This window comes from Lytechinus pictus, chromosome 16, assembly GCF_037042905.1.
Source record: "Lytechinus pictus isolate F3 Inbred chromosome 16, Lp3.0, whole genome shotgun sequence".
Taxonomy (NCBI): Eukaryota; Metazoa; Echinodermata; class Echinoidea; order Temnopleuroida; family Toxopneustidae; genus Lytechinus; species Lytechinus pictus.
In genome coordinates, this window is record NC_087260.1 from 10,845,508 (window position 1) to 10,976,011 (window position 130,504).

A 130,504-nucleotide genomic window follows, 5' to 3' on the forward strand; every position below is an offset into this window, starting at 1 on the left:
GCGAGCAAAATTTTTATCTTATTATCTATATGACCTGGAAGTTTGTCTAATTTTTTCACCATCCCTTATTTCATTCACTTTTATCGATAATCCTCTTTTACTCTCTCTCTCTCTTTAATCACTCATTCACACTCCTCTTTTCTCTTTTTTATTCCGCCGCCGATGGGAGGGGAGGGGGACCCCGACCCTTTGAATCCCCACCCTCAGAAATCCGTGCCCCCATCTGGATTCGCGCCTCTGCAGAAGTTGTCAGGATATTGGCCGCCAACTTCATCATAAATGAATATTCATGAGTCAATGACGTCACTAGCTGAGGACGGTGCGTCAACTCGATTCGAGTCGAACTAGAAAAGCAAAATAGTGAACTTACGAAACTATTTCACTCATATTTGAGGCTTTTCAGTAGGAAAGATGAGTTCAGCAGGGAAGGTAAGATATAATTTTCCCTACTTATTTGGTTATCAATTGAAAAGGTTACGATAGAGAGAGAAGAAAGGGCGATAATTACAGACCGAACTGTGTGGCGGAGACGCATTTTGCATTGTCTGTGTGTTTCTTATTGATAAAAAAGGGACGGCATATACGGTCACTCCAACGTAAATTGGTACGTGTGGGGCTGGATAGACAGTCTAGAAAAAGTATCACCAGAATTAGGATGTGTAAAGTTACAGTGCTGGACCAGGGCACTGGACTGGACAGCAGCAGAGGGCAGAGTGTGTTACTGTTACTGTTAGTCGAGATGTGGGCAAGAATATAATGATTAATGAGTAGGCCTAAAGAGTTACTTTAGACAGCTGGCACTGCCACTGCCACTGGCAGCAGCCGTCCGGCGTCTGTTTTGAGGGACAAGGAGTTTTTATAATTAAAGTTAAACAAACATTTTTTTTTTTTTTTTTCTCCTCGTACACTGTACACAGACGGCCCGCGATCGTGCAGCTGTCATTAACAATGCAAAATACCCCCTAATTTTTGTCTTTATTTCATAAAATTAGAAATATAGGAGTTAGGACCTATAATTAAAAAGAACTGACCAAAATAAAGATTATTAATCATTCCGTTTTGGCCTGAAATGCACCAAGACGGGAAAAAAACAAATTTAAAAGGAAAAAAAAAACAGTGACTTACTTCGGCTGTCGCGCAACTCCCATTTCCCTGGTTTATCCGAACTTAAAATACATAAACATATGGCCATTGATTGAGTCCCTGTACAGATCGAGTTAGAACTTCGGTCTCTGTAAAAGTGTAATTGGTGAGTGGACCCAGCGGAACAACCAATAACAGAGACCAAAGCTTTTTGTCTAGGCTTCCATTTGGAATAGCTCTATTTCCACTACTGTCTGGATGTTGTCAGAATCGTCTTCACTGTAGTCTAGAAAGATAGGTCCAACTGAATTAAACTATCAAAATTTGTGCATAGATGTGCCCGCTTAGCCCCAAATTTGTATGAATTTTGATCAAGAGCCGTAAAGCAAGGCTCCACATTAACTTTTTTTGGTGGTGGCCCATTCGGGCCACCAAAACCATCAAATAATTTTTTTTGGTGGCCCGATATTAAAGTTTGGTGGCCCGAAAAATATAAAGAAACACATTAAAAATTAATAAAACAAACTTCTGAAATATTAATTCTGCAGCCACTACCACTAAGTAACTTTCACTTTATCATCTTGTATGTAAACCTTGTTTGCTGTTTTTGCTAATTGGCTTGTGGTAAAATATAAATTGTTTCTATCGTTGTAAAAATTAGAACAATGCATAAAAGGGGGAAACAAATTAAAATAATTTTCATAAAGTATATTACAAAAAGAAAACAAAAATAATAAAAGAAATAAGTGAAATAAAACGAAAGAAAGAAAATGAAGAAAGGAAAAACAAAGAACAGGGAAAAAAAAGAAAAGAAAATTTAGAGAAAAAAAAGTGAAAGAAAAATGAATAAAACAATATTAATATAAACATGGGGAAAAGGGGAAAATTAAGAAGCCATTACGAATATTTTTTAACAGCTGTGGCAACAGTCTATTCTGACTGGAATATAATTAAAAGCCAAGCAAATAATTTCACTTACCTTCTGGAAATGGCACATTTCTATTTTTATATCCTTTAGTTTGTATTATTTTATTTTCAGTAGAAACATATTTTTTAATCAGGTATATTCAATAGGAAGGGGTATAAATGGTTTAACCAAGTGCTGTAAAAAAATGAAAGAAAAAAAATAAGAAGAAAACGGCAATAGTTATATCTGGAAAAAAAGTGTGAGAAAAGTCCTTCCCTATATTTGCCAAAATGTTGAAAAAATTCACATTTCATATCAATGAAATGCCTTCCCAAAGTATCTCAAGAGTGGTTTAAGAAGTCATTTATAAACAAGAAAGAAAGAAACTGTCTGTTTATTTTTGGCTAGAAAAGACACACCTTCGAAAGAAACCAAGTATCAACATACATACAAATGCACATGTGGGACTGTGATGTACATGCCTATGTGTTTTTATGTGTATTAATTCATTTGGAAATCGGTCTTTTGTAGTCAAAAGAGAGGTCATAATTCCTCTTCTTAATGCTTGCAAATAATCAGGGTACACCAAATTTTCGTAATATAGACTGTAGAATGTCATTTCATTGGTGTAAAATGTGACTTTGACTCAGATTTTCAAAGTTCTGTGGAAGATTTCTAAGGCAAGCAGCAACATTTTTTATCGCAGCTCCCAGAGTGTGAATAGGCTGAGCTAGATCTAGAGCACAGAGCTCTGTATGCAGTGGCTTCATGCAAAGCTCACGCCAGCCGGCCGTTGCGGCTGGCTGGATAATAGCTACTGTATGCTATAACTGTAGGCCTAATATGCAAACTGTGTGTGTGTATTTGTGTGTAGATCAACAAAAAGGGCGCATGACGAACTGGGTTGCAATTTGAACTGTAAAAAGTTGATAAATGCGTGCAAAATCGGGAGAAAAATTGCGCTACTTTTGAAAATTATTGGTTGCCCGATTCGGGCCACCAAAACTTAACATTTTATCAATAATGGTTGCCCGATGTGAATTTCTGGTGGCCCCGGGCCACCGGGCCACCGCTAATGTCGAGCCTTGCGTAAAGCCATGTAGTTAGAGATACCTTTGACGACTAAATAAAAAAAAACTGTTCTACTAAACAATTTGATGATGTTTTTCATGATATAAAAATCATTTTGTTTGAATGTTTTTTTTGCAGGTAGGGGAGATTTTCTCGGCGGCTGGTTCAGCGTTCACTCAGCTTGGTGAACTGACGATGCAGTTGTATCCTACTAGCGATCAAACCCCTGTCAGGTATGTGAGAAGGGGGGGGGCAGGGTGTATTTTTTTGTGTGTGTGGGATCTGCGAGTGTGTGTGTTTTCTCTATTTTCTGTATTATATTATTTTCTTTCAGTTCTCTCTTTGGAAAAATTAATGGATCAATCAAATCGATTTATGAATTAATGTTTATTAATTACAAGGTACTTATGAAGTCAGTTTATGTTTGTATTCACTGGAAGAAGCAATAAAAGAATAGGCCTACTTAAAGAAACCCATAACCCTACAAAACAAATTCAGCAGACTTTTATTTTTTTTTATCCATATATTTTAAGACCTGTATGTATCTGTATCTGTCAGGGCATATCATAGTTATCAATATTTATTATTTGTGTATCCTTTGAATTGAATTTGATAGTGGCAAGTGGACAGATGAGGAGGTTGAGATGCTGAAGAATGCTATCAAACAGTTTGGGGATGACCTTCACAAGATCAGTGAAACCATCAAGACAAGAACTGTGTAAGTATTACTTCATTTCATTTCAATTTCCATTTCATTTCCATTTCTATTTCATTTCGATTTACGTTTCTATTTCATTTCGATTTATGTTTTCATTTCATTTTCAATTCATTTTCATTTTTACATGTATTTCCATTTCTATTTTTATTTTATTTCCATTTCATTTTTAATTCATTTTCATTTTTACATGTATTTCCATTTTATTTCCATTTCTATTTCCATTTCAATTTCCATGTTTTCATTTTATTTCCATTTCATTTTCAATTCATTTTCCATTTTACATGTATTTCCATTTCATTTCCTTTCCCAATTTCATTTCCAATTCTATTTCCATTTCTATCTCCATTTCATTTCCAGTTCTATCATTCTATAAATCAATCAATGCAATGAGATTACCCTTTGGGTACAGTTAATGCAGAATCACTGAAAACATGATCAATAATCCCACAGCAGCACCCATATCCCTTTTGCAAGACATTTAGCTATATTTTCCACTTAGAATTCATGTGTATTTTATGGGTACCTGGTAAGGAAGGAATTCCTTGAATGCTCAAGCACCTGATCATAGCAGGGGTAAAAGTATACAGCAATTAGAAATTTCAAATTGCAGGTTATTAAATTTTGCATATTATCATCATCATCATTGTGACCATTATCATTATCATCATTATCACATCATTTTCACCAACATTCTAATGTCTTTACCATTATGACAGTTTTCATCACTATCACCATATCATCATCGGCATTATCACCATCATCATAAATATCTTCAACATCATCATCATCACCACTACCATCACCATTATCTCCATTTTCACCACCATCATCATAACCATTATCACAGTCATCGTCGTTACCATATCACCATCATTACCACCACGATCATTATCATCACCATCATCATCATCATCACCACCATCATCATCACCACCACCACCATTATCTCCATTTTCACTGCCATCATCATCATTACTATTATCACAGTCATCGTCGCCACCGTCATCATCATGATCGCCACCATCATCATCAGCCTTCACTGTCTTCACTCTGATCATCATCACCATTACCGGTATATTCTTTTCTTTTTCTTCCTCTGTTGTAGATCTCAGATCAGGGCAGCCATTAAGAGGAAATCCCTTGATGCCAACACGAGGAAGGAGAGAGTGGACAGGGGTCACGTAGAGCCGTCTACCGGCCTCACATTGATGGCCAGCCATGCTCCAGCACGCTCCTCGCCGACTACACCACCTGCTAAGAGGATAAAACATGGTAAATTAAAAAAAAAACTTGTTCGTTGGTAATCCCACCTGGTCTGCTGGAGACTTTGTTGGACTTTGATCAAACATTGATCTCTCGATCGCATAATGATATTTTTTGCTTAAGGTTAAATGTTTTAAGGTGGTTAGAGGTTAGCCTCAACAATTCGTGCAATATTTTCGCCGTGCAAAATTTTTTGACTGCGCCGCTCGCTGACTTTTTACTTTTAAGTCTTGCGCACCTTTTGAGACTAAATTTGCGAGGACTGGGTACGCGGTTCCGAAATTACGCAACATTTTGTAAGTGCATGTCAGACCAAAAATTGCTATAAAACATGATTTCGTGTACAAAGTCAATGCAAATTGGGTTTTCAACTCATAATCATAATTGTATGATTATTTTTAGTTTTGCTGGTCTAAATGGATTTATTTTATGCTGTTTATGATCTCAAAAGAGTCCCCGACAAAGTTCATTGAAAAAGCAATAAAAAACAAAAGGTCCAAGAAACAAAGAAATACATAAGAAATTGCAAAAAACAATATAATACATAAGACATTATTCTGATATCGCAATTTTTTTCATGTTCATTTGCTGAGAACACCACAAAGAGTTTCTACAATAAAAATTGGAACATTTGGAGCTTTATTTAGGAAATAAGAGGAAAAAGTATGATTTTGCATACTAATTACGCATAAATTAGCATAATTAATAGATAATGATTTGCATGAAATAAATTGATACAGGATTTTGTAGATTATGTTCCAGGCAAGCTGCGTGTCAATTTTCGGCGCGATCGTGCGATCGACGGCCGAGATCTCCTGGAAGGCCCCCCCCCCCCCCCCCCCCCCCCGGCCATATGATCTCCCAAAATACCCCGGCCTAGATAGGGTTAATTGAGGGAAATTGTCATAAACATTGTTTAGGGGGGAAAATTATCAAAACAGCATGCGAAAATACTTGAATAGGGTATAAATTTGATTAATGGATAAAACTTGTTTAGTGTGGATTTGTAAATTCTATAACGGAGTGCCCCCCCCCCCCCCCCTGAAAGTAGGCAGGGGGGTTGTAGACTGCTCATCTTTAAGTCACCCACAATTTATTAGTTCAACCGTTTATTAGTAGTATGGGGACTTCATTTTGTTAATTAAAGCAAACCGTTGATTTTTCAAATGAATTGCAATTTAGCATTATTAATTAGTTGGGGGATTTTCAGCCAATTTTTGTAGATTATGCCATCGGAAACAGGCATGCTGATTTTTGTCACATTTGCTTGGTCAACTGCTGAGATCTTAACCTTTAATCATCCCCCCCCCCCTCATTTTCATGGTCTAAATAATCCAGTCTTTTTAGGGTTGAATTTCCCTGCTACATATTGATATTACAAAATTGTTACTTTTTAGGTTTTGAATGACATGCATTGTTAAAGTCTTCACTTTTGCAACATATAGAGAAATTGATTTTGTGGTGTACCGTGGAGTTCAAATGCTAGACATGTTTATGGGTTTTTTTTGTCCAGAATCATCCGAGCCTGGGAACGATTCCCTGGTTGACATTGAAGGTCTTGAAGATGGTTCCTCGATATCACCGTCGAAGAGATTGGAATATGAAGGAATAGAGCCTGCCGCAGGAAGTAAGTCTTCAAGCTTTTCAGTGCTGTGCTATTTTTCTATACTTTCAATTTTTTCCTAGATAGTGTTTTTGTGGCTTTGTATTAGTACTCACAGATACTTCTATTCGTGGTTTTATTTCACATTAATTAAAGATAAATACCAGTTGTGGTAACGATCTCAAAATGAGCCCGAACAGAATCCAATGAAATTACCCTCAGTGTTTGTATGTATAAATTAAAAAATAGCTCTGGAAGAAAATGCGTAATTGCTGAGAAATGAGTAAAATAAGCATGGAATTCCATCAAATGTTGGGTATTTTTCAAGCAATATTAATACACTGTCCCACAAATGCTTTTCTGTGTTAGTGATCATCAGAATTATCAATTTTGAGCTAATATTTCATGATTTACAAAGATAAGTTTACATTAATGTAACAGATCTAGATGTATGATAATATTTTGACAATTAACCTGATTGATTTAAAAGACTTTCTCAATGAAATAATTGTTTGCTGCAACTACTTTCTTTTACCTTTAATGATTAATAATTTTCATCACAATTATTTTGCTTAAAATGATAATGATAGTTCCTATTTATAAAGCACCCTTTTTTGCGAAATACAAAGCGCTTAAACTACTCTATAATATTTTAAACATCATGATAAAGATATGCATAAATGTTAAAATGCTATAATGCTCAAATGTGCTAAAACTACTCTGTATATTACTAAAAGTGTGTATTATTATTCAAGTAAGTGCTTTAAGTGCTTAAAGCTGGCTTGATGAAGAAAATACTTAGCAGTGATCTGAATATTAGTATATTTGCTTGCTTCGCCAAGTAAATTTCTAAGTGATTTACTTCATCGATCAGTATTCTGAATTGAATACCGGCCCAGTGTCTCATAACACAAAGGTTAGCGATTAATCGTTAATTTGAGAGAACAATTCTGATTGGTTCCTTGTTAGTCTACTGAGCAAAATGTGCATGCAACGATGATCTTGATGGGCCGTTGCAATTTGCGATTTATTGCTAACCTTTGTGGCATGATGAGGCCCAGATTTCTATGAGGAAATACAAGATGATGCCTGAAATTCTGAGATTTTGATATAATTGCCAAGTTTACACATTTTTTTTCTCCATCATTTTCTTTACCCAGTTGAGATCAAAGTGGAATGCGAAGCCATGTCAGAGTCAGAAGCGGATAACTTACAACGATGAGGAATTAGCTTGGTAGGTTTCCATGGTTGCGATACACCACAACACAGGTCTCCATGGCTACGATACACAGTCATCCTACAATGGCATGAAAACATCTGTACAGATAATGATGCCAACATTTCTATTTTATTTATGACATGCTGGACAGTTCAACTGCAAAGTGACGTCAGTAATTTTTTACCCTGTGCTCTTCTTGAAATTGCTCTGTGCAATGTTTTAATGACCGCCTGAGCTGAGGAACAATCGCTGAGCTGTCAACTGTATTTTTTAACTCAAACGCAGAGACGCCAACATATTCAAAGTCTTGGCGTCTCCACCTTTGGCCTATGATAGTCCTTTCTGTTACCAGTATCCCCCATCGAAAATTTTCAAGACAAACTATTTGTAGCAACTACTGGTAGTTTTTATTTTCAGTGAATTGGGTTTCTGATTAGATGTGTACCGATATATATGTACAGTTTATATTGCTCTGGAAGGTAGTATTACTATTATGTAATTAATCTTTTATCTTCTCCAGGGGTGTGAGAGTTAAGATTTTTATCTGATTTCAGATTTTTTTTTTTTTTATTTTCAGCTTAATTTCAGCTTATTTTTGGCCTTCCTCTGTACAAAAAGTATGGGAGCTCTTTCTATTTCAGACTTTTTCAACAGATCTTTTTATTTGTGACCACTCACACCCCTGCTTCTCTCAGAACTTGTAATTTGAGAATTTTCTTCACGCCCCTGCATAACGAAGATTGAAAGGGGTATGTTGGGGTCGATGTAAGGTTGGGTAGTTGGGTGCAGACCTTGCAGATTGAATCACTTCCTCAGTTTTTATACGCCCGTCCTAGATGGGACGTATTATGGTATCACGCTCGGTGTCCGTCTGTCTTTCCTTCCGTCCGTTAACTTTTCTTTGTAAATGCAATAACTTCAGTTTGACTTAAGCTAGGCTCATATAATTTGGTGTGTATGATACTAGCATGGATCCCAAGAAAGCCTATTGATTTTGAGGTCAAAAGGTCACATGTGACATTAGACAGCTGGCAGCCGTCTGTTTCGAGGAGTTTTTTAACATTTTTTTTTTTTTTTCTCCTCGTACACAGACGGCTCGCTATCGTGCAGCCACCATTAGGGGGTTAACAATGCAAAATCCCCCTGACGGGGCTCATTGATTTTTGTCTTTATTTCATAAAAATATATAAAAAGTACAGTACCAAAATAAAGATTATTATTCCGTTTTGGCCTGAAATGCACCAAAATAAACTTAAAAGGGGAAAAAACAGTGACTTACTTCGGCTGTTGCGAAACTTCACTTTCCTGTTTTATCCGAACTTAGTACATAAACATATGGCCATTGAGTCCCCTGTACAGATCGCGCTAGAACTTCGGTCTCTGTATTTGGTGAGTGGAGCCAATGGAGTTCAGCGGAACAACCAACATAACAGAGACCGAAGCTTTTGGTCTAATGTGACATGTGCTTCATTTCACTCTTCTGAAGTCCTTGTAAATGCCGTAACTTCAGTTTAACTTAAGCTAAGCTCATATAATTTGGTAGGTTTGATACTAGCATGGATCCCAGGAAGCCTATAGATTTTGAGGTCAAAAGGTCAAATCGCCACCTTTCACTTTTCTTGCTTGACCAATAACTCCATTTCCGCGTTATGTGCTCGCCCTCGCAACACTCTTGTTGCCCAATGATAATGAGACCAATTACACTTGTTGGACATGGAGTGCAGATGTGCAAGACACATGTTTAGAATGTGTCTTATTTTGTGTTGCCATGATAATAGAATATCAAGAAAATACTTCAAAGAAGAAACTTTCGGCGCAAAAATTTCTTCAGTTTTCGCCAATGCTCATGATAATTGGCACACACATTGGTTTTGAAGTGAAGACATGCAAGATACTTCCATGGTAACAGCATATGGCAACAAACCAGGGCAAAGTTCTATTTTCATTTTTATGTGTTCCCCCACGTAATGCCTTCATAGCAAGGGTGTGGTAGTTACATCGCATTTACATTCAGTGGTATTCTTAGTGGTGGTTTTCTTCAGAGAGGATTTGCACTGTAAGATCCCTTTAAAGGCTTCTGATCCACGAGCAAGGGCATGCTTGCTCATCCCTCTAAATCTCCTCGTGCCCGTTTCCCAGGCTATCCCCATGTAGATTATACACAATGCCTGCAATCTCACACTGGGTCACAGAAAATCTCACATACAGCTTGGCCCCGTCTTACAAAGAGTTACGATTGATCCAATCGATCGCAATGATATGGAAATCCATCAATGTCATTTTTTTTTTCTACAGGAAATTTGCTCAGTGTCTTATGAAAATAAAGAGAAGCATGCTGAATTGTCCAGAATAAAAATGAATGTATGAATATTCATCATTTTTAGAAAGTATTTTGAACAAACATGTATATTAGATGTTGACGTTGCTGGCTCTCCATAGTTGTGATTGATTGGATCAGTTGTAACTCTTTGTAAGACGGGGCCCTGGTCTTTGAACTTGGTATCTCTGTAAACTGGTTGTAGACAAACAGGGATTAGACTACATGTATGTAGGATTGGACCACACAGAAAGTATACAAAGCGGATGTAGAACAACAACAATAATAATAATGATAATAATAATAATAATACATTAGTAGTGTAAAGTTTCTAGTTGCACTTGAAATTACTTAGTGCTTTTTGTTAAAGCAAAGTTATTCAAGAAAAAATACGGACTTGATCCTGTTTAGAGGAATAATAATAATAATGATAATATTAATAGTAATAATGATGATGATGATAATGATAATAATAATAATAATAAACTTTGCTTATATAGCGCATATCACAGTGATAACATCACGTCTCTATGCACTTTAGAAGAGAAGGAAACACATGTTTACAGAGGAATGGTGTACATGTATATCTTATCTGACAAAAAGGAATGTCTTCAAAAGGGACTTTAAATAATTCTTCAGTATCAGCTTGTTTCACAATATCAGGCAAGTCGTTCCAAAGCTCTGCAGATGACATTTTGAAAGAACATGAGCCATAGAATTTGAGTATTAATTTTTGGAATTACCAGTAAAGATTTCTTGTTAGATCAAGTGGCAACTTCAGCAAAGAACCTAATACCAGTCACTGAACATTGTCCCTCCTTGACCGGAACCCGAAACACCAAACTTAGCAATTGATCGTACGCTACATGTAGATTTAAAACCAGCAATTGATAGCTGACCTCTCCGCGTGTTACGGGGTTCTGATGGTATTGTTTTATGTAAAACTAAACTAGTCGTCCAGCAACATGTACCAGCAGATTTAATAAGAATGTCTACATTGCATCAAAAGTTGAATACTTTAAAGGGATGGTCCAGGCTGGAGATATTTCTATTTCAATGAATAGAGTAAAATTCACGGAGCAAAATGCTGAAAATTTGATCAAAATCGGATAACAAATAACAAAGTTATTGAATTTTAAAGATTTGCATTAATAGGTGAAACAGTCCTAGGCATGTCATCATGAATATTCATTAGGTGGGCTGATGATATCATATCTTCCCACTTGTTCTTTTATATTTCATTACATGTATATGAAATTAGGTTTATTCAAACATTTTCTACCAAGAACTATAACAATTTGATTGACACCTGATTAAGTGCATTAGTTATTGATTTCTGCAACTTATTTCATCATAACGGAGACACATCATTTACACATGTATGAAAAAATGAAACATTTATGATTTCATGTAATAACATAAGAAAAAAAGAAAGTGGGGATGTGACATCAGACCACCTAATGAATATTCATGAAGACATGTCTAGAACTGTTTCACCGGAATAATGCAAATCTTTTAAATTCAATCACTTCGTTATTTTTTATCCGATTTTGATCAACTTTTCAGCATTTTGCTCTGTGAATTTTACTCCATTTATTGAGATAAGAATATTTTCAGCCTGGACCATCCCTTTAACTTTGAGTATATGGTGACATCTGGTGTTCTCTTTGTGATGTATACATGTGGGATACTGTTGTATCCATTGACAAAGGGAAGCAACTGATGTTTTTTCTTCAAAATCTATTTTTTTCTTGATTTATGATATCTGTATTGTGCCTGAAATGATTTCAGAAATGTTCAAGTCTTTTTGCGCATGATGTTGGATTGGTCGAGATTAATACCAACTTGTTGATTTCTTTTATAGTATTGTACTCATTTTATTTTATTTTTTTTTCAAATTTACATTGTGTTACAGCTTTTGGACTTTTTAATCCGATTGTAGATTTGCTGAAATAATTGTATTTGATGCTGTGATTTGTAAATATGTAAATAGAGGAATAAAAAATTCCAATTTTTTTTTGTATAAAAAAAAAGATGATTGTTAATATTCGTATTTATTTTCTCTCGTTAAGTATTACTCAGGTATAGCACGACAAACCTCAGCAAAATTTTGTCTACACTTGTATGGAGTTATGAAGCAACAAAAAGTGTAACCATCTGCCTAAAAACCAACAAGAAAAAGTCAACTGGAAAAGTTTTTTTGCAATATGCTTAAAAGGGTAATTTGGTCTTCAAAACAGACCATAAGAATAAGCCACCCAGAAAAGTTTGTATTTTTTGGAAATTTGCTAAAAATAGTAATTTGGCCCTAAAAATATTTTTTTTTTAGAAAATTGGTTCTTTGAAAGATTGAGTCTTCTATACTGACAAGATTTGAAGATGTAGAGTTCAACCAAAAACAAGATACTAGAGTTTCTTTGGCTCGTATTCTGAAGTCAGGTTTAACTTAGACCATGGTCTAACTCTGTGCTAAAATTATGGGAAGCCAAAAGTGTCAAAATCTTTATTAAGTTGTATGTTTCTTATGTTTACTGTTCTCTTTCCTGATTCATCGATGGTGAATCTAATCATCCTTATACTTCATAGACAATTATAAATGATTTGAGAGCCAAATGAGCTGAAATATGATATCTCTACCATTAGTGATTTATGTAACAATTGGCTGTCCATACTTAAACCACAACTTTAAACTTGAGTTTAAGTTAAACCCGACTTCAGAATACGGGCCTTTGAGTCCATTTTCTCTTGAATGTTGGAGGTTTCACCCGATTTGTACAGTATACAGTACAGTATGTCATGCCTGAGTGAACCCCAAATTTTAAAACCACAAGCCCTTTCCTTTCCATTTATTTTCTTAAAGGTCAAGTCCACCCCAGAAAAATGTTGATTTGAATCAATAGAGAAAAATGAATAACACTGAACATTTCATAAAAATCAGATTTTAAATAAGAGTTATGACAATTTAAATTTTCGCTTATTTTTCACAAAACCAAAATTGACCAAATTTCACACATTGGATATTGTTGCCACATGAGTTCATATTCTGTGTTATTTAGATGACTTCCATCCAAAAGTGTCCAAAATTTTACATACACAAAAATCAATCTTTTTCTTGATTTTTTAATACTTGGAAAATACTTTCATGGACTTGGACTGCACCTATATTGATGTATACTCAAAGTTTTGACACATCATTTGTGCTTGCTACTATTGTTTTTAAACAAACTCTCCACACTTAAAGAAAATACCCATACCTGCATGGACCTAACTAGGAAATACATCACAAAACACACGACTGGAAAGCAGTCTATGTTGTAGAAGTGTAAGACTTTATTTCATAATCAATTCTCTTTTTTTCCATAATTTTGCATGAACTTTTGGAATGAAACTTATTTCAATATTTTTAAAAAGTCTTTTCCATTTTTTTTATAAGGGTACATCAAATAATACTTTGCAAAGGAATACAAATACCAAAAAGGCCAGGGAACTACATGTACTAAACCAAGAACTCGTACACTTTCACTTTATTTAAAAGGCATTTTTTAGGGAACTTAAAATCCACTCAAGAGCCCTCTTTTCTGTTGTTCAAATTTAATTTCATAATGATAAAACTCCTACATGCATACACAGTTCGGATAATGATAATATAAATATAAATCCCCATAAAGCCTAGGAAAAACTAAATAGATTGTTGATAAAAAGATCTTACATTGTAGGTGAATTTTCATATATTTTTACTTTTTTTGTCTTCGTAGGCTACTGAATACTTTCCCAAAGACGTGGATGCTGAAAAATGGCTCCGTACAATTTTCATATTTCAAGCTTTGTGAAACGTGAAGAGTAGTGGTTTGAAAAGGTCATCAATTTATTGATATAAAGTTAAGCAAACTTTAAAAAGTTTGGCATTTCTTGCAAAACGTTTCCACCATCACATGAAGAAATGAAAGATGCTCCTTAGAGGAATTTCATCAACATATTTTGTCTGAAAAGTCGTCAGATCTGACAACAAACCTTGGATTTGATTGGCCACGAAGAATAGCCTGACTGTTACTATGGTAACTGTCCATTAATGACAACTTGACCTTGTCTACAGCTTTTACAAGACAGTCCCTCAACTTTCAGTCTTGATTAAAACTATTGAAATATACCTTTTTCAATAAATTTACCCAACTTTCGGAAAAGTATTCAGTGTCTGACCAAAAATTTCTTCAGAAATATTGAAAATAGCCATTTTCATTTTCCCTGATATTACAATTTTTGTTCTCTTCATGATTTTATTCAGGCATAGCATTTTTCAGCTTTCACGAGACAGTCCCTCAAACTTTCACGGTCTTGATTAAAAATATTCAAATATAACTTGTTCTCAATCAATTTTCCCACTTTTTGGAAAAGAAATCAGTGTCTCAGCCAAAATTTCTTCAGAAATATTGAAAATAGCCATTTTCATTTTTCCCTGATAATACAATTTTTGTTCTCTTCATGATTTTATACATGCATAGCATTATTTACATTTCTAGTTGCTGTAATGACTACTACAAAACGATTATACAATTTACTAAAACATGCATAAACATCACACTATCATATTAGATAGTAAAGAATTACTTCATTCTTAATACATTTTGGGATATACCTGTACATGTATATTTTGTACATATGTGACCATACTTGCCAGTTCATAATGACTATAAATGATATAATGGATATAATTCTAGAAAACTTGAAAGGTGAAAAAGGATCAGAAATATATATGCTTAAACTTGGAGACAAAATATACAGATGATAGTGAAGACATTTACAAGTATAAGGAACATCCGCATTTGTCTGGCAGGTTGACAGGTCCAACATCTTTCCTTGATTTTGATTGGTCAAGAGTCAGACCGTTACTATGGTAACTGTCAGATACATGTAAATGACAACTTGTCAGTGTCCCCGGCCTGAGAAGAGAATGCAAATGAAATTACACGTACACGTCTGTTTTCATACAGCAAATAATGTATTTTTTTTTCAATAAGATATTTTATCCAGACCCGACCCCTAAAAAATTGAGATTTCTCCTTTTTTCTAGTTAAAGAAAACAATTCTTTATTGTTATAGACTTTTTGAACCCTCCTCTGCAAGTTTATCAATGATATAATCTAATCCTTTAGCCTCAAAATGAACTTGAAATCCCCCGTGAATAAAAATTACCTATCCCTTCCACTCCATTGATAGAAGGGCTTTGCGTAAATGTCTCCCTTTTGCCCAAAATATCAAACAATGGTTCATAATATTGCATTTCTTAATATGCATGGAAATTGAAATAACTATTAAAAAAAAATGAGATAAGGAATTAAAAGGAAAGAAAAAGATAACTAGATGAAATAGAAGGCACAACCACAAAAAGACAAGAAAGGCGGGAAACATGCTAAAGTGATGAGGAAAATTGAAAGAAATTAATAGGAAAGAGAGTCGACAGAAAAAGGCACCACAAGCAACATCACAAACATTGATACATAAAGATGTTTGTCGGAAAAGAGAAAAGCATAATGAGGAGAGAGGGGAAGAAAGAGGGAGAGAGGGGTAGAAAGAGGGAAAGAAGAGAGGAACAAGGGGTCGGAAAATACGAAAAAGAAAGGTTCACAAGAATTCAAAATATTGTGTACCGGTGTATATTTGGGTTTCACGTCACAAAGAAAAGAATAATGTGGTTTCATATAATATACATAATTACAAAATAAAACAACACCCAAACTTTGTCACAATTCATCTCCATTAAAATATGAGTTACCTGATATTACACACGAAAGAATAAAAAAAATATGTGTATAGAAAGAAAAAAAAAGCATGCATGATTATTCACAATCACCACTTCACATATTGGAAATCTAGAGCTGGACGGTCAGACCTGAACATTTCAGCCAGCGTATGCCGATGTATGCAGGCTACGGCAAGCATTTTTTTTATCCCCCTTTTTGTCATATCAATGAAAATCCATATTTTATTGTTCAAAATAAAAATCTGAAAAAGAAATACTCAAAAAAGATCATGGGCCCGGCAGCCACTGTGCAGCGTCAGATTGACATTGCCCTAGCAGCAACTCTCATCGTTTAACATCGTTAAATTGGTCTGATGTGGCCGGCCGGGGCTTGAACTTCCGACCTCCTTGAAGAAGTACATGTACTCTCCCAAAAAAGCGTGAATGCTGTCCTGGAGAGGACAGCGGGTACGGGTTGTCAGACGGACGCTTTACCAACTGAGCCATTAAATTTCTTTTTTTTTAACGATGAATTGAAAATATGAAAGAATCGCACTGATTGGTCCCTGGTCAGTATTTTAAACCTAATGTGCGTGTAACATTGATATTGATTGGTCAGTTTAAAAAAAAATCATATTCAACTAAAAGAATGATTCTTCATATAAGAGTTTTAATTCTTGATATGTTGTGTTGTTAATGAAATAGAATTCTAGGTATCAAGAATGAAATGCTTGATATTAAGAAATGGGATTGAAAGGGAAAAAAACAGCCGGCAATACATACAGTACATCGGCATGTGACGGCTAAAACATTCAGGAGTAACACCCCCTTTTTAATACATAATAGACATAATTTCTTTGCCTGCATATATAACTACAGGATTGCAACTTTAATATTTACAGAAGTTCTCTAACCTACTTGAAATTTGATTCTTCAAATTAATAATTGTTTTTGTTTGCTATTTGTCCAATATATTGAACCTTAGGATAAATACCTAAATTAATAGTTAGTGCTTCTATAAAACAGTATGTGTATTAGAACTTCAAGCAATATACACTGCAAGCACAAAACATATCCAATAGACCTGCTTTAATACCAACATATTTAAATTGTATTATGTTGTATACTAATAATAAACAAATGCTTGTTTGAGGATTGCCAGATATAGCAACAGGGGAAAAAATTACACTGGGGCTTGGGGCGGTTTAGCCCTCAAAATGCTCAAAGGCTGGGGCCCTGAAAACTTAAAAATCCCCATTCATCTCGATACAGCTTATACAATGTTGCAGATTTAGACATTAATGGTGCAGTTATATGTCCCCTACAGCGACAGTACGACGGGTCAAAAACAGCCATTTTATTCATTTTCATTCAAACCACCTGTATGTAGCTGGTACAAAAAATGTTGAAACGGCTGTTTTCGACTAATCGTACGGTCGCTTTAGGGGAAATGTGACTTCGCCATAAGTTATGAAAAGTAGCCCCCTAAAAATGAAAAAAAATAATAATAATTTCTTGCCTGTATTATAGCAACAAGATTGTATGCGAACTGGGGCCCGTTGCAGAAAGAGTTGCGTTTTAATAAACGCAAGTAAAAAAACAATCGCAAGACAAAAATGCGCGCTGTTGATAGGTTGATTTTTGGAGTTGCAATTGATTGCAACTCTTTCTGCGATGGGCCCCTGGATTCCAATTAATGTAGTTCAGTTATTAAGAAACATGCTTAAGTTTTAAATCATTTTAATAGTAAACAAATCTATTCATTTAACTACCACTGTACCATACAAGTTCTGTTATAGCTTAATTACAGTTTTGTTACATGATTTACTTTATTTACACCTTTAAATGAGCATACCTGTTTTGCTGATATACAAGTAACCAAAGGAAACAATAACACTGCTACAAATTCGATAAAATAATATTCGTAAATACAGCACATTACACATGGGTACTTGAGATAGTCAAAACAGATAATAAAAACATTTCAATTGAATTTCATTATTACCATGCTTTTTCAAAAATTTGTTCTTTAATTGCAACAACATTCAATACAGCATTTTAGTATTAAAAAAAATTGTCCGTTTTCACAAAGTGATAGATGAGTATGCAAATAATAAAAAGTTAGTTTTGGGTAAATTTCTTTCAAATATTCCTGTCATAATATCCACATCTTATGCAATTCTTTGTTTGTTCCTTCGCATGATTCTCCAAATTTAGGGAGAAAATAAGAGCTATACACCAAACCGTCGATTCATTTAAAAAAATAAAAGAGGCATTGTTACCTTGTTTTCATGAAGCAACAATTTAAGGAAACCCACATGTAAAACGCACAAGAGCCTTTAATAATGGGTGGTAAACTGTCAAATGCCATGCAAAAATAGTTTTTGCTTTGAATGTCACTTTGTGAAACCAGGGACGAAATAGTTTTCGGTCAACTGAACCTACATGTAATACCGTGAGCAATAATGCTCTAGTATTTTCAATAACAATTAATGCATTTTTAAATGTCAACTTTTTTCAATGATCATCTTCCAATAATACATGACAATGTTTACCCTTTGAACACACAGCAGTGTGGATACAAAAGCTCTAATAAATTGCATTTTTAATTTTTTCTTCTTTACTATAATCATAAATTCTGTTACTATCAAAATAAATTCTGATTTATTGCTTACTCTTATCTAAAAACATATATCTTTGTTTATGTTGCAAATAAAAGAATTTCAATATCACACCCTTGCCTATTCTTCACAATAAAAAATTATCTCTTGTAATCCTTCCGAGACTGGCCTTTTATTAGTGTTTGATCGTTATTATTTAAAAAAAAAAACAATATACACAAATTCAAATTCATAGTATCACTTTACTGTACATTGTTAATACTACACATCTACAATGAACAGAAATAGTGAGAACTTATATACCAATTCAACTGGTCCATCAATTATTTTACAAATATGATTTGATACAGATACATTTTCAAATTTTTACTCATACAGTCTTGGGTATATTGCAACGTAGATTCACCGATCGGGTCATTTGTGCAAACCTTGTATAGATTTGAACTGAGCGTTTCGTTTCTAGGCCCCCATGATGTCAATATGGACGTTGTTCTTTCCGTTGAAGAAGACCATTGATCGGCCTGACTGGGAGTCCACACTTCTCTTCACTGGAGCACCTGTTTGTATTAAGAGAGAACACTGAAATCATCTTCATCTTCAACATCATCATCACTATAAAAGTCCTCGTCATTATTATCGTAGTCATCATTTTCACTGTATTCATTCCAGAATTGTCATCCATTGACATTGTCATCATCATCAGTTCACTGTCATCATGAACATCATTTTCACCATAATCATTATCCTGATCATAATCATGTATATCACCAGTCATTTATCATTGTCATCACCAATAATATCATCATCAAAATGTAATCATCATAATCATCACCATCAATACGGAATCAATGCTATTATCAACAACCATGAAGAATAAAAACCAGGACATGAGTGGTTTTCAAACCTAGGACCTTTTGCACATTAGGCTGTGACTATCCCCAATATACCAACCGAGCCGACTTGAAGGCCATTTGGTTTTTAAACGTTAACCACTCATCTGTAGTGCTATGCTTACTCCCCGGCCATTTGTTTTTTTCAGTCACCGTGCCAGACTTACTTCCCAGCCGTTTCATGCTAAAATGTCTCAACCAACTGTTGCTCCAATATGCAATTTTTTTTTAGTCACCATGCTAGACTTACTCCCCAGCCGTTTAATGCTAAAATGTCTCAATCAAGTGTTGCACCAATATATGCCACCCTCTTTCTTCACTCCCCTATAATTCACCTCTTCCTCCCTTTTGCTTACCTTCCTCGATCTCCTGGGTAGAGTGAAGCCAAAAGGTTGAGATCTGAAAGCAGTGAGTCTGGACGCTCGTGGCTAAAGCCGTCATGTTCACCGCCGGCCCCTGGACTTGCATCTTAGTGTAGATCGTCTTCAGTTGGGTCAAGTGCTCACCAGCCTGTCAAAAATGAACCATTATAAGACATTCATTAACACATTGTGTTTATTGTAAGCAATGAGTATTGACACTCGTAGCGAAAGTCGGCATGTCTACCGCCAGCCGGTTGGACCTGCATCTTAATAGTATAGAACAATGAAGCAATGACATCAGTTGCCATGGTGTAATGGTTCTAAACAAATGAACCCACCAAATGAAAGCGTGTGTTTCTCATAGGTGAAAATGGCTGCTATTGGAATTTGATCGCTAGCAACCTATTTTTCAGACGAGCCAATGCGTATAGACGACCGTCAGCTGCGACTATGTTTAGAACCAGCCCGCCATGACACCATGGCAACTGATGTCACACTTCAGTACTCTTTAGTGTCGTCAGTTGGGTTAATTGATAGCGGCACCACTAGGCTCTGATCAAATACAATGAAAGCAGCATATGAACATGCTGAATGGATGAAAAGGTATCCATGACATTTAAGACTTGGAAGTAAATGTAACTGAATTCATTAGCATTGCAATTAAGTATTAAAATGTCTACATGGAGATACAACAGGATTCACAATGACATTTTGAAAGCTCTATTAAAAGTTTGTACGAGGGATATGCACACCTGTTGAACAGGTCATGTGGACTAGCGGTTTAGAGCATTGGACTCATGATCGTAAGGTTGTGAGTTCGAATCCCCGCTCTGCCATTCTCTCCATATTAAAGCTAAAATTCATAAAAAGACTCGAGAGTACTTTCTGTCATCTTCAAGGTCAGCCACTTTGCCTGATTATAGATGTAATATGTAATTGGTTATATACCAGATAGGCATTATACCAGCAAATAACTTTCCTGCAGAGTTCATGCAGGAGTTTAAACAAACAGAGAAAATCAGTTTCCTGTTTAGGATTCTTCAAAGCAGTACCGGGTCAAAGTTCCCTTGGATCAGTAGTCGAGTCTTTTAAAGAGAGACATTGCTTTGACAGTATCCTTCCTTGAAATGAGAGTTATGCAGTTGTGTCAGCATAGGAAATGGCTCCAAATGTGGCGAACTTTTATCCTTTGCCACTCACATGTGCTCTACTTATTTTGGCATCCCAGAAAGTGACTATAACACCAAAATGAATTTCTTCCAATCACGGGCTGTATAAAAGAGCAAGTTTATATTTTATGATTTACTTTTATTGTAATTTATGTGATTTTTATATGCAACTTATTGAGGTCATCACTCATAGGCCTTTTTCAGGACGGCCGTCTGGTGACGAGTGTGATTTTTTAATAAAGAACAAACTACTTCTACTACTATCATTCGTCATAGGATTCTTTTTACCCACCTGTAGTCTCTGTTGGCCTAAATCATCATCATCAATCCAAAGTTTTAAATCTGGTTTGTCCCCGTGAACGGGGGTAGCCGGATTCACCTCATACTCGCAGCAATCGTCCTTACCCACTCCCCCCTTCCTCTACTTTGCCTGATTCAGTGCACCCTCCATCCTCAAACCAACCCTCCTACTTCTCCCCCTCCACTTGCCTCTTCCATGTTTTGTTTGGCCATCCCCTCCTGCTTGAACCAACCACCTTGAACTCAAAGGCCGTTCTTCACACATGCCCATCTTACCTCCTTTACACATGGAGATTTGGTGGAGATGTTTTACCTGATTGCTAAGAAAGCATGAATGCTTGTGAGCAAGCTACCAGAAGACTGACGGCTTAAGGTCCTCTCCAAGGGACCTGGTAATGAGGATTAATGCCTTACCAAAGGGCATTTATGCACCGAGTGGGAATCAAATCCGGGTCACCAGAATCCGAAACCCCTGCTCTACCATTGCTCCTTCCCAACCCAACTTGTTCAGTTTAAATACATGTAAACTGTATCAGATCTAGATCTACATGTACAACGATATACATCTATACCGTGTTTACACACTACACCAGCTTGCAGGGCAGACCCGACTCGCGGATTAGACTCGGCTTGCAGGATAAAAACACAGATTTGTGGATAAAATTTCGCCAACACCAACGACACTCTGCGAGCCAGATTACACGCTCCCACACATCGAAATTGAACTGAAAGCAAAGCCGGAGCTTGTTTATATGTTTTTTTGTTTGAAACATTTCAGGAATATTACTAATAAAGGCTGTCTATCATGACCATCACACATTAGACTTGGCTTGCAGGATAAAAACACAGACTTGTGGATAAAATTTCGCCAACACCAACGACGCTCTGCGAGCCAGATTACACGCTCCCACACATCGAAATTGAACTGAAAGCAAAGCCGGAGCTTGTTTATATGTTTTTTTGTTTGAAACATTTCGGGAATATTACTAATAAAGGCTGTCTATCATGACCATCACACATGCAGCTCACATGAACGGGTCTCATCCTACAATTTTGGCGGAGCAAAAAAGACGAGTCGGCTCTGGCGCGCGGAGCAAGGCAATCACGATTACATGCAGAAAAAAGGCGAGCCAGACTCGCCTCGCGGGTCAGGCCCGGGAGCCGGGGTAGCGTGTAAACACGGTAATAGTGACAATGAACCTTGGTTTTACAATGACACAACATGCATGAATGATCCTGTGACATTTGCTCCGGTCTTAATATCTCAGAGGGCATATGGTTAGAGTTAAGATTGTAGTTTTTGGTTCAGAAGAATATAAAGATAAAGACATGTGTTTATTGTTACATGGAGGTTAAGATTTATATTTGGCTTTTATAATGTGCTGATTTTCCATCGGAGTAATTGTCGCCAAAGCAAATGTCATGGAACTGATTTCGCACACTCATTAAATCACCGTTTACTGCAACCAACCTCGTTAGATTTTTTTTTTACCCACCTTGTACAAAAAGTGCAGTACAGTGAAAAAAATATCAGGAAATTCTTTAGGCCAATGCAAGGACCCCACGCGCAAGCTGATGAATGTGCGCACCTGCTGCAGAGCGCTTGCTGGACTAGCCCAACATGGCAGCGCAATCCCTATAAAGAACAAAGGAAAAGACACAACACTCAAAAGGAGAACAAAATTGAAGTTGATCAATTTAATGACTTATTTTTTAGAAATAAGTGAACAGAGCGACCAGACTTCGGAAGAGCAAATTAGTATTTTTTTCTCTATTGAAAGTTAGTATTTTTTCCATCTAGATTCATACCTTCTCAATTGATCCTATTTTATTCACTATTCTTAATCCTCATTGAGTATGAATGCCCAACTATTTTCATTTTGCTCTACAAACTACAATGCAATTTACATCTACTTGTACATGCTAAAATTCTAGATCTACAAAGTATAATACAGGCAATTCCATTAAATAGCTCTAATGCGTTTCCATACAAAATTACATGAATTAATACTTTTAAATGCACATATTCCTGTCATATCTACATGACAAATGTTAATTTTCAGAATAGTTGGTAGCTCTGACTGGGCTCTCTCCCTACGACACTCTTTGTATCATATTTGTAAGTAATTATTGTTCATTTTTTTACCCATTTTGTAAACCTCTGATGAACTCAAGCACATTAACAGCTGGGCTCTCAAAGGGAAAGTTGGTGTATACTTTTTATACATTCTTTTTGACCCACACCCTGTAAACCTCTGATGAACTCGAGCATATTACTTGGGCTCTCAGAGCAGGAGTTAGTGTAGAATTTGTATACATTCTTTTTGACCCACCTTGTAAACCTCTGATGAACTCAAGCACATTAGCTGTGCTCTCAAAGAGGACGTTTGTGTCTAATCATTATACACATTTTTGGGACCCACCTCGTTAACCTCTGTTGAATTCCAGCACATTAGTTGGGCTCTCAGAAAGGGACTTTGTGTAGAATTTTTATACATCGTTTTTACCTACCTTGTTAACCTCTGATGAACTCAAGCACATTAAAGTCATTAGTCAGGCTATCAAAGAGGGAGATTGTTGATATAATAATTACACATTTTTTGGACCCACCTTGTAAACCTATGATGAACTCAAGCACATTACATGTAGCTTGGCTCTCAGAGCGGGAGTATATGTAAAATTACTGTACTTTTGTTGGACCCACCTGTAACCTCTGATGAACTTAAGTATGATTAATGGCCTTTCAAAGAGAGAGATTGTGTCTAATTATTACACATTTTTTGACCCACCTTGTACATGTAACCTCTGTTGAACTCAAGCACATTAGTTCGGCTCTCAAAGAAGGAGTTTGTGTATTAAATTCATCAAAATTAAAGCTCAATTATGAAAGGGGAAATGACTGCTGTGTGGTCTGACACTGACTGTGTGATATTAAAATATATAGTATAAATAAAATAAATATAGTATTAAAATGCATCTTTCAGATACTATTAATAATAATCAAGAGAATAAATGAGCCTATAATTTTTTTCCAAATAGATAGAGAAACTAAAATTTCTCTACAGGAAAAGTATTTGTTATTAGCTACTTGGTAATTATTGCTGTATGAATGCAATGAGTAGTGAATTGGTGCATTACCATTCAAGTGGGTTTATATTACAAGACTACACTAATGCGAATGATGCATTATGGGTTGGGAACCCGGCCAGATATGAGTAGTTGGGGACTAGTGGTGGCACCTGGGACCCATCTTACAAAGAGTTGCGATTGATCCGATTAATTGCAACTATGGAAAGCCAGCAAAGTCAACATAAAAATGCATGTTTGTTCAAAACATTTTCTAGATATGAATGTATATCCATAAATTCATTGATTTCTTGACAATTTGGTGTGTTCTCCTTTGTTTACAAAGGATATTTTGCAAACTTCCTGTAGAAAAATTATGACACTGATAGATTTCCATGGAGTTACGATTGATTGGATCAATCGCAACTCTTTGTAAGACAGGGCCCTGGTTCATATTAGTTTTAAACATTTTTTTTACCCACCTTGTATACACTGATGAACCATTAAAAAGCATAATTACTATAAATTTTTTTGACCCACCTTGTAACCTCTGATGAACTCGAGTACGTTCGTTGGGCTCTCAAAGAGGGAGTTTGTGTGATTCATGAGGAAGCATCGCCTGTCTTCGTTGTCACGGAAAGCAGTAATTTGCTGGGTCACGAAAGAGAAAATAGATACCATGAATCACAACCATCAATAATAGTCAACATGAAAAAAAAGCAGAGGTTCTAATATGAAAGTGTTCAATCACAGACTCAAAGTTGACACTTTATTCAATTATACCATGTCTAGATTGAAGACTAGGTTCCAAACTCTTTGACTGTGAAGCAGCCAACATACATAATCAGTGAATCTATTCTTTATTTTCGAGTCTGCATTACGCACAGACTAGTAGGGGTCTTTTCTAGCAACCAAGAGGAAGGGTGGGTGATTCCCCCCCTTCCATAGATCTGCTTCTGTGATGAAAGTTAAATATATAGGCCCGTATTCTGAAGTCGGGTTTAACTTAAACTCAGGCTTAAAGTTGTGGTTTAAGTGTGGATAGCCAATTGCTACATAAATCACTAACAGTAGAGATATCATATTTCAGCTCATTTGGCTCTCAAATGACAAATCATCATAATTGTCTAGGAAGTATAAATAGACGATTGTCGTCACCTTCGATGAATCAGGAAAGAGCAGAGTAAACATAAGAATCATACATTGTAATACAAATTTTGACACTTTTGGCTTCCCATAATTTTAGCAGAGTTAGACCATGGTCTAAGTCAAACCTAACTTCAGAATACGGGCCTTTCTGTTTAAAGCAGAGAAGTCAAAGCAGCATAGTGACGAAAATATTGAATTATCAGGAAGGCATGAGAGCCTGTAAAGTGATACTGAATAAATAAAAACCATTTATGTAATTCAGGTGTTTTGCATCGAGGTCAGTAGTTTTCCAGGCTCCGCGACAGATACACCGTATCACGCAGTCAAGGGATGATTTACCTGGCGCTACACAAATCTTTTTCTTTTGTCATTAATTACTTGTTTTCAAATAAATTACATTAATGATTCATGTAGACCTGTTTAAGGTGCTAAGGGTCTATTAAAGAGAATGTCAAGCCAAGGCATTGACAAGTCACAGTTACAAATTTAGCACTGTCCGAACCCTCATTCCATCAACCCGACAGGCTTACTATATAAAAAAAACGGATGGGATATACAGTACAATACATGTACATGTAATGTACATACCGGTATATACACATACACCAACCTATTTGATAGAAATTCTGTATCATTACATTTCCCCTTGATGTGTCACATAATATCCCTATAAGATTACATTTAACTTCCTTTTTGAAGCAGTTTTAATCAGTGAGGCCTTCAGATCACTCCAAAGGGGCCAATTCGTGACTAGTAATTTTGATACTGACTGTTGCTAATTTCAGACTTTATAAGAAAGGACATGGGGTACTAGTGAATTCAATATTTAATAATTTCATGAATACTATTTCTGCATCATACATATCATGTACAGGGGAAAGTGTTCTTCATAGGTGAAATAATCTTTATTCATTAACAGCCAATAAATGGAAATTGATATGCTGACATGATTCAAATACATGTAATAATTTTTTAGTATAAAATTTGCTAGCCGGAATCATGGACTTCCTATTAAAGTCCATGCAGGAATCAACATAATTATTTTGATAACATTCCTTAGTTCAAAATTTGTGATTTGAAAGTGAAGACAAATAATGTCTTGACTCTCAATACATACAGATTAACTGCTAAGTACATTATAACAGTTCCGGTAGAAGATCGCTTCCTGAAATGGTACCATTTACAGTCACACATGAACTTGTTCATGTGAGAAGTGTTCTTGAGAAAGGGTTCAGAAGATCACTTGAGTGTTCTTAATCACATTTAACCAATGCTATAAAACAGAATTTGCTGAGTGGAAACTGGTTAAAGAAAGTGAATGTGAACACGGTCTTGAGAACCAGTTCTGAAGAATGCTTGTAATGTTCACACTCACAAAAACTGATTCAAATCGAGTCTGTTTGGTAAGAACTGGTTCGAGAAAGTGGACAAGGTCTTGAAAGAAAATGAATGAGAACAGGGTCTTTGAGAACCTGTTCTGAAGATTGTTTGCAATGTCCACACTCGCATTTGATTCCAACTGAATCCGCTGCTTGCAGCGTTCACAGTCACACTGAATCAATTCTAATGCGATATGCTTCAGTTGGAGATGGTTCAGCAATAAGAATGTGAACAAGGTCTTGAGACCAGTTACAAAGATATTGACGTGTTCACAGTCACACAGAATCAGTTTTAACTGAATCTTGAGAGGGGCCCATAACACAAAGCTTGGCAATTATCATAGAACATTCTTCTACAATTGATTGCATTCACTACAATGTACAATCAATCATGAAAATCAAGTGTACGATTAATTGCTAACTTTTGTGTTATTGGACCCAGGATGTGAACAAGTTTTGAATAATGGTTTAAAAGATATTGAAGAGTTCACAGTCACACTACGACTGATTCTAACTTGGTGGGAACCAGTTCAGTGTGAATAAGAGTGCTTCTGACAAGTGCTTTTTAAAAGCATTCACTCACAAAATCTCATGGAATCTCTCTTAATTAGAGTGGATTCAGGAAAGTGAATAGGAAGATGATCTTGAGAATGAGGGGCACATTTCAGGAAGACTTACATAACACTTCCATTATTGATTGTAACTACCACGGAAGCCTTGAAGGTAATTGGATGTTGAACTCTTTTACCATGGTAGTTGCCATTAGGGCAAAGTTACATTTATGTAGGAATCTTTATGAAACGGGCCTCAAGAAAGTCGCTCGGAGAATTTAGTCACACAGAACTGGTTCTCCCTGAATTCATTTCAGTTGGAGCTGGTTTTAAAGGTCTTTAGAAAGAGTTCCAAAGATCCCTATTAAAACCAATTCTATAAATCTGAACAATGTTTTTACAAACAGTTCCAAAGATCCCTAAACCAATTCTAACCAAATCTGAACAAGGTCTTGGGAACAAGTTCCAAAGATTGCTTGAACTGTTTTGTCAGTCACACTTTATTTAAAGCATAGTTTAACTGAATCTGTTTGGTTGGAACTGGTTCAGAAAGATGAATGTGAACAGGGTCTAGGTAGTAGCGTACGTGCGGGGGGGGGGGGTGGGGTAGGGGGTTACAGGTGTTCAAACCCCCCTTCAATTTTTTTTATACCCAACCCCCCCTCCCTAAAATTTTGTTAAAGACTTTTTTTTGGGGGGGATGTCAACATGTCATTCAGCTTGAACCCCCCCCCCTTTCAAAAATCCTGCGTACGCTCCTGGGTCTCGGTGTATACTCACCACACTAAAGTCCGCCATGACGGTGATGTGATGGTTGCTGTTGAACTTGGGGATGTCAATGGTTTCAATCTGCTTCTGTTCCTGGACTCCAATGGTCTCTTCGCAGGTTTCATTGATGACCGGGTCGGGAGGGAAGGTCAACTGGCAGTACACCGGGTTCATCGTCTTGAGAATAACAAAAGAAAGGAAGAAAAGAACATTGAAAAGACTGTAAGAATAATAAAGCATAAGAGCGAAAATATGAATCTCCTGCTTTCGATATTGATACATGTATACATGTATGTACATCAGAGATGTCTCTATTGGGCATAACATACACGTACAGTATCAAATTGGGTTCATCGTCTTTCAGAATTACATAAGAATCATATTTACATGAACACAGTGGTAGTCTTGCATTTTTATAGTGGTATTTGATTTTGATAATAATAAAAATAATATTCCGCTTTTATATAGCACTTAATACATCAGAACGACGTGTCTAGAGCTTTACAGCTTTACTTTATTATTACCCCGGTCATCGGATTCAATCAGTCATTCCCACACACAGTGTATGCACGTCCTCCACTCCCTGGGGAGTATTCAAGTCAGTTGCCAGTGAAGCGCACACAGTACTGGACAAGCTACAATGACTTTCACATCCTACCGGGTACCCATTTAGCACCTGGGTCGAGAGTGGCAAAGTGTACACTAGCGGTGGGTGATTTTTCAACATGTATATTATCAAAATTGTGCAATATTAAAAAAAAACTCTATTATGCTGATATATCGCAGCAACACATGACAATATGCCCCAAATACTGTCAATTATGAAAATTCAATCACTACTTGTTGAACATAAATGCAGCTCTGTATTGCTTTAAACTCAGAACTTTGTATAATATGTACATGTACATGTATATTGGTACCCAAATGCTTGCTCTTCACGGACAAGTAATCAAATTAAAGCCCTACTTTCATTTCCCAGTTCCCTGCTCTCACAGAAAATTTGCAGCTCAAATGAACATATAATATAATTAATTTTCAGACTCGGCGATGTTTTGCTGGCAATGATTTTGAACAAACATCAAGATCAAATATCGGCCAGCACTAATGTACACAGATGAACAGATAAATGACTGTATACAACAAGGGCATATGTAGAGAATATTTGTACATCATCTACATACTCAGGTACAGATATTTATCCAAGACACTGGCATTTTAGTCATGGATTTACATGTACATGTACATGTAGGAGGAAAAAATACAAGTAGGTCCACAATTTTATCACTTTCATGTATACATTTCATGACCTTTATATTTTTCACAACACAATTAAAAAAAAGAGAATTTGAAAATAAATGACTGAAGAGGTCAGTGTATAAATGGTCCTGTCCTTATACAGGAAAAAAAAAACCATACACAAATGATAAAAAACTGAAGTAAAAGTGCACAGACATCATTTGACTCATTGTTCTTGAAAATGAGACCATGAAAACAATTGAAAAGGAAGTCCATACAGTCGTCGGGTCGGGAATCTTACCTTCTTTATATTCCATTATGGTACAAAGAACTTGTTATTTAACAGTAGGCGGTTTCAAACCGCCTCGATCACATGAATCCCCGTTAAATTACGAGAACATTTTTAGGCTAAAAAATACCCATTAATTATTCCTGCATTCACACCGCCCCGAAACATACCCTTCGGGATAAATTCCTGAAGTTAGGAGCATGCGCAGTATGGTCTAATAAGCAGGCAAGGCGCGAGATTCAAAACCACTAGCCCAGCAGCCACCCACGGCGCCTGCGCCCAACGACATGCTGGGCTAAAAGTTCCCGTAAATTGCTTTCACATTGCCAAAATACCTGCGACCTTGGAAAAATCCGCGCGAAAGTTCTCGTAATTTCGCCAAGTACCTACTATTTAGTGGGTATTTTCTATCGGGGAAATTACGCGTAGTTTGCTTTCACATTACCAAAATACCTGGTATTTTCTGATCGGGGTAAATTTCCCGATCAGAGAATACCTGGAACTGACGAACTTCGAGGCGGTCTGAAACCACCTTCTGAAAATCATTTTTGAAGGGAAGTTAATAATCAATTGGCTGTTTGAATAAAAGTAGAACAATGGAAAGATAAGGTCAAAGACGCTCAAATGAACTTTAAGTATATGTCACGGTACTGTACATGTTCATAAATGTACATGTACATTTATTGTAGGCTAATACATGTACATGTATTTAATAGCCTATAGTATAGAATGAAACATTTACATGTACATGTACTGTAAATTCCACTCAGTATTATAACATGTAGCTCAGGCTAAATTTAAAGGTGGTATAAAGTTTAGTTTAAAGGACAAGTCCACCAGAACAAAAATTTGATTTGAATAAAAAGAGAAAATCCAACAAGCATAACACCGAAAATGTCATCAAAATCGGATGTAAAATAAGAGAGTTATTACATTTTAAAATTTTGCTTCATTTCACAAAACAGTTACCATATCTTCCTGGTCTGTATGCAAATAAGATTGATGACTTCATCCATTCAAATCAACTTTTTGTTGGGGTAGACTTGGCCTTTATAAACTAGACCACCTGTCAACTGGGCGTTGTGGCGTGCGCCTGTAATCCAAGCTATGCGGGGAAGTTACAAATTGATGCAGAGGTTCGAGGTTCGAGCCCTGGTCACGTCTTTCGGATGGTGACGTTAAAGGTCGGTCCCAGACGTAAATAATCATATCTGATTGATACACGTCTGACAAAACTCAAATACACACACACACACACACTTAAACTTGAGTTCTGAATCTATAGGGAAGTACTTTCAGAGCATGCAAAGTGAAGATTGCAAAATAGGTGTTTCAAACTCACCGTTGTGTATTAAATGTCAATTTTAGCTCCCCCCCCATCTTTTTCTTTATGAATACACATGCAATCTCCCATCTTTCTATTTGAAACAAAATACTGATCTTAAGCCTGATATTGTTTTTTTCTTGAGTTGTATGTAGAGTACACTGTATCCAGCGCACGACACTGGCACTGGTCCGACGGTCCCAGACCAGTAAAAATTGCTGTAGGGCAAGTAACTTTTCAGAAATAGCCAGATTTAATGGTCTGAAATTACTAGGAAAAATTATATCTTACTGATACAAATGTTATTTTCTTCTTTTATAAATTATGGCTCTGGTGTCTCTACAAAATTGAGAAATGGCTCTCATGAACTATGTTGTGTGTGTACTGTTTGATTGTGTGTTTTTTTTTTTGGGGGGGGGTAACAATAAGCAATAAAAGAGGGCAAAATATATTCTTGAGCCTTTTAATGTTTTTTTCTTTATTTCAATAAGCAATAAAAGATGGCAAAATAAACTCAAGCCTTTTTAATGTTTTTCTTTATATTTGGAGACCAGTAAATTTTAGGTTCGGACCAGTAAAAATGAACTGACTACTGGTCCGACGTGATCAGGTTGGGCCAGTAGAAGAAAGGGTGAGTGTGAAGCCCTGCTGTTTCAGTAATGTCGATATTGTAAATTGTACATGTACTCAATTCTGCTACCTGTCTTTGTCTGCCAAATGTAATATTCAATTTAAACAATTTTAATTTGATTCAAAAAGATTTTTGTAAATGAACACAATTGATAAATTGTACAATTCTTCAACTTACAGAGCTCTGTATTCAAACACAGTTTTGTATGAATGCATGTGCAACTACATGTATTATGCCTCATTGACTTTTGTGAATGGGTTGCAACAGTCTATTTCATATTTTTTTTAATTGCCTGTCAAAATCCAAATGAAAAGGACAATACATGTATTTCATACCAAATCAAAACACAGCATTTCATCTACGGAGTACAGTATCACAAAAAGTATTTTTGTTAAAGTCATATTTGAAGCATACTCATTCATACAGGACCGATCACAATTTGCAACTTGGTGAAAAAAACAAGAATAGGGTAATAGGGTATACTGTTCATATGATTACAATGTAATTGCAATCTATTGATTTCATGATAGCCTGGTTACATCTGGAATTGTTTGACTTTTAGTTCATCTTGTGGAGCGTTGTGGCCCAGTGGATTAGTCTCCGGACTTTGAAACAGAGGGTCGTGGGTTCGAATCCCAGCCATGGCGTAATTTCCTTCGGCAAGAAATTTATCCCCATTGTGCTGCACTCAACCCAGGTGAGGTGAATGGGTACCTGGCAGGAATTTATTCCTTGAAATACGTGCCGTAATCTTAGTAATTACGGCAGCCAAGCTACAGCTGGGGTAATAATATCCAAGTCCTTTGGAAGCGCATAGAGACATTATTCATAATTGCGATATGCGCTATACAAGAACTGTTTATTATTATTATTATTATCTTCTCCTCTTATATGCTTTTCACACTGTATTTCCTTTTAATACCCCATACTATCCTTAACCCTGGACTATCCTGAACCCCAAACTGTACTATCTTTTTTTCGATTCACCCCATACTATTGCTTTAATAGCCGAGGTTAACACCTTAACCCTGGACTATCACACATCTCATGAATATTGATGATTTTACCATACAGAGCGCGATCAACGTGCAATTTCTACTTCTGTGATTGGCTAATGCTTCGCCCCACTTTTCCTTAGCCCAGTTTCGTTTCACACTGCATCTCTTAGCATCGCAATTGCCGGCTAACCTTGCTTTTTGGCAGGGCCAGATAGTACGGTACAATTTACCGTGCTAGCCCACTTTGCTAAAACGTACAATGTAGTGTGAAAACGAAGTGGGCTGTGGTTAAGGAAAAAAAGTGCAGTGTGAAAAGCACATTACAGTTTAAGTGTTGTTTACAGTAGAAGGCCTTTGAATAAAAGGAGTTTTACAATCATGGTACATGTACAGTCCGGCCTCCCCTTTTAATACCGGATCTTTCTATTATCCAGATACACACTTGCTGAGATTTTTTCTTTTTTTCAATCTAGTATGTGGGGAAATGAGATTTCAATCTGAAATCAAAATTCCTACGCTGACTCGGTTTGATTGCATAGTACATTTTCCAATAAACATGTAGTCTGTCTACCTACATGTACAACTAGATTATTTTTTATGAAAATATCTGTAATACCAAACTTACCAAAAGAACTTTAATAGACAGGATAAATTTTCCAGTAAATCAGGGCACAGTGCAACCATTTTATCACGTGCCATCTACATGTATCATGCTTGCGACTACATACAACAGTCAGTATAAAAATGATCAAATTTTCTAACTTGGTTTCATCAAGTCATTCTCTTTCTTTCGAGGTACCGTACATGTATGCTTGATGTATTCCTCAATCATTGCAGCGGGTAAATTATCCAAGAGTTTTGGCAACCAATCAATTTCATTTCCGTAAAAAAACACCTATAATTTGCAATGACACTGCAGTGAATACTGTCAGTGTATGCCCACTATAATCTACCTGTAGCTACCATTGGGGAGGCAGCTGCAAGTATCTAATATTGGGTCTCCCAGATCCGGTTAAGTCCCTTATCCCGATTGGTGCTGGTCCCAACGTGTCCGGATAAGAGAGGTCGGACAGTATATCAAACTGTCTAAATACATGTAGGTGGTTTCAAACCGCCTCGATCACAAGAATCCCCGTTAAATTATGAGTCCTTTTTTCAGGCAAGTAAACACCTCTTAATTATTCCCACATTCACACTGCCCTGAAACATATGGTACCCTTCCGGATATTAAGTTATGAGCATGCGCAGTATACGGTCTGATAAGCAAGCAAGGCGCAAGATTCAAAATCGCTAGCTCAGCAGCCACCCACGGCACCGCGCCCTACTACACGCTGTGCTAAAAGTTCCTGTAATTTGCTTTCACATTGCCAAAATACCTGCGACCTTGGAAAAATCCCCGCGAAAATTATCGTAATTTTGACAAGTACCTACTATTTTATAGCGGGGATATTATGCGTAATTTGCTCTTACATTTTCAAAATTACCTGGAACTTTCTGATCGGGGTATATTACCCGATCAGAAAATACCTGGAACTGCCGAACTTCGAGGCGGTCTGACACCACCTATTGACTATTTCTATTTCTCAATTTTGTGTGTGTGTTAACAAGAATTGATACTGTATTTCTCTAGAATTTTGAAGCATAAGGTGGACAATAATTCTTACACTGTACATGTATATGGGTTCAATCTCATAATTACAAGTACATCATGTGCTGTCAATTGCTTGAGAGGACAGAAATGGATTTGACAACATTCATTGTAAGAACGTGTACTGTGTGAATGTGTCACTACATACACATGTACATGTATGTGTATAAATGCTGAATATGGAGAGGACTTTAATGGGCATTTTTGGTTCAATAATAGTCACAAGAAAATCAAATAGTCAATAACTTTTGGGAAATTTTGGATCTTTAAATAAAAGTTTTGCATTTTCAATAATCAATTTTGATAGGCTAAACAAAGCTTCAATGATTACTAGTAATAGAGATGCGCAGGCTTAAAATTGGGAAAAAATTATAACTCTGATTGTATAGTGAATATATGCATCATGTAGGCTATTTACTGCAGTCTACATGTAGGCAAAGTATCATGTACATGTAGACAGTTTATTATACCACTTCACTAGATGATATCTGTTCACAAAAATACCAGCTGAATGTCTGGACGAGCTGATAATTGATTAGGACTACAATGAATTAATGCAAATGTAGGCCTACATGTTTATGTATATTGTGCATTATGTTTGTCATAGGCATAATGCAGCCAACACAGTCAATATTATAACGGTGTGCACCTGATTCAGGATTCAATTTTCGATACATGTATGTACCATTGTTCACATCATGACATTCATATTGGATGCCATGCACTGGAGGTGACAACTTTAAAAAGCACAGCTTGTACTCGACTCGTACGTGAGGACACTGAAGACTCATGTATACAAGAGAACTGATGAAATACTGAAAGGATTAGAAAATTAAGTTTCATACAAGGTGTGGTGTACAGTGTACATGTAGGTGTATTAATACATTCTAGGCATTAATAATAGGCCAGGCAACAAATGTCAATATTTTCAAGGTACTGTATTACGGGTACTTTTCTAAAAGTAGGGCACACAGCACAAACAAGAAAAATAAAATAAGGGGTCTATAATGTCCAAGGCTATTAGAGGGGCATTATGAAAGAGACCAGTCAATAGAATAGAAAGGGTACCCAAGGCCATGAGATTACTGTAGTCTGCAGGCACAGACCCTGATTGAAACTTTGATCAATAAGTGAGTGTCCACACAATACGATCAGACGGCAGGTCCCAAGAAAGTGGCTTCTTTCATCCAAGTGATATTCATGACTTTGAGATGTTTTGCATATTTAATGAGCTTGATGCGGACCAAAACACCTCTTTTCGTTCAGTCATTGCTGCTCTAATTGTGCATCGAATTTCATGAATTTTGTATCATTGTAAAGAAGAAGAATCAGTCTTTCAGGTCATGTGTTTGAATTTATTCAAAAATTTTGTAATATAGGTTAAAATTTGGATCTAAAATATGCTACAAAATAATTATTTTCACCTGACAAAAGCTGCTATTTTCACACTTTATTTTTGTTTGAGCCCAATTGATTTTTAGATCATGATAAAGCTGAATATGTATGCCTTAAAATGGTTTAGGTTTCAAAATAAGAATTGGTTTAATCGGGTCAAGATCACACTTTTCATTGGCCAAGTACATAGAGCAGCTTGAAAACAAGAATACTGCACTCTGATTGGTCAAAGAGACCACACACTGGCAAATTCCAACGGTTCCCGTGCCTGGGTTCTTGTAGCCTCTTGTCGAGGTCCTGGCGGCTGCTTCCCGAGCGAAGCGAGGGATTTCCTAATTCGCGAAGCGAATTAGGCCTGGCGCGAGCCAGGGCCTCTTGACATCTGGTATGAATTATATATTCATGAGGAACGTCTTCCTAATGAATATACATGAGTTGTAATATCACCGGTCACCTAGTAAACCAATGAAATGTCAAAGCTGTTTCGTCCGGGGTTCGGAATAATTTAGTATAGTCCACTATTCTGCAGGGGATTCAATTAATTGCGGGACACTAAAGGGGATATAACCAGCAAAATGCTACAAGCAGTGGTACTACTACTACTACTACTACTACTAGTACTGGCCGTAAAAGACTCATCACCGCCCCGAAACTTCCCGGGAGATACTGGTCAGCCGCTGGTCAGACTCGAGTCAAGGGGAAACAACTCTACTCCAGCATTCCCTCACTGCACCGCGGAGAACGATAATCGACACACAGTGGAATCGCATGAAAGATAACATTTTTTCCATATATCCTGTGGGTAGATTTACAAAAACATCTCGTCCTTTCAGTGCAGATTTAATTTTTTCGACTTGCAAATCCTTAAATCGGTCAATATTCAGCATTTTAGAGGCATATTCAATGCTCTTTGATATTTTGTTGTCACTCTTCGCCAAGATCCACGGGTCGCCATTCAAGATGAGCTCATGAATATTCAATATGACGTCATAGCAGCCCACGCTCTCATTGGATGATTTTCACCGACCAGTTTTTGGTCGGTATATTGGTAAAAACAATAAAATAACATAAGAAAGTCGGTGAAATTCGGCCCAGATGTCAAGAGGCCCTGTCTCGCGGTGCTCTGCTTTGCTCTCTCCCGTGCTTCGCAATGTTCGCTCGGAAAGCTTAAAGCAGCCGACAGGGCCTCGACAAGAGGCTAGGGTTCTTGGGAAGGTCACACTTCCCATGTGGTAATCTCCTCAAATACCCCGCGCCTGTTGTTCTGTGAACCTTATCCAGCCAATCAGAACTCTGGATTTCATGTAAGTACAAAATTTCAGAAATCTCGTCTTGTACATGTACCTTGGTGGGAAAAGTGTGATCTTGACCCGATTAAAAGGTGCCGCATATCAAGAGTGGCATTGTGAGAAAGTACAGAAGTTCAGCTTTATGGTGATATAGATATCATTGAGGCTCAAAATAAAAAGTTTTGCACAATTTGCAAAAGAAAACAGAGGAAGAAAATTCAGGTTTGAGGCACATTTTCAGGCCAGAAATTTACTTATTTAACAAAATATTGTATACAAAATAAATGACCAATATGAAAGAGTAACATTTACTCTATCTGATGGTGCAATAATATTTAATCTAACTTGAGGTTAAAACAGGTAAATTCTTAGAGATAGAAAATCTCACGAATCACGAGATTTTGCAAGAAGGAGGATTCAGCCACGAGATGATTTGGATGAATCTGGCCCTTTTGCTCATTAGCATAGGGGCAGCAGACTAGGCCATGACCTACATGTAGTCTGCTGTGCAAACCCTTCACTCGAGTAAAGGGTCTGAATTGCAGCCTACTCGTGCATTGTGTACTGAAGGCCCTCTCGCTTAGAAAAGAGCAAGTTTTTTTATGTCCTAGTCTTTCCGTTGAGACACACTTGTTGATCAATGTTTCAATCAGGGTCTGTGCCTGCAGACTAGCCTTGACCTACATTGTATGTGTAATTCAGGTCTGACCTAAGTGGAGACCCAACTTGAATTATAAAAGCCCTGCACATGGTACTGTACAGAAGGCAGTACATGTACACGTACATGCGCTTTGCAATAAGTGGTGAACTGGGGGCTTTTAATACATGTAGATAGACCATACAAAAGATAATATACAGTATACACTTACATTATTGACATTGACATATTAGAAACACATTGGTTCATTGAACAATTCTCGCTACCCCAAATAGCGATTTCGCCGAGATCCGGGAAAATCCCTGTAACGCGCATTGCATTATGGGATAGCTTTTCGGTATTACAACTTCCTGATCGGAAGTCCAATGCACTGTTTTGCTATTCAGATCAACAGTGCCGTCATGCACAACAACACAACATCGCTTTCGCTCGGAAAGTTCGTGATCACAACCCTCTCTTTCACATTTTCACGTGAAATATATTTTTTATTTCTATTTATAATTCAAATGGAATCAAAACTGACCAAATTAGATAAAAAGTATTATAATCTGTACATATTACGCTGATTGGCATCGATTTCAGCGTGGTGGAAAACTCAGTATCGCGAACCTCGCGCGAGCATAACTCTGAACCGGAAGTGGTGATGACGACCCGACGAAGTGAAAATAATCTCGTCTCGCGCATTATGAGATTTTTGTTCCTATTTGGGGTAGCGAGAATTGTACTTTCTTTCTTTAGTTTGGAAGCCCCCCCCCCCTCTAGTTACATGTATAGCTAACAGAATTAAAATATTTTGAAACCAATCATGTAAACTGCATCCCTCTATGATGGGCCTCAAGTTAATTTGGAGGGACAACAACTCAACAAGTCCAATAAAGTTTCAAAGCCTCTTTTTAATTTGGTAAAATCCCCCAAAGTACTGGTAAATGTTCTAGTTCATTACTTCATTGTTATAATGGTGTATAAATCATAGTATTTGTATTATAAAATATGACATAAAAACTAATGTTGACCTGTGGGTGTATGTGAACATTTATTGTGACCAAAAAAAAATTAATGTAAAAAAAAAACACTTCTCATGCATGAAAATGGGCTGAAATTTTTATAGGTACTGTATACCATCTTCCTCTTGAGCTTCCAAATTTGAGAAAACTTCTCACTGTCCAACATCAACATGTAGGCCTACAGTACATGTACGTGTAGATCCAATGGTAAATTGCCAATTCGTCCACTGCCAACTCGTCCATTCACCACATGGTCTACCTTCATTAAGTCTAATGCCATTCCGTCCATCAACATTTCATCTAACAACCATTTGATCCAATAATCACTTTGTCTAATAACCAGTTGGTCTAATACCCATTTCCTTTTCCTTCATTTTGCACAATTAACACTTAAGTTTAATTAGACCCAAAGGTATGGACTATATGGCTATTGGACCAACTGGTTATTAGAAGGAATGACTTTAGACTAAATGGTGAGTGGACGAACTGATGGTAGACCAAATGATAGTAGACGAGTTGGCAATTGGACGAATTGGCATTAGACGAATTGAAAATAAACCGATCCAAGTCATCCAACCTACATGCATACATATAGTACAATGCACACAGATTTTGCCTTTATATATATGTTGATGTATCCATGTAGGCCTATACAGTTGTACTTGTTCTCTGCGAAACTGAAGTCTGAAGGTGCTATTTCCTATCTTCTTAGAACTTCTCTTATATATTACACTCCCCCAAGGCCCCCCCCCCCCCATTTTTGTTTTGTTTTTAACAGTACACACATGTGACTGGGTCATACTGATTACAAATATCCTGTCTGTATTTTATATCAAGAAAATTTTTATTTCCTTGTTCAGACTATGTAGGCCACACTTGTATAGTTTGATCAAAGTAGGAAGGTTGATAATTACACCTGTACATACAAACTCAAAATCATTAGGATAGTTGTCATGTATACACCATCTCCACTCCTTGAGGATCAATGATCCAGTCTGACACCATTCTCCAGGTGCTCATTTCATCACATGAACAAAAGTCCCCATTTATTATACATACAGTTATTACATGAGTGACTCTTGATACCCATGCAGTCTTAATATTGAATATTTCAAATATCTTGACACAGTTTCGGGGTTCACAAATTTCATTACTGAAACACTTTTACCCTTTGTCATCTTTGCTTTAAACTTAGTCATGTTTAAATATAAATGACTATAGTTTCAAACACAGGTGAAAAAGGTCTAAACTGATGTCTTATGATAAATTCCTACCCCTAGTCAAATAAAATCACTCTCACTTTTTTGAGAAAATAATCATTTAAAAAAAATTCAAAGGTACATAAAAATGTATGTATTTCACATTCACAAGACGGACATGTCTGGAGGAGCTGCTCGTCTGTGATATCTCAACAAAAACTTTAACAATTCATATTAAACTCTGTTTTCTTTGACAGATTTGCATCAAACCTCCACCAATATATTTCTTTATAATTTCTGCTTTTCTTCAAACCAACTCATCATCATGGTGAAATTCCCTGTTTAGTTTAATTTAATCCAATGTATGAATTAGTTTGTGTCCTTTGTCATTTTGTGTGTGAATTTTACATTTTATGTCTATATGAGCAAATAAATTGAATTTGAAGTAAAATTTAATTTTCAATCATGCTATAAAAAAAGCAGGTATAGAGTGATGTCTCTCTCACTCCAGTGAACAATAAGCATGTTTTTATGTACGACTGGAGAGCTACATGTATTGAAATATCCAACACGTCTTGTTTGACATTGAAGTGAAAATAAATTTCCAACAGTCAGTACATGTAATATGAACCTAATCACAATTTCACAATTCTACATGTACATGTATTGATTTTAATTCAAAACTCTAATAACATCAATAAGTACATTTGTAAAACCATTATGGATGGGGCATAAAAACAAACCAATATAATGAAATGGTTTAAGTATGCTGGTAGTATGTGTATGGTATTCTACATGTAGGACTAGAAAAAGAAATGCTCATAATTCAATAAGACAGCATTGGAGTGAATGGTAGATGTCTTGCTTCAGGTATTTCTCCTACTTTTTCAATATCCACTTCATGAAAATCATGAACCAAAGTTAGAGAAAGCAAATACAAATATCAGTCTTATCTCTTTTTTTTCTCATTACATTTCCAATTTAATCATACATACACATTCAGTCGAACGTCTGTCTGCATTCAATTAATCATTAATTATAAAACAAACTACATACATGAACTTGTATGTGAATATCCACAGGTCTACGGTATTTATTTCATTTATTAATTTTGATTTTTAGCTTCTTATTTCAATTTCTTTTGTTTAATTTTTTCTGTTTCTGGGGAATCGTTTGAATTTGTATAGTTTTGACTTCCAAGTTTTTATTTTTTTCTTTAAGGGTTGGGGAGGGGACTTTTATTCTTTACAGGCCAATCACATTTATTTGATGCTACTTGAATTTAACCCTTATTGATTAAGGCAAAACCATTCTAAAACCTTATTTTTAAAAACATATATGGTTTTGCCCTGTATCACGTTCGTCTAGAACTGATAACGTGGGCCCATTATTGTAACTAATTCCCTTTTTTATGAATAAAAGGCGATTTACAACAAAAAAAAAAAATGAAGAAATACAATATTCCCACAAACATGTGTCGGACTACCAACATAAAATCCTGTGCGTTAAACCATGATGTAAATCATTATGTACATCATTGTTTTTATGGTCTAACGCACAAGTTTTCCATTATCTGCCCTTCACTGTGTTGTCATCTGAAAATATATACAAAATATTTGAATTCAATTTATAAACAACAACCCCCCTCCCCCGAAAACATGAAAATAAACGACTTTTTTATCTCACCGATCGAGTAGCCACGTAGAGTAAACCTGCCAAGACAATACACAACCCCACTGTCACTGTACATATGGCGCCCAGTGCCCAAGTACTGCACGGCCTTGACTGCCGGCGCACAACCGTCACTGTATTCCCCGTCTCGCAGTCACAGTCAAATTGACAATCTGCTTCATGGCACCCGATGTCTTCGCAATCTTTGCATTGTTGCTAGGAATTTGAGAAGAAGGATCAAGAGTAAATATGAAAATTACATTCGATAAACTTTAATAGTCTTGGTGATGTTTTTTTTCATAAATTGTGGGAGAAACTAGGAAAATATGCTTACAATTATAATCAAAGAATTACATGAAAATAAAACCTACTTTAATGCACCCAATATGTACATACACTATAATTGGATAGCAGTTGCATGTTCTATAAACATGGGCTGCATAGGGGAATTCATTTGGATTCAACAAAAGGGTTTATTCCAAACACTTCAGCTGTTTTATCGTATTTTCAAGTTATATGTACATGTAGCTAATAAGCATTCACTTGTATAGAACCTATAGGCCTAGATGCTTTCCACATAAATAGCCTGAGAAGAATAAAAACATGGTCTATCCCACACAAGGAGTTTCTCTGTAACTTAAGCCTTGAAAACATAAATGAAAAGGGGAAAATAATTCCAAGTGGGCATATACTAATTCCATTTTTATTAACAATGAACTTCAATTACTTCAATTTCAATTACCATCATCAAAATAAATAAATACATAAATAAATAAATATATTAATTTACAAATAAATAAATGAATGAATAAAAAAATTAATAAAAAAATAAATAAATATGTTTTCAAAATCTTTTTCTCAAACAAAGAAATAGGCCTAAATATAACAATGTTATTCAAACAAATATGAATAAATAACTGAATAAATAAATAAATAGGGGAGAGTGGTGTACGTGCATGTAAGGCCATAGGGTAAACAAGGCCACCTGTTACTTTTTAGCTCACTGCTCATGAATTGTTGGGTCAAATGAATTACTGTTTGTGTAGTATATGAGAATTGAGGCAGTTCCTTAGCACAGATTTTGAGCATAGAGAACATCTCACAGCCCGGTGCACATGTCCAGGAGGAGCACAAACCCAGCAACACCTCAAAATCAAAATTTTGAAAGCAGCATTGCAACTATAGAGAGGCGAGTATTGTACCTACCCAGTAATGTGTATTAACTTTTATCAACGTAGTTTACTTGTGTAAGGTATTATTGTGCAAGCCAGAACTGTAGTAAATTAAACCACTTTCTCTTTTTTTTCTGACTGGATGACTATGAACTCAACATGTCCGAAGGGGCAAATGAAGCCACCCAAATTTAATACATAATTAAAACTTTATGGTTACATCACTATAACTCAACTGTGACATTAAAACACACAATCCGAGAATCTTTTTTTCCATAATATTGGATTAATGAATCAATCCTAAAATAGGGGAGTTTTGGTAAATAAGTAAATTTTAATAATATGATTGTTACTAGTAAATGTTTAGTGATAGTATCAAACCAACTGAACTATTTTTACTTCAAATACAACATAAAATAGGTTTAAATCAGGCGGCCTCATTTGCCCCATTTCAGTGGGGCAAACAGGCCATCCAACAAAATTATTGATAGCTCATTAATATGCAAATTAGGCTGATTAGTTCTCACATTTCTAATGGATAATGTCGGTCTACTCTAGATCTAGTAATAGACATCTAAGGCCAAGTAAAAAAAGAAAGTAGTTGATCGTCCTCGCGCGCATCTATTTTGGCCGCCGCATGAAAATTTTTACTATTTACTATTTAAAAAAAAAAAAAAAAAAAAAAAAATTGTGATATTTCTCGTCCGCGCCCGATTCCCTTTTTGATAGCAGCATCAATTTTCTTCATATTTACTATTTTTATGGCTTCTGAATAGCAAATTTTTGGCAAGCGATTTGCTCCCATGTGCTCTGGGATCTCTCTCGCAACTTCAAAAACAATTGCAAAGTCCGATATCGCCGTAACTGCAAGAAAGAAAAAAATTCTGATTTGTTTTTTTATTGGAATTTTGAAGATACCATCATAAACTAGCAAGAAAATAAAGTTTGCAAACTCGGAAAAGATCACAGATTTCTTCATTTTTAGTGCATTTTTGGGGACCCCGCTTTATGAATCTGAACTAATCCGTCGCGTGTTTTAGAAATATGGCGCAGATAAATCAAATTTAATGACGTAATTTGTATTTTAGCGGGTATTTTGGTGAGTGATAGCGCCTGTACTTCGATGTGTGTTACGATGATTGACTGTGCTTGTGTTGGGTGAATGCATATGTGCTGGGCATGGGATGAGATGTGATTGACTGTGCTGGCGCGACATGTGATTTTGTGAAATGAATTGAATTTTCTGGCGAGTTTTCTAACGTCAGCAGGCTATGCATTGAATATTCAAAAAATTATTTCAAGATTGAAAATCATTAATGGGATTCCAGTAAGTGCCAATTCTGTTCAAATTTGATAAACTTCATTCTTCCTTGGGCTATTCGATTTGATGGACAATTGTAATAATTAGTTATAGATCTAACACTAACTGTTACAAATATTAAAATAATAAACATTATGTGAATAATTAACAATTAATTCAATAATCATTTAACATTTGATAACAATTAAAAAAATGAATAAAAATTGAACAGTATTAAACATTATGTAAATGAACATACAGGCAGATGGAAACTGCAACGCGAAACCATGCCCAGAGCTAAAAAAGAGATTGGCTCTGGAAAACTGAACATGGCTCCATGCCATGGTAATGAAAATAACCCCCCCCCCCATGCATTTTTACCCTTACATATATATTAATGGAATAATGTTTAAATCATTCACTTGACATGAACATTTTGTTTTACAACAATACAGTACCGGTATACATCAGTAATACATCAATAGATTTTTATTGCAATATACATTTTCCATTAATTTCCAATCAAATGTATATATTATGCATATATATATATATCTATATATATATTTCTACTCATAAATTATTAATATTGAGCATGCATCGATCACATAATTCGAGCTTGACATGGCCCGATAATCATTTTAATAAAAAATAGCAAAAAAAAAGTAAATAGTAAGGACCTCCCTCATCACTGATGTCAAAAAACGGGCCGAGAAAATGCCCCCTTGTTTTTTTTTTTAAATAGTAAGATAGCAAATAGTAAGGACCTCCCTCATCACTGCTTTCAAAAAACCTGGACGATCAACTACTATCTTTTTTTACTTGGCCTAATCATGTTTCTACTGCTTTACATTAAAAGATATAACTGAAATTATAAAAAAGGTGGCATTATTAGTTCCTCCACTCTCCCCTAATTTTTCAAATCTGTTCTCAAACAAGTATAGACCTTTTAAATATAACAATAATATTTTACAAAACAAATATGAATAAACAACTGAATAAATAAAATAAAAAATTCTAAAATGAATAGATCCCTAAATATTTTTAGAGTCTATATAAAAGAGAAGGAAAAAATACTGAAAGGGAAGAAGTGAAGGAGAATAATGAGAATGAGGAGGAAGAGAAGAAAAAGAAAATTAAAGATCGAAGAGATCAAATAAATATTTTCTTGTTGGTAAATAAATGGTACCTCAAATCCTCAATTATATCATAGGTCTAAATATTTATTATTGTTACCGTTGACTCGATGTCATCATCATCCTAAAACCTAAGTTAAGCTTTAAAATAACTAGGCCTATTTTCTTAAAGAATTATTCTATTTTTCTATCCAACATGATCCAAGGACGACAATACACCAGACGGTGGACTGCACTGTTTCCAGAAGAAGAAGGAAAATTGTAAATCAAATTCAAGAGTACCAATACTAAAATCATTCACAAAATTGAAAGATATATATAGTCGATCAGACCGGTAAGTGAATTATAACTCAGAATTAGAATTTTAGATACTGAAATTTTTTTGTAAAACAAAGTTAGACTTAGACTTCTAGTTCAATTTCTTTCTATTCAATTGTGAGCTATAACAAAATCATTTTGGTTGTCTTACAATACAAAGTACAAGTTACAACTTGGAGTTACATCATACATATTACATGACATGTAACTTACAACTTTGTATTTGAAATTATTCTTTCCCTTTCTGCATTCTTATTAGGGGCCTAAATAAGAATGCAGAAAGGGAAAGAATAAATGCAAATAAGTTATTTGCATTTTCACATGATTGAATGATTTCGTTTGGACAGGAATAAACGTCCTGACCTTTCTGTGGATTTATTCAACAATTTCTGACATTTATTTTAACTGGAGACTGAAGCTTTTGGTCTAACTGTAGGCCTACTACTAGGTTTCTTTTCTACTATTCTAAATTCTAGACTAGACTAGATTTTCTTGTGCTTCTTTTATTCATGTGCACAATTAACACACATAACAAACCCGGCGATTTAGCCCATGGGCAATTCGAATACTGCATCACAGAAAATGGTGTTTAGTCTTTAGAGCTGCGTAAACAAAAATTCGCTCGCGTCAGGTACCGCACCGTAGTGCCGTAATGTCTATTGCGATTTTCCATCTGGAAAGAGCGCTGCGCACTTGAGTGATCACAGCGATCGACAAACACACCATCGTCATCGACAACAAGACAACTCAACATTTCTATTCAACTACACAATTATACAGCTCTATTACGAACAATTATTACCTCAAGCGGCTGTGATGATATATCTTTAACAGCCTTTGGGGAATAAATTCGTGCTTCGGTCTTGTAAATCGTCATATTTATGTATGTTTATCAGAACAACGAAATCACAAATCAGCTGACGGCAAAATTACATGTCCGCAAATAAAATTATCTGGCCTGGATGAATGTAGCTGAACATTCTCAGCTCAAGATAATCCAGGGTCCATAGTATGGTAGCTTCAAGACTTTATTTTTCGTATTTTTATACTTCCATCATGACATGGTGATGCATGGGTCTAAACATGATGAGACTACACAGACGATCTCGAGACACATATGCAGCACACCATCCGTAGCTCGTTCTCGGTCTCGACGTCTGAAAAATAAATTTTGGCTGGGCTGCGCCTGCGTTGCCCAAGTGGTGATGGTATATTTGGATGTGGTGCCTGGGGATGCATGGGGGGGGGGGGGGGGGACGTGGTTCGATCGTAGGATCGGCTTACACACGTAGCCACCGTGGCCGAGTGTTCGAAGGCATCGATCTGACTATATACACATGAAAGTCGGGGGTTCGATCCCCTGCCACAGCACCTCCCCCTGAGCAATCAAATTAAATATATGGAAATGCCATGTACGCATTCTTGGTAATATGTGTGCACTTTTTTAACTTGAAAAAATGTTTGTATGACATCTCTGTTCTCTAGGCTATAGGGCGGCCCATACTTTTCGACAAGAAAGAAAAAGTATTGGAAGAAGCAGCTGTTACACATAGTTGATAAAATATCATTATTATTGTGATTAGTATTATTATTATTGTGATTATTATTATTATTATTATTTTATTATTATCATTATTATTATCATCAGTCATTATTATTATCATCATTATTATTATTATTGATATCATTATTAGTAGGCCTAGTAGTAGTAGTAGTAGTAGTAGTAGTAGTAGTATCATAAAGAGTACATAGGGGACAGTGAAAAGTGTATGTGAATTGCTATATTGCTATATTGCTATATTAGGTCATGTCCCACCTCCCGTATCGGAATGCACTTTCGACGCCCCCCGATCACTATGGTAGGACATAGGAACACAGACCAGGAAAATAAATCACAATCTGATGGTCAACGAAGGGAGAGAGGGGTAGGCCTACAGAATTAAGAGTCCTAAGTTTTTATTTTGTTTAGTAAAGGCCCTATATCAGGGCCGACCGCCCCTTCCATTTGCAAGAAGCGAAAAAAAGGGATGAAGAAAAGGGAATAAATAGAAGGATTATACAAGGGGGGTCTGAGTCAACCCCCCTCCAAATATTCTGATCAATATTCTTGTTATAATGATCATAAACTACTGAAACAACACTAGAAGATAAATAAGTAAAAGCTTACATGCACTTAACTGGGGTAATCGGAAGGAACAGCAGATGAGCAAATAACATATTATATTCCGCATTACAAATATTGTCATGCCTATAGATAACTCCGTGATGACGAACCCTCAATGTCCCCTTTGCACAATAAATTACACATTACATAAGTTATGACATGTTTGTAAAGAAGTGGGTTTTAGCTGACTTTTTGGTAAATGATTTTAGATCTTTTCCTTTGGTAAATATATTTTTTTAATCGCACCAACAAAGAAACTTCATTTACAAAAAATATATATATATATATAAAAAAATTGAAAAAAAAATCAACGATTTGTGCAATTCTGACAAAAAAGATGGTAGGTGAGGGTAGAAATAGGCAAATAAAAAGCTCAACTCTAGAATAATTCGCTCGAAAGAATGCTGTAAAATTATGTAAAGACATACACAAAACAGGGGTCGTGGAGGATAAGGGGGTACTGGGGCTTTTAAAAAATGAGGACCTAATCCATGGGCGGAAATCACATAAGGTAGGGGGACCAGGGGCTGGAAAATTTGACAAGCAAAAAGAAAAGTTATCTCCCAAAATGTAAGGTGATTTTAACCGCACACAAAATTGACAAGCAAAAAAAAAAAAAAAAAAAAAGGTTTTCACGCAAACTGTAAGGTCATTTTGTCCAAAATACATGTATTATTTCCATTGTGAATGATGTATTTTTCTCCATCATAAACGACCAAAAAATAGAAGGAGAACATTTGATATTGTGTCCCCCTACTATTTTTGGCCTGTCCTCACTGGGATTTCCGCCCATGAGTCCTAATCAAACCCCTTCCACAGCCCCCGTATCAACTCTAATCATAATAATCATCTCGAAGTAATTAATCATCAGTCGTACATCGATCTAAATGTTCATCCGTGCGATAATAATCCTGAATATGTCGATTTATGTGCTTTCCAAATGAGATTTATTTTTCATTACTGTCTGTCCCGTCAATCGAGCTAGATGACAGGCAGAATCAATACGTGCCTCATCAAAACGATACTAATTAGACAACTATTGGTCCCTTGCCCTATTTAGACAGCCCATCAACCAATGTTTCTTACAACCACGTTTTATGTCTATTTAGACAGTTCATCAACCAATGTTTCTTACAATCACGTATTACGTCTCTTCTCCTTTTCATTTCCGATTGTTTTGATTGAAATTCGATTGACAAGTCAATCACTGCACTATAATAAAGCGATCTAAATCCAGGGAATTTTTGGTAATAATTCTCTGGTAAATCGTGATTATGACAGGTGGGGGCGGCATGCCCGCATCACAGCCATGACAACGATGAGATGTGACGAAATATAGGCCGAGTTCATAATAATAATTCAATGACCATTTTCGTTTATGTCTTTTGATCTCTTTTGGCATTTTTATCATGAGGTTGAGAGGCAAAACTAGTAGCGTCTAATCTTACCTTCATTGATATTGAATGTCGAATAGGTTCCATGCTATATCACCATTTGTGGCAGCTTATTCAGGGGTAAGACTTCTCATTATCTATTTATTCATTTATTTACTTATTTATTTATTCATTCATTTAGTTATATATTTATCTATTCATCATTCATCTTTTTATTTATTTTTCTATTTTTAGATATATTTAATAACAAAGTAACAATGTCTCAACTAAAGAATCAGTACATCGGGGCATGGGCGAAAATCCCAGGGGGACAAGGGGGACATGTCCCCCCTACTCAAAATAGTAGGGGGGACACAATATCAAATGCCCCCCTACTATTTGTGGTCTTTTATGATGGTAAGAAATACATCATTCAAAATCGAAACAAAACATGTATTTTAGGACGAGATGGGATGATAACCTTTTTTTTTGCTTGTCAAATTTATTTTCGTCGAAATTACCTTAAATTTTCCAGCACCTTGTCCCCCCCCCCTACCTTTTGGGAGAGATTTCCGCCCTTGCAACGGGGCAAGATTAGACCTATAGATGGGATACGATGCGGTTTCAGTTTCAATTAAACATATTGATACATTAATTTGGAAGGGCATAGGAACGGCCATACGGGGGTGGGTGCGGGGGAGGGAGGGTTGCACCCTTTAATTTTTCGAGTGGCCAGAAATTGAGGGGGATGATGGTAAAATATAAGGAATAGTGTTACCATGGTTACGATGCTTTTTACCATTTTACACAATGATGCGTTTTAGAATCGAACTGAAGCATTAAATATACAGTGCGTCCCACAAAAAACGAAACCGAGATTTAGCAATGATTTATCATAACTTAATCATGAATATACAATAGACAAATAACCTATCAATGTAAAGCTTAGAAACTCCTCTTTCATCTGATATTACTTAGATCATTCCTCATTCACGCATGAGTGAGCAAAAACAATTTGAAGAAAGGATACCAAAAACTCATTTGGCGGGGGGTATCTGAATTTCAAAAAGAAAATCACATGCCTAAAAAGTTCAATATCTGCTCTTTTATTTGATACCTTAATCACAAAAAATGGTCCAGAAGTAAAAAAGTTATGTTCCCTCGAAACAATGCTTGTATTTCCATAATTTCATTAAATAAACGTGTTTTCACCGGTTTCCCACAGAAGCTATCGCACGGTTTAATCGTCAACAAAACGTAGTGTCGAGTGAGTTTGAACGCTAGCCTGTAAAACCTCTTCATTTTATGAAATTATTGAAATTCAAGCCTTATTTCAAATAACCAGAACTTTGTTTTTTTTCTTGACCATTTTCTGAAATTGAGCTATCAAATTAAAGAGCAGATATTGAACTTTTTAAAAATGCGTTTTTCGTTTTGACACACAGATACAGCCCGCCAAATGACTTTTTGGTATCCCCTATTCAAATTGTTTTTGCTCACTCATGCGTGAATGAGAAATAATCTAAGTAATTTCAGATGACAGAAGAGATTCTAAGCTTTACAATGGTAGGTAATTTGTCTATTGTATTTGTGATTAAGTTATAATAAATCATCGCTAAATCCCGGTTTCGTTTTTTGTGGGACGCACTGTATAATGTTTTTGAAAAATATTATGGGACAATAGAAGGCAATATTTTATCCCAGACACCGGGGATTTTTTTCTTTTACAGAAAGAAACTAAATTAAAAGAGCACCTTGTATGTTAAACATATCCTGCCCGGGGAGGGGGCAAAAACACTCCTTCGACATTTTTCACGATAATTCTGAAATGCAAAAAGATTTCACCGCGAAATACATAAGAAATATAAAAAAATACATAAGAAATTTTTTTTATAGGCATATTGCCATTTTTGTCTCGCCTGCATAGCAGAGCGAGACTATAGGCGCCGCTTTTCTGACGGCGACGGCGGCGGCGGCGTCAACATCAAATCTTAACCTAAGGTTAAGTTTTTGAAATGACATCATAACTTAGAAAGTATATGAACCTAGTTCATGAAACTTGAACATAAGGTTAATCAAGTATTACTGAAGATCCTGCCTGAGTTTCAGGTCACATGACCAAGGTCAAAAGTCATTTAGGGTCAATGAACTTTGACCATGTTGGGAGAATTATTTTCAAAATCTTAACCGAAGGTTAAGTTTTTGAAATGACATCATAACTTAGAAAGTATATAGACCTAGTTCATGAAACTTGGGCATAAGGTTAATCAAGTATTAGTGAACATCCTGCTTGAGTTTCAGGTCACGTGACCAAGGTCAAAGGTCATTTAGGGTCAATGAACTTTGGTCAAGTTGGGGGTATTTGTTGAATTACTATCATAACTTTGAAAATTTATGGATCTAGTTCATGAAACTTGGACATAAGGTTAATCAAGTATTAGTGAACATCCTGCCTGAGTTTCAGGTCACATGACCAAGGTCAAAGGTCATTTAGGGTCAATGAACTTTGGCCAAGTTGGGGGTATTTGTTGAATTACCATCATAACTTTGAATGAAAGTTTATGGATCTAGTTCATAAAACTTGGACATAAGAGTAATCAAGTACCACTGAATATCCTGTGCGAGTTTCAGGTCACATGACCATGGTCAATGGTCATTTAAGGTCAATGAACTTTGGCCGTGTTGGGGGTATTTGTTAAATTACCATCCTAACTCTGAAAGTTTATGGATCTAGTTCATAAAACTTGGACATAAGAGTAATCAAGTATCACTGAAGATCCTGTACGAGTTTCAGGTCACATGACAATGGTCAAAGGTCATTAAAGGTCAATGAACTTTGGCCGTGTTGGGGGTATTTGTTGAATTACCATCCTAACTCTGAAAGTTTATGGATCTAGTTCATAAAACTTGGGATATAAGAGTAATCAAGTATCACTGAACATCCCCTGTGAGTTTCAGGTCACAAAACCAAGGTCAAAGGTCAGTTAAGTTCAATAAACTTAGGCCATGTTGGGGTAATTGTTGAATTGCCATCATAACTTTGAAAGTTTATAGATAGAGTGAATGAAATGTGGACATGGGTGTAGTTGACAAGTCTTAAGTCACCGTTCAAATGTCATTTATGGTCAATGAACGTGGTATTATGTCATTATATGAATGGTGTTTTTGTGAATGATTATTTTATAGTAGTTTTCAAAGTTAGCACTGCTGCTATATAAAATCGCGTAATGCAGTTTAAGAGTTATATTTAAAGAATTATAGGTTATATTTAAAGAATTACAGTTAAATTATCATTTTATGTATTAATTAGCATGATAAATTAATAAAAATAAATTTGAATAATTTTGGTACAATTGACAATCGAATTATGGAGATTACGTCATGGGTAGTGCATGCCAATTTTCGTCACGATCGCGCGATCAACGCCGAGAGCCGATGGGGGGGGGGGAGTAAAATAGCCCCCCACCCGCCAGGCTATTCAATTTCAAAATATCCCGGGCTATTTAGGGTTAGTACTATTAAATCATTAGCTTGCACAACAAAATGTCAGTATCTATGATTGGTCAGGGGGTATAAAAAGACCTTTAAAATGTTTTCATTTCTAGAAAATATCGCATTGAAACGCCGAACGCTGACGACGAGCTGTGATTGGCTGTCAATAAAGTTGAACAAAATTCAGCTAAAATGATTTTGTGCTTACTAAATAAAAATAGTAATATTTTATACCATTATTTTAATGGCTTTGGGCTATAATTATTGAATAAATTGAGGCCATTCTTTTTTATCTTTGGGGATTTTTATGTGTGCGCATTACACGAAATGCAGAAAAATGTTGTTTTTTGGACGTTATATCATGTACAGTAGCTGTAAATGGGACTCATTAGACTGGAATCGGTTTATTAGGTCTCTAGATAAAACGTAGAACAAGAATTCTTGAACATTTTCTGGGATATCTGGAGACAGTTTTGAAGACACTGGTTGCTCCAATTAAGGCCTATATGTTTTCATGGATAATGGGGACTGTTTGGGCTGCAATAGGAGCAATGTGGCTCCTTGCCTTAAATTATTAGTTCCTATCTAGTTTCAAAACTATTCCCTGTATAACTCTCAAAGTCCGTAGCTGGGGGGGGGGGGGGGTTCGATCGAACCACCTAAATTTTCAAAAACAAGGAAAGCTTGTCAAATTTTTCTGGAACGGCCAACAGTTTTTGCTGATAACCTTTTTTTTCTTTCTTTTGTCAATTTTTAAGCCACATTTGTACCTTAACACCCCCTAATTATAATCCCTGGCTACGCGGACAGCTCTCTTTTAGACATTGACACTACGTTGCAGCTGCAACATTTTAGGATGGCCACCCCTGGAACACTGGACAACGTCTCAAGGATTCTTGAAGACATCCAAGACACAATGGAGAAACTCCGCTCAGAGACATCATTTTTCGATGTTGCTGGGTACATCCTGAACACCTTGGGGTTTCTCATCAACGGATTCACACTGGTTGTTGTACTGGTGAAGCAAAGTTTGAGGAGACAGCACAACATCTTCACTTTTAATCTCGCATTGGCGGATTTTATGAACACAGCCTCTAATCTCTCAGATGCATTACCCACATCGGTAAGCTTTGATCGTAGTCGATTGCTCCCGTGTACATTTTTTCTTTTCTCTGATGGGAAAGACAAGTGCATCCCTATGAAATAGGCTGTTACAAAAATGAACGCCAGAAAAATTAGATTTCCTACGTAGACGACAATCTTCAGTATAACCTCTTAAGTATAACATGAATAATAGAGGGTTGTCGAGAGAGCCTTGGGGCACATCAAATAGCCCTTGAAAGAATTGCTGGTAATAATGTTTGTCTTTGACACACACTGATATAACCAATTTACATCCGTAACTTTTTAATGTCTATTATAAATTTATCACTTGAGCAAGACGATAGATATTTCGAATCTTAGATTAACGTACTCAACTGAGGCGTTTGTAACAGAGGCCATGATGGTCTAGGATTCATCAAGTAGTTAAATAAAAAAGCGGGAAATATATAGGACCACTAGAGGAAGAGAAGGATAGAGGGAAGAAAGAACAGTATAAAAAAAAGGAGATGTCTGTGACATGCAACTATATCCTTTAACATCATGAATGAGAAACAAGATTATTATGACTTCCCCTTGAGGTCATCCGGCCCCCACCCTTCGCTATCCCTGGCAAAATATAGGCCCTAACTTCAGTTAAGTAGAAACTTATTTTGATTTGAAAAAAAATTATGGTATCTAGTAATGACTTTCTTTATTTTATCATAGCGAAATCATCAAATAATCAAGGACACCTTCGTGTTTTCGTGCATGATTTCCTCCAATATTAACATCCTGTTGGTGGCGGTCTACCGATTGATCACGATATGCATCGATCCATTCCGGTCCCGGGGTATCGTCACAACCACGCGTTGTCTGATCGTCTGCGCGATCTCGTGGTGTGTGAGCTTCGCCGCTGGCTCCGTTTTCGCCGTTTTCGCCGTTTTCCCGCGCCACCACCACTTACACGGGATTTACGGAAGCGTCTTCTTGGCGAGTCTCATGGTGACCGGCCTGTGCTACCTGCTCATCTTCCGCGCGGTGACGAGCAACTCCTGCAAGGAGGCCTTGACTCGGCAACGGCTGGAGGAGAACTGGCGGCTTCTCCAGGCGTTTTCCTTGATCTACGGCCTGACTGTGTTCTGTTGGATATGGCTCTGTGCAAGTTGGCTGTCGTTGTACAACCTTCACCCCGTCCCGCTCTGGCTAAATTACATGCTCCACGCCTGCTTCTTGATAAGTCCTATCATCAACCCAGTTATATACTGGTGGCGACTGAATGAATTTCGTGCTTTGCTGCCCACGTCGAAATACTGCAAGAGAAATAAAGTGCAGCCTCTGCAGTCAGATGGGCCTATTTAGGAATATTGTCAATCCGCAGCAATAGCAAATAGTCAAATAGTTGTCGGCAAAGAAATGTTGATGGACATCTGTGAACATCCCTTTGATCGACAAGTCCTCTGTCCTACTACTTGATCGTTGTGAAATCCACTACATTGGTTCGTTTCAGAAAGCTTTTCATAAATTAAGAGCGACTTTAAAAACGACTGGTGAACCTTTCTTACGCGCTAAACCATCGCCAATGGTGTATACAATTTACCAAAAGAAGGATCACCGGACGTTCTTAAAGTCGCTCTTGTCTTTCGAACCACTTTAGTAAACACCCACCTGGTGGGTGTTTTATGAAGCTGTTCGTAAGTTAAGAGCGACTTTAAGAACGACTGGTGAACCTTTCCTACGCGCTTAACCATCGCCAATGGTGTATACAAATTTACCAAAAGAATAATCACCGGACGTTCTCAACGTCGCTCTTATCTCTCGAACCGCTTTATATGAAACACCCACCAGGAACCGTTGAAGATACATTAGGGACCAATCTCTTTGCGGAGAACTGTACATCTTTATAGACTACTTTAATAACTCCAGGATCCCGTAACAAAAAGGTTAGCGATTGATCGTACTCTTGATTTTCACGATTGATTGTACATTGTAGTCAATGGAATCAATCGAAGAAAAATGTTCTACGATCATTGCTAAGTTTTGTGTTACAGGCCCCTGGAGTAAGGTAAAATTCACTCGAAAAACAATGGCCCCTCGTCTCACCTTGATGGGAAGAGTGATATTACACAAAGGCATGGGTGTCGATCACGGGGGGGATGGGGGGGATATATCCCCCCAATATTTCAAGTGGGGGGGATGGCCTGTATTATCATCCCCCCCCCAATAATTTAGGGTAGAAAAATTATAATAATGATGATGAAAAAATTAAAAGTTTGATCATGATAATTATAGTGATGATTATGTCATCAATCAGTTTGTTTCCTTCGCAATTTGTGTATATTGTTATTAATTAAAAACATTCTTTTTCAGGACTATTAAACAGATGGGTGGAGGTTCAGGATGAAAAGAGTGAAATGTTTTTGTATATGATATTTTTAACACATGACATAAAAGGACCCCAACGAAAAACAACTTTTGTTGATAGGGTGTTCCATCCCACCAGTGGTGAAAAAAATAATTTTAATACATCAATTAATTCAAAAGGGTGGACAATAAACGGGAGTAAAAGGGTGGCAAGATAAATCGTCTAAGGAATGACCATATAGCTATTACATACAGTAATAGCTCTATGGAATGACGGTAAGCCCGATGGCGCACGAGAAGCCACATAGTTTGTAATTTGTGCTAGTCTTAATTGGTCCGAATCTGCATGTTATCATCATGCATGCATTAAGAAAAAAGATATTGCCAGTCGGGTTAGATTTAAGAGAGACATTGTATACACAGAGGCGTCGATTCGGGGGGGGGGGCGATCACCCCACCAATGAAAATATTTGGGGGGAACATATCGTTTTGCCACCTCCCAATAATTCCGCATGTGCAACTAAAAAATAAGATTGTAATGCTACACTGAAACCAGCAAGCGAGATTGAGATACCAACTCGATTTTGATTTAAAATCGTGCTCAAAATGTCTGCTTTTCAGATTGGAATATAAAAATTTTCAGCTCGCGCTTCGCGCTTGCATCATTTCTGTACCAAAACCCTATACTTTTCATGATTAAATAGGTGAATAGAATGTCCCGCTTTCAGTTCTATACCTCAAAAGAATTCCCGCTTCGATTTGCAATAATCTTTTGATGGATATATATATCTTGTTCTTTATTAAAAGCGTCCATTAAACTGTCTTTTTTTTTCCAGATCGAAATATCAAAATTTTCAGCTGGCGCTTTGCGCTCGCATCTATTGTTCTTCTAGATACCCATCTTAATCATTGGTACCAAAAATGCTTAGAATATCAAGCTTTCACGTCAGAATATAAAGAAATTTTTAGCTCGCTCTCTAGTGAGATTCATGTATTTATGCTCCTCATGAGTTACTACAAACAAACCTAAACTAAAAGGTACATTTTTCCTGTTGTCGTGTCATACTAAAAAAATTCAGCTCGCGCTTCGCGCTCGCATTGTTGGTGACGGTAAGATATGTGTCTATTTCTCATGAGTCATATATATATGTATGCATATATATATATAATATAGGCCTAGTGTGTGGGTGAGTTTGTTCGTTTTGTATGATCGAGCGCCTTTGGAACGTTGATTCATGATTCCCCCCCCCCCCCAATCTGAAAAATGGATCGACGCCCCTGTGTATACATCATGCTCAGTAAACAGATCACTATGCACATGGTCCAGACAATTTTTGTCATTTTTTTCTTTCGTATGAGTTTAGAATAGGCTTACTTGTAACACAAATTGAATTTTCAAAAAAAATTATATAAGTACAGTACACTACAACAATGAAGGAGTTTCCAAGAACACCATGCATATCAATTACTCCAAAATGTCCTAACTTGTGATTTTAGTGGGGGTAATGTTGAAAGATCCCCATCCACAAGAACTTTTGTGTGAATCATCCCCCCCAACCAAGAATACCGATCGACACCCATGCACAAAGGTCGGCGATTAATGCTAAATGAAATGACCTATCAATATCACCGTTACAGGCGCGTTTTGCTCAGTAGACCGACTATATCATAATCGTTCTTTCAAAATAAACGATTAATCGCTAACCTTTGTGTTATACGGGACCCAGAATAGCTAGAGAGCAGAAAAAAAAATGTTTAAGCTCTGGGTGCACAACATGTTATCTTGAATGTCTTTACATCTTGTGTAAATATTTTAATTATTTCATTAAAACATCACAAGCAATAATAATAGATTTTTTTCTTCTTCTTGAATTACCGTATCATTACATTCCCTTAACAACAGCAAGAACTGAAGACCAATAATGTCATCTAATATTATCGAAAGATGTAAACTTAAGCACTGTTTTAGAAAAAAATTCTTCAACGAAACTGATAATTTAGGAAATGTTATTTCCTAGTCATGATCATCCTTAATTGTTATTCAATATCGTTGATGTGATTTTAAAATTTACTACTTTGTACATGTATAGTATTGGAAATAATTAAATCGAACTCAACTGGGATTGATTTCAAATTATGTAGTTAGCAGATTGAAGTTTAGAAAATCTCACCTTGAGCTTAATTTGAGTATACCATAACTCTGTGACGAGACAAGCACCTGGGCCCCGTCTTTACAAAGAGTTACGATTGATCCAATCAATCGTAATTCTATGGAAATCCATCAGTGTCATTATTTTTTCTACAATTTTTTTTCGAAATTTCCTTTGTAAACAAAGGCAAACACACCAAATTGTCAAGAAAAAAATGAATTAATGTAATTTACGTCATATCTAGAAAACATTTTGAACATTCATGCGTTTTAGATGTTGACGTTGCTGGCCGTCCATAGTTGTGATTGATCGGATCAATCGCAACTCTTTGTAAGACGGGCCCCAGGTTTGTTCATGATCTGGAATAAGGGACATTTATTACTTTCCAATCTCAGATTTCTATCGTTTTTCTTTCACGGCGCAATTCATAACTGGAGAACAAATAATGATATCCCTCATTTCGTGAGAAGTCAATCATGTTTTGAAATATTCGATAAAACTTCTTTTATTCACACGTCATGTTCAGGCCAAGCAAGTATTGAAGAAATTGCCTTCAAAAGCTTCAGAATCTTAAAAAAATCATTAATGTGCGGAGATGGTATCGATTTCTTGAATGACAGACATATTTTGTTGCCATGGTTTCAGATCGCACAAAGAAATAACCTACAATATAATGTGAGTTTATCTTTTGATGCCTGATTCAAAATGGTTCCAAGATCATTCGACATTTTAGAGTTTCTCCATTATACCATCAAGGGAAAGGTTATTGCGGAAATAACAAGCACCATAGTTAAATATCAGACTCACTATAGCGAGGCAGTGCACTGCAAAAACTCCGGTGATGATTTAACACCAGCCCGGAAATCTATATATGAAGAGTTTAGTTGCAAAGGGGGTTAGGTCCACTTTGGACCATTCCGAGAAAACCATGTTTTTTATTCTCACTTATTGCAATATTCTTATGAGAAACTAAATTGTCATAATGTACTACCCTATCATGTGAACATATAATTGGGTATAAAAGAAATCTACCTGTCGTCAGAGAAGTGTTATACAACACCAGTTTCGTTTTGGTCTTACACCAGATAGGTGTTTATACAACACCAATTAGTATTAAAACAGCATCGGTTTGATTCCAAACTGGTGTTGTTTCAATACTTCTCTGGTGCGGACATATATAGATTCCGGGCTGGTGTTAAATCAACACCGGAGTGTTTGCAGTGTGGATAAATTTATCGGGTACCCTATTTGTATAATCAACAACCAAAAAAGATATCTGCAAACATGATTTGAAGAGGGTGCATGGCAACATAACCTTATAGCAGAATTTCAAGCTAACGAAAACGGGGCGAAATGGGGCGGGGCCTGAGTTGACCGGCTGCAAACCCTATAAATTCCAAGGACTTAAAATAGATCTAGATCGGCTGTGAATAGTGACCAGCCGAAGTTTGAATTTATTTAAATCTTAAGGATTAACTTTTAAATCTCAAAGGATTTAAATTCAAATCTTTAAGATTTATATTTAAATCAACAAGGTTTAAATCTAAATCTAATATTCGGCTGGTTCTATTCACAGCCGATCTGGATTTATTTTTGAATCCTTGGAATTTAGAGTGTATTTTGGAGAAAGTACAATTTATGAAAACAGCATAAAATACATCAATAACTAAATTATGTCTACAAGAGAAGGCAAAAAGTGCGAAAACCTCATAAAGTTCTACATGTATAATAGGTAATGTAATTTATTTTAATGATTGACCGACAACAGTATAAATAAAGCGCATATGGGTACTTGGATATACCTTGTTTATATTTTCAGTATAAAAAGTGACCAAGCATAAAGTATACTGAGCGCCAATTAGTGTATATATATATATATATATATATATCAAAATGGAGTAACAATAGACAATATTCATTCATAACGGTCTTCTCCCGACAGGATAATGAGAGTGACTTGGCCTACTGCATGCGTAAATGAAATTAAGAACACGAACTTATTCAAGAACGTTTATACTTTTTTTTTACCAATAATTCTTTTACCGTTAGATTGACATGCAATTACATGGGGTTTTCGTACTTTTTGCCGCCTCCTTTCGACACACTTTCGTCACATCTTTATTGCTGTTTTTCATTGCTGTTTTCCACGCTTTAATAAAATTGATGGTTTTAAACGATATATTTGCATGTGTTTTTGTGTAAAATTCCAACGTCCCTGATTTTTGTTGGAAATAATTATTACGAAACGGAAACTAAAAAGAGGGAAATATCATGCATAGAAAGGAAAAGTAAGAAAGAAGAGGGGTTTTCCGGAAGATGAGGTAAAGAGGTTTTGCTCGGAAACCGAATCCCTGTTCATTGAGAATAAAACTGATGTCTAGGTCGTCTTGCCACTGTCATTGTTGAGCCTATAGATGTATGTTGACGCCCTCTACGTTCGTTGGTTGTGTATAACTGATGATCTAACTTAGATCTGAATGTATTTGGAACATTTGCAACAGTACTGACTTGCTGCTTCTATGATAAAACGATTCTGATTGTAGTGGATATTTACGTATCTGAAATCGATTTTTGTTAACAACAAAAAAATGGTCACCACCACGGCAACGCGACGGCGTAATTTTTTTAGTTTGTTATATTACAGTCAGACCGCAGGTCCCTATGCTAATGAACAAATAGGCCAAATTCATCCAAATCCTCTCGTGGCTGAATCCTCCTTCCTGCAAAATCTCGCCAATCATGAGATTTTCTTTCTCGTAGAATTTTCGTATTTTATCCTCTAGTCATATTAAACATCATTGCATCATTAAAAAGAATAATTGTTACTCTTTTATATTTGTCATTTGTTTTGTATAAAATATTTTGATAAATAAGTGAATTCAGGCCTGAAGTTGTGCCTCAAAACTGAATTTTCTTAATCTGTTTTGTTTTTGCAAATTGAGCAAAACTCTATGATATCTATGTCACTACAAATCTGAAAATTTGTACTTTTGGTTCGCATCAAGCTCATAATATGCTAAACCTCTCTAGTTATGAATATCACTTGGATGAAAGAAGCTATTATTGAGGACCTGCATCATGCATGCTTAATGACTGGCTACGCCCGCTGTGGATATTTTTTCTAATGATTCTCTCTTGCCGAAAGCAGTAATAAAACCAACAATCTCTGATGTATTTTGCGCAAATCATCGACCGCATCAAAAAATCAAAAGCAGACACGTAATACGTTTTTCTAATGTAATAAAATTTTAATCGCTGTTATGATATATAATTTTCACCCTCATTTTGGTATTATCGTTGCCAACACAAGAATCACAATAATCACTATCACCATCCAATCACCATTATCAAATAATTTGATTTGATTTGATTTTCTTCTGCATTTATATCATTCGTATAATGTATTTTTCCAACATATAACATAATATATTAAAAACAGACTGTTTTGGCATGAATAATGTGGAAAAATAGAAATATAATATTGGTAATAATATATAATATTTAGATAAACAAGTACATTATGGCATTTTAATGTTTCGCTGATTTTTCACAAAACAGTAATATGCACAACTCAGTGATATGCAAATCAGAGCATCAATGATGTCCCTCATTCACTATTTCTTTTGTTATTTTTCATTGTTTGAATTATACAATATTTCAATTTTTACAGATTTGACAATAATGCCCAACGTGACTGAACCACAGAATATTAAAACAGTGGTAACTTAATGTTCAGGCGGATAAGATTTGCTTTACATGACAATGCGGAGAAAATTAGAATATTTCATATATCATATATTGAAATAAAAAAAATTGTGAGCGGATGATGTCATCAGTCCAAATAATTTGCATACCGAACATGCAGGATATGCATATAATTGTTTTGTGAAATAAAGCGAAACTTTGAATGTCATAACTTTATTAGTTTACATCCGATTTTGAGGAAATTTTCATTGTCATGCACCCATGCTTGTTAGATTTTTCCCTTTTTATTTGAATAAACAATGTTGGGATGGACTTGTCCTTTAAAGTGTAGAATAATCTCAAGGCCCTGGTGCTGATGTAAATTTAAAAAGAAAAAAAAAACGTTTTCTCTACAAAATGGAGGTCAAATTGGTTCCGAAATATTTGAGAAGCAAAAAAAAAACATAAAAAAGGGGGGTCACTTCAAAATGAAGGTAATTTTCCGTACATTTTATTTTCATTTTTACACATCTTTCAGAATACCTGGGGTGCTGCCTATAGAGAATAATACACGCAGTACCCTAAGGATTTTTTTTTTTTTTTGGGGGGGGGGTGCTTCAGCAGCACCCCCGCTTCCCAGGGCCATGGCTAATTTATTCTGTATTATTATAAGTTAAATGTATTTTAAAAGGTGTATTTGAAGACTAGTTATTTATAACACACAGTTCGATCCCCTTAAAAAATGCTGTAAAATTTCATGAGATCCCTAAAAGGAAAAAATCGTGCGAGGGAGCAAAGTGACCGAGCTCTAGAAATTGGTGATATCTTGATCCCTCGAAAAAACTCAATCTATAATGCATTTTACTTGTGTACTATAATTATTCCCCTATTCATTTCATCTCTTTCGCGCAACCCCCTAATTGCTGCGCTTGAGTGGGATTTTTTAGAATTATTTTTTTTCACCTGTAAAAATACTACAACGCTAGACACCGACCATGCCTACAAAAATATATTTTTACAACTACTACGGAGGCATGAAATCATGCTTCCCTGATCATGCGAGGAAGCAAAGCGACCGAGCGTCAGAATAATACTGCCATTGCGACCAGTTTACTCTGTTATTCAAATGAACTTATCTTCTAATGCCTACATTTCTTCTCCCTCTTCTCCATCTACTGTATGTTTCTTTTCTACTCTTAACTTTCTTAATTATATGCAATTACATATGATGTCATTACAGTACGTAACTTGTTATTTATTTGTATCTGGCGACCCCAACTCAAGCTCTGCTTTCCGGGGTTTCGCCTCCTTCAAAATTGTGTCGAAATATATACTGTATTCGTTACTATGTCAAATATTATTTTGTATCTGTTTGAAGGAAATAAATGTGATTTTCAATCAATTCAATCATTCGAAGTATGTTATGAATAGTTTTGATGCATTAACACCGTAATGGAGGGGGGGGGGGCGCACAATCCTCTAAATGTATCACTTTGCTTTACTTTCTCTTTCCCTTCTCTCTCTCTCTCTCTCTCCCCCCCCCCCCCCTCCGTTTTTTCTCCTTTTTTGCGCCAGCTCAAAGTGTCGCCCGGGGTACTCCCACCCCCACACACACCTCCTGTATATTATGTCACTGCATGGTCTTCACCAGCAGCACCATATTAAGACAATCATAACTACCATCATCATCATCGTTGTCATTATCACCATCAGGGTCCCGTTACACAAAGGTTAGCAATTGATCGTATGCTTGATTTTCACGACTGATTGTACATTGTACTCGATGGAATCAATCGTAGAAAAATGTTCTACGATCATTGCTAAGCTTTGTGTTACGGGCCCCAGTACTATCTCTTTCTTCGACAATGGGTGTACCTCCTGAAAATTTTTATGAAACAGAATATCAGTTCTAAATAAAATACCTAGAATTTACTATTCATGAGATTTCGATACTCGATCCGAATGGAATTGGCGGGAAATGAATCTACATAAAAATTGCTTTATTAAGGTCAAATCGACATAAGATGGAATTAAAACCGATGGATTGCCGTGTTATATCCAGTTTGACAGTTCGAACAAACTGATCAAGAGAAATAAAAGAAAACCCCGCCTATATTCCACGATCAAACTGAATCTCATTATCTTCTTCTCCTTTTTCCAATTTATATCCTCGGAAATGATATAAGACCGGAATAATCACCGGAATGCGTGTCAATTTCCATGCATTTTGGCCGTACCTATAGCCTCTTCAACATCTGTACTGGCGAGGTTGCCATGGTAACAAAATAAACCTGTAAATTGAGCTCAGTTATGAAACAGCAAGCACGTGTACAGACCTTATGTTGTATTTTAATGATTGTATTAGGGAGTGGTACTTTTAATCCGGTATTTGATTGAATTTCGCGTATTGAATTGCAATAAGCGAAATAATGTCCCCCCCCCCCCCAATTTACAGACCATTACTTCTATATCTTGTTTTACTTTTTGATTCATAATGTAGACACTTGTCAATAAAACTTTTCAAAACACCGTAATTGATAAAAGGTTCTGTTTGTTTCTACAGAAGTTTACCATGGTTACAAGCGACGTAACAGATTCCATATAAAATCATGATCACAAACACATGTATATTTGTAAAAACGCAAACGCGTAGTACATAATACATTTCTATTTAAAAAAAATTGTAACCATGTAAAATTTCAAATGATTTCCCAAAGTATTGCCTCATGAGGGCTAAGATATTTTGTAGACTATAATATGGTTTTTATTAATTTATTTATTTTGTTACTGGGTGAGTTTGGATCCATAATTATACGCCTCTTTACACTAATCTCTAATAGTACTACATGTGTCATAAGATTTTTTTTTTACTTGTTTCTTCTAAAGATGAACACTTTTGCAATATGTGTTGTGTAAAAAAGTTATATATTCGTGTTAACTTTGTTTTAAATAATTTTACGATATATAGCGCAAAGATGACGATTTGCAAACCAAGCGATGGATCGCAGCTTTTTAAAATAAAATCACACGTTGAAATATCGATTAATCAAATGCATTTTGTTGACAGAAGGAGAAGATGGCTAAATGTCAAGTAAACCCCAGAAAAATGTTGATTTGAATCAATAGAGAAAAATCAAACAAGAATAACGCTCTGAGAGTTTCATCAAAATCGGATGTAAAATAAGAAAACACAACAGTTATATGCACAACTCAGTCTCGGTGATATGCAAATGAGAGAATCCTCCACTCACTATTTCTTTTGTTTTATATTGTTTGAATAATACAATATTTAATTTTTTTACGATAAGAACCAACTTGACTGAACCATAAAATGTTAAAACAACGGGAATTCCACATGTTAAGGGGAAAAGAAAACTCTGTTTCACTGGAGAATGAGGAGAAAATTAGAATATTTCATGTAATAAAAATACAAAAGAAATATAGTGAGAAATGATGTCATCAGTCACCTCATTTGCATACCGACCAGGATGTGCGGATGTGCATGCAACTTTTTGGGAAATTAAGCGAAACTTTAAAATGTCATAACTTTCTACATTCGATTTTGATGAATTGTTCAGTATTATCCTTATTGGATATTTCTCTTTTCATTGAAATCAACTTTTTTGCTGGGGTGGACTTGTCCTTAAAAAAAGAATGAAAAATTGAATTGAATTGAATATTTGATGTCCATTGAGGAAAATCATAGCACATCGAAAGACAGGTAGATGAGAAGAAGAAAATAACAAAACAAAAACAACAAGAGGAAACATTGACAACATCAAATACAACTTATTTAACCAATAATAATGAATCGCAGCTTTAAAAACACACACACACACATCCCCCACCCACAACCTCACAGCCCAACACACATTCAAAGGCGTTTCGTTGACGAGAGGAGAAGATGATTGAAAAGGAAGAAGACAGATAGATGAGAGGAAGAAAACAATAAAAAAAGAATAAAACAACAACAACAACAAAGGTAGCACATCAGCAAGAGTGTCAATATTATTACCAACATCGTCGTAAACATCCCAAGGAAGAGAAGAGGAATAAAAGGGAAGAAAGAGGCAGACAGAGGAGAAAGGAGAATAAACAACAACTAATAGGAAAACAGCAGCACCATCACCATCTATAACGACAGTATTATGAATATTTGAAAGAGGAGAATGTGAATAAAATGGAAGAAAGAGAGAGATAGAGGGGAAAAAAGAAACAACATCAACTAAACAGGCCACAGCATCCTAAATTGTTCCAAGGGGAGCAATATGCTTTTATTGAGCGTGTTATATAGCCTGTATAAATGAAACCGAATAAATGAATATCTAAACAGCTAAATAACAATTTAACGCTGACAAGAGCAAGGACGTTTACTGCGTCAAAATGTAATAAAATAAAACAAATTAGCAACTTGCGCAGATCAACCAAACTCTATCATCATGATCACTGAAGGGGGGGGGGGGGGCGCGATCGCTTCGCTCGTGCAATCAGAACCGGCATCGCGACGCCAAATTACTTTTTACGAGACAATGTCATGCCAAAAAATTTGTGTACAAAGTCTAAGGGAGACGAAATTCATTTTATTTTTCGTTCTCTAATCGGTCTGCTTAATTAATTTGGGGTTTATTTTAGTTGTTAAATGGTTTGTAATAATTTCCATTGACAAAAAAACAATTAAAAAAACAGCGAAATACATAAGAAATTCTAAAAGCAAAGAAATCGGGAAAATTGACTCTCGCAATTTTTCTCTGTGGATGACATCTCGAAAAAAGAGAAAATTTGAAGTAAAATTGGGTGTTGAATATGCAAATAATGTTTTCCACGAACAATTTTCATATTCTATTCATAACAGTGTTGAAGTCAAGGCTCAAAACCTCCAACGCCAAGGCCAAGGCTTTAATACCCAAGGCGAAGGCTTCAATACCAAAGGCCAAGGTATGGAAACCCAAGGCCAAGGCCAAGGCATTTCAAACTTACGATATACAGAACAATGGGCTAACATTGCTCAATAGGCGGCAGACATCACACATGGCAAAATGTATGTGAGCGAGCGTACTGAGCCAGAAAAAAATTCACCCTTGTACATTTAAAACAAAAATAATTTCACGATAGATTTAGACATTATATTAAAATAATAATATAGTTACCTTTGTACATTTAATACATAATTTTTCTAGGCGATTTACATTGCAATAATTATTATTACCACGGTCATCTGATCCTGGCATTCTCAAAGTATGTTTTTCTTTACTCCCTGAGACAGGGGCGGCAGAACCCATTTTTATTTCGGGGGGGGGGGGTCAAAGCCAAAAAGGCACTTATATATCAAAATGGGCATTTTGGTGCAAACAGATACATGTATTTTCAAAATGAGATTATCAACTGCATGAAGTAGTTGTGTGTTTTGTAGAAATCAAATTGAGCAAAACCTTTTTAAAGGGATTTCTAATTGATAAGATAGATACTTTGATTTAGGTTTTACTTCTCAGCGAGAAAGCGTAGCGAGCAAGCTGTTTTGAAAAGAAAATCAATTCTGAAGTTGTAAAACTCGATTTTTTGTCAATTATGGGGCTAATCACTGTTAAATCACTAAATCATTGTTGCGTGATGTTGCCAGCGCGAACCACGAGCTCAAACTTCTGGACATGTTGTGTAATAAGACATTAAAATTAAATATTCCGAGCTGTTTTTGTAGTCATGAAAAAGATGTGTATCTAACTAAAGAAACAACGCGAGCGCAAAGCGAAATTTTTAATATACTGACCAGAAAAGGATGCAATTAAGGACTGCATTTTCCTAACTCACCAATCAAAGTAATGCGAACGCAAAGCGCGAGCTAAAAAAATTGTGATATTCCAACCTAAAAACTGGACATTCTAAGCATTTTTTTGTGTGTAAATGGGAATAAAATGAGTACATTAATTGATGCGAGTGCAGAAAGCGAGCCAAAAATTTGAGATATTCCAACCAGAAAACAACATTCTATACATTTTTGTAACCATGAACAGGATTAGTACTGTACTAAACATTAATTGATGTAAGCACGATTCAAATTTTGTGATTTTCGAACCTAAAATGTATTATGTTTACTATTAAAGAAGGTATTTTTTTTTCGAAAAAAAGGGCATATTTCATTTGGAAAAAAAAGGCATTTTCGACTTTGGAAAAAGAGGCATTTTTTCCTACAGGGAATTTTTTTGGGGAGGCAAGATAGCACAGAGCGCAAGCAGAAATTTTCAAATGCTGACCTGAAAATGAGTCATTTTTAGGACTCTTGCCAGTTTTTCATGTTTTTTTCTGCTTACAACCACTTTTAAATTTCAATTCTCATTTCTTGTATCTTCTACACCTATTTTACCTCAAAACCAGAATAAAGAATACTAACAAAATAAAATTATATTCAAAATGATATAAAATAAACGGGGCACACCACATACCCTTAGTTGCTGGGGTTTTTTTTTTGTGGGGGGGGGGTAAATCTTGATTATTTCTTGAAACATTTAATCAATTATTAATAATTATTAATAATATTAATAATTGTTAGTTATATAAGTTATATATTATTATTTTTATTAATTATTATTTCTTGAAACCATATTGACACAAAAACAAATACGGTATTTCCTTGAAACTGTAGAGAAATGAAATTCACTGTCGAACCATATGATTAAAAAAGAAGTAAACATTTTTTCCTTTGTTTTGTCAGTCTGAGACACTAGACCCAAAACGAATTGTATACAATTTAGAAAAGATGTACTGCCTATCATTATTAACTCATTTTGCTGTATGTCCTGCCTAACCAGCCACCCCCATCTTTCTTACGCCCTTACATGTTTCTCCCCCTTCTCGTCTCTCTCTCTCTCTCTCTCTTCCCATTCCTCTTTCTCGTCTGTTTAAAAATGCATCAGAACCCCCCCCCAAAAAAAAAAAAAAGAGAGAGAGAGAGAGAGAGAAGAAGAAGTTCCACCACCAAGAATAAACTTAGAATAGGGGGATAAAGGAAAGGAAAAGGTTGAGTAAATGTGATATTATTTTCTAAACATATTGTCACAATCTATCAAAAAAATTGCTTTTCTTATAGCAAGAGGGTGAAAATTTTGGTTCGCTCGCTCGCTTCAATCGCTTTCAAAGTTTTTTGGCAGAAATTTTGTTCTATATGCCATGCTTGGCCCCTCAAAATTTCTGGCTCATCATGCCATTGACATAGCCCATTTGGATATTACAAATTTGAAGACTGTGTTCAAGCTTACCAAATCTTTTCAGAATATCATTAAGACTTAAAACATTCTTGTTGGCCAAAGAAAATAATTCAAGGAAAATCCAATTGGAATAGAAATCAACCTTGTTATAAATCGTTCTTTAGAGTTAGCTATGTTTAAAGTATGAAAATTGTTGTCAAAATTGCAGTAAGATCTGTCAGAATTATTCCTGTCATCAAAGCACTATAATCTTGATCATAATCATTATTACTGTCATTATTATCATTATTATTACTATTGTCATTATCATCATTAGTCATGATTACAGCACATTACCAATAAATAATGTTATTTTTCATCACTGCTGTTTTCTTTGTTACATATGTGATGATAATTCTTGATAATGATGATTTAATAATTACAATTGATGACACTGCTAGTACACTTACTACTGCTGCTGCTACTGTTACTGGTGACTGGTACGATTGACCATTAGTGTCATTAAATACACATAACAATTGAAACATTTATATTACTTATATAAAAATAAATGAAAGTACAAAATACAAAATGCCTTGAAAAAGCCTTGGAAATGCCTTGAAATTTCAAGGCTCAAAATCCTCAAGGCCAAGGCCCTCTCAAGGCCAAGGCTTTGAAAAAATAGGCCTTAAGGCGCCTTAAGGCCAAGGACGAGCATCAAGGCACTACAACACTGATTCATAATAGATACAAATTAATTATCTTCAGAATTTTTAATTATAATGGCTTGTAGTTTATATAAGGATTGTGCATGCCAAATTTCGGCGATTACGAAAGGTGTACCACAAGGTTCTTTATGCTGGGACCGCTGTTGTTCATCATTTTTATAAATTAAATAAATTGTGCTTTTGATGAGTGCAAAGTTCATCTTTATGCAGATGACACGGTTTATTCATTATTCGCATAAAAATCCTGAAGTTTTGGGAAATGTCCTTAATAAAGAGTTTAAAGGTCTGGTAACATGGATGAATAATAATAATTTAAAGATCAATTACGACAAAAGTGTATGCATGTTACTTGGAACAGGCAACATGCTTAAAAACATTCTCTTTTGAATGTAAAAATTAAAGATCAGCAGCTGTCTCAAGTAAATAGCTTTAAATATCTTGGTATTCATGTAGATGATAAATTACGACGGGATGTACACATCGAAAAGATGTGTAGCAAGATTATTAAAATGGTCAGTTATTTAAGGTAGATTAAGACAGTATGTGAACATGTCTGAACTTAAATTGATATACAGTGCGTATCAAAAAAAAGTTTACACTTAGAAAAAATCCTGTAAAATTATATATTTGTAATATCCTGAAGATTTTTCCACATTTTAACATTGGTACAGATCCATTTAAGCAAATGACGATATAACTGTCGAAAAATATTTCCGCTTGAGTGAGCACCACTTACTTTTGAAAAGTTAGTGAAAAATGATTTGCGCAGAACTTTGAAATAGTTTTGCGAATAAAAGAAGACCTTAATCATGAAGAACACGTAGAATTTAGCTAGTAAAATTGATTTGACGATATCTTTTACCTTTTTTACCTTGTTTTCTTGCCCAAAACAGTTTGAAGAGTGCACTGCGACCAACCCCACTCCCCCACACACCGAGGCCATCGTGACGATATTTGCTTTACACTGAGCTGTGATTTACATGAAATGGCTTAGGCTTGATTTTCATTTTGTTAATCATTGTCAAGCTTCGGAAAAGTGTGGTGAAACAAGTATTGAATGAAAAATGAAATGTAAACCCACTTTAAATGATACAAACTTAGTGAAAAAATGCTGGAGATGTCTGATATAAACTTTTGTTCAGATTCAGTTATGTCCTCAGAGCCAGCTGGCACAAAAAAGGGTAAAGGTTGTGCTTACTAAGTGTTGAAATTTCAATTTGGGTGGCAAAATCGTTACAAAATGCTTGAATGTATCCGTTTTATTTCAATTGACTAAAAGTGCAAGGGAAATGTATGAAAAATGTTTCGCAGGGTAAGTTTGATCTCGCCCTTTCCCCTTTACACAGCGTGAAAACGAGCATTTCTGCGCAAACAGATTTCTGCGAGCTTTACAAAAATGGACAGTGCTCACTCAAGTGTAACATTCTGTCAAAACTTTTACTTTCATTAGAAAGATGAGACCCAAACCCAAGATTATATGTGAAAAAATTACCCACATGTTGTATATTTTTTAATTCCCAGGGCTTTTTCAAAGTGTAAACTTTTTTTTTATACGCACTGTATAAATCTATCTTATTACCCCATTTTCATTATGGAGATGTAATTTGGCAGTCTATCAGCAAAAATTGTTTATCACAACTGCAGAAAATCCAAAACAGGGCTGGACGGATAATAACCAATGTTAACCCATACTCTCATACTTCTACCATGTAATAGGTCCATGCTTCTACGAACCAAATTCACAGCCGCCTTGACTGGCAAACTTTATTTGACAGGCAAAAAATTCATCTCCTACTCTTCACTTATAAAGTATTAAATAACTTGACCCCAGAATATTTGTAAGACATATTCGGTTTTAAGTCTCTTCAATATTCCCTTCGAAATGTTAACATGCTTACATTACCTAAACCAAATTCAGATAATTGTAAAAGAACATTCGTGTACGAGCTTCCTCAGAATTTAATAAATTACCCACTAATCTACGTCAACTTCCCACTCTCACTAACTTTTTAGAAATCACCTTCATGAACTTTACACCCTATATATATTTCTTTTTATATATGTTTTATTTTAGTTTTGTTCTGTAATTCGTTATATCATTATCAATGGATTTTATTTCATGTTATGATTTGTCATATGGTCTTATACATATACATTGCACTGGCCCCATGGAAGAACAGCAGCAACAATTATAGTTCAAGATTCAAGATTCAAGAAGTTTATTTCATTTCCATGACAAATATAAATCAAATACAGATACAAATCAAAGTACGAGTACAAAATCAATTTTACCTTAGCATAATTATATAACAAAGCTTGTATGAACAGTAAAAAAACGTGTATGGAAATGGTAATGAGGGGATCCACTAAAAAGCATTGCTTGTAGAGCGTGGATCCCCTATATAGCGACTTGAATAAATAATTCATATTAAGCAATTGAGAAAAGGCAAAGTAGTAAATATAAACTAAATGTGGAAATTCATTCGATTGTACAAATATACAATATTATAAAATGGGAAAGTAAAATGTGATAAATATAATAGGAAAACTATTTAAGAGAAAAAAGGAAATGATAGCAAAAAATTGAAATAAGGTGACAGAAGTACTGGACGACATGCATTATCAAAGACACACACACAGACACACGAAACAAAGAAAAAATACAGTGACATATTAGAGGGTGGAGGAGAGAGAGAAGAATTAGGCTGACCGATAGAGAGGGAGAGGGGGGGGGAGAGAGAACAAAGTTCGTACTAACATGGATCAACGAGAGCGCTACATACATGGTCATGATAAGGAAAATTTAGTGTGAGATACAAGATATTCAGGACCTACAAACAAATCAACTTCGTTCGTAATATAGTAACAAAAATGCTTTAAATTTTCTCTTGAAGGAGTTGATGGAGGGGGCCTGTTGAATATCTTTGTGTAGAGAGTTCCAAAATTTGGGGGCTGTAAAAATGAAAGTACTTTGATCAAAAATAGTTCTTAGCATTGGCAGATGAAAGTGATCGCCATGTCTGCATGGTAGGATATGTATGATAACTATAATTTTGAAGAAACATATCCTGGAATACGGAGGGAACCATGTCGTTTTTATAGTTGTACATAAACTGTCCAAGTTGAAATAAGTACAAGTCTTGGATTTTAAACAAATTATATTCGAGGAATAGCGGATCAGTGTGAGAACGGGGATGTGAAAATGAAATAATACGAAGAGCTTTCTTTTGTAGTAGTAATATTCTGTTTAGTAAATTTTGGTGTGTATTACCCAAAACCAGGATTTCATAGTTGAGATATGGTAATATAAAATAAGAATGTAGAGTTAGTAGAGAGGTAACAGGAATAAATGTTTTTTAACATATTTATGATGCCTATATTACGAGAGATTGTTTTGCAAATATTGTCAATGTGACATTTCCAGGAGAGTTTGTTATCTACATGGACACCCAAGAATTTGATTGACGGGATACTTTCCAGCTGAATATCTTCAATACAAATATCAAGAGGCAACGAATCTATAGTATTACTGAATAACATGTATTTGGTTTTTTTAAGATTGATTGATAATTTGTTTGCTCTAATCCAACTCAAAACTTTAGTTAATTCACAGTTTATTATTTCAGCAAGGGTAAGCGGATTCTTGTGAGAAAAAAATAAATTTGTGTCATCAGCAAAAATAATGAAAGATAGAATACTGGATGCTCTGCTAAAGTCATTTATATACAAAATAAAGAGGAGTGGTCCCATGATACTTCCTTGCGGCACACCACATCTAATATTGCACATATTTGAGGGGTGATCATTAAAAGAAACAAATTGTTTTCTGTTGGAAAGGTAGTTCCTAAACCAATCCAAGGCCTTCCCACGTATACCATAATGCGAAAGTTTATGAAGTAGAATGTCGTAGTTTATTGTGTCGAAGGCCTTGGAGAAGTCTAGGAAAATACCAACCATTATGTGAGGACTGATCAACTGCATGAGTAACTTTTTCAACAAAAGATAATAATGCACATGAACTGTACTATGCTTTTCTCTAAAACCAAATTGGAAATTAGAGAAAATGTTATTATCACAACAAAATTTGATTGTTCTGCTATATATTATTTTTTCCAAAATTTTACCAAAACACGGTAAGAGGGATATTGGCCGATAGTTGTTAATGTTTGATTTATCGCCTTTCTTAAAAATTGGAATGACTTTAGCAATTTTCAGGGAATTGGGGACTTGTCCGTGAATTAAAGACATATTGAAGATGTAAGCAAGTGGATCTGCAATATATGGAATGATAGTTTTAAGTATTAGATTATTGATGTCATCATAGCCAGAACTTCTTTTATTATCGAGGTTTGAGACAATATCAGTAATTTCATGAGGGGAGGTAGGGGATAAAAATATTGAGTTCGGATTGGGTTGGGCAAGAAATTCGGCAAAATGTTTGTTTGAGGGCGCTATATTCTTAGCGAGGTTATTTCCAATCGATGAAAAATGGTCATTAAATATATTAGCAATGGTAACAGGCTGTTGAATGATCTCATCGTTAGATCTAATTTCCGTTATAATATCTTTATTTTCTGAGACATTCATAGCTTGCTTGAGAATTTTCCAAGTGTTTCGCATATCATGTTTATGTAATTGTAGCTTATTTTCAAAGTATTTTTTCTTTTCGATACGAATAATTTTAGTTAAAGTGGTTTTATAGGATGTGTATTTTGCTTTGGTTTTTTGCGTTCCTTTTGATTTATATTTACAATACAGATTATTTTTCCGATTTATTGACCGAAGTATGGATTTTGATATCCAAGGTAATCTAGGGGACTTTTTGTAATTCATCTTATTGTTTCTCTGTTTTGGAAGATAAATGTCAAGTTGGCCTGAAAGCAAATAACAGAATTTATCGTAACAAGAGTTAATGTCTGCTTTATCATAAACACAGGACCAGTCGATATTTTCAAGACTAGCACTTAAACGGGTTAAATTATTTGTATTAATACTACGCCTTAAGGAACAGACACCTTGCCGAATGTTTGATTGTGATATTTTGTAAGATGTCATAATTGGATAATGATCAGATATATCGGACAAGATTATAAATGAATCAGGATGGGGGATGGTATTAGAGAAAATGTTGTCAATGAGTGTAGCAGATAAATTTGCGACACGAGTTGGTTTGGAGACAAGTGGTAGGAATGAGGCCGCTAAAAACGTTTCAACAAGTTCGTGCGCAATATTATTGTTTGTAGTTTTTAGTATATTTATATTGAAATCTCTCATGATAAAACAGTCTTTATTGGTAAAGATAGGGCATCGCAACAAGTCCGATAAATGTGAAATAACTTCATTTGCATTAGAATTGGGAGGTCGATAAACGACACCTGCAATTAATATGCCTGGCGCCGGTGATTTCAATTTCTATAAAAAGAGATTCAATAAAGTCATTGACAATTGAAATATTAAGTCACAGCCAAGGAGGGAGAGAGAGAGAGAGAGAGAGAGAGAGAGAGGGGGGAGGAGGAACAGGGCGAGTGGTCTTAGAATGTAAAAGAATAAGATGAAAGAATGGTGATGTTGAAAAACTAATAAGAAGCAAAAACACACACAAAAAAACAAAAAACAAACAAACAAAAAAGATGTGTAAACAACGAATGCAATGAATGCAACAGAGAACGAGCACGTGTAAAACTGAAATAATAAAAACTGCGGATACCCCATGGGGAGAGAGAGCAAGTTGCTTTTAAAACATAGCTAAAACAAGTGTATGGACCTACTTGGCCCGGCATATCTTTATAAGCAATTCAAACTGAAATTTTACGGAATGTGATTAGAATTACAATGACATGTACAATCAACTTCCATAAGGTTTATTTTCTTTTCTTTTCCGGGGGGGGGGGGTATTTACAAAAAAGCATCTGCCATATAGAAATGAACTCGGGTTGAAAGAATTAACATATGATTATTCAGTTGATGGGGAAAATATAACAATAATTTGTTAATTTATAAAGAGTAGAGCTGAGGATTCCTTTCGATTTTTTAATACATTACACATGGTGAATTCATGAAGTACTTTAGGTTCAGATGAATTCATGGATTACTTTACGTTCAATTAATCATGACAATTCTGACAAGCGGATAAACATGATAAAGGGTTTGCTATGGTGTCGATGCAATTTCAATCTATAGTTAGTACTATAACTCAAGGCTAGCGTACTTATGTCACAAGGCACTATCGAGGAAAAATGATCACGCCATATATCATTTGGAACAGAGATTAATTTGAAACAGTTCTTTGCATTATTACAACATTGATAGTTGATCTTCCATGGATTTAGGCTGTGTTAAAGCAGGTCTGTCGTCCCTATAAATGTGTTGAGAATGATAACTTAATTAAATTCATTTGTCGTATTGGTAAAGGAAAGTTGTCGCCGATTGATATGTTGGCTTTAGCTTTGCTTTCTGATTCATCTCAATACGAATTGTTTTGGCAAAATCTGGTTTGTGATTAAATAAAAATATATTTAGGTTAGAATTTAATCAATTTGCAAAGCATGTCAATACAGTCTTAGTTTTGACAAAGGAATGTTCCTCGATAAGCTCTTGCTAGTGAATACAGTTACAGGCTGCAATGCATCACCTGGTTTTGCGATCAATCGAGATGGTATCTCAATGAGATCTTGGATGTGAACTATACATTACAAACTTTGGTTGCAATCAATTTGCGATATATTCCAATCAGATCTTTTGAGCAAAATTATACTGCAACACAACAAGATATTGGTTGTCAACAATGTGAAGCATATTTGAATAAGATCTTGGTTGTGAGCATTACTGCATCACAACAAGATTCTGGTTATGAGCAGTCTAATCATAAGATTTTGGTAATGAATAACTTAAGCTACATCTTGATCATATCTTGGCTGTGATAAAAATGCTATTAAAAATATACTGCATGATGCTCGCAGCGAGAATCTCGTTGCGAATAACATACAGCACATCTGCAATATGTCGGTTTTGATCGATCATACTGCATTTCAAGAAAATGTTGATTATGATTAATCTATAGTAATTTTACAATAATATCTTAGTTGTGAGCAAAGCATACTTCATCACAACATGGAGTTGGTTGTGATCAATCTACAATGATCTGTCTCATGACATCATAGATGAGATCAATCTGCAAGGTATCTAAACCAGATATTGGTTGTGACCTATCGTGAATAATATAATATGCACTACAGAGACATATAGGCAGGTCATAGTTTACAGAATATTCCAGTCACAACGTGTGCACAAGATATACTGCATCACAATAAAATATTGGTTGTTAGCAATTTCCAATCAGATTTTTGTGAACAGCGTATTCAACATCATCGTTATCACAAGAGGATATTTGTTGTTAATAATTTACACTATATTCCTATCGAATCTTGTAAACAATATATACCGCATCACAATAACATATTGCTTGTTAACAGTTTTCAATTTATTCCAATCAAATCTTGTGAGCAATATACGATGCAACACAAAATATATTGGTTGTTCACAATTTGCAGTGTATTCCAATCAGAATGAGGAGCTGAATATGGGCTACCAGCCGTAACTTTATCTTGCTTGTATATACTGTACATTTTTATTTGTAAAACTGTATATTTTTAATCTTACGGAAATAAAAACAACAACAACGACATCGCGCGAACGGCGGCCGAAGTTAGAAGGGGAATATCATGCCCCCCCCCATAGTTCTCAATACATCTCAAATAGCCCAGTCTTTTTAGGGTTAAGAAAAATGTTGTATGATTGAGTGTAAATCATAGACAGCCATTTGAACAGATCTAAATGCATTCAATATGTTGGTCGTATTGGCTTACCACAGTTATTATTATTATTATTTTAAAAAAGTGCACACCTATAGTTACAAATAATGCGTTAAGCATTTCCATTTATTTGAATGCAGGATATTTTCATTTTAAAGAAGTGCACACCTAGTTACAAATAATGCGTTAAGCATTTCCATTTATTTGAATGCAGGATATTTTTTATTTTATATTAAAGAAGTGCACACCTAGCCGTTACAAATAATGCGTAAAGCATTTCCATTTATTTGAATGCAGGATATTTTTTATTTTATTTTAAAGAAGTGCACACCTAGCTACAAATAATGCGTGAAGCATTTCCATTTATTTGAATGCAGGATATTTTTATTTGATATTAAAGAAGTGCACACCTAGCCGTTACAAATAATGCGTAAAGCATTTCATTTTTTTTTAATGCAGGATATTTTTTATTGTATTTTAAAGAAGTGCACACCTAGTTACAAATAATGCGTAAAGCATTTCCATTTATTTGAATGCAGGATAAAAGAGTGTAGGTGTCGTGGCCGGGGATCGAACCTCGGACTTTCCATGTATAGCCAGGCGCCTTAGACCACTCGGCCACGGCACCTCCACCTACGTTTATGATTGATCGGATCGATTACAACTCTTTGAACGAAATTTGGTAATGATTTATTGAACCTTTCCTCATCACCCTTTCGAACCATTATTTTCTTGCAAGGGCAAGGATTTTGAATAAGAATTAACACCAAATCACATTTTCGCTTTCTAGAGAATTTTGATTAGTTCAATTAGCATAGACGTCAGACGCGTTGCCTCCATCATAGCATAGACACGCCCTTGTTTTGTTGGGAATGGGATATAAAACACCCTCAGTCGAGAGTGGATAGCTTTACAAGCGCAAAGTACAAATGATATCATATTGCGATTTAGGAACGCGTGAGTCGCAAACAATAATTCACTGTTGTAAAACCCGATTCGGTTAATTGATGACCGAGAACAGAGGCTCTTTCGACTTTGGTTATGTTCACAAGTGGAAAATTGTTAAGTTTTATGATACAGCCCTAGATCGGCTACTTCGAGTGTGCGTCGACTTTAATAATCAGAAGTTACCTTCTTACGACGTGGCGATGCACAGCAAAAGCTGCGGTGTTAACCGGTGTACATAGAGGACCACACCAGTGATTTTACACCGGTGTTAAATTGACAGTGTTAGTTTAGCACCTATAGGTGTTATTGCAACACCTTTGGTTGTTACATGTACACCCTTTGGTGTTATGTTCAATCCCTATAGGGTGTAATTTTAACACCTCAGGGTGTGGTCCTCTATTAACACCAACTGGTGTCAGTTTTAACACCTCAGTTTTTACAGTGTGGAAACAAACATACTTTCCAGAAAGACGTGATCGATCGATTAAAACGGGTAAGTGATCCACTTTCAATTGTTTCTTAAAATCAAATACTATACACCTGCGTGGAGTTGAAGAGGGGTAATCAATAATGATTGATGACTATGTATTTGAATTTCGTGCAGATTTATAATGGCGGAATACACATAACTCTGATTTATGAATTATGTACGCACATGGTGGATGAAATTTGCAATTCCCTGGTACCGAAATGAAAAGGTGGCTTGCAAGCCCGGGGGGGGGGGGGGGCAGTCAAATATATTGCTGTACACATACGTGACCAAAAAAAAACGCGTTCCAAGGGGTGTTTTTCAGTTTTGGACGCGGGCCGCACGTGCACTCGTTAAGGGTATCAAAAACACCAATATTCAACAAAAAGGGTGGTTTTGAAAGGCTGGTCAATGGTCAATCGCGGGGTCAAACGTATTTAGGGTATGTTTTTTCCCCAAAGCTTTATTTTTTAAGACTAGCCAAACGTGTTAAGGGTATGTTGTTTTTTCCCCCAAGCTTCTTCCCCGGGGCTTTTCCTCCTTGTTTCTGAAGAGTGTTCGGGCCTGAGACATAAACTTGTTTAGGGGTCATTTTCTAGTGACAACTTGTTTAGAGGCGAAAATGTGTAAATGAAGCCCGCGAAAAAAAAATTTATGGGTTATTTTGCACACAGAGAAAAAACTCGTTTAGGGGGTGTTTGGAAATAATTTGGTCACGCATGTGTACAGCAATACATTTGACTCCCCCCCCCCCGGGCTTGCAAAGGGGAAGGGATCAGTCGTTTCTTGTATGAGGAGGCTTTTTTACTCGGAGAAGTTGGTTTATAAATGATTAGGTTGGTGACATGAAACCCATCCTCGCCTGTTGATGTCCATGTGACTGGGCCCGTATTCTGAAGTCGGGTTTAAATTAAACCCTGGTTTAGAGTTGTGGTTTAACTATGGAGAGCCAATTGGAGCACAAATCCCTTACAGTACACGTTCAATATATTAATATGACATCCAAATGGTTCATAATTGTCTGGGAATGATAACTGAAATATTTTTCTTCATTATGAAAGCAAAAGGAAACAAAATAGTAAACATAAGAAATATACAATATAAACAGCTTTTTTAAACTTTTGGCTCCTCGTAATTTTAGCACAGAGCTAGACCGTGGTCTAAGTTAAACCTGACTTCAGAATACGGGCCCTAGTGTCCTTGAAAAATAAGACCTTTTAATTAATGTCGTAGGGCGTTTGATCGACAAACAAAAAAAAATACATCGAACAGTTAGTACATTCATATAGTGAATATTAAAAGTAAGCTGGGGAGGCATAGCTCTGTCGGTAGAGCGGGCCCGGGGTTCGCATTCCGGTGACCCGGGATCGATTCCCACTTGGTGCGCAAGTGCCCTTTGGTAGGGCATTAATCCTCATTACCAGGTCCCTCGGAGAGGACCATAAGCCGTCGGTCCTCTGGTTGCTTTCCTACAAGCATTCATGCTTTCTAAACTATCGGGTAAAGACTTACCCCCCCCCCCCCCTTTGTACTATTTACCAATATTATGAAGTTAAAGGTATATCCCCAATCTTGACTTTATTATTGTTTATGAAATGAATCTTTTTGGTCATCTGAATATGATCGTAATTTGGCACATGTTGACAGCATAGTAAGCATATACACAATCCACCAAAGTACCCACCCCCCCCCCAAAAAAAAAAGGGGGGGAGAAAAAAAAAGAGAGGTAAGGGGAAAAAGCAAAAATAAAGATAAACAATTGTAAAAATTATTAACAAAACAAAATCAAATTAGGTGGTTGATATTTTAAAACAGAATAAAGACGTGATCATAGTGTCAAGTTAATGCTGCGGTCACGAATAACTTCATGCATGGGCGGAAATCCCAGGGGGGACACGTACCCCCTACCCAAAATGTTAGGGGGGACACACTATAAAATGTCCCCCCTACTATTTTTGGTCTTTTAATACATCATTCAAAATCGAAATAAAACATGTATTTTGGACGAGATGACCTTACCTTTTGGGTGCATGATAACCCTTTATTTATTTATTTTTTTTTTGCTTGTCAAATTTTCCAGCCCCTCGTCCCCCCCCTACCTTCCCTACCTTCGGGGAGATCGGCGTACGCACGATTTCTACACATAGCTGTTATGAAATGTTATGTTCTGTTCGTACGGTGTTCGTAAAGGAGTTTTTGACCGTATCATAATTTAAAATATCCAATTATTCTATTCCCATAAAAAGGCATACATAATAAATATGATAAAAAATAGATATGATCTCTAAAAGCCGATATATTATTATTTTTGTCTTAAGTATTACATGTACTTTACCTATCATGATTGTATAACGTTCACCAACATACAGTCGTCCGATCTTTCTATACAATTAGCAAGAATTTTCCTTTTAAAAGGTCAATCCTGGCTTTTTGCCGTTCATAATTATGCAAATCCGAGTTCAGAGATACGTATTTTGTATTGCAATAAATCACAGGACGATATTTAGAAATTCGATAGTTATCATAATTTTCAGTTCAATATGGTAATTTCTTAAGTCTTCTAAATTCCCGAGGCCAATTGTATAATATATTATAAATCCTGACATATAAGTTTTCGGAATGATTTATATGAAACATTTTCATTTGTTGATTAACTAATAACCTGATTTCGTTTGTTCAACGAGAACTGAGTGTCAGCATGTTCAATATGATTATTATATAATTCGCTTTCATTTTTTTGGGGGGAGGGCTGTTTCATACTTGTCATCATTTACTGTTTAAACTATAGAAATAGGCCAATTTTATTCGTCGAGATCAACTTCTGGAATAGAATCCCGGGGGGGGGGGGCTGTCAAATATATTGCTGTACACATGCGTAACCAAAAACGCGTTTAAATGGGTGGGTTTTTTTTCAGTTTTGGACGCGGGTCGCACAAAAACACCGATTTTCAAAAAAGGGGTGGTTTTGAAAGACTGGTTAATGGTCAATCGTGGGGTCAAACGTATTTAGGGTATGTTTTTTTTCCAAAGCTTTTTTTTTAAGACTAGCCAATCGTGTTTAGGGTATATGTTTTTGCCTTTTCCCGGGGCTTTTTCCTCCTCGTTTCTGAAAAAGTGTTCGGGTTCTTCCCGATTGTAACCCTAACTGCACTGGGGGGGGGGCATGCAATACCCATGAATATATTTTTATCTACTTAAGCTTATTGTTTGCAAGTAGACAAAACTTGTTTATGGGTCATATTCTGGCGACAACTTGTTTAGGGGCCAAAATGCGTAAATGAAGCCCGCGAAAAAAACTTGTTTATAGGGGGTTATTTTGCACACAGAGAAAAACTCATTTAGGGATGTGTACAGCAAAACATTTGACGGCCCCCCCCCCCCTCCGGGTGCAAGGCATTTGTCATTGTAAATGTGTTACGGAAAATTGCATCAAACAGGACTTATTTCAATTTTCTGATTTCAGTTAATTAAGTTGGGCTACTTCATACACGTCAATTCACACTCACACACACAGAAAAAAAAATCTTATTACAAATTTCCGCTTTTCTGAAAGTTTTATTCACAGGTTCCGTGCATGCAAATGTCAATATCCCAATATCCAATATCAATATCCGTTTCATAAGATATTCGCCATTCCAGATTGATTTTTTGTGTGACCATATTACCAACCTTCACTTTCATTTTGCTGAACGGTCAATCGGAACTTATATCCTTTTTTTTTCATTATGACGAATGATTCTTCGAACGTTCTTAATTCAGATACTCGCTCTGCTGGTTTCGAAAAAAGCTGATTATGAAAGAATTTGGTGATTCTATAATGGAGCTTCGTTGATAGCAATTAAACAATTCTGCATTATTATTCCGGCGTTTTTAAATTACCAAATTATGCATGAGTGACATCGGGCATTCGGTTTTATTAAAGGAGAATGAAACCCTTGAAACCAGCTGAATCCATATCAAAGAGAAAAATTAAAGAAACATATTGTTGAAAGTTTGAGGAAGATTGAATGAATAATAAGAAAGTTATGAGCATTTGAATATTGAGATCACTAATGCCATGTAGATCCTCCCATTGGCAATGCGACCAAGATCTGTGATGTCACACACGTACAACTCCCTCATTACTTTAGTACTTATTTCACTTATATTCTCACTTTTATAGAGTCTATCACAAGGTGAGGTGTTCTCTTTCTGAGAGGACAAGTACAGAGGTTTCACAACATTATATCATTGATGAATCGTTTGTCATAATGATTAGAATGAGCAAAAAGAGATGTTTTGGGGTATATTTTCAGTGTCCAAAAGGGGAGAGTTGTTCATCTGTGACATCATAGATCTTGGTCGCATTGCCAATGGGAGGATCTCCATAGCATTAGTGATCTCGACATTCAAATGCTCATAACTCTTCTATTGCTAGTCCTATTTTACTCAAACTTTTGTTGATCTTATTCTTTGACTTTTCTGCTTTCACAAAGGCTAACTTGCTCCAAGAGTTTCATTCTCCTTTAACGTGTGATATGAAAGGCGCCTTCGCTGAAATTTTCGTCATCTTACCTGCTATACCGTGGCTGTTATTATCAATAAAAAATAAGATATAATGAAAAATTGTATACTAGTGACAAAAGCCATGAATAAATGATTCATGAACACAAAAATGCCTTGTACCTTTTAACTATTATCTACTAAATAAGCATACTGAGGGGGAAGGCGGGGTAAGATGGGTCATTTTTTGCTTTTTGCATAAATTGATATGATTAATAATCTTGTAGAAATAAATTCCTTGCCTTAAAATTAAATTCTTGGAAAACGTTTTTACCTAGATATAACATTCTACCCCCAAACTGAAAGTCACTGTCACCTTTGACAAAAAAGGACGTCAAATGGCTCAACTTGCCCCACCCATGGGGTAAGTTGAGCCACCTTCAAAAAGCTATGGGACAAGAACCAGCATTACATTTTTGTTTGTTTACAGTATTTTCACTTGCTAACTCTCGATAAGTACTAACATCCTCTAATCGTAAAACAACCGTCTTGTGATTTTGGTCTTTTCTGCCTGCATATCAATGGCTTTTTGAGTTTTTGTTAATATACATTTGCATATGAATTACCATGGCTCAACTGGCCCCATGTTGGCTGGCTCTACTTATCCCAGTCCGAACTTAATGTGATATTTGCACATATTTGTTATGCATCCATCATGTAAAAGACTATGAGAAGAATGGGGATCCATACCTGGGGGCCGTTTCATAAAGCTGTTTGTAAGTTAAGAGCGACTTCAAGAACGACTGGTGAACCCTTCTTACGCGCTAAACCATCGCCTATTCAATATACCATTTACCACAAGAAAGGATCACCAGTCGTTCTTAAGGTCGCTCTTAACTTACGAACAGCTTTATGAAACACCCACCAGGACTAACAATATTGTGCTTATGCCCTTATAATTTTCAAAGATGCGTGTGGGTAAAAAGCGCTTATCTATTTCACACCTTTGTTTTGTAATTTGTATTTTTCCCTCTGAAAAATATATTTTTTTGTTTCAACGTTGAAAACAATGTGGTTGTGTTAGGGGTTATGCAATGGGTCATCAATGGCACCACCACAACGTCTGACTCATTCATTATCGGCCTGGGGTTGGCGGCTCAACTTACCCTTATAGGCTCAACTTACCCCGCCTTCCCCTACAGTTAAATATACAGACAAATTTGATACTAATATTTTTTTTTTAATAGATTAAGCATAGAAATGTAAACGAAAAAGTGACAAACTAGAATATTGATTCCGACTGAGTACTAGATTAATTGTTGGATGGAAGATCATATTCCGCTAGAGTTTTTGTCTATCTGTACAAATGTAAATATATATATATATATATATATATATGTATATTATTTCACCGTTTAATCATTTAACTAATTACGTTTTAATAATACAATTTAGGAGGTGTATACTATGGCGAGGAACAGTGAAACAAATTATCTTAAATGAAACCATTTATTCAAAGAAGAAGTCTGTACTTATAAAAAATAAAAAAAAACTTTCCTCGTACAGACCATGTTCTGTGTGTGTACGACCTCTTTACTGGTGCAAGTAAGAATTTTATGCAAAATATGCCCCCAACAACAAGTTGATTTGACAAAAAGAGGAAATAGACAATAGCACCGAAAGCTCCTTATTCGGATGTAAAATATATATCAGAAATCTTCAAATTTCGCCTATTAATAGAACAGTTATTTTCAGAAAACAACAACGCGCTCATTTTTGTTCGATATGCAAATGAGAGAGCAGATGATGTTGCATGCTTTTCAGTTTTATTTATTATCCTGCATGTCATATTGATAATAGGAAATCTTTTTATTTTTCATAGAATAGGCGATAAAAATCATCTCTAATATATCGCAATGAATAATAATAATAACATTTATAGGGCGCTTTATACGGGTGTTTCAAAGCGCACAGGTGGGCTGACTAATGTAAACGATGAATAAAAAAATCTATGCTATAGTGTTGAAAAAAAGACGAGTTTTAAGTGAGGATTTGAACATTTTAAAACAGCGAGCATTTTGAATATAATCATGATTTTACCATACATGATTTACCAATAATTAAGACATGCTTTAGTGGAGAATAATTTCTTCCTCGAATCGTGTAAATATAATATTAAATATGATGTTAAACGTTCACTAAAATAAAAAATACTCTTATAAAGTTTCCAAATGTAATATCAAGCCTTAATTTTGAGTGATGTTGCGTCGAACTATTTCACGTGGTAATTTAGAAACGGTTATCACTCCTCCAACGTTTTAAATGTTGATTAACATTTCATTTTAGAGTGTCCAAAAGCAGAACGATTAGCCTGACAAAAAGCGCATTTCAGGCGGAACAAAGCATATAATACATGCACATATAAAATAGGATTCATTGCGTCAGACGGGCAAGGTTGTTTTTTTCATGCTGGAAGAGTTTCTACCATAATCACCAAAACGAACACTTTCATCTCACAAACGTGATAAGTTAGGTGTAAATGCTTTCGGAACGCAAATTACAGAATATTGACTTTATTTCGAATAGGCCTGTATAAACTGACAATGACTATTGACTTCCTTGGTTGTAGTCAGAAGCTGACATTATTAGCTCTAAGTGCTCATGCGAGGATTTTTCTGACAAGCATTTACTTCTTATTGAATGGGGAAGATTATGATATTTAAAGTGGGTTTTTTGTCCATTTTCATGGGTGTGGGTTGACCGATGAGTAAATTACATTCAGTAAAAGCTTTTCATTATTCACGAACACATCAGCATGAACAAAATACCATTTACGAAATCAGAGTGATAAAAGCTAAATACGCATTTTTTTCAACAGTTATCATGATTATACACACACTTAAAATTTTGGGCAACATATTGTCCACTGTGTTGAATAATGTATGTTGGTAAAAAATATATACATTCTGGGCAATTATTATCCAATTGAGCAAATTTATTACCCAATTATTAGTTTTTATCACCCAATTTGGGCAGATTTTAACCAATAGTTGGTGTGGACAGTATGTTGCCCAGGGTTGGTTAAAAGTTGGGCATTTTTTGCCCACCTATAAAGAGTGTATCATGTTTATTCATATGGAATATATTTGAATAACCAACATTTATGTTTTAAAAAGCAAAAGCTACTTATATGACCTCTCCATTCTTATGCAAAATATAGCTTTATGTGGTAACCTTGGAGAATCTTTACGCTTATTCCAATAAAATTCCTTCTAACGCCTCGATCTTTGTAATATAGGCCTAGTATTTACTATCCTTTCCAAGGAAAGTTATTAGTGATTATTGTTCTTAGCGCATACATTCGTAATTCCGAAGCTTCGTTATTCCGAAGGTTCGGATATTCCGAAGGTTCGTTACTCCGAAGGTTCGTATTTCCGAAGGTTCGTAATTCCGAAGGTTCGTTAATCCGAAAACGAAATAAGGTTCGTAATTCCGAAGGTTCATTAATCCGAAAACGAAATGAGGTTCGTAATTCCAAAGGTTCGTTATTCCGAAAACGAAATGATTAACGAACCTTATTTCGTTTTCGGACTAACGAACCTTCGGAACAACGAACCTTATTTCGTTTTCGGATTAACGAACCTTCGGAACATCGAACCTTATTTCGTTTTCGGATTATCGAACCTTCGGAATAACGAACCTTAAGAATAACGCCACAAAAATGTTCGGATTAACGAACCCTTTTACGTTTTCGGATTAACGAACATCGAGGTATAGGCAATTTACGTGTTTCGGAATTACGAACCTTCGGAATTACGAAGTGTAACCGCTCTTAGTTCGCGTCGCATTTTCATTTTAAAAAATTATGGCAAGAAATTTATGCAAACTTGAACATTCTGAAAATAACTATATGCCTGGTAACTTTCAAATATTTTAGTTTCATAAAGAGCGCTTTTTCTGGAAGATAATGTAAATGCTAATTTTTACATATCCCTGATAGTTTCATGTTATGAAGTTGACATTCTTCTGATATCGTGACAACCGAATTTTTCTGTAAGAAATCTGGAAATTTAATGCACAATACATGTAACTAAGTTGCTAGTCATTTTCTGCATTTTCGGTGTAAATTCTATGGCCCGTATTCTGAACACTGGTTTAAAGTTGTGGTTTAACTTTGGAGAGCCAATTGGAGCACAAATCCTTAACAATACACATCCAATTTATTAACTCATTTGACACTCAAATCATTCATAGTTATTTTTGGTATTGGTATTGGTATTTATTTTCCATATCACAATGTTAAAAACAATACAAGGTAAATGTATGTACATAATAAAATCAAAAGTATAGTGAGATGGCTGGATAAACCCACTCAGCTTTGTTAATATAACAAAACTGTTCTTCCCTGGAATCCAGAGAATACGTAACAACAGTTACTGTACATAACATAACATAACAACAGTTACTGTACATTATATAAAATAGAATTATACATTAGAAATAATTGAGCTAAACAATAATGAAAAACAACAAAAAAATTGCAAGAGAATACATCTATACCCTAACGCGACCCCCCTCCCCCCACCCACCCACTTGTCGCTAGTACCTGGGAATGGCAACTGAAGTATATTTCTTTATTATGAAAGCGAAAGGAAACAAAATAGTAAACATAACAAAGATACAACATAAACAGAATCTTAGAATTTTTGGCTACCCATAATTTTAGCACAGACTTAGACCGTGGTCTAAGTTAAACCTGACTTCAGAATACGGGCCTATAAGTCAATTCAGTTTAACACTGTCATTTATTGCCGTAGAAATACCGCTTTTAAGCGTTTAACTGTGAAATAACTAACAAAAGTTAGAGTAAATTGTTGACAACTTGGTAATCTATTTTATTTTTCGAATGTACATGTATTACTATGGATTGCCGGTGTTGACTCTGTAATTGCAATTACCCCCTCATTTCACAGCAAATTAAACTATTTCCAGGCATGCAATGCAAACTGATTCTCACATCATTTCCATTGATATACACCGACCATTGAATTGATGGAGTAATTATGAAGTTATGTTCGGCCATTGAACTTTGATATCATATATGATATGGAAAACTGTATAAGCTGTATTAATAGGCAACACGTGTTCATTTTCTCGTATCATTTTCACACTTCAATTGTAAATAATTTCAGGTGTATTAGTGTGGTTTTGTCATTTCTGTGGTCAAGTTCGCTAAATCATAGGTCCATGATTAAACGCCTGAGCTCATGAGTGTGTGTTTAGGGCGTGATAGGGTGAGTGTGAGGGTGTGTGTGCGTGCGCGCGCTCGTGTATGCATCACTATTTGGCGAGAGAGGGGAAAGATCGGTCCATGCACGTGTGGGTTAGGTGAATTCGATTAATATTGTAGGTAAAAGAGAGTGGGTAGTACAGTGTGTGAGTGGGTGTGACGTTTGAGACGATTGTGTTCAACCAGGTGAGTGTGAGTAAATAATGGAGAGAGTGTGACTTTTTGGTAGGAATGTGGGTGAGAGAGTGAGAACTGGTTTGAGCAAGAGTGCATTTCCCATATGATATTTGGGGGAGTGTGTGTGTGTGAGGGAGGGGTGTTAGGGTGTGTGTGTGTGTGTGTGTGTGTGTGTGTGTGTGTCTGTGGATGTTGGGGGTAATATACGCACAGTATTGATGATTTTTTGAGTGGGTGTGTATACAGATAAGAGTGGAGTTATTAATATGTGGGAATAGGTATGTGTATGTTTTAGTATCTAAAAAAGAATGTTTATTGATGTGTGGATATGGGTGAATAAGTAGGTGAATGGAAGTGTGAATGTGTATATTTTGTGAATAGGTAGGCCTATATACTTGGAAATTTGGTGTGTAATTTTAAGTGCGTGGGGTTGAGAGAGTCTGTGTGGGTGTTCATTGATTTGAGTATTCAGATCTGACAACTCTTCCTAGTTTTGAGTGGCTGAGAGGCGCTGTTGCCAAATAGTTATTTACTATGGCAACTGTCGGATGAAACATCCCACAAGTCATTTCATGAAACGCCCCCTACGCGCACACCGCCGCGGTGGGTGTTCCATAAAGCTGTTCGTAAGTTAAGAGCGACTTAGTTTAAGAACGACTGGTGAACTTTTCTAAATAATCACTGAACATTAATGGTGTATTTCATTTACTACAAGAAATGATCACCAGTCGTTCTTTAATTCGCTCTTAACTTACGAAAAGCTTTATGAAACAGCCCCTGGACTAAAATAGAATAGTTTCGCTTGAATTCGGTCATCATCTGCCATGTCAGCTTAGATAGTACGTTTCCCATTGAAATTATATCATTTATTTTCGATGCATATTATAATTAGCAAATAATTATTGTTAGTTTCGATGAATTAGATAAACTATCACTTCCTCGGCGATATGAATGTAGACGCCATCTTTCCACAGCCTCCCTGCGGAAAAATGGCTTCATCAAAATCGCCTCTGAAATGGTAGTTTGTCCCATATCCCTTTCTATCATGCTAATTATTTGATCATTAATCATAGAGGAAAGGACACGAAATGATTTTGGCAAGAACCCGGAGAAAAGTAAAGAAGAAAAAAAAAACAGTTTAAAATTTTTTCATTTAATTAGTTCTTCGGTAGATTATTTTTGTCTTGAAGATCAAATTAAACAAAATGTGGCTTAGCAATATAAAGCATAACTTTGAATTCTTAACCTCTTACACCCAGCCAGAAGAATAGAATTATCATATAATTATTTTCATATTTGTTCAGATGACCAGTACTAAGTTCCTTTAAAAGGTGTTTTTATCGTTGATTCGACGATTAGATCCGTAGCATAGTCATTAGTAACACGCCACCTATATAGTAACATATCCAGTTTTATTTTCGCTTTCTTTCAGATGAATATGACATGCTAATTGAGTTTTGGTGGAGTGGCTTTCATCAATAGCCCTAGATATCTGGCTATCAAGCAGACGGTTGTATAAGACTGTCGATCGTGCAAAATGAATTCATCATAAGGAAATAACTTCGAAGGAAGAAACGGAACTCATCTTCAAAGATCTTCTCCGAAAACAACGCGGCTTGTACAGGGTAAGCAGCGTTGGTGTATGACACACACTGGATGAACACCCTGGAATGGATATACACTTTAAAACTGGGTGTTAAAACCGACACCATTGGTACCCATATAGGACCACACCCTTAATATTAAGTGTCAAAGTTACATCCTAGAGTTTGAACATAGCACCAAACAGTGTTTAAGTAACAGCCAGAAGTGTTGTAATAGCACCCTGAGGTGTTGAACTAGCACCGCAAACTTAGCACCGGAGTGAAATGACTGGTGTTGTCACCTAAAGACACCGGTTAACACCAGTCTTGCTGTGTACTAAAAACTATATACTTGCTCTTAGTGTTCTCACTCAGTGCTGGAGTAATGAATTAAGTGTCTCAGCATTGGCGTGACTGGAACGAACCCTTCTCCTGGGGGAATTTGGTACTAAACGCTGCGTTGCTGGTGTTTTAATTTGATACTACGGTGCCTGATGATCTGACACTCATTTCTATGCATGTGAATCGAACCGTATGCCTTCAAGTTATAAACACCAACTCTCAGGTGTGGTTTATCTGAGCATACGGGTTTATACTGTGCAAACTGGAGACAGAAGAGATTAAAGTCACTTAAAACTGGGGACTTGTGCATTAGACCCAGCAAAGCGTAGGTGTTACATAAATGACATGTCTCAACACTCCAGCCAGTGTATAAGGTACATATTTCATATGCAGAGGATTTGAGCAACTTGGGAAGTCCATTTCCATCATAAAGTTAATAGTGTGCTTCATGGACTACTTCAACACTCTCTAATGTGTCTGGTGTACAGTCTACACTCCAAAGAACGAAGAGCTAATTTAGCTCTTAAAGAACGTGTATAGTGACTGCACTTCGGAGAGCTGATTTGTCTAGATCAAATTTGAACGAGAAATATCAGCACTCCGAAGTGCAGTCACTACGCTCTTTAAGAGCTAAAGTAGCTCTTCGTAGCTCTTCGTTTTTTAGAGTGTAGTAAATATAAAGTGGGTCTGGATACAATATATATTATAAAGTGAAATATAGTTAAATCAGTGGTGCAATAAGCCCCCCCCCAAAAAAAAAAAAAAAATGAGGGAAAGAGATATGGCGTATCGGGCAAAATTTATTTTTAGAATATTGCAAGCGACCGAGAAAAAATTTTGACTTTTTTTTTTACAAAAATCAAATTTTGTGATTTTGATATAATGTTCATTGAAAAATAATATATTTCATCCTTCACTCTTTGATTTTCTTTCTGTTGATATTTTTGCGCCCTCCCCACAAGCCCCCCCCCCCATATGTACTCCACTGACTTAAATGCTGGTGCTCAAAACAAATTGATGAATGATAGTCATTTATTTTCAGTGTAAGGTATAAGAATTTTTCAATTTCCGTTTCATTCCATACTACTTTATTTTTTGAATGACTCCGCCCACCTCTTGTAACGAGATTTAAGTACTCCAACTACTTTGAGTGTTCTTAAGCGATGGTAACTAAATTGCGAATTCCCTCTCTGTTAATGATTACATATTTTAGTCAAGAACCTTTCAATTTTACTTTTATTCCATACTATTTAGTTTTTATTATTTAGCCACCTCTTAAACTATAAAACAAGAGATACTCATGTTACTACGTTGAGCGTTTTTCAACGATGTCCAATAAATCGCCTTTTTTCTAAATTAATGATTCGAAATAGGCGTTCTAAACATATTGATAATGATATAATTTCTGTCCATACTACGATAAGAGCCTTTCAATTTATGTTTTCATTTCATACTATTATCTAATGATTCCTCCGATCACCAAAACGAGATTTAGGTACTCGTGTCACTGCTTTGATTGCTCTTCAGCATGTTCATTATATTGCAATTCTTTCTCTATTTGATTATTTTCTTGAATGACGTCGCCCACCTCTTCAACTATATAACGAGAGTTAGGTACCCATTCTACATTCAGTGTTCTTCGTCAATATCCACTTAATTGCAAATTAGGAATGATTGGATATTTTAGTGACTAAAGTACTTGTGTTCTAAATGCATTGATAATTATATAATTTATGTTACAAGAACCATTCAATTCCCACTTCATTTCATACTATTATCTAATGATTCCTCCGATCACCAAAACGAGATTTAGGTACTTGTGTCCCTACTTTGATTGTTCTTCAGCATGTCCATGAAATTGCAATTCTTTCTCTATTTGATTACTGATGTGATATTTTAAAGACTAAAATACTGGTGCTTAAAACACATTGATGATTATTATCATTTCTGTCCGATAGTACGATGAGAACCTTTAATTTTCCTTTTCCATTTCATACTACTTATTTTCCTGAATGACTCCGCCTATACCTCTAAAATCATAAAAAGAAATTTTGGTACTGATGTTACTGCTTACTTCTTCAGCGATAATTACTATATTGGAAACTTCTTTCTCTATTAATGATCGGATATTCTAGTGACTAAAATAGTAGTGGTCAAAACACATTGGTGATTATATAAATTCTGTCCATGGCACGGTAAGAATCTCAATTGTGATTCAATATTACTTATTTTTTATGATATGCCGCTCACCTCTAAAATCATAAAACGAGATTTAGATACTCATGGTATTGCATTGAGATTTCTTCAGCGATACTCGCTTAATTGCAAATTTCTTTCCCTACTTCTCTACTAATGGTTGAGTATTTTATGATTTGTAAATAATAATAATTGTATAAAAAACGGAGAACTAATATCATAACCACGACTGTATTGTAACGTTCGTGACCACGCAATTCATAGATGTGCTGTTCGTTGTGAAATGATGAGTCGCTCAAACGATGCATACAAAGTGAAAGCAAGCAATTTCGGCTTCTATTTCTGTCTCTTTGTTGCGATAATAATTTGTCATATTACAAGACCCAAATTCATCAATGTGCACTACATATGGCTTTTAATGTCTTTTCATAACCCCAACATTTTCTTCATAACTTCATTATTTATTTCATTTGGCTGTAATGCACAGATACACTGTAAAAATTAAGTGCCAATTTAGCACTTATAGTGCTTGGATAGTGACTGCACTTCGGGTGCTGATTTTCTAGTTTGAATTTGAACTAGAAAATCAGCACTCGTAGTGCAGTCACTATACAAGCACTGTAAGTGCTAAAATAGCACTTCAGTTTTTACAGTGTACAATGATAAGTACTATGAATGATTGATTTTAAGGGTGTGTGTAATTAAACCTGTAATGATAATAGTAATGATAATGATAATAATAATAATGGTAATAAAAATAATGATAACCATAATAATAATAGTAAAAGTAATAATAATAATAATGCAAAATGCATTTTGTAATGCGTTAGTATCCACTATAAGATGACGTTCATTGCGTAGTAAAGAAATGAAAGGAAATATAAACATATTAAAGAGGGGTAAGAGTTAATTTACTGGAAAGTTTGTCTGAATAACTAGGTTTTTAGTGATTTCTTATTTATCTGACAAATAGGAGAAAAATATCTCATGTTTAAGATTTTGGATAATAACCTTACATTTATTTTCTTGTTTGTATTGTAGAAGTCTGCAAGATCCTATACCTAACGATGGCTGAAATGACAGAGGGAATGGTCTTTGAAATGGACAGTGGGAATGACACGGTCATGTCGGAATCCTTTGGCCAGCCGACATTTGCTGTCGTCATCTTCGTCACCATTGGTTTCGTTGGAATGATCGGAAATGCCCTTGTATGCATCGTGATCGCAAGTACGTTGGCTTGGTCGAAAAGTGGCACCACGAATCTCCTGATCTTGAACCAAGCCGTCGTTGACACCTCGACGTCGTTCATTTTGATTCTATCCTACACCTTGCCTTACCCCTTTATCCGAACTGCAGGAGGATGGCCGGAGTTCGTCTGCCGCATGTGGGTGCCACACACCCTCCTGTGGATGCTCTTTGTCGTGTCAACCTACAACCTCTGCATGATGTCTCTGGAAAGGTACATCGCCGTTGCCTACCCAGTGGCCTACTCCACGCGATTCAAGAAGGAGACATCTCTCTTGATGATTCTGTTCTGCTGGATATTAGCCCCTCTTCTGCATTACTACTACCCGATTGCATACGATTACAATGATGGTGGTGTTTGCAGGAAGCGAGGGGACCCACTAGTGGTCGCGACCATTGGTGTCTTGATCTTCGTCTGGGAATTCTTCATCCCTTTCATCATCATGGCTGTGGTGTACAGCCGCATTGTTTACCTGCTCCGGAGGCAGCAGTTGCGGGTCCGAGCAGTGAACACCAACCCGGGCCAACCGGAACCGCGCAGCGGACATCTAGGTGCCCAAGCCTCATCGCAGCCTCATATCCAAGTCTCCCTGGAGCAGAACGTCGCCTCCAGGTCCGAAGCTGCGCAAGGTCATCACCAGGGGAACTCGCCGCAGCAGAGACGTCGTGCGCCGTCAGAAACGGTTCGCCGCAACGTCACGGTGACGCTTCTATCCGTTTTCGTCATGTACGTTGTTTGCTGGATGCCGAACCACCTGACCTTCCTGCAGTTCGGGCTAGGAGGACCTCTCAATCTCTCCGGAGCTTGGTACTACATCACTCTCATCCTTGCCTACCTTAACATGAGCATCAACCCTTTCATCTACGCTCTCAAATACAAGCTCTTCAGGGAGGGCTTCAGGAGACTATTCTGCGACAGGTGCTACAAGGCCGCACCTGAAAGACGAAACTTTACAGAACACTCTAGCTTACCACCGCGACCCGTTCCTACCGTCTCTGGGTCTGACAGAGGTCTCATACATGCTGAATAAATGCCGCACATCGATCGATTAGACGCTTAAAATTTCAATTGGATTTTAATAAAATCCAGATTGATTGTGATTATTCCCTGTAATCTGTCGTACTCCAGACTATATCGAAATCTTGTATTTTATCAATGAGATTGAAACACAAATAGTGACGATTTAAATCTAAATCCAGAGTCCGATTCGTCACTGCTGTTCATGATTTCTTTCAAATTTTATCATTCTGGCGCACCATAATCTGTGTCCATTTTTGTGTGTATCTTTATGAAACAAAAATTCTGAAGACGTTCCTGATCTTTTGCACAGAGGGAAACTTTTTTATGAAGACATCCACGATCCTGTTAGCCCTTGTAGATAGTATCTGAAGACATCCTGGCACACGGATTTATTGGTTTATGATTTGTGAGTTTGCAGTAAGAAATAGCGGTATACAACAAAATCTTACTGATTATGCACATCCCGGAACAGTCTCAAAGTGGTATCCCAGGCTGAAAATGATATGATTTGAACTATAAGTTCTCTACACAGGAAAAAAATGTTTTGTTTTTTTATTTATGCAAAGTTGATTATTGTATGAACTTAAAAGTATTTGTTTAACAAGTGTTTAAAATGTTATGAAACAAAGTTAAAGAATTTGAACAAGAAAGTGTCATTTTTTATATTTAATCTTCAGTAAATAAAACATTATTTTCAATCTGTTAATCAACTTCTATAAAGTTTATAGAGTAAAAAGCATTGTATAAATTTAAATTTCAAACAACGTTTTACTGTGTAATTAGGTTCTTACAGGTAAACGTTCAACGTTACCAAAATGGTTATTGTATATATAGATATTGTTACAAGTGCCTCGTTATTTTGACTTATGACTTTAATATTAGTCACTTATTACTAAATGACTTACTAGTTTTTTTGTAGGAACTGTCTATACTCCCTCATTCATCAAATCTGAGATCCACCCAGCTTATTAAACTTTCAGTACTGCCAACATTGGCAGACTTATTTATACAGCATGTAGTAATTTGCATAAATACGTGCCCTAGGATAAATTCCATGATTTGTTAAAGGGAAAATTACCTTTGACAATAAGAAGGTATCTAATGAAAGCTGGACAATTAAATGTATTGGTGAAGGTTTGATGAAATCTAAAGAGTTATGATTTTCAAGATTTTAATCTGTGACGTCGTATATGGACAACCCCTTCATATATCTGGTAATATGAATACCATAATTCTTTTTAAAATGAAACTTAAAGGAGAATGAAACCCTTGAAACCAGCTGAATCAATATCAAAGAGAAAAATCAAAGAAACATATTGTTGAAAGTTTGAGGAAGATTGAATGAATAATAAGAAAGTTATGAGCATTTGAATATTGAGATCACTAGTGCCATGTAGATCCTCCCATCGGCAATGCGACCAAGATCTGTGATGTCACACACGTGCAACTCCCTCATTACTTTAGTATTTATTTCACTTATATTCTCACTTTTATAGAGTCTATCACAAGGTGAGGTGTTCTCTTTATGAGATGACAAGTACAGAGGTTTCACAACATTATATCATTGATGAATCATTTGTCATATGATTACAATGAGCAAAAAGAGATGTTTTGGGGTATATTTTCAGAGTCCAAATGGGAGAGTTGTACGTGTGTGACATCACAGATCTTGGTCGCATTGCCAACGGGAGGATCTCCATAGCATTAGTGATCTCGACATTCAAATGCTCATAACTCTTTTATTGCTAGTCCTATTTTACTCAAAATTTTGTTGATCTTATTCTTTGATTTTTCTGCTTTCACAAACGCTAACTTGCTCCAAGAGTTTCATTCTCCTTTAATGAATAAAAATATTGTTCTTATTAAAGGGGTACGAAATGATGTGTCGTGTTTTATATCCACTGCATAAATGACATCACTTTCCAATTATTCAGAAAGTGTCATTTTGAGGAATTTATATCACACGACATATTATGGAGGGGCTGCTCATCTGTGACGTCACAAAATCATTGGGTTTTTTTTTTGTTCATAACTGAATTATTCTTTTAAGAATTTCATCCGGAATCTACACTACAGAAAATGCAAATGATGCCTTTGAATCATTCATGAGCATAACATCTTTAAAGATGGATCATTGTTTTCCTTTAATCCGAAAAAAAAGATCTAACTACAAAAAGATTCCAAGGTCCCCATGGGTCCCCAAGGGTATTTTACGATCCATTAACAGGAATAACAATTTTTATTTGAAATCAATTGTCAAACCATGTGATAAGAACAAGAAAAAGTACAAAGATTACAAAAACATTCTTACTGGTATACTTAGGAAAAGTATTTTTAAAAAAGTATTTTTGTAATCAGTTTCAATTATTCAAAAATGATATACAAAATACCTGGAAAATAATTAAGAATGTTTTGCATGGTAAATAAAAAAAATATATTGTTTCAAAAATAAATGTTGATGGCGAAATTATAGAAAATCCACTTACTTTGGCCAACACTTTCAATGATTATTTTTCCAGTATAGGCCCAAATCTTGCCGGACTCATTCCAGACTCTACAAAACACTTTACTGATTTTCTTCATGACCCCAACCCAAATTCAATATATTTTTCTCCTACAGATGAGGCAAAAATTGCGGATATAATTCATGGCTTAAAAAATAAGCAAAGCTCGGGGCATGATGGCATCAATAACATTTTGTTAAAAAAGAATTGTAATTCCATTGTTAAACCCTTGGCATATATCTATAATTTATGTATGTCTACTGGGATTGTTCCTTTATCTCTGAAACTAGCTCAAGTTATACCTGTATTAAAAAAGGTGACATTACTGCGTTAGGTAATTATCGACCCGTATCACTGCTGACCTGTTTGTCTAAAGTACTTGAAAAATTGATATTTGTTCGTACGACGAAATTCTTTAATTTGCATGATTTATTTTATCCCTTGCAATTTGGTTTTCGTGAAAATCATAATACTACACATGCATTATTAACAATAGTTGATAAGATTGCCAGCGGAATCGACAAGTTTCAACATACTGTTGGGGTGTTCCTGGACTTCTCCAAGGCTTTTGATACCATTAATCATGAAATTTTATTACACAAACTTAATTACTATGGAGTCAGGGGAATAGCCTTGGAGTGGTTCAGGAACTACCTAGACAAAAGAAAACAATTTGTCTCTGTCGAAAACTTTAACTCCGAAACAAAACTTGTTACTTGTGGGGTTCCGCAAGGCTCTATTTTTGGTCCCCTACTTTTTCTTATATACATAAATGATTTTTGTAAGTCCTCCAATAATTTATCCTTTATTCTGTTTGCTGACGATTCTAATATTTTTTTCTCCCATAAGGATCCACGCCGTTTGCTTGCCACCATTAATCACGAACTAGTACATGTATCTGAATGGATCAAAGCTAATAAACTATCCCTTAATCTCCAAAAAACAAATTATATGCTCTTTAGTAATATCATAGATGAACTTCCAGGTAATATAATTTTCGAAAATACTAATTTACAAAGAGTTGGCAGTACTAAATTTCTTGGGGTAACTATTGATAATAATCTTTCCTGGAAAGAACACGTGGATCACATTTGTAAAATTATTTCGAGAAATATTGGTATCATAAAGAGAGTAAAAATTTTCTTTCCCACTCATATGCTATTTAATTTGTATTCAACTTTGATCCTGCCTCATTTAAACTACGGTATAACAGCATGGGGGAATTGTGCTGACTGCCTCCTGAACAGAATTTTACTTTTGCAGAAAAAGGCTATTCGTATTATTTGTCATGCAGATTTTCGTTCACACACTGACGAACTTTTCTATAAATATAATTTTCTGAAGATTGGTGACTTGTATCGATACAATCTCGGAAAACTCATGTACAGTGCGTCCCACAAAAAAACGAAACCGAGATTTATCGATGATTTATCATAACTTAATCGCAAATACAATAGACAAATGACCTACCCTTTTAAAGCTTAGAATCTCCTCTTTCATATGAAATTACTTAGATTATTTTTCATTCACGCATGAGTGAGCAAAAACAATTTGAAAAGGGTATACCAAAAAGTCACTTGGCGGGCCGTATCTGGGTTTTAAAAAGAAAACCACATTTTTAAAAAGTTCAATATCTTTTCTTTAATTTGATACCTCAATTACAGAAAATGGTCAAGAAATAACAAAGTTCTGGTTATTTGAAATAAGGCTTGAATTTCAATAATTTCATAAAATGAAGAGGTTTTACAGGCTAGCGTTCAAACTCACTCGACACTAGCGTACCTACGGGGGGGGGGGGCAGAGGGGGCAGTCTGCCCCCCCCTGACGAGCTTGAAGCTTTTTTTTTTTTGCTTGTCAAATTTATTTCTGGTACGAAATCCTTCATTTGTGATTGAAGACCTTTTTTTTTTTTTTTTTTTTGCTTGTCAAATTTTTGGGCGGACGGTTTTGCCCCCCCCCCCCTGTGAAAAATTCTAGGTACGCCACTGTCACTCGACACTCCGTTTTGTTGACGATCAGCCATGCATTAAGTCTTTTGTTACCGTGCGATAGCTTTAGTGGGAAACCGGTGAAAACACGTTATGGAAATACAAGCATTGTTTCGAGGGATCATAACTTGTTTACTACTTGACCATTTTCTGTGATTTAGGTATCAAAGAAAAGAGTAGATATTGAACTTTTTAGTCATGTGATTTTCTTTTTGAAATTCAGATACCCCCCGCCAAATGAGTTTTTGGCATCCTTTCTTCGAATTGTTTTTGCTCAATCATGCGTGAATGAGGAATAATCTAAGTAATACCAGATGAAAGAAGAGATTCTAAGCTTTACATTGGTAGGTCATTTGTCTATTTTATTTATGATTAAGTTATGATAAATCATCGCTAAATCTCGGTTTCGTTTTTTCTGGGACGCACTATATAGTTTAGATAAAAATGAAATTCCAAATATTTGTTATTCCATGTTTACTAAAAATGTCGATATTCATCATTATCCTACTAGGTCCGCCGGGCTCTTTCATCCACCAAGAGCTAAAACCATCCTTTTGAATAAAACATTTATTTTTACAGGTATCAAACTTTGGAACTCCCTTATAAGAATCATTACGTAACAAACCAACACATTTAAGATTCAGTCGAGGGTTAAAGAAAATTCTTATTCTTGGGTATAAACCCCAGAACTCAAACATTTCTGTATAAGCAGCTACCACTTCTTTTGTTCTTTTTCCCTTATTTTCTTCCTTCTTCTCTTTCCCCCTCTCCTCTCAAATTTCTTTTCTCTCTCTCTCTCTTCCTATCATATTAATGTCTAGTTCTGTTGCTTTTCTAATCTTCCTGTTTGTCTATGTTTTGTAGTGTGTTTTGTTTTGTTTCTTTTCCTTTTTTTTTTTGCTGTCTTGTCCTGTTCTCTCCTGTTTTGTTTGTGTGTGTGTGCCTTTTTTGTTTTTGTCTTTGTTTTGTTTTTAGTATTCGTCCTGTCTTGTCCAAGTGATTGTCTGTTCACACACTCATGGGGCCTGTTGAATGGGGCTTTTTGCCTGGGAGGACTCAGGAGTATTTTACCTGAGTTTTTTCCCTATGTTGAAGTCGGTGGCAGAGGTCAGACTGGCCTTGGTTTTCGGTTTTTGCCGGAGTTTTCTCGGGTAGGGGGTTTTATGCAACAGGCTGCTGAACTCAGGGTTTTTTTTTTACACAGCAGGGGTATAATATAATATTTTTTGTTAATTGTAACATAGTGAGTAGGCATAAAAAGCTTGACCCCACTTGTATTCTTTTTCATTGTACAAACCTTTTTAATTTACGAATTGAATTTCATTGATCAAAGATATACTTTAATTAACTATTTATTGCAGGGAACCCATACTAACAAGCTTTGCTTTCCAGTGGGTTCCCTTTTTTCATTTCTGTATATTATATTTTTTGTGTTTTGCTATACATTGTAACTTTTGTTAAATTTTGGAATGAAAAAGAATAAATGCAATCAATCAATTTAACTTTCAACAATTTTTTTAAAACTTTTCCGCTTTTGTTTGAATTAAATTATTGCCAGGGTGAACTTCCCATTTAATTACTGTTCCGTAAAATTGTGTAGTCCTGATATTCTCAAGTTTACTCTCTCTCTCTCTCTCTCTCTCTATGGCATGTATGGAGTGAATTGTCATTTGCTTTTCATTTTTCAACCCCCTCCTGATAGTGACGTCAATGGTCACACAATTTTGAGTTAATTTAGAGTGAACACATGAACATTTCATGTAAATCTCACTTTAAAAGGATTAGACTTACTCAACAACGTAGTTTTTGGAACACGGATTTCAATTGGCTCTTTAATCATGGTGTATAATTATTGTTCATAATATAAATACATTTTGTGTTTTTATAGATATTCTTTCACCAGAGATATTATTATATGCATTTATAGTTACTATGTAATTTATACATGCTGGTTTATTATGTGAACTATCGGTTGTTCTTTGCGAGTTTAAAGAGAGTTTGAACAACTGCTTATAATCTAAACAACAATGTCCAACTTTTAGGCAATGAAGTTAAAAAATTGAACATTCGTATTTTTTAAGAGAATTTTTAACGTTTGCACAATACCTGATCAGTAAACCAGGGCCCCGTCTTACAAAGAGTTACAATTGATCTGATCAACCACAACTTTTGAAAGCCAGCAATGTCAACATCAAAAATGCTTTTTTTTTGTTCAAAATATTTTTAGATATGATGTATTTTCATACATTCATCGTTTTTTTTAAGATTCAATGTGATTTTTTTTGTTTAATAAGGGAGATTGTGCAAATTTCCTGATAAAAAATATGGTATGGATGGATTTCCATACAGTTGAGATTGATTGGATCAATCGTAACTCTTTGTAAGACGGGGCCCAGGTTGTAGCCTATAATCATAATGTTTTTATTTTGTGTATTCCACTTGTTACACCACAAGAAGCACATGGCTATTACTTCAATTCTTAGAGATGTAATTAATTGCAACACACCGTGAAACACTTCCATTTTATTAAAGGTACTACTACACGTTCAAGTATATATATATCAACTCATGAATGGCGTTTCTTTTATTTTACAATGAATTGAGCACAACACTAAAATATATTTATAATTTAATTAGAGCATTCATATAGATGGATGTGTACAGTTGAAGAGGGTGGAAAGGAGACGAAGAGAAGGGGAGAGAGACAAACATAAAATAGAGCAGAGTTTGCAGGAAGAAAATATGACAAAGAAAGAGGGAGAGAGAGAGAGAGAGAGAATAGGAAAGGAAAGTTCAAGACTTAATGTGAAAGGCGGCACTATGGCTAACCATTTTAAGAGTAGAACCACAGTGTATATTTTACATCTCCGACATTTTATCCAAATTGATTAAATAAAAACTATGCAAAAGGGATTTCCGTTATCAAAATCAGGGCCAAGGAAAAGGAGTTGAAAGAAGTTCAATAAGATTCGTATATAGCCCCATCTACGTTAAACTAAACGTCGTAAAATATTTTACTTCTTTATTTGTTATTGGACTATAAAAATTATTCATTTTCATCTATTAGAAACTTGCTCAAAATGGTTGAATTGAATGGTCAAATACAGATAAACACTACTAGTATATCATTGCATCTATCTCTTTTATTTCCTTCATTTCTTTTATATCCCCCTTTTATACATTTGTCCCTGTAGATCACCGCCTATGTCACAAACTCCCTAAAAAATTCTGTATATGGATAACACATTGTCCCACATTATGTTCCACAGTATGTTCAACAATGTTCTCCACAGTATTCTATATTGGTTCAACAGTATGTTTTAGTGTGAGCCTCACAGTGTACCAGACATTGTGCTCTGGAGTATGTTCACAGTGTGTTTCAAAGTGTGTCCCACAATGAGTTCCACAGTTTGTTACACAGTGAGTTCCAGAGTATGTCACACAGTGCTTTCTATAGTGTGCCTGACAGTGTTCCACAATAAGTTCCACCGTTTGTTCTATAGTGCATTCCACAGTGTGTTCTACAGTGTGTCCACAGTGTCATGTTATACACTTTGTTGTACAGTATGTTCTACAGTGTATTGTACATTGTGTTTCACAGTGCATTATACAGTGTCGTACAGTGTATTCCACAGTGTATTCTACAGTGTCATGCAGTGTGTTCTACAGTGTGCTCCACATTGTGTTCCACATTGTGTTCCACGGTGTATTCTCCAGTGTCATACAGTGTGCTATTTAGTGTGTTCCACAGTGTACTGCACATCGTGTTTCATAGTGTAATATACAATGTCATACAGTGTGTTCTACAGTATCTTTTACAGTGTACTCCATTGTGTTCCACCGTGTATTCTACAGTGTCATACAGTGTATTCTACAGTATGTTCTACAGTGTACTCCACATTGTGTTCCTCGGTGTATTCGACATTGTGTTATACAGTAATATAAACAGTGTCATACATTGTGTTCAACAGTGTATTCTTGTACATTGTCATACATTGTGTTATACAGTGTGCTCCACATTGTGTTTTACAGTGTAATATGCAGTGTGCTCTACATGCAGTGTATTCTACAGTGTCTTAGTGTGTTCTACAGAGTATCCTACAGTGTCATACAGTGTGTTATGCAGTGTGTTCTACAGTGTACTCCATTGTGTTCTAAAGTGTATTCTACAGTGTCATACAGTGTGTTATGCAGTGTGTTCTACAGTGTATTCTACAGTGTCATACAGTGCGTTATGCAGCGTGTTCTACATTGTATTCTACGTACAGTGTCATACAGTGTGTTATACAGTGTGTTCTACAGTGTACTCCACATTGTGTTCCACAATGTATTCTGCAGTGTCATACAGTGTATTCTGCCGTGTCATACATTGTGTTCAACTGTGTATTATACATTGTCATACATTGTGTTCCACACTGTGGTTCTACATAGTGTATTCGACAGTGTCATACGGTGTGCTCCACATTGTGTTCCACAATGAGTTCCACAGTGTGTTATATAGTGTATTCCACAGTGTATTCTACAGTTTCATACCAAGGAGATATATCTCCTTGGTCTCATACAGTGTATTTTACAGTGTACTCCACACTTTGTCTTCCACAGTGAGTTCCATTGTGTATCACATGGTGTGCCATGCGTACGGTGTCACTGCTCCACAATGAATTTCAAAGTGTATCACACAGTGTACCCACAGTGTGTTCACAGTACTAACAATGTCACACAGCGCGACCCACAGTATGCCTTGCAGAGTGCTCCACAGTGTGTATTCCACATTATGTCATTATGTGTGTTTAGGTTGTGAAACATAATGTAAAATCACTGTTCACACTATCAAATCGAGCATTTTTAGTACAGTAAGTGATCATATTTGTGATCAGCTTTCACACTATTGAGGTGTTCTGTGTGCACCGTGGAATCGTATACAGTTGAATTTTACATCTTCACAAAGTCCACTACGTCTAGGAATATATGAACACACTGTGAACACAATGTTTTATTTCCAGCATAGCCGGAATAAACCTCCATGGTTAAAGGTCAAGTCCACCCCAGGAAAATGCTGACCTGAATAAATAGAGAAAAATCAAACTAGCATAGTGCTACAAATTTCATCAAAATCGGATGTAAAATAAGAAAGTTATGACATTTTAAAGTTTCGCTTATTTTTCACAAAACAGCGATATGCACAACTAGGTGAGTCAGTCGATGATGTCCATCACTCACTATTTCTTTTGTTTTTATTGTTTGAATTATACAATATTTCATTTCTTTAGATTTGATAATAAGGACCAACTTGACTGAACCATATAGTATTAAACAATGTTAATTCCACATTTTCAGGGAGGAATTAATCGTTGTATCACTTGACAATGAGGAGGAAATTAGAATATTTCATATAATAAAATACAAAAGAAATAGTGAGTGGATGGTGTTTTGCATACCGAGCAGGATGTGCATATAACTGTTTTGTGAAATTAAGCGAAAGTTTAAAATTTCATGCATAACTACATATTTGCAAATGTGGTTACACAATGGTGCATGATGAAAATAGGCCCAGCTCTCTCAAGACTCTCAACCTGAAAGGTTGTTGAAACATGAACTGAGCAATTTAGTTCCCAATTTTTTCTTCCCATATCATTTCGCAAGCAAATTTTTCTTTAATTGCAGGAGTTGTAACAGTTTGCAGGTTTATATCTGGACCGGTTCATAATCATAGGCCGCTTCAATCAATCATTTCCTGGAATGTAAAGGCCAATGTGATGATAAAAACACTTTGCTTTGACAAGGTCATTGGTCTAAGAATTAGTGGTCAAAAATACATCGTCCGTCGCAACAGGTGCATTCGGACCACGTCCCTGGGACCACGTCACTTTCAATCAGGAGCTAAAATCACAATCTTCTGACCATGGACCATGTCCTGACCAAAGTCAGCACAGCATGCTGACCAGAGCTAGCTATCAGATGTATTTGGTAATGGACCTATTCCATGCTTTGGTCCACTCAGGTAATGTGGTTTCGCAGACACATGCGTTAAACCCGTATTAAACGCTGAGTGATAGAAATTCACAGGAAATGTGATAATTTGATCCTTTCCATATCCGTGTCGGCCTGCTTGCTGTAGCCAAACACAACCCGACACTTTCCGCACGCCTGACCTTCCCCTGGCCTCGTTGCCTGACGTGTCTCGCGTTGTGAGCCGATTGCAGCTGCACTCGCTGTACACCGCACAGAGAAAGAAAACAAACTCCACAAAACTAGCCTGCTCTCTCTCTCACGAGCTTCAAATATTACCGAGACGTAGTTCTTGAGAAAGTCACATGCAGAATCTAGAAGTCTTGCCATGGATTTATAAACGGAATTATGACTAACGGTATTTCAGCATTTTGATATCTCTTGTGGGATCACCATGCGACTTCTTTGACCAGCGAACGCTTGACTCTGAGCTTGCAGACGTAGACCGAACTTTACTTCTTATCCCGGCATCATGGTTTCTATGATAAAAAGGGTACGTAAACATCTTCTTATCTTAATCTTTGTCTTTATATTTTGTTACCGTCATTTATACCTGTCTGTCTTGGGTAAGCTGTCTTTTATTTTAATATTTACATGATTTATGCGAGCCAGTTCAACTGACGATATAAATTATAATCCAACCATAACATAAGCCTGAAGATACTATCAACATTCGGTCATTGATAGGCATCATACTCGTACTACTCGTAGACATAACCTGACATCGGATTGTTTGTGGGGAAACTTTTCTTGTACTCGGTAGGCCTAAAGTGAGTATTGTAGGCCCAATAAACTGAGGAATCGACATTTTTTTTTAATTGTTCGAATTTAACCCCTTAGATATACCAATTATACCATAATTTTAACCATAATAATGGACGATGCTATGAACCATTCTCCTCGTCCAGATTGCTAGCGAGCTAGCTGTGCTGTGTAGCTTCCTGTAGTTTCCCTTCCCAACTTGCAGGCTAATAAAATAATTATGTGATGAGTAGCCTGGTTTGGATGACCTTTCACCTTTCCTGTCCCCTTCCCAGTTTCCGCTGCGACAGTCCTTGCCAGATCTTCGTGTGATTGGCACGGGCCCAAAGTAGCTAAATAGCTCATCTTCATAGAACCATGAATAGTATGTGCTCAACAGGGTTGATAAAGCCTATATAGCGCCGAACTAAAATGTTTCTAAATTGAATTTCTACAGAGGTTACATGACCAACATCTCTATTTTACACTCATCTTTCTTCTCCCTACTTTTCTCTCCCCACTTTTAGCTTTACATGTCCTTTTTTTTCTTCACTATACTTGAAGATCGGGGGGGGGGGGCAACCACCCACTGGCCCCTGCCCCTGGATTTCATTTGCTATTTAAAAATAGGCCCATGTTTTATCATTTACAGAGTCCATTGACCTGTAAAGGGTCAAGGGGTATAATTTGCAAATTTTAACTTAGTTTGTTATATCCCCAGATGCTTATATGGTTTATCGTTGATAACATTTACCATTCAACTGTACATTTGATTTCTGTACATGGTTTCTATTTGTAAAGTGTAGATTATATATACAGTATAGTGTACATTGAATGAATAATGAAAGATGAGAAGTGTATGACGATTTATTTCCGCATGAAGTAGAATCACTTATAGACAGGATGCCCAGCTATGAATACTATGTACTTTTGAAGTAGTTATTTAATTAGAAAGTAGTTATTTAATTAGAAAGAACCCGAGAAGTCAATATAAAATCGTGTGATCATTGAAAATTGTTCAGTTCCGATTAAAAATTGGCAACGTTATGATTTTTACACATCATAAGATAACCTACCCTTCCATCTGTATACTATGCAGGTGACAACATATAGGCGTATCCAAATAGAATGATATAATTTCACGTTTATAATTAATGAAAAGAAAAATGTGTTTTCCCCCCTTCTGGTGGATAGGAACAGGCCTATGAAATCATTTGATCAGTCTATAGTATACTTTGAAAACTATTTATGAAAGAAATACAATTCTTTTAGGGTTGGATAGGCCCATTTGGGGAATTTCCTCAACTTTTATTTTATTAAAAAGATAAATAAAAATAGCCTTGCAGATGTTTAATCGAGACTGTTCTACCAAGTAGATAGATAGAGGTGATATCTCATTGGTTCTACAATTAGTTTTACCCTCATTTTATATGATTATCATTGATTATTGTTTATTGTTTACCGAAAACATTTATTTCCTTTGAATGGTCTTATTACTTACACAGTATATCCCTTTGTATTAATTTGTATGGTTATTATTCATATTTGTGTAATATGTTGAGTTGAAATGAAAATAAAGGAAATTTGAAACTTTCAAGAAACTTTGCGTGAGATGAGATGGAATTTTACTATAGAGATGTATATCTCACACGAATACATCAATGAGAGTTGCCAATTTGAATCTGTAGGCATTCAATGATATATTTTTTTCGTAGTTTTATGAAAACAAAAAATATGTTTTATTTTTTTATTACATGAGAATATATAAATTCCATTTTATGAATAAGAAGTAATTGTATTTAGTCTTATTGTACTATTATAAACTTTTAATTTATGAAAGATAAACTTTTTGGTTTGGGGACGGGTAGACTTTTTGCTTAAGAGAAGATTGAAACTCATGCATGAGGACACTTTATCAGCGGAGTTGTCAGTTTGTGAGGATAATGGGGATCTGCTTCTCAACAAAGAATAATAGGCCTATCATGTATAGGTGACGAAATACAACTAACTTGTTTCTCAATTGTCGAAAATACTAGTAACGTATACTTTCGTGACAGACAACTTGTTTTCCGGTTTGATCGAAATTCAAATATAAATAGTCCTGTAAAATGACACCATTTCCTCTTCATCGACATTCATTTTCTGAGTATTTGTTTGATTTTCTAGTTTTGGTTTTTGGTTTATGCAGGTTGCATGCCGGAAAGTTAAAACTGATAAAAGAAAATACAAGTATTAAAATAAAATAATAAAAGTATGATTTTTTTTTCTGATCAACGCCTCCTATTTCCTGATCACGATAATGTTTATTTCAGCTGTCTTTGGAATCAAAGTCACACGCAATCCCTGCTGGAACGAACACAATGTCACACAGTGTGATCACGGTGTGTTCACATAGTAGACTGTGAGAAAATATTGTTCACACTGTTAAAATGCTCACTCAAATTCAAGAGTGTGAAGGTAGTACGTTCACACCGTTCACACCTCGACAGTTTTGAGCGTGTTCACATGGTCAACTATGTGAATGTAATATGATTAACGCTGTTGAAATGCTCGTGGTAAAACACGTGGTCATTCCTTAAAGCTAGAGAAAAGATATTTACGTCTTGATGTGCGTAAGTTTTTCTTTGCTAATCGAGTGATAGATGTGTGGAACAGTCTTCCGGAAGATGTAGTTGCTGCTTGTTCAGTGATTGGGAGAAGATTGTTTATGTGTTTATGATTTTGAGTGATTTTCGATTCTCGTGTGTTTTTCATGGATATTTTTGTTTTCTAAGATACCCCTGCCACCCCTCCCTGCCAACATAAGTAGTGCATCTAATTTTGTCTGAAGGCGAGCAGCAATAGACATTCTACTTTGATCGATGAACAGGCTTAGTCCTACAACATCGTTGGAGTAAACTAAACTGAACTAAATTATAACAGTGTGAAGGTGATTTCACATTGTGATCCACACTGTGAACACACTGTGGTACACACTGTAATATTGTTATCAGTCCAGGCAGTAGGGATATGCTCCATCTCCCCTCCATGTAGAGCACGATGACTGCGGTTCTAGACAGGGGCCGCGGAACGGTTTTCAAAGTCGGGGGGGGGGGGGGCTGACCATGCTAGAAATCACAGTCATATGGCCTTTTTTTACGTTTTTGTACATGGTTTTGGAAAAAAGTGTGTGGGGGGGGGGGCTGAAGCCCCCCAAGGCCCAAGCCCCCCGCTTCCGCGGCTCCTGCTATAGCCTCTTGTCGAGGCCCTGTCGGCTGCTTTCCGAGCGAACATGGCAAAGCACGGGAGAGAGCGAAGCAGGGCCTAATTCGCTTCGCGAATTAGGAAAGCCCTCGCTTCGCTCGGGAAGCAGCCGCCAGGGCCTCGACAAGAGGCTACTCCTGCTAGAGCTAGGTACTCACAAAGTAATTTTGACCCTACCCCAAGAATACGTAGCTTACAACCTCTGCATCAGAAATGTCATGATTGTGAAAAATTGAGTTACTGTCATTTCACTGATCCGGTGATTGAGACAATTTGTTGCTCTTTGCTCCGAGTATGAACGTTGTAAAACATTTGATGATGTCATTTGATTTTGAAAAAAAAACATTTTGGCAGTGTGTCGATCTATCTTCTGTATATTGTGCAACTTTCGTTTCATGATTGAGTTGGCCCTATATGTTACACTTCTCTCTGCATATTGGAAAACAATATGTGTGGTAACATAATTATATAGCTCTGCCATTCGTTTCCTAGAACGATGCTGAATTTTGTGTGCTGAGCAACTTTCATTTGTCACGCTTTCTCATTCTGTGACATTAGAAAACATTTTGGGTGAAAATTTTGTATGAAAATGAGATAATTAGATCACCAACCGCAATATCAGATAAGCGACAAAACCGGTCCCAGGAAATGGGTAGACCCCGATGATGGATAACTATTTATTTTTAAAACAGGTGGAAGGATTCTACTTTTTCAATACATTTTTTTTCCTATGGAAGATTCATTTTATGAACGACTGACCAAAGGAATACTTTCACAAATATCTTTTTTTTTTACATCTTCGGAAGATGTCAAGGACGGGTTGTTTTGTCCTTTATCAAACTATATATTTTTGATAACTTTGTATTTATTTTGTGAGTATTTCCCTCTCGTGTATTTTTTTTTCTCATTTGATTATCTGTATTTATACTTTGTTATTTTGTTATTTGTTGTATTATCTATTTTTTGAGGGGCCCACATTGTACAAGCATTGCTTTTTAGTGGGTCCCCCATTTCCATCTTAATTTCTGTTGAAAAATAGTATACATATTTAAAACCTACAATGTGTTGCCCAAATTGTCTAAGTGTTTTTTCACAACATATGTATCATTAATTTTTTTTTTGCAACGGATACAAATATTTATGTTTATATATGGTACACAATTTGTTTTTGTTTGATGGAAGTGAAATAAATAAATTTGAAATTTGAAATTTGAAATTTGATGTCATAAAAAATATATTTGTGAAAGTATTCCATTTGGTCAGTCGTTCATAAAATGAGTTACTTATGCCTACTGCTACATCTTTCATACACTTTGTGTATGTTTATTTACATAATAGGTCCATGCTTTAAACAACTTAAAATTTGTTTACTACCTTATGAAACTATAACATATAAAATGAAACATGAAAAACTACATAGGTTCGTATTTTAACCAGCTAGAGACAGATTGAAGAAAATACTGCCTATTGCCACTGGCTGATCCAGGAGGGGGGGGGGGGCAGCCGGCCCGTGTCCCTTGAGAGGCACGATTAAATTTGTAATGTAAAAATGCCATTAAAACACAAGTGTGTCGTCGTCCCCCCCCCCTCTTTTGAAAGTGAAGCCCCATTTTTTGTTTTTGCTTGTAAAACATTTTCGTCGTGAGTATCCTATTTTTCATTTTTTTATGGGGGGGGGGGGGCTCAATTGTCAAATCTTTCCTCAGGAAAATGTGCCCCCCTTTGGAAAATCCTGGACCCGCCCCGGCTGCGAATATTCGCGCCCCGGCTATTGCAAACACAAGGACGGGGCCAGGATATTTCGATAAGGCGGGGGAGGGGTGGGGCACGATATAAATTATATTCTATCTCTCTCAATTGCATTATAAGGGACATGGAAAGTAACCTCTCGATTTAATGGTTTTTCTGTCTTCTTTCATTTTTTCTTCTCGTTTTTCTTTCTTTTTTTATTACTTGAAAAAAAAAACATAGGTGGTTGGTCGTCCCTTTCCTCCTGTGACACCACCCCTGGTTGCAAATTCTTGCCCGAAGAATTAAGATTTATCTATTGAACTCGTATTCTTAAAGGGATGGTCCGGGCTGAAAATATTTATATCTAAATAAATAGAGTAAAATTCAGAGAGCAAAATGCTGAAAATTTCATCAAAATCGGATAACAAATAATGAAGTTCTTGAATTTCAGAGTTTATCAATATTCTATGAAAACATGCTGTTACATGCATATTCTCGTCATGAATATTCATTAGGTGGGCTGATGATGTCACAACCCAACTTTCCTTTTTCTTATGTATTACATGTATACTATGAAATCATAAATGTTTCATTTCTTCATACATGTGTAAAGGATGTGTCTCCATTATGATGAAATAAGTTGTGGCAATAAATAACTAATGCATTTAATCAGTTGTCAATCAAATTGTTTAAGTTCTTGGTAGAAAAACTTTGAATAAACCTAATTTCATATAATCAAATACAACAGAACACGTGGGGATATGACATCATCAGCCCACCTTTTGAATATTCATGATGACATGCTTAGAACTGTTCCACCGGAATAATGCAAATCTTTAAAATTCAATAACTTCGTTATTTGCTATCCGATTTTGATCAAATTTTCAGCATTTTGCTCTGTGAATTTACTCTGTTTATTGAGATAGAAATATCTCCAGCCTGGACCATCCCTTTAATCCAGGAGTTGAGAGGAGAATCCCATTGCTTATCTAAATGAGATTTCACTTTGTAAGCCTACATCCATACTTTATCTTCTTCTTTTTGTAAAAAACCGAAGAACGCGAGGTATGGTATGGAACAGGTCAATTATGTTTAAATCTCAATTCTTGACCTATCATCGCACTATTTAGCATTGGTTTTATCTGACCAATGTCACTACCCTTACTCGGTTCATTATCGGGCGATATAACTGCTATTGCCCGGGTGTTATTATTACGCCTTTGGAAGTTCGGGTTGCATCGTATCTTCATTAATGTTTGACTCGACTGTTTTGAATTGCCCTCCTAATGGAAGCCTGCGGCATCCAAATGTTCATTGCTCCCTAGATGAGGTCCGGGTCAAGGTCAGAGGTCATCGGTAATGCTGACAGGTAGAGGGCCATATTGCGACAAGGTGTGCGATTGAACCTGTATCGTTTTATTTCGCAGATGTTCCGATTCCCAGGTGAGAACCTCGGGGAAAAAACTTCCTTCGAAGGGTCCACTTCCAGTAGCTCTAGTCTTCACCATGTAGACCCAAGGTCTGAAGCAGATTTTCCCACACATCCACATCCACACACCAACCGTCTGGACACACTACCACAGACCCCGGCCACGGACAGCAATAAAAACAATATTTGTCCGAAGCCCAGTAGCTAACATTTATTTCTTTGTTATCCCATAAAAGAACGAAAACCGAACAAGCCATCTTGGATTGTTGGGTACCATAATGCCCGACAAACCATGATCCAGGAAATGATTTGATGTATATATTTTGCCCATTTTCCTTTTCTCGGTCGTGGAACGTAGCCTCCCCCCCCCCCCGGTGATTTGTATGCTAGTGTGACATACGCGGCCTGTGAGAACAAGTAAAGAGGGGGGGGGGGCTAGGCAAGTTTGTCCTGTTAAAGTGCAGGGGAGAGAGGGGGAGGAAGGGGTTGTTAAAATAAATGGAAAAGACGTTGATAATACTGCTTGAAAGTTACTTGAGGGCCTCTAAGCATGCATTGGACCTACTACCATGCTATAAGTAAACCACATTGGGAAAAGGGAAGATGCCTCTTCCATTGCTCAGTGGACTTCTGAAGTCATGATGGGAATGGTATAATATCCCTTAACAGGACTCATGCTATTCCGGGAATGTTTAACATTAGAATGCCCACCAAGAAAGGGCAACTCGTGGATGATATAAATAATGTATAGGCTACAATGTGTTAACCATGTGCTGTCGTACTTGCAAAGTTGCAGAACCTTGACCAAGTTGCAGAAACCACAGATCTCCATGGATAAATTCATGGTTCCACCGTGTTCATATGTTAGACATCTGTTTGAGAGATATATTAATGAAACTACTAGGCCTAACTTCGTGAGCCAACGAAGCGAGTGAGCAACATTTTTTTTTCATTACAAAACTCCAATTTGGTGATAAATGTTGACATAATATTCAGAGAATGATAATAATGTTTCACCCTCCTCTCTTTCCTTTTCTTCTTTCCTTTTCTCTTTTTATCTTAGTCGTGAAAAATTTGCGGGGTCCATGTCCCCAAGCCCCCCTCCATTGTTCCCGAGGTAGTCTGCAGACACAGACCCTGATTAAGTCTTTAATCAACAATAAATCATCAATAAATCCTGTTCTTTACACAAGTCAATGGCAGGGAATAGGCTGCATAGTCACAGCATTTTCCTCGAGTAAAGATTTTGCAGAACAAACTCGGTGTTAATCGCGTTATCACTGGTATCTTCTGGTGTTGAGGTAGAAACACCCCCAGAAATACAACTTTGTCTTATTATCTTCAATGATTTCCAGGATATTATTAATGGCAATGCATGGGTATGAAAAAAAAATGGTAGCAATATCATCAGATTTCCACCTCGGCGTTGGTCCAGGTGCGCTGTGTCGTTTGTCAGATTGCCGACAGTCACGTGACCACTATTCGATCTTCCCGACGATCACATGACCTCTTTAATGAGTGGGGTCAATCAAGATGTGCGGTGTGGCCTCATAAATGTAAGATAACACGGTCTGTTTTGTTTAGGGAAGTCTGAAGTTTGAACTTGAAAGTGTCGTTGTCTTTGTATTCTTATTATCATCTAACATCGTGAAAAAGTCACGGGCTCGTTGTATAAAACTTAAAAAAATGTGCCATTAAACATTATTGCCATGACAACATCACTCAACAACCATGAATGTGTCAATAATAAAGTTACAATAAAGTATAACTTTCGCATTAAAATAGTGATTGAAAACAGCTGTTCATAATCACATTTACACCTGTTTTAATCTCTCGAAATTAGTTATTGGCAGATTAGAAGGATTCGAAAGTTGCTGTGATTGTAAGTTTTATCCGATTGGACACAGATTTTTATCATTTACCGGAGGGACTTTTTTTTTTAGAATAAAGCTCGAAAGGGTATGCGTGCTGCCTGGTCTGTACAGCATGCACATAGAATGGAATTCATTAATTAAAGATAAATTCCAGTTGTGGGAACGATCTCAAAAGGACTTCTTACAGAATTTAATATAATGATCACCAAAGTGTCTGTTTGTATGAATATAAAATATGTGCCAAAGGATTCTGGAAGAAATTGTGTAATTGCTGAGAAATAAGCAAAATAAGCGCGGATTCTGTCACTTCCGTCGGTTCTTTATTCCAGCAATAATAATACACTTTCCCACGTGTGCCTATCTGTGTTGGCGATCTTCAGTGTGATCGTTTTTTAGCTTAGATATTGTGATTTCACAAAGTTCAGTTTATGTAACTGTACCAGATCTAGATCCACGGTGATATAGTAATACTTAACCTTGGTTTTACAGACTTTCTCACGAAATCAGTATTTTACTGCAACTACTGTCATTTAGCTTTAATAAAATGAAAGTTTACAAAGTGTAAAATGTGAAAGCTTTATAGGAAGGCACAATGATTGGTTGTGCATGATCAAGAACAAGATTGAATGATGATGTCGCGTTCCTTTTCTTCGAGAATTAATTCTATCCATGAGTGGAGCTTAAAAGGGTATACCATTTCCGTGGTCAGATTCTACGGAGCCTTTAAAGTGCCATCGACTAATGTAATGTTTTATAATGTTATTGAAAGATATGAAATCAATTTGATTCGATTGAATTTTTAATGCTTACATTCATGAAATTTTACTTTTCTGATCCCCGAAATGTGAAGAGAACTGCCATACAGTTACATCAATCGAGACACATTACGAGGGGAATGGGTTGGCAATTGGTGCTACTCACAGATATCATTGATTGAGTAGGGACTATTATACACATTTCCAATCAGCAATTAAACCAAGGAAAAGAGCTCAATCAATCAGCCGAATGAAATTCAATTCAGAATGTCCCAAAATGTTTCGTCCTGACTGTGTTTTAAATTTTAATTCTTGTATTTTCAAAGAAAAACTGAGGAATCCCGGTGAGGAATGCCCCCATGGAAACACGAAATTTATGTCAAAGATCAAGAAGGTTTGCCCCATCTCCAGTTGTCCATTGTCTGCCAAGACTCTTATACCCCTTTCACAAACCCATCCTCCAATTATCCGCCTAAGAGTAATGCGGATAATTCAATAAAAATTGCATTCACAAACTCCGAAAATAATCCGCACTATTTTTTTACGAGCGCCCGACCTGAAAAAGGCGGATAATTGTCATGGCAACTCATAGAGATGTATATCTCTATGTGGCAACTGCACACGCCCCCTCCGATGGGGTTGTGTTGGAAAAGGGTGACCTTTTGTGACCGCACCATGGCAATTATCCGCATTACTTTGGAAATGCGTTCACAAAGCCAAAATTTGGTCCCGATGCTGCTATTATGCGGATAACTGCAGCAACGAAATAAATAATGCGGATAACTCTGGTCCCGCTCCGATTTTACAACCAAATTATGCGGATATTATCCGCATAATTGGGTTTGTGAAAGGGGTATTAAATAGCTAAACTTCGTGACAAAATGTGTTTAGGACCTCTTCATTCAGTTTCAGTGTTGTTTAATCTGTAGGAAAACAAGGGAATTACAATTGTTTGTTTCGCATGTAGTTATTCTTCCCCCCGAGATTTCTCAAAAGCTATTAAAGAGCGATGAAAAAAATAACCTGAAACTTGATTCTGAAATTTAATTTATTTTCCCCTTGTTTATTAACAGTGATAATTATATACCTGTGCGAAATGAGATCGTATTTTTCAATGGTGCAATGAGCCCCCCCCCCCCCCAAAAAAAAAAAGGAAAGGGAAAAGATGGCGCATTGGGCAAAATTTATATTTTAAAAGGTCTTGAGTGAGCAACATTTGCCCATTTAAAATCAAAAGCTAACTATGTGATAATTTTTAAAATAATTTCAGAGAATAACATCGTCACCCTTTTCTCCTCCTTTTCTTTCTTGGTCGTAGAACATCTTGGAGTCCATGGCCCCAAGCCCCCCCCCCCCTCCCACTATTCTATACGCCAGTGATGTTCTCGCCATTAATCTCATGACAGGGGCCTGTTGCACGAAACTTTTGACATGAAAAAACTCTGGCAAACAAAATTATGCCATTAAAATTAACACATTAAAAAACTCTGGGAAAAAAAGGGGGAAAAAAGCCATAGATTTTTTGTCATGCAACAGGCCCCCGGAGTAAGTTTCTCGGGTGATGTTTCGGGTGTGAACGAGACCGACCTCACGTTGGGAATGATTTATACTCCTGATGATACGACGGTTCATAAAATGTTCATTCCCCACTTCATTCTCCATCATCGGCATTTTACCTGCTGCGTCGATGAAGACATACAATAACCCTGAGGTTTAAAGGGGGCCGTCGGTCACGTATCTCCATGGTTCAGTGGTGAGAGACCATTGCGAAATTATTATTTTTTTTTCATATTTCGAATTTGTTTTATTTCATTTTCAACAGGACGAAATTAAACGGTCGTAAATAATTATAATGACATTTGCAAATGAAACTTATACATACAATGTAAATTGAGGTACAATGTATGAAATTTTTCCGTAAGTAAAACAAATTGTTAAATCATGGAGCTAAAGTAGGAGCTCCATGGTTAAATAAAAGCAAATTATCATACACATTATAAAGATCTGAGAAAATGCTTGTAATGTGTGGACCCCTCTACATTAGTGTAGAATTGCCCATGAAGACGGACACAGAGGTAATAGAACATAGAACAGCACAAGAATAAACAAAGAAGAAGGAAAAAGGGAAAGGGAAACAGACATGAAGAAACTGAAAGGAAATGAAGAAAGAGAATATATAGAGCAGGACTTTAACGCTGAAAATTATTATCGTAGATTCCTTCTTGAAATCGTCTCATTCAATGAAGTTTGTAAATTAATTTAACTAATTCAAACATTTTAGCTTTTGAGTTTCAGACTATAGACTACTTTTCACCGACCCCCCCCCCCCGCCAAACCACTGTCCGATTAAATTCCCACAAAGCCCCCCCCCCCTACAATAAAAAAATATAACTTTAGATGAAAATCTTAAACCTTGGGACAAAGTTGGTTCTCTTCCAAACAGTGGTGAGTAACATTTTGTACAGTTTAGCGTCGAGGTTGATGGTTGAAACCTTCCTTCCTTCTTACTTCCTATTGTCCAATATTTATAAGCAAAGAGAAAAAAGAATGGATAAGGTTTGAGATAAGTTTGATGAATCATTTAATGTACATGAATCTATCATGAAATCACTGGTTCTCTGCGAGTAGGGCCTGTCAACGGGATTGGCTATGACCATGATGACTTTGTTCTGTAATTCTGCAGAAGTTTTGAATCGAATTCTGCGACTGCATGAAAGTGGGGCGGGGCAATTTGATGTTATATAACAGATTATAGATTAGTACATAGATTTTTATTTGAAGTGTGTTGATTGTACAATATTATTTATCGTATTGATTTGTATTGACTCGACTGTATTTACTGTGGAGCGATGTGGCCCAGTGGATAAATCTTCTGACTTTGAAACAGAGGGGCGTGGGTTCGAATCCCAGCCATGGCGTAATTTCCTTCAGCAAGAAATGTATCCACATTGTGCTGCACTCAACCCGGCAGGATTAATTCCTTGAATGCACTGAGCGCTGAAAGGCAGCTCGAGCAAAAGCCGGGGTAATGATAATATAAATAAGCAATGCGCCTCGGAATAGATTATTTCTAGATAGATGGTGCTATATAAATGTCTCTTATTATTACTACATGATTTGTATTTTCTTGAAAATGAAATGAAATTGTGCCCCAAAGTCTCTCATCGGCTGTATCGTGGATATGTATCTTATATGTCCATGATCATCCATATAGTTGGATGACATTGTTCGTTCTTGATCATGGTGGATGCCATCTGATGGGGCCCTTCATTCCTCAGTGCATACCGGGGTGGAGAACCCCGTCACACTGAAGTTACATCATGCATGCCACAGTGACACCGGTGATACCAACTCCAGACCGACCAAATCTATTACGGTATTACCGATGACATACCATCGGTCGGTTTGGAATCGGTCCTATTGGTGTGACTAACATTTTAAGCCGATGATGTACGTTTTCATGTGCATTGAATATTACACAGGCATTTCTACCGTAATGCTGTGTTCGTGAGGTTACACAGTATTAGGCTATAGTCAGTGGCGTACCTAGGATTTTCCACAGGGGGGGGGGGGCAAATTCGTCCGCCAAAAAAATTGACAAGCAAAAAAAAAGATCTTCAACCACAAATAAAGGATTTCGTAACATAAAAAAATTTGACAAGCAAAAAAAGTCTTCAAGATTCGTCAGGGGGCAGGGATATGTCCCTTGTATGGGTTGTGACTCGCCCCCCCCCCCCGTAGGTACGCTAGTGGCTATAGTAGAAATTGGGGGGGGGGTGTCGGGGAAAACGTCCCTTTCTCTATGGTGTCTTGTTGAAACTGAAAAAGGCCTCCCTACATGAATGGTTTGTTAAAACAATATTTTGTAATTTGTATCATAACTTGCCATTTCCGTGCAATTTAAAAATGACCACGGGGTTTATGCCCCTAACCACCAGAGATACGCCTGGGAAAATAAAGCAAACTATCGTTGACTGTTGAAGGATCACAGGGGTGGGAGGGTGTAAGTAAGCCTTTTTCCCTCTTCAACTCCTCAAAGGAAATACACAACAATATTACCTGCCTTCTTTCCTCTTCGAAGATGGAAAATTGAAATAAATCTTTAAAACATATCCTGTGCATCGTAATCAATTATGCAGTTATCATTTCCAGCTCGCTCTCTTCGCTCACTCATATTTTATCTGAAAGATTGTCCCATACCCCCAAACTTTCAGTGTCGTTCGTCTCAAAAATTGTTCAATCTAATTTCGACTCTGACTAGAGCTTGGATGGAAAAAGCACACGTGGAAAAAAAAGTTGTTTGGTGCTTGGCTCGGACTCAACCAGACCCACGGACGGAACTCGGCAAGGTCAATAACCTTGGTCAAGGTATCCGCAAAGGTCAAAGTTGAATAGGTCAACACGTGCTAAATGGACATGCGTAAGCACTTAATCACTGTCACTCCCGTCTCACCTAGTCTGCAGACATAGACCGTAAATGGTATTGACATTCTCATCAATAAAGTACAACGTTACGGTTGTAGTCTCTAGAGAAGATAACATCGAACTGTCTTTGTCAGTGTAAGCATAGAGCTATTCTGTAATGGCTCTATGGTGGAAGCATGGAGGGTGTCAATACAAGCATTGACCTTCTCTCTAGTAGGTCCATGATACAAGGGAGTTCTATCCCAGCTGATTTTCAATATGTTCTCAGTAGCTTTCTGCCCTTGGTAAATCGCCACTTGGTCTTCATCCATTTCGTCTACTTTCCATTATGGTCTCACCTTACTTGGTCTACTAACAATTCCCTGAACCTAGTACTTCTACACAGCAAAAACTGCGGTGTTAACCGGTGTACATAGAGGACCACACCAGTGATTTTACACCGGTGTTAAATTGACAGTGTTAGTTTAGCACCTATAGGTGTTATTACAACACCTTTGGTTGTTACATGTACACTCTTTAGTGTTAAATTCAATCTCTAGGGTGTAATACACCAGAGGGTGTGGTCCTCTATTAACACCCACTGGTGTCAGTTTTAACACCACAGTTTTTACAGTGTACAGCCGTTAGGTAGATAAACCCCTTGCCCAAGGACGAGAGTACTGTGTTGGGATTCGAACCCCGTACCTTGTGGTTCAAAGTCTGGAGACTTATCCACTGAACCACAACACCTCTATACTGACCATTTTCTCTATAATTGCCATTTAGTAGACCAAGTGGGTTTCGCCATGATGGTGTTATGCGGTCTGATATAGACCAAGTGGATACAATCTAGGCCTATAATTATAATCATAATAATAATATACACTTGTATCTAAGCGCTGCATACTAGTTCACCGGCTTTAGCACGGCAGCTCTTATCGTATCCAAGGAATTTTTTCTACCGGGTACCCATTTACTACGTTTACTACACCTGGATGGATAGTGCAAATGTAGATAAACTCCTTGCCCAAGGACGAGTATGCTGAGTTGGGATTCGAACCCTGGACCTTGTGGCTCAAAGTATGGAGACTTATATATCCACTGAGCCACAACACCTCTTCTGCCAGAATTTTCAGCTTTTCACTGTGTTTTTCACTTCATGAGTTTCTTGTGTTTTCACAGTAATAACACACATGGCTGTTTCTTTGCCCCCAAGTTTGAATAGTTTCAGATGTGGAATATAAAGGAAATAATCATATTTTGGTTTCAGGAGATGAGTCGTGCTATCACTTCCTCAGCGATAAGAATCTTTCTTAAGATTCGCTTTTTGAGAGATAACAGTATTCACTGCCAAAATGTTCAGCTTGCCGCTTGTCAAGTCACAACTCACTATTCACTGCCAAAATGTTCAGCTTGCCGCCTGTCAAGTCACAACTCACAAGAGATACGCTGTTCTAATATCTTCACCACTTTTATTCAAAGGGGTACTCCGGGCTGAAAATAATATGATTTGAACAGATGGGAGTGGAGTCAAACCAGACAAACTAAAACACTAAAAAATTATGTCACAAATGGACGAGGAATAACAAAATATGACATTTTAAAGTTTTGCATTATTTCAGTGAGACTGTTCTCTGTGTGTCTTGATGAATATGCAACGAGTTTATGATGTCATCTCCCCACTTAGGCTTTTGTAGTTTTGTGTAGAAATATTCATTTTTTCAAATGTTGTCCTCGAAAATTGCAAAAAAGAAAGATTGACGACTGGTTAAATGTGTGAATTCATGAAGAAAATGTGGACAAAAATACGTCATGTTTGACGTGAGGTGATATATTCAACTGGCCTATTACATTATCGCATGCATGTAGGCCTATCCGTTTTCACAAAATATTGTGAAAACTTGTTATTTTCAAAAACTTAATACTTTTTATTATTTTTTTATCAGATGTTGATTAGACTTTCTGTGTTTCACTCGTTGAAGTTTTACAATTTTTTTAGATATCATTTCCGCCTGGATTACCCCTGTAATGCTGTTCAGTTTACACCATGATCTTGTTGTTTATGTTGTTTTTGAGACAAACAAAACGATAGTAATGACAATGAAAAGTGCATTCCACTATCTGCACGTGTAGTGGTGTAACGAACGATTCGACATCTTCATCCTATCCTACACAATAATAAATTGGTGTTATTTACTCATGAACTTTCCAAGTGATAACAGATTTTACCAGATGGCATCTTCGTATGACCTTTGACCCCGTAGTTCCTATGGGAAAGATAATTTGACCTGCGCCCATCCCAGCCCGACCTTTTGTCGCGAAAAGTGATTTTTCCTTATGTTGTTTTAAAAAAGCACCCTCATATGACACGTTTGTTGCAATGCTTTGAAACACAAAAAAATGAAAAAGCACCATTAATCCTCCCCCACACACACAAACAGAAACTCAAGGCAGTAAGATAATAACAAAAATATAAATAAATCTGTTATTTGCTAAAAAGTTATCTGAGTTTGTTCATAGTTTTAATATTTGAATTACATTGGGATATTATCTTATCATCGATCATGCAAAAGTTCAGTAACTGTTGATTTTCATTCCATAACGTTTAAAAATTCGTACCAGATTTTTTTTTATATTGCATAGAATTAAAGTTATAATTCAAAACATTAATATGTTGAAAGATTAAAGTGATTGGCCAACATTGGTTTGACTTTTTAAAAATCTGAGCTAGAAGGTCACACTTGTCACCTGTGTCTGTGATATGTTACAAAAATGAAGCCCAGAAAAAATTGTGTTCGAAAATAATTATTTAGTGCTTCAAAAATTGAAATATAAAGTGACCGAAAACACCATCTAAATTACATCCCATACACTTATGTGTACTATTTAGGCGTCTATAAGACGCCTATTTACAAATTCGGGGTTTGCCTTGTAGTTTTAGCTTTTCATTCTCAATAATGGTTGTTTTCAGGGTTTATTAGTTCTAATACATGCACTTGTACACATGTTTCATCTTGGTTTGAGAATTTTTTAAATCGGCTGCTCACAAAGTTAAACAATACCTTTAAAGATACAGGAATCGTAATAACTTCATTATGCAGGGCCTTGTCTGGTTTTCCAGCGGGGCCCTAAATAATGATTATCATTGTCTATTCTCATACGGGTAGCTCTATACCGGAAAATAGGGTGTTGAAGTGCTGTCTTTCATCATGAACAAGCAAAGATTCGAACTTACAACCTCCCCGTCCATGAGGCGGGTACTCTATACCAATAGGCCTATACCCAGTATACATGGATATGTTCGGTACAGAAATTGGCAACTTTGTTCGCTAAACTTGGATCAATCTTTGTTCGGACGTCACAGAATGGTTACCTCCGGAAATTATGAGTTATTCCACAACTTTTGTTAACTCCTGAATTACCTGGTGAATGACACATCGAAATGAGCGAAATAAAGGGACGTCTCTGCCTCTCATGTTAATCAATAAACAAAATGATGTGCTCAGTTGGTGGTGAGTGAGTCAGTAAGTGAGTGAGTGTGTAAGTGAGTTCAAAATTTATTTCTACATTTCCATAAAAACATGAAAACAATTGACAACATAAGCACAATTGAATAATAAATCACAACAAATATAATACATAGACAAAGGATAAACAAGGGCCAAACATAGAGAATACAAAATATACATTATAAACAAGTGGTGGGTCAAAAGTAAGCATAGGATAGGTAGGCAGGTAAATGAATAATCAAATAAATATGAATAAATGCACTGGCGTTCAGAGGGGGGGGGGGGGGCTTGGTCATGGCCCAAAACAATTCACGACCGAGAAAAACAAGAGAAAAGCGAAAGGGAATGAGTGAAATATATATAATTTGTTTAATGCTATCTCAAAATATATCAAATTGGATTTTTGTATTAAGGTCAAATTTTTGCTCGCTCGCATTTTTAAAAAATATTTTGCCCCTTCTGCCAAATCTGGACCTCTATATAAGTCAATACGAATTATTGAATAAGTAAATGAAGTTGGAACTAATTCGGGTTCGATGTTTTGGACAGATGATCTAATTTGATTTCGAATGACCCAGTAATGTTTCGTTTGCTGGACTCTAGAATTGTGAAAGAAGATGGATGGAATTTAAATTCCTGCTTTTATTGATACAGATGCCAAAGTGAAGCCGCTCTCTTGAAAGGAACTCCATTTATTTTACATCCTACGATGATGGAGACGGATCATTCTAGTTATTTAGCAAGGTTGCAAAAAGCACCCCACAATCACTGAAAAATTAAATATGTATATAGGCCTATCGATAGCCCATTACGGATTCCACCCCCCACCCCTATCAGCCCCTTGCCCATTTTGGGGTCTCAAAGTTTATCTCTTCATCCAGAAGTGCGTTGTACTCCTCCAAAAAAGATCCAATTTTTTAATACCCATGCAATTTCTTTTCAGTAATTGAGAACATTTAACACTTAAGTTTAATTAGACCAAATTGTATATGCTATTGGACCAACTGGTTATTAGACGGAATGGCATTAGACTAAATGAAAGTAGACCATGTGGTGAGTAGACGAACTGATGATGGACCAAATGGTAGTAGACGAGTTGGCAATTGGACGAATTGCCATTAGACGAATTGGAAATAAACCTCTCCTTGGATATATGACCTATCCCATATAATAGATTCTTGAATTAATCATGATGCCATGGGACGCCACATTCTTGGTGATAAGAGGTTCGTGCTTAGACCAAAGGGTAAATATGATGTTCATTATTTTTGATAAATTTTGTGAAGGAGCAGCTGTTAGTGACAAACAATGCAACCGAAACCTTCTCAAAATACCTTTATTGGGATTCTTGCGAACCTATTTCAGTTTTTGATACTGTCTTTCGTTTATCCTTGGAGGTTATGTCGATGTCAGTGATGTCGTCCATCAGTCCCCTGAAACAGAGGGGTTATAAAAAGTGGTGAGAAGGGGGAGGGGTTTAAGAGGGGGAGAGGTAAGTTGGAAGGGGATGGGGGAGAGGGAGATGGGGAGGCCGGAGGGAACTCTTTACACACCGTGCACCCCGAGATATTTTCCAGAAATTTCACTGAGACCCTATTTCGTGCAATTCTCATCACAATCAAGACTTAAAAATCTCAAAATCATGATAAGAATTACAAACGTACTACAAAAAATCAGGTGAATAGCGCCCAGTCGTTTTTCTCCAGCGTTTTCATAGTGTTCTTGAGAAGTTTACATCATCTTATCCAAAGATTTTTATTGGGTCCTCATAGAGCCCAACGCTGATCTTAAAGAAAATCTTACAATTTTGAATTTTTTTATTAATTAGATAGGCCTTCCGCAGTTATTCTTGTGTAATCAAATCAAAGTTTCGGGAAGTAACTCACAAGTTTACATTGTGATTTGTGTTCGTATATAAATAACGACAGGGACATTGAATGCATCATCATTTCCAGCAAGTATTTCCTCAATAATGTATGCTATAGGAAATACAGTTAATGGGATCATCATGTTTAGATATGATTACCTTGATATAGACTAGGGATATATTAATAGACCTATTCGTACATGTACGTGAAATAACTTATAGGCCTACGTACGTCATAATCATAATTGAGTAATTATTTTTCAAGTGCCCTCGTTTTATACAAACGCAGATGATATAAGCGATGGGTAATGGGTATCTTGGAAAAGTATAACAGAACAAAGCTCTATCTGTCTATACAACATATATATTTAAAAAAAAACATGAAAATGTAATCACACCCCTGTGCTATGTTCTATCTTGAGACTGTTGTACGGTACGATATAGTATCGATAGTCTTATTATTGACTAGTAGGTCCATGTATAGACATATAAGCTTATTACCATTTTATAAAATAACTGAAAACATAATGACTTTCGATACGAAATGTGATGTCCATTTGGGTAAATATGAATGGTTGAGGGATTACTCATTCGCTTGACTCCTAGCAACAGGATGATCTTATGTTCCAGAAAGGATAAATAACGGAATATAATATCAAGATTTTCCAAATTGGGGGGGGGGGCGCATTTTTTACCGGATGGTTGTGGCAAGAAAAAAAGGTCCTCACTTGCATATAGGCATGACATATTCACCTAAAAAATATTTGTTTTTGCCTCTCAAAGGGGGGGGGGGGCTCACGGGCCGAATGTGCACCCCCCCCCCCGGATACCCGGATACGCCAGTACATGATCCTATATATACGCGTTTCTTTACTCTACTACTTTGAGCAACTTCCAGACAGATTCCAATTTTTTCGGTCAAGAGGCAAAATCTCCCGTTACCAAAGACATCATCATGAAAGTGGAAGTAGGGCCTCATCCTAATACTCGCCTCTCCCATGTGAAAAAGTGTCTGCAATATGAATCCTGAGGGACTGGCTACAGCAGTTTTTTTTGGGGGGGAAGCCCTCGTTCGATAGACCCCTTATATGCTTATCTGGATTTGTTTGCCAGATTCTTTTGTACCCCTCTGTATCTTGCATCACAACGACCGGTGTTTAAGAACGTAATGTTTGCATTTACTCCTTTCCTCTTGAATTCCAAAAGCATACAACGTGTAACCTTTACAGATTCATAGCTAGTGATTTGTACTGTATGTTGGTTAGAGTGTAGACAACATTACCACTGGAATTGAAATAACTTAGTTCATCCATCGACAATAATCATTATGACTTCGGTTACCTTCTGAAAAAAAAACATATGAGAGAATGCTCGGGATTGAATCATGAATGCAAAATTTCGAAGATGGCCAAGGTTTTCTGAGATGGATAGATGGTAATCTGCTATAGTTTGAGTTTTACGAAATGTTCCTTCGTCGCCGGAAAAGGTCCGCCGCTGGATGGGTAAGTATGCCGTTTTTAGAATGATTAGATCCATGATAGAATTTATTTAAGTAAAAAAATTATCACTGGCTGGTAACTGTGTTTTCTTCGTGTAATTAGTTTTCTGCGAGCATGCTGCGAGTAAGTAGAAATATATAATTATCCAAATTTCGTTGTTGTTACCCCCGCTCCAACAGCCTATTTATTTTCAATCCCTATTCATTGAACTTTAAAATAAGTATACAGCCCTTTAGTCCTATAGTTTGACCCAGTCACTTTGAATATCATCATCTCCGTTCCTGAACTACTCAAACTCTCCCGTATTGCTTACTTATAATGCAATATTCATCAATATATCCCTATAATTGTAATGTATAAATTTTGTCTATTATAGTTATTTTTGAAAAGGAATAACTGAAGATGTAGCCCAATTTACAACTGTATAGGGAATTATAAGGTGTATTTCGTGTTTTCATGAAATTGCCGTAAAATACCTAATTTCAATGTTCCTTTTTTGCAAGGTATACAAATAAAAAGCCATAAACAAAATGATAACGGTACTATCCGCTTAAAAATAGTTTTCAATAGAAAAAGTGACAAAAGGAATTATCAAGCGAAATCACTTTGTGATTCTACTGTTATATCAGATAGGGTATATATCCCTTTGATAAAACAGTAGAATCATAAAGTTATTTTTTTCATCAAGACTAATGTTCCCTGGTATGTGGACCCCTTAAAAATACAGCCTAGGGTTGGGAGAATAGGAAAGGGAGCGACAAACAGAAATTCGAATCTATTTGGCCACGTGGACAGCTTGGACATGGACATAGCTCAAGTTCTTGAAATAGTATGATGGCAGATGTAAAAGCTATTTCTATATAGGCCTTGTGCTACACCCTTACACACGCCTTCAAGATTTTCCTTATTAAAGGACAAGTCCACCCCAATAAAAAGTTGATTTGAATAGAAAAATCCGACAAACATAACACTGAAAATTTCATCAAAATTGGATGTAAAATAAGAAAGTTATAACATTTTAAAATTTCGCTTGATTTCTCAAAACAGTTATATGCACATCATGTTTGGTATGCAAATTAGGGGACCGATGACATCACCCACTCACTATTTCTTTTGTTATTTATTATATGAAATATTTTGATTTTCTTCTCATTGTCATGTGAAACAAAGTTTCATTCCTCCCTGAATACGTGGAATTCCATTATTTTAAAATTTTGTGGTTCCAGCAAGGGGTTCCTAATTGTCAAATTCGTAAATATTGAAATATTGGATAATTCAAACAATAAAAAACAAAAGAAATAGTGAGTGATGGACATCATCGACTGGCTCATTTGCATGTCACTGAGTTGTGCATATCACTGTTTTGTGAAAAATAAGCGAAACTTTAAAATGTCATAACTTTCTTATTTTACATCCGATGTTGATGAAATTTTCAGCGTTATGCTAGTTTGATTTTTCTCTATTTATTCAAATCTTTATTTTTCTGGGATGGACTTGACCTTTAAAGGGGTACCCATGCAGCCTTGGTCATAAATGTTGTGTTGGAAAGGAGAAAAATAAAGAAAACTGAATGGTGAAAATTTGAAAGAAATCGGACGAGTGATAAGAAAGTTTATGGCTGCTTTAAAATTGAGATCCCTGTGTAGATCTCAAATTGGCAACTGGGTAAGTAAAAGTATGACAAGGGGCAAGGACAACTTCTTTCCCCAAAGGCCATGTATACTTGATCATGAGGGATTTGTGGTTTTCTTAGCCATTTTATGTATTGAGCACATGGAAGAGTAGCCATTGTCTTATATCACTATGACATCACATATGCGGCCAATTTGAAGTCTCCATGGGTATAGTGATTACCAAGTTTTACACCTTTTAAAAATTCATAACTTTCTTATCGTATGTCCGATCATGGACCTATGGTCCGATATTGTTCAAACTTTCACCTATCAACTTGCCGTATTTCGTTTTCCTCTAGAAACAAGTTTTTATTTGGGTTGGATTCCCCTTTAAATTCTCATGCCTGGCAGCCATTTCACGGAAGTGGTGGGAAACCGTATTCTACACGCATCATATATAGGCCTATAAATGACAAATCATTAAAGGGATGGTCCGGGCTGAAAGTATGAATAGCTTAATAAATAGAGTAGAATTCACTGAGCAAAACGCCGAAAATTTTATCAAAATCGGATAACAAATAACAAAGTTATTGAATTTTAAAGTTTAGCAATATTTTGTGAAAACAGTCATCATGAATATTCATTAGGTGGGCTGATGATGTCACATCTCCACTTGTTCTTTTGTATTTTTATTATATGAAATTAGGTTTATTCAATTTTTTTCCTCCAAGAACTAGAAAAATTGGACTGACAACTGATTTAGTGCATTACATATGCATTGCTGCAACTTATTTCATTATAAGGGAGACATATTATTCACACAAGTATGAAATAATGAACAAATTATGATTTTATGTAGTAACATAAGAAAACGTAAGTGGAGATGTGACATCATCAGCCCACCTAATGAATATTCATGACGACTGTTTTCACAAAATATTACTAAACTTTAAACTTCAATAACTTTATTATTTGTTTTCCGATTTCGATGAAATTTTCAGCATTTTGCTCAGTGAATTCTACTCTATGTATTAAGATATAAATATTTTCAGCCCGGACCATCCCTTTAATCATACTCTTGGTTCTTATCAACTCACTCATCGGCATACCGTTAATGTTTTCGCTGTTTTGTGAATGAGAATGAGAACCAACCAATAATCTCGAAAAAAATAATGTTTTGCTATTAGTTCGTATATATTTGGAGCCCGGGATTTGGAGGTAAAGTTGTATCCCCATGGTTAAACCATGGAGCTATTTAGTGTTTTTTATTCAGGGCTATGAAATTGTTTGCGCCCATACCAAAAAAAAAATTAATGATATAATTTCATCAAACTCGAAAACTTTACGTCTTGAAAATTAAACTAATAGAAAGATGACATGTGATATAACAGTGACAGGTTCATATGTTTTAATGTATATAATACATTTTTATCATCATTTTCCTCCTCTGATTCTGTACTATATTATTTTAATGATGCCCATTATTTTGAATGCGGAGCGGTGTGAATTGCGTCTGTGACTTGACTTTTGTCCATATGTTATTTTTCCCACCGCACGTACAAGTTCACACGAGTTCACGTGATATATGACTGTATTTTGTTTGCTATTCAAGAAGTTTTTTTTTCAGTCTGTTTTCCCGGATTCCAAATAATGTCAAAATGTCAATGTGTAGGAATGTGTGAAAAGTGATCGGATTTTATTTGTAGACATCCCTTCCCCATCCCACAAAAGTTGAAGGCCTATAATTTTGTTGAATAGTTATAGGCTTATATCATATTAAATTTTCAACACTACGATTGCATGCATTTTTATTTATGACTGTATAACAGTATTTTTCATATATAAATCCTTTATGGGCTACATGGGGGGGGGGGGCAATTCAAGAAGTTTTTCAGTCAGTTATCCTCTGGTTCTCAGTCATATCAAAATTTCTACATTAAAAAAAAATCATTTTATTGTATTTACGTTGCAATTCAAGAATATTTTTCTACTCTTCCCCGATTCCCAATAATGTCAAAGTGTCAGTGTGGAAATATTGGTATAGGCATGGACCTAGTCAGAGTAGTAGGTTCATTGTGTAGGCCTACATTATGTTCATGTATTTTTTTGCAGCCACCCCT

The 130,504-nt window shown here is 36.1% G+C and overlaps 3 protein-coding genes and 1 long non-coding RNA gene across 4 annotated transcripts; 2 read left to right on the plus strand and 2 right to left on the minus strand.

Annotated features, from left to right (window-relative positions):
- The first annotated feature begins 291 nt into the window (after positions 1 to 291).
- LOC129279647 (chromatin complexes subunit BAP18-like) lies at positions 292 to 9,057 on the plus strand. The gene is made up of 6 exons (XM_054915752.2): positions 292 to 429; positions 3,200 to 3,294; positions 3,678 to 3,779; positions 4,885 to 5,051; positions 6,556 to 6,669; positions 7,806 to 9,057. The coding sequence occupies exons 1-6, from the start codon at positions 412 to 414 to the stop codon at positions 7,865 to 7,867; spliced, it is 558 nt and encodes a 185-aa protein (XP_054771727.1). The 5' UTR covers positions 292 to 411; the 3' UTR covers positions 7,868 to 9,057.
- Positions 9,058 to 13,489: 4,432 nt separating this feature from the next.
- On the minus strand, positions 13,490 to 28,354 carry LOC129279403 (uncharacterized). Its single transcript, XM_054915496.2, has 4 exons — positions 28,186 to 28,354; positions 24,867 to 24,977; positions 19,786 to 19,939; positions 13,490 to 19,096 (listed from the first exon to the last, which is right to left on the minus strand). The coding sequence occupies exons 1-4, from the start codon at positions 28,345 to 28,347 to the stop codon at positions 18,999 to 19,001; spliced, it is 525 nt and encodes a 174-aa protein (XP_054771471.2). The 5' UTR covers positions 28,348 to 28,354; the 3' UTR covers positions 13,490 to 18,998.
- A 13,315-nt stretch (positions 28,355 to 41,669) lies between these two features.
- On the minus strand, positions 41,670 to 46,392 carry LOC135157014 (uncharacterized). The gene is made up of 2 exons (XR_010296093.1): positions 46,244 to 46,392; positions 41,670 to 41,731 (listed from the first exon to the last, which is right to left on the minus strand). It is a non-coding gene; the product is annotated as an uncharacterized LOC135157014 (long non-coding RNA).
- Positions 46,393 to 94,019: 47,627 nt separating this feature from the next.
- LOC129279054 (octopamine receptor-like) lies at positions 94,020 to 95,228 on the plus strand. Its single transcript, XM_054915163.2, has one exon. It carries the CDS (start codon positions 94,020 to 94,022, stop codon positions 95,226 to 95,228), a length of 1,209 nt encoding a protein of 402 aa, XP_054771138.1.
- Positions 95,229 to 130,504: the final 35,276 nt, after the last annotated feature.

Bases quoted from the DNA above. Each gene is read 5' to 3' on its own strand.
- LOC129279647 (XM_054915752.2), top strand. The intron at 3,780-4,884 runs GTAAGTATTACT...CCTCTGTTGTAG, and splicing joins ACCATCAAGACAAGAACTGT to ATCTCAGATCAGGGCAGCCA. The intron at 5,052-6,555 runs GTAAATTAAAAA...TTTTTTGTCCAG, and splicing joins TGCTAAGAGGATAAAACATG to AATCATCCGAGCCTGGGAAC.
- LOC129279403 (XM_054915496.2), bottom strand. From the start codon at position 28,347: ATGAACCCGGTGTACTGCCAGTTGACCTTCCCTCCCGACCCGGTCATC. The intron at 24,978-28,185 runs GTGAGTATACAC...TTCGTGACCCAG, and splicing joins TCATGGCGGACTTTAGTGTG to CAAATTACTGCTTTCCGTGA. The intron at 19,940-24,866 runs GTGGGTCAAAAA...CATTTTTGACAG, and splicing joins AGTTCATCAGAGGTTACAAG to GCTGGTGAGCACTTGACCCA.
- LOC129279054 (XM_054915163.2), top strand. From the start codon at position 94,020: ATGGCTGAAATGACAGAGGGAATGGTCTTTGAAATGGACAGTGGGAAT.